General features: G+C 36.7%; 2 protein-coding genes across 11 annotated transcripts; one reads left to right on the top strand and one right to left on the bottom strand.

Annotated features, from left to right (window-relative positions):
- Positions 1 to 4,701: 4,701 nt before the first annotated feature.
- LOC110453747 lies at positions 4,702 to 58,241 on the bottom strand. Of its 7 annotated transcripts, none has more exons than XM_021502868.1 (11): positions 58,182 to 58,241; positions 54,203 to 54,274; positions 45,945 to 45,971; positions 19,026 to 19,121; positions 17,224 to 17,252; positions 16,661 to 16,907; positions 15,382 to 15,636; positions 10,014 to 10,034; positions 9,443 to 9,463; positions 7,883 to 8,107; positions 4,702 to 5,218 (listed from the first exon to the last, which is right to left on the bottom strand). In XM_021502868.1, exons 2-11 carry the CDS (start codon positions 54,225 to 54,227, stop codon positions 5,028 to 5,030), a joined length of 1,137 nt encoding a protein of 378 aa, XP_021358543.1. In that variant the 5' UTR covers positions 54,228 to 54,274; positions 58,182 to 58,241; the 3' UTR covers positions 4,702 to 5,027. The 7 variants fall into 7 exon arrangements, with proteins under 7 accessions (XP_021358543.1, XP_021358542.1, XP_021358544.1 ...); XM_021502867.1 differs by lacking the exon at positions 58,182 to 58,241 and adding an exon at positions 57,543 to 57,631; XM_021502869.1 differs by lacking the exon at positions 58,182 to 58,241 and adding an exon at positions 56,763 to 56,784.
- On the top strand, positions 55,811 to 103,042 carry LOC110453746 (contactin-2-like). 4 transcript variants are annotated; one of them, XM_021502865.1, is made up of 10 exons: positions 55,811 to 55,849; positions 70,071 to 70,125; positions 70,779 to 71,066; positions 91,809 to 92,096; positions 94,093 to 94,362; positions 95,056 to 95,117; positions 95,431 to 95,616; positions 97,210 to 97,341; positions 99,037 to 99,145; positions 99,939 to 103,042. In XM_021502865.1, exons 2-10 carry the CDS (start codon positions 70,119 to 70,121, stop codon positions 100,223 to 100,225), a joined length of 1,629 nt encoding a protein of 542 aa, XP_021358540.1. In that variant the 5' UTR covers positions 55,811 to 55,849; positions 70,071 to 70,118; the 3' UTR covers positions 100,226 to 103,042. The 4 variants fall into 4 exon arrangements, with proteins under 4 accessions (XP_021358540.1, XP_021358541.1, XP_021358538.1 ...); XM_021502866.1 differs by lacking the exon at positions 55,811 to 55,849 and adding an exon at positions 57,019 to 57,121; XM_021502863.1 differs by lacking the exon at positions 55,811 to 55,849 and adding an exon at positions 57,674 to 57,760.
- Positions 103,043 to 120,346: the final 17,304 nt, after the last annotated feature.

Genomic DNA, 120,346 nt, shown 5'->3' with positions numbered 1-120,346 from the left:
ATTGGTCAAATATTAAATGCAAATTGCCCAATTATGTAAGGGGAGTTTATAAAGATTATGTGAGGTTGCCATTTGATAATAGTGCATGACTTGTATAAATTTATTTCTTTGAGTTAAGAGGGTATTGAATCATTTTGTTTGATGTGTTCAGGTCGAATTTTTAGAGTTTAGACAGAGGAACAACATGACCAGGTGGTTATCAATTTCCGTCAGAAAAGATATCGGACTCATCACAGGGTAGGGGTTTTACCTAAATAGTAAATTATGTACTGTAGTGCAAATGAAGTTTTATAATTGAAGTTTCAACGAAATTTTCATTTATATATAATTTGCTTATCTTTGCCATTTCCAGACGGGTCAGGGTTAAGTAGGTCGGTATTGTAAGTTGAATTCTTTGATATCTGAGATTTCACTCATACATTTATAATAAGTTATAACTGTAAAATGAAACAATAGTTGAAACTTTTTGTGGGTTTTATGTTCACAAATTATCTAACTCGTACAAAGTTTCACAATCTATTTGACTATAATAAACTTAATTCTGTAAAATCATTCATATTTTGGATGTTTCTGTACCTATATATCTATATTAGTGGTTACACTACGACTACCAATACTGGGTAAGTTTCTTCTTATACAGTATGTACATTTTATGTTCATAAATTGCAAAGCTTTTTTTGTGTGCATGCTCAGGTAATACATGCAATGTCAGTGATATATATCTAAAAAAGTTTTAAGTGATTGATAAATAAAAATAATGGACACTTGCTTGATTAAACAAGATATTGACATAATTTGCCATGACTAACAAAAAAATAGAGATTTACCAATCTTTTTTGTTTTATCTGACATCTTTTAAGATATATGTAATTATATAATATGTATATGTATGTATAATATCATCTACAAATAGTGTTATAGATGGTTTGATACCAGAGCACAGTGTGATATAATGAGTTTTTATGTGAGTGAACATGTAATTATACAATAATGAACAAATTTTTTGACTTGTGGAATGAGCCATTTGATGTTACAGAAATGTGGGTTAATTGTGAATACACTTGATTTTGTTATTAAAGATGAAGGATGAATATTAGCTGGTGCCCTCCTGTTTTCTGTGGGTAATATTTGTTAACAGTCTTTCACATACACAATGTACGTAATGTTGTAAAATTTAACAAAAATCACTTGACAAGACAGAGACTTCTATATGATGAAGACTTGACAGCACCATAAAACGTGTTGTTTCTGTAGTTGAATTTTCACAAATACCTTGGATATTTGGTGTCGCCTGCATTGCGGAGGTGATAAGACATGTAGGGACCCCTGTGTTGGTGTCGTCTTTTTCTCAAATGTTTCTGTGCTACATTTCTTAAATGAACGCTTTGATGTTTAATAACCTTCCAACACATACTGTAGTATCAAGTCCCCGCTCAAGTTTCATTTTTACCTGAATCTAAGATTCAATATATTCACAAATGATCTTTTGAGTTTTTGTACCAAATGTTGCTTTGAAGCAGTAATTCTTGAGGTTTTTAAAATCATTTCATGAAACTTTGTACAAATATTTGTTTATACAAATAACACAAAGTCCAAGTAAGATCAAGATTGTATTGTTCGTTTCATTTGTTTCAACTACAAAAGCTACTATATATATATATATTTACTTAAACATTTATAATCTTTGGCAATCTTAGGGGCTACTCTACATGTTTGTTTCGATTCTAGAAAGACAGTTTCTAGATGAATGCAATTTTTATAGCAGACATGGACACTGGGGGAAGCCTAGTATGTCTATGGTTGTATGAAGTACCTGTGGACAGGTGAGCCTGCCAGGTATACATATATAGATTAATATTGGTTACTTAATACAACAAGTATAAATATGAAAAGTGTAACTGTAATCACTTTATCTGAATTGGGGTAAAAATTCAAAAATGTTGAATTTATAAGGCCATTGCATTTTAAGGTTTAGAAACAAACATACAGTATAGCCCAAACATTTGTAATGATATTGAAACATGTACAGTATCATGCCATCATCTATTTAGTATTCATATGTAGCCACATAAGTGTAAAGTACATTTCCTTGTGTAAAATATTGAGTGAAATCCTTCTGGGTTCCATTGTTAAACATGACATAAGAAAGCTTCAGAAAATTGAATAAAATATCAATGCAATAATACAAAGATCTTACTACATATGCATGTAATTATTCTAATCAATTTAACTCATTAACCAGAACAACTTGAATCGTAAGTTACTGTAAGTATAAATATACAAAGCTTTGTTGGGAAACTGTATATGCAATAAAACATTGCTGTAATATGCAAGCTTAAGATCAATCCCCTTCAGGAAAACTTAATTAATTGAAACTTGGATCTGATCTGGGATATGGATGTATAAATGTTATTTCTGGACCTGTTGGTTGAACAGCAGGTCAATCAGATGGAGTCTACTGAATAGGAATGTATAATAGATCCAAGTGATGCCACATCAGGTTCGACAAAATGAAATAATTGAACTGATGACACTGACACTGCACATAAAAACAGCAGGTAGAGCTAGAAGCTTTGAAACAATTTGGCACTGAACCTGTGATATACACAGGAAAGAAAGCCGGGCTAGCTACCAACCATATTAGCTCAATGAAATCTGTGGTGAAGACAGCAGGTAGATATGCTCTATAAGAAATGACCCGGTGAATACCGTGGATCTGAAGGGCAGAAAACGCCACTGAATCGTTGCTGTAAACAGCAGGCTAAACGGCTTATTAGATCTGCGAGTATATAATATTAAACGAACGTACAGTAAGAGGCACACTAAGTATTAAACTGGTAAACCATTAAGTTGACATTGAGGAACAGCATCTCAAAAGTCCTGATCATGATCATGAGTATAAACAAAATAAACAAGACTTAAGGCCTTTGACGGAAAGAGCTTTGCCACTGAACCTGTGAAGATAACAGCAGGTAAGACGGCATGAATGATCAAATTGGGAGTATACCACATTAAAACAATACTACTTAGGCAAACAATATTTTACTCTGGTATATGTATACTATTAACTTGACATTGAGGGACCTCATCCAAGATGTAATGGGTACCAAACATATTATACAAGAACGGTACAAAGGATAACATGTAGGATTATAAAACTTAAGTAAAAAATAATTGTCTTTGATTTCATGGATATACAAAAATTAATGACAATAGAGTATGATATTAGCTGACATATAATTACATAAACACATTGTCCTCTACATGGAGATGAAAGTGGCTGAAGGGAGGGTCGTCAAGATTGAGATGAAAACTACCGCCAGCCTCCACAATCTCTGTGTAAACTGATGCTTATAGCGTCGCCTGACTAACTGACCATTGGTCATTAATGGTCACGTGATATCTATAAATAATAAGTATGATGACCTCATCTCTAGGCTTATGCAACTAATCACGTGTTAATCAAGTAATGACATACTCTACTTAAAATTAAATTAATCTTATGATTTAAACACATGCCTTCCCATTATAAATTCACATCATCTAGTTCTACTACAATGTACTAGAATACATAAAAAAATAAAAAGTATATATGTAAACAACATCAACTCACAACATTTAATACATTTGTAATACAGTAATGAACTAACAATTTACAACAAATTATGCATCCTAACTCTGGAGGTCCAGGAGATAAAATACCTTAGATATGCATTTGTACAAACTTAAATCAAATAAATTCAAATTAGTTACATAAACCCGCTCAAGTTGAATTTTTAGTTCACCTGACCTATTGTGATCGTCTTTTGTCTGGCATTGACCATTGTCTGTCTCTAAACAATTCACAGTTTTGACCTTTTCTCCAAAGCTGTGGTCTTTGACTGTAAGACATAAATGCCCCCGCTGCCATGTGATATGTGTTTTAGTGTTCTATAAAAAGTTACAACCACTTTGATCTTGATACCCTGAAACATGCACACACACAACATACTACACTTAAAAGTTGATAGTTGATTTTAATATTCATGTTTTTTTCTGTATGTTATTACCATCCTGACACACAAGGATGTGAGAGGTATACCCATACTTGATCTTTATATAAAGTTTGACCAAATTCCGTGAAAGAATGAAGTTGCTAAGTGATCAGTTGATGATTTTCTATATCTAGCAACAGTGACCTTGGCCTTGACCTTGGAACCCTGAAACATAAGGATGTCAGAGGTATACCCACATTTGACCTTTGTATAAAGTTTGAGCAAATTCCGTGAAAGAATGAAGTTGCTAAGTGTTTAAATTGAATCAGTTGATGATTTTCTATATATAGCAACAGTGACCTTGGCCTTGACCTTGGAACCGTGAAACACAACAATGTTCGAAATATACTCAAAATTGACCTTTGATTAAAGTTAATCCAAAATCCATGAAAGAATGAAGTTATGTGTTTAAATTGAATTGGGACGGGAGGGGACGTACATGGGCAACACTATATGCCCCTCCATTTTATGGCGGGGGCATAAAAACGCAGTAATTTCAAATGAACCAAAAGTTAAGCTTGAAAGCTTGTTCATAAAATTCAATCATCAATCATCAATGCATGTTCCCTTGATTTCATCATCGTTAACTTATTAACACAATAAGCTATCAAAAATAAAAATAAAAATTATTCATACTAACATTAAGCAGGGAATTACCGAGTTTAAAATACATGTAACTTGTCACAATCATGCATAAAAATAATCAAGTTCTAAAGGGAAAATGTAGATCAAATACAGCATCTGCAACCTGCATTCAGAAGAGCAACCCCAAATACATTATTGATGCTAATACAATACATCTATCATCAATAGTTTCGGAGTTACTGACAACACAATTCTACCTAACCTGTAACTAATGGACGGATGGGGGCCGTCTCAAAATTCCTTGCTCAACGAAAATCCCCTGCCAACTTCGTCGAGCAGGATATAATTCTGCAGATTCGATTATTGTTGTCAAACTTCTGTTCCTTCTTCATTATAAGTAACTTCAGACTATTTTTTGATACCTGGGCATTCCCTTAACAAGTTGTCCCAAGCAACCTCCTGGTCACCATCATAGAAATCACATCTTACATTGTTAGCATATTCTTTAAATCTAATGGCGATGTGTTTACAATTGAAGGCTAGATCTGGTAAACGCCTGTCACAGGTGATAAATAGCAAGAAAACAGTTTCCGGGTCAGCTGAAATGAAAAGATATTTTGACTATTTTGAAGCAACTTTATGATAAAAACTGTTGTTTAAGCTACAAAATGCATTTAGCTGAGGTTGACGTTTGACATTTGGACTTAAAAAATAATCATAAGGAAGCAAAATATACATTTTACATGTACTATGGTGTTAGTCTCGTTTCCTTCCACCTCCATAATTTGTTTGCTGGGCTAACATGTAAATACCGGTGCAATACTCATTTGTTAGCATTGATTTGTTTTATTTCACCTTAAATACCTCCCCCATCAAGAGCTAGGGTCAAAGTCAGAGATCCACTTTGTCTTTGACCTTTGGACCCAAATGACCTTGACCTTTCACCCAGTGACCCTGCTCTTTGGTCAGTTGCGTATTCTTTAAAGTGTCTTAATATGTATTTCTTGCTCTTCACAAAAGGCCAAAATTTCACCTTTTTTACAATAGATTGAACACCTAAATTGTCATTGTGTCGCCATTTTTAATTGTAGCAGGTTCAATTTTGTTGTACAACTTTATAATGTTCAATATGATAAAAAGAATATGCAACTAAGTGGAAAATTATACATTATTGGTATATTTTCTTTTACATATTTAGTGTAACTTAAGCACTTTTGATTTTTACCCTGAAAATGGTGAAAAATAACACAAATAATAATTGGACAAAAAAAGAGCACGCGGACCACCCATTTTCGTGGCTGATTTAGAAAGACAAACACATTTTCTTTTGATTCTTTAAACATGTAAAAGAGTTTAATAACAGAACTTTTTATATCAAGCGTTTGATCTGCAAAAAATGGTGAAAAAAATTAGGGTTTTTTTCATTAAAAAAAGGGGATAGGGTTAACTTAATCGCCTTTTTGAGTTAAAAGAAAAAGATTTAGAAATTTTACATCCATGATTTAAAAGAAAATTATATTTTTATCAATTCAATAAACATTCATAAATATTTGATAACACACTTGAAAGAAATTGTATGAATTTGTTCTGTTGATGGTCAAAACCAAACAAATCACCTAAAATCACATATTGTGTTAAATTGGTATCTTTGACCAATCATAGCACAAAAATGAACACACGGACATATACTTTTTTGCATTTTCTACTATGCCATTAACTCCTTTTTCCAAACATCCACGTAAGAAAATGAGTTTAATACAGGATTTATTTTTCTTCTTAGAGTCGTACACCCTTAAGTCAGTTGACTTCTAGTTAAATTCAGACCAACTTTGCTTCATCATCTCATATCAAAATGTTCATCAGGGAAAGATACAAAATTTGACCTTTACCTTTAACCTAGTGACCTTGACCTTAAGTTAGTTGACTTTTTGTCAAATTCCGACCATCTTTGCTTCATAATGTCATAATAAAATGTTCATCAGGGAAAAGATACAAAATTTGACTTGACCTTTGACCCATTGACATTGACCTCTGATACGATTACCTTGACCTTTGGTCAGTCGACTCCTTGTTTAAATCGGATCAATTTGCTTTATCCTGTCATAACAAAATGTTCACAAGTGAAAGTATGCAAAAATTTGACCTTGACCTTTGAACCTAATTACCTTGACCTTTGACCTTGACCTTTTACCTCAGTTTGTTTCTTTGTTTAAATTTGACCTTGACCTTTGACTCAGTGACCTTGACCTTTGACTCAGTGACCTTGACCATTGGTCAGTTGACTTCTTGTTTAATTCTGATCAACTCGTCTTCATAATGTCATAACCAAATTGTTCATCAGTGAAAAGATGCAAAATTTGACCTTGACCTTTGAACCTAATTACCTTGACCTTTGACCTTGGCTTTTAACCTCGGTGTGCCTCTTTGTTTAATTCCGACCAACTTTGCTTCATAATGTCATAACATGCTTTTTGGTGAAAAGCTATAAATTTGACCTTGACCTTTGACCCAGTGACCTTGACCTCTGACCCGATGACCTTGACCATTGGTCAGTTGACTTTTTGATTAATTCTGATCAACTTTGCTTCATCATGTCATAATAAAATGTTCATCAGTGAAAAGATGTAAAATTTGACATTGACCTTTGACGTAATGACCTTGACCTTTGACTTTTACTTTTTACCTAAATGTGTATTTTTGTAAACTGAACATCTTGACCAAGTTTCATCTAAATTGGTCAATAAATACTAACAGCCAGGAGCAAAATTTGTGGACGAATGGACAGATAGACAGACAGAGTGATTACTAAAGGGCACCCGTATCTCCGATATGGGGCCCTAAGAATCGACAATGGTGTTCTAAGGAGCTAGACCGCGATTCCAAACCCAACTTTGTAAACTTTCCCTCTAACCGACTGAGCTACTTGATGAACATGGTCAACAGAAGTGTCCTGGCTCGTCTGTTCTACAATTATATATAAACGAAAATTAAGGGAAGGTTTACTGTATATAGGTAACAACCAAAGTGCTGTGGGACAGGGATCCTCAAATGTAAATGTTTCCTTGAGTAACGTATCGGTATTAAACAAGACTTCACTTAACTTTATTTGTTACTGTATAACATGTTGTATTGATGTATATTTACTTCATGAACAAATAGGAAATATCGTGTTGACCTTGCAAAAAAGTCATGCTTACTAATATCTGATATTCCAAATCATTTACTTCACAATATGTAATTCATTATTTGAATATTTTACTTACTGTAATAAATCCGTCTCATTTCTTCATATTCCCTTGAATTTCTCTCTTTGATGAAGTATGCAACACAATTCATATCAGGCGAAGGATGGGAGTCTTCTATATTCTTCTCGGGTGTTTTGATTGCCACTTCATAGGTAGACTTTCCTTGGAGTAATTGCTGTGTGCCAGAAATAAGATTTTTCCTGAACTCTTCATCTTCAGGTTTTGAGAAAAACCTAAAATCAACTAAAAAATGAAATAAAGACCTGAAACCTTTTACCAATCTGAAATGTTTTCTTAATATTTTTTTATGTATAAGCACCTTGTACATAAACACTGGAATATTATCAAACTGTATAATATATATGTTCGATATTTATAAATAAATTCAAAATTCGGGGAAAAACAATCACGGGATTCGTTGTAACATTTCATTTGGAAAACAAATAGATTTATTCAATTTAGAGAGATGGAATCCCTTAATTTAACATACACACAGTGACATTGCTACTTTAGTGGAATATATACATATATTTTGACAGCAACAACACTTTAAATGATGCATCTAAAAATAACTGTAATTTTATCTATTTGTATAAAATATGGAGAGAAACACAGCTGTTCTATTGAAATTAGTCCCAGCAATTTTTGGCACAGGATTTTATTTAAAAAGTAAACAAAAATATAAGTGATGTACGGTAATGTCTTTTCCAGATGTGACGATTGATTCGGTTCAATAAGTTCTCTTCAGAAAGCTCCATATGACGAGTAAGCTTAAAATATGGTTTCATAATCTACTCCATCGTAGCAATGTATATTGAAACAAAAGATCCTAGAAGGTTCGTAGTGCCCACCATCAAAGGCGATTGTCTGTCGTATTTGATGTTCAGTAAAACGGTGGATTTATTTCTAATAATGTCCATGTGTTGAAAACATGTAATTTGTCTTTAACATTTCGAAACCATTGATTCTTTGCGATTTCCTTAATGTAAATTATTTAAAATGTATTTTTGAGCAAATTGGCATTCTGTGGAACCACGCTGTCATTGCTAAAGTCTCTAACTCATCATGTCAATTTGACTCCTTTTGTTTTCAAAACACAACCTGATCACCCTGCCAGTAGTACTCAATGATTTCAATATGTGTTTTAAACAAACAGATCTGTTGTATGTTGTTGATCTTCCCCAAGGGGACATTTGTTGTTTAATTACTGATTCATTATGGTATCAATTCTAGTGTAGGTGATGGTGTTCTTTAATAAGGGCTACACAGATATATTGGACGTTTTGGCGGAGATTATATTTTATCTGATAAAGGGGTAGTTAATCTAAAATGCCATATTTACAAAAGTCATATATACTGCTCCATTCTCATATTCCACGAATTAGAGTTAAATTAAGTAGAACTGTTTCATATTTTGTGTTATGCTTTTGCTTTATGTTGTGTCCTGGGCTAATTGCCTTAAATTGTTGATCTAGTAATACACATCTAACAGACATCTGCTTGTTCCAGAGCCAAATTATTTGAAATCATAATATCCCTATTACTTGTTAAAAAAACAATATTAAAGCAATAGCTTACCTTTCACTTTGTACTTTGTTTCTGAAAACACATTTTGAAAGAAATGCTCTAGCTTTCAATTGTACATGTGTTTTAACCATAATCTCAAAGCGAACATTAACTTTTATCATACTAGTGTTACAATAAAGACAAAGTGTAAAAACAAGAAAAGCAAATTAACATATTATTAACAAAATACAACATAAAATAGTGGCCCAATAGCCTGAACTGCGAACCTTTAATTAATCTGGTTTTTGTAACCTTGAAAGTGGACAGATGTCAAAGACATTTAAATGGCTAGCTCAATATCATATACCTAGCGGTGCTGTAGCATGGTAGTGTAAAGCATGGTGAAATGAACCGCATATGAACCATGGTTCATTTCACCATTATGGTAATATGAACCGCACCATGGTGAAATGAAGGCTACCATCAATTTCTTTTCTGACAAACATTTTTCAATTCATTTTCTTTTAGTTTACTTTAATTTGATATATTCCATCTGAAAATCACAAAAGTTTAGTCTTGTGTAGAAATCATACTATCCTTATTACTTCATTGTTAAAAAAACAATATTAAAGCAATAGCTTACCTTTCACTTTGTACTTTGTTTCTGAAAACACATTTTAAAAGAAATGCTCTAGCTTTCAATTGTACATGTGTTTTAACCATAATCTCAAAGCGAACATTAACTCTTATCATACTAGTGTTACAATAAAGACAAAGTGTAAAAATAAGAAAAGCAAATTAACATATCATTAACAAAATACAACATAAAATAGTGGCCTAATAGCCTGAATTGCGAACCTTTTATTAATCTGGTTTTTGTAACCTTGAAAGTGGACAGACGTCAGACATTTAAATGGCTAGCTCAATATCATATACCTAGCGGTGCTGTAGCATGGTAGTGTAAAGCATGGTGAAATAAACTAGGGGAAAGGGAGGTAAAACCTTTAAAATCCTTCTTTTATCGTAGAGATTAAGGGATTTTATCCTAATTTAGTCTGGAGCATCCTTGGGCCAAGGGGACTCAATTTTGTATAAATGGTGGGTGTGGCCCTCCTTGGGGCAGAAAGGCAGGGCCCAATAGGGGAAATAGAGGTAAAACCTTTAAAATCCTTCTTCGATCGTAGAGATTAAATCATTTTATCCTTATGTTGTATTGAGCATCCTTGGGCCAAGGGGACTTAATTTTGTATAAACGGTGGATGTAGCCCCCCTGGGGACAGAGGGGTGGAGCGCAATAGAGGAAATAGAGGTAAAACCTTTAAAAACCTTCTCCTACGGTAAGAATTAAGGGATTTTATCCTAATTTAGTCTGAAGCATCCTTGGGCCAAGGGAGTCCATTTTGTATAAATGGTGGGTGTGGCCCTCCTCGGGGCAGAGAGGCGGGGCCCAATAGGGGAAATATAGGTGGAACCTTTAAAACCCTTCTTCGACCGTAGGGATTAAAGGATTTTATCCTAATGTAGTCTGGAGCATCCATGGGCCAAGGGGACTCATTTTTGTGTAAGCTGTGAGTGTGGCCCCCTGGGGCAGAGGGGTGGGGCCCAATAGAGGAAATAGAGGTAAAACCTTTAAAATCCTTTTTTTATTTAAGGGATTAAGGGATGTTATCCTTATTTACTCTTGAGAATCCTTGGGCCAAGGGGACTCAATTTTGTAAAAATGGTGGGTGTGACCCTCTTCGGGGCAAAAGGGGTGGGGCCCAATAGGGGAAATAGAGGTAAAACGTTTAAAATCCTTCTACGATCGTAGGGATTAAATCGTTTTATCCTAATTTAGTCTGGAGCATCCTTGGGCCAAGGGGACTTAATTTTGTATAAACGGTGGATGTGGCCCCCCCTGGGGGCAGAGGGGTGGAGCGCAATAGAGGAAATAGAGGTAAAACCTTTAAAAACCTTCTCCTACGGTAAAAATTAGGGATTTTATCCTAATTTAGTCTGGAGCATCCTTGGGCCAAAGGAGACAATTTTGTATAAATGGTGGGTGTGGCCCTTCTCGGGACAGAGAGGCGGGGCCCAATAGGGGAAATATAGGTGGAACCTTTAAAACCCTTCTTCGACCGTAGGGATTAAAGGATTTTATCCTAATGTAGTCTGGAGCATCCTTGGGTCAAGGGGACTCAATTTTGTGTAAACTGTGAGTGTGGCCCCCTGGGGCAGAGGGGTGGGGCCCAATAGAGGAAATAGAGGTAAAACCTTTAAAATCCTTCTTTTATTTAAGGGATTAAGGGATGTTATCCTTATTTAGTCTTGAGCATCCTTGGGCCAAGGGGACTCAATTTTGTATAAATGGTGGGTGTGACCCTCCTCGGGGCAAAAGGGGTGGGGCCCAATAGGGGAAATAGAGGTTAAACCTTTAAAATCCTTCTTCTACGATAGGGTCAAGAAATGTTATCCTCATTTGGTCTGGAGCATCCTTGGACCAAGACCACTCTATTTTGTATAAACAGTTCGTATGGCCCTCCTGGGGGCAGAGGAGTGGGGAAATAGAGGTAAAACCTTTGAAATCCTTTTACGATCGTAGGGATTAAATCATTTTATCCTAATTTAGTCTGGAGCATCCTTGGGCCAAGGGGACTCAATTTTGTATAAATGGTGGGTGTGGCCCTCCTTGGGGCAGAAAGGCAGGGCCCAATAGGGGAAATATAGGTGAAACCTTTAAACCCCTTCTTCGACCGTAGGGATTAAAGGATTTTATCCTTATGTAGTCTGGAGCATCCTTGGGCCCAGGGAGTCAATTTTGTATAAATGGTGGGTGTGGCCCTCCTCGGGGCAAAAGGAGTGGGGCCCAATAGGGGTGTGTATAAACGGTAGGTTTGGCCCCTTTTGACGCAGAGCGACAGAGCCCAAAAGGAGAATTTGGATCGTAGGGATTAAATCATTTTATCGTAATTTAGTCTGGAGCATCCTTGGGCCAAGGGGACTTCATTTTCTATAAACGGTGGATGTGGCCCCCCTGGGGGCAGATTGGTGGAGCGCAATAGAGGAAATAGAGGTAAACCCTTTAAAATCCTTCTTTTATTTAAGGGATTAAGGGAAGTTATCCTTATTTAGTCTCGAGCATCCTTGGGCCAAGGGGACTTCATTTTCTATAAACGGTGGATGTGGCCCCCCTGGGGGCAGATTGGTGGAGCGCGTTGAGGAAATAGAGGTAAAACCTTTAAAATCCTTCATCTACGGTAGGGTCAAGAGATGGTATCCTCATTTGGTCTGGAGCATCCTTGGGCCAAAGGAGAAAATTTCGTATAAATGGTGGGTGTGGCCCTTCTCGGGACAGAGCGGCGGGGCCCAATAGGGGAAATAGAGGTAAAACCTTTGAAATCCTTCTACGATCGTAGGGAATTGAGCATCCTTGGGCCAAGGGGACTTAATTTTGTATAAACGGTGGATGTTGCCCCCCCTGGGGGCAGAGGGGTGGAGTGCAATAGAGGAAATAGAGGTAAACCCTTTAAAATCCTTCTTTTATTTAAGGGATTAAGGGAAGTTATCCTTATTTAGTCTCGAGCATCCTTGGGCCAAGGGGACTCAATTTTGTGTAAACTGTGAGTGTGGCCCCCTGGGGCAGAGGGGTGGGGGCCAATAGAGGAAATAGAGGTAAAACCTTTAAAATCCTTCATCTACGGTAGGGTCAAGAGATGTTATCCTCATTTGGTCTGGAGCATCCTTGGGCCAAGACTACTCTATTTTGTATAAACAGATCGTATGGCCCTCCTGGGGCAGAGGAGTGGGGCCCAATAGGGGTGTGTATAAATGGTAGGTTTGGCCCCTTTTGACGCAGAGCGACAGGGCCCAAAAGGAGAATTTGCGGTTTAAATCTTTAAAATTCTTCTTCTTCTGTACTATTTGAGGCATTTTTTCCAAATTTGACCTGGAATATCCTTTGGCAAAGGAGATTAAAATTTTAAGGTTGGGTGTTGCCCCTCTGAGTTGGAATTTGAGGTGTTAGTCTTCAAAATCATTTTCTTCGGTACCATTTGTTGGATTTTATGTAATAAGTTTATTATAAACAGAAGGTGTGGCCCCTCTGGGTGCAAAGTTGCTGGGCGCAATAGGGGAATTTGAGGTTTAAATCTTTAAAATCCTTCTTCTTCAGTATCATTGGAGGGATTTGATGGAATAAGAATAATTTCCAATAGTAACTTTAATACCCTCGAAGGGCCAAGTGAGCTTATGCCATTGGGAGGCGTCAGTCGTCCGTCCCTCGTTCGGTGTCAAGATATAACTTAAAACAGCTTCTTAATAACCAAAAGGCCGAGGGTGATGCTGTTTGGCCAGAAGCAAACTTGGATGAAGGGCTACCAACTTCGTTCAAATAAATGACCTTCACCCATATTCAAGGTCACTGGGGTCAAATATGGTGAAATCTTTAAACAACTTCTTCTGAATACCAAAAATATCCAGGGTAATGATATTTGGCCAGTAGCATGCTGGCATGAAAGGCAACCAAGTTGAGTGACCTTTGACCATAGTCAAGGTCAGAAGTGTCAAATATATTTAAACAGCTTCTTCTGAATAACCAAAATGTCCAAGATGATTGCATTTGGTCAGAAGCATGCTGGGATGAAGGGCTTTAAAGTTTTTTGGAATGAATGACCTTCATCCAAATTCAAAGTCTGAGGGGTCAAACATATTGAAATCTTCAAACAACTTCCTATGAATAACCAAAGGTCAAGGGTGATGATTTTTGGCCAGAAACATGCTGGCATGAAGAGCTACCAAATTTTCTGAAATGAATAAATTTGCCCATATTAAAGGTCACAGGGGTCAATTGTCTTAAAACACTATTAAACAGCTTCTTCTGAATAACCAAATGTCCCGGGCGATGATATTTGGCCATTAAGATGCAAGCATCTTTTAACAATTCTTTTGATTGACTTTGAGTCAGAACACTGATATTTTGGCTGTAGCTTTATTATTTTCCACTTTTAAGGTTGGATCAATACCAGGTGAGCGATGCAGGCCTTTTGGGACTCTTGTTTAAAAGAAGTAATTAAGTCCCTGTGACTTTGAATACAGCTCAAGGGTATTTTATTTGCAAGCTTTGTTTGGCTTTATCTTTGAACGCTAACAACCTAACATCATGATTCTTGGTATTTCCATTCTTCACAAGAAGTTGTTTGAAATGATTGACATAGTCGATCACTGTGACTACAGGTCACTGTCATTTTAATTTGCAAGCGTTATTGAACACTATCCCAGGAAGCTACATGCCTAATATCATGGCTCTAGACATTCCATTCTTCTTCAGAAGTTGTTGTAAGTTTTTGACATATTTGACCCCTGTGATCTATATGTCGAGGTAATTATTATTTGCAAACTTTTTTGGGTCTTATTCCTGGAAGCTTCCAACCAAATACGACCTTAGGCCTTGTCGTTCTCTAGATGAAGTCATTTAAATGAAAAGTTGATGAACACGGACAGCAGACGGACACTTTGCCACAACATAAGCTCACTTGTCCTTTTGGTAGGTGAGCTAAAACCAGTTTTGTTAAGGATGAAAACTACCATATGGGGTCTAATGTACTGTTGGTTTATCTGTAGTCTAAGCATAGTGCAATACAAGTCCTAAGACAGTGGACTCCTTGTAAACTATGATTTAACCTCAAGTCGGCATTCAACTGTTGGATGAAATTACAACTACGTACAGTGTATTCTTTTTTCAAGAATGGAAATCATGCCTGTTTCTTAAAATATAAAGGAAAAAAGATGGATGAACTCAGGAGAATATGCATTGAGCCATCTTTTAGCTCAAAATGTACAAGATGATATTTTTCACAATGTCTTATATATCAATTTATAGTTACCTGTCATATTGTGATGAATATCAGTTTCATCAAGTTAATAGAAGCAGTAATGAATTAGTTAAAAACAAATAACAAATAATTGATGCATTTACCATTGGCTGTGATTCATTAAATGTAACGACCTACTCTTATTATTAGTTAAATACTTACTCAGATGGTACGCTGCAAGTTGTTCGTCCGTCTCCTTATCTTTGCATATGTACGTGCCTTCGACCTTCTTTCCACAATGTGTTATCGTGAGTTTACTGTTATCGATTTCGTCACTGATTTCGTTTGTGATGTCTACCTCTGGGGAAATCTCGCTTAGATATGTCCATTTATACTCTTTGCCTTGTGTTGGTGTTGGAAGCTCAAATTGTACAATATCGTTTTCAAAGGCTTGAATTTCTTCCGGCCTCAGAATACCTAAACCAAACAATACTAACGATAACTCCTCCCGCTGTGTTAAACGATGAAAATGGAAGAGACAGAAGAGTTCAGTAGAGTTCACAGTGCCAAGATACATACCGCCATACCAAAATTGATCGAATCGATCGAGGCCTAGACGAACATCTGTTAAGGAAACGTTATTGTGTAGTAATTGACGTATGCTTTGAAATGAAATTAAACACTACGTTATGACCAATCACATGCCCCAGCAGCCATTTCGGATAATGAATTAAAAAAGGCCTTTATTGCAGAGGCATATCTAAACGTTTATGCCTTGCCTATAGATTTGTGTTTCATTTGAAATACAAGAACAAACCAATTGGAGACCAGTCCACTTTTTCAGAAAAATGTCAATATATTATTTACTTAGATAATAATGGGAGCATCGTTTCACCAACTTTCAGTCGAAGAACAAAGGGTATAGCCGTTAATGTCTTTGTCAATAAAACTCTGCAGTGGTCATCTTGGATCTTGTGCTCACCAACATACATTTTAACTGAAATCCGACTAGTAGTTTCCGAGAAAGTCATCAAACAAAATAACAGCGGAATGTTGAATATTAATGATAAAAAGAAAGTGAAAACAAGAAGTACCAAAACTTTGTATGTGGGACTAAACAATTAAGAAACAGATCAATAACAAAGAATCAGTCAAAATAGATGATAGAAAAATATATGAATAAAAAAGTACAAATACCGGAACATAACATGGGGAATCATTTGTTAAAAAAAAATATGATTTTATGAAATTGAAACGATATGGTCTTTCCGAATGATTTTACAAAAGGAATAAAATGTACTTTTATTTCCATATTCATATTTATTTTTCTTATATTTTCGGAGTTGTTTCTTAAAAAAATGATAGTCCTTTTGTATATATTTTGACACACATAGTACAAAAATTAGATTTACATACTTGTTTTTTGCATGTAAAACGTTTAAATTGTTTTTAAAAATATTAAGAAGTCCCCAAATAGACTTAAATATATATTCATGCTTACGCAATGTTATTGTTTCACTGGTACACCATCCCACCTTGCAGATGTATTCCCCTTTTGATTCTTCATCCACACATTCAATCTTCAGGGAGCAGCGTTTACCTATGATAGTTCCTTTCACTTTGGATTTTGGACATTGCCACACTGCATTTTCTGCATATTCAACTTCACATCGCAACGTTACGGAAGATCCAATACTTGCAAAGCATTCAGTTTTTACAGCTTTACAAATTGGCCTTCTACAACACTTCTGATACGGCAAAGAAAATACATATCATTTACCTCAAATCAATGTATTCATGCAGAACATTCGTTTTGTCATAAATTTTACAATTATTATATGATGAATGAAATTTGCCATAAAAGTAAATAACTGCTTACATAGACAGATATGAATATAAAGTACAATCTTTATGTCTTTTGATGAAGGACTAAGAATTCATTGTAGTGTCCTGCCTAATTAAATTGGGGAGGTTTTTCAGTAAAAAAAAACTAGACATCACTGCAATTAAAAAAACGCATATACATATTATATAAGAAGATGTTATGCTTTAATCAAAACTTACCAACAAACTCTCTTTAAACCAACGACAGCCTGGAAAAAAAACAATTTTTAAGGATTCAATATTGCCGTGAATCGAGCAGACACCAACACAAATTGGAAATAGAACAACACACTTGACCACTGTGACCTTAAAAGATAGACATCTGATCAAACTTGTTATCCCTTCATCCCAGTATTCTACTTTGAAGACAGCATCACATCACCCTGGGCTTTCTCAATAATTGAGTTGAAGTTGTCTTGAAGTTTTTACACTTTCGACCCCTGTGACTTTGAATGTGACTCAAGGTCAATCATTTAAACAAAACCTGTAGCCTTCTATCCCAGCATGCTACTGACCTGATATCTTGACCTGGGGTCTTTTTTTTTAATATTGGGCATCAGTCGGTTCAGGTCATTTATTTCAACAATCTTTGTAGCCCTTCATCCATGTATTCTACTTGGCATATGTCAAACCCTGTGCCTTTTGATAATTGAGAAGAACTTGTTGAAGGAAATTTTAACATATATTACCCCTTGTGCAATTGAATGTGGAACTAGGTAATTCATTTAAAAAGCTGTTTAGCCCTTCATCCCAGCATGCTAGTAACAGAAAAAGTTATTTAAAGATGTTTTTCCTAACATTTTAACCCATGTGACCTTTAAAGAGAGCCAACGCAATAACATTAACAGATTCAGAAGAACTTGTTTAAAATTATATTTACATTTGATACAAGTGACCTCGAAAGTTGGTCGAGTTCAATCATTTGAACCAACTTTGGAGCCTTTCATCTCAGCATGCCACATGCCAGATATCAGCATACTGGACGTTTTGATTGTTTAATCATTTGACCCTATAGTGACATTGAAAGTGGATTAAGGTCAATAATTTGAAGAAAAAATGTTACCTTTCATCCAAGCATGCTTCTTGCCAAATATCACCCAGGGCTTTTTTCTTATTCAGAAGAATTCGATTAGATATAACCGTCACTCTAGGCCTATTTGTTATTTGGATGCAGTAATTTAAGGAAAAAGTTGACACCAGACGGATGGACAATGGACACTTCACCACGGCATAAGCTTACAAGGCCCATTGAGCAAGATGGCGTCGTACAGATAGACGAAGTACACCGTGCCACAGCATAAGCTCACTTGGCCCTTTGGGACAGGAGACCCACTTATTTTTAATAATAATAATATACAACATTTGATATAGCGCCCTATCTAGCTAGCATAAGCCACTCTAAAGCGCTTTACAGTATATAGATATACAATTAATACAATTAGGATGTACAATTTTTGAGGAATTCGCAGGAGTTGCCTTGTGAGACGCTAACTACTAGTCCTATGCCACCTGGCTAATATCTCCCTATGTGTGTATGCATGCGTGTGTGCTGGAGATGTATTGTGTTCTGTTTGTAGTGTGACCGTGCTTCCAACGGCAACTTTTATAGTGCCACCTCACTTGAATGCTACATCACAGATACCGCAACATCCATCCCAGACCAGTTTATACTCCACCTGTGTTGTTGGAGTTGTGTGGGCAGGAGAAAAACACTTTCTCTGATATTCCATGCGTGCGACGACTTCGAGGATCGAACCCCGGCCGCCTGCGTGGAAGGCCGGAGTGTTAACAACTCGACCAATCCACCACTTGTCTTCATTAGCCTTTTTATCAGCAAATAAAAGATGAAACCCACTGGGTATTTTATTGAATTGTAGGTTGAACTTTAGTTTTATTGGCCGGGTTTAATTCAGTTAACACATGTTCATGTAAGGTACTATAAATCTACTTTTAGAGGGATTTGTAAACCAGTATATACTTACAGGCATAGATACATATACATGCAATGAACTTCAGAACGTAGCCGGTGAACTTATATAGTCTTCCGGGTAGCTCCACAGCTTTTCCAAATTGGTGATCTACAAAGCAAAAAGTATTTGATCATGGTTGTCTAACTGGGCAATTTTGTTAACGGATTATGGGAATAAATTCGCGTAAATAAAATTCTTAACCCCAAAACAACACAATTTTGAATCTTAAGCATCTGCTTATGTTAAAAGTCAAAATGTTCTACCGCCTAACTTCTTTCAGTGGTATACATTATTTCAAAGAAGAGAATAAGAGAAAGTGAAAAATACAAAGGAAATGGTATGTCATGTTCTCATCTTTTTTTAGCTAAGGAGTAAGCCGCAAGCTATTAGTATTACTTTAGTTAATGAGCTCAGATATTAATAAACGTGATTTCGAGAGATACTCCCTCTGGTGTTAGAAATAGGTACGAAATTGAATCATTATACCGGACCTTCTGTCTTTATTACGTATTATTTTGGACTCAAATTCACTTCAATGGTTTGTAAATACAACACATTTCCTTGGTAGAACATATGATCTTATCACAACGTCGTATTTTTCTTGAAAATGCACACCGTTTTCATCAATCGGGAACTGCCACTTGAAAGTAGTTCATGCATGCTACAAGCAACTTCCGGAAAAAAATACTTCAGTTAATGAGCTCAGATATTCATAAACGAGATACGCCACCTACTGGTAACAATATTCACTTCTGGAACTGTCGCTTGGATAGCCTTTACGCCGAAAAACTGTCCGCTGATTGGTTGAAATTTTTGTCCCTGCCTACATTTATTTACTTACTAAAAAACTCTTTCGCAAATTCTGTCCTGGGGAAAAAGTAGAAACGACCGCCTGGTCAGATCACGCGTGATGTTTTCTAAGTATGACTACTCACGCTGCCATTTTTACTACAATTTCCATGTTTGGTCATGAGATCCATATTTAGACGTATATCGGAAGACGGACGAAATTTCAAATATTGTCAGATTTCGATTGCCCTTGCTACGTAAACTTGATGATTTAACGACTTTTTAGGCACAAAGTATAATTTCAAGTTATATATATAGGAGATCAACAGAAAAAGTTCATATTATAAACCTATTTATGGATGTGGATCCTGTTAATTAATTCTAAAACCGCCCCGTGTGATTCACACAGGGCTTGTTCCAAGGCATGGGATCGATTTTGATACCCGACCTGGGCAAGGTAGTGCCGCCTGACTTCCGCCCTGGCGAAACAACCGCGAGACAACCGCGTTGTGTCTATGTTTCATCCAGCACAGAGCTCATTCACTACACGTCAGTAGGCGGGACAAAATGGCGGCATAACAGGCGGAGTTTAGGAAGGAGTTAAGACTTATCATATATTCAAGAATCAGACCCGGAAGCACGTGTTACAGCGAATCAATGCTACTATGGAAACAGAATAAATGACTAGACACAACGGTTATTTCTTAGTCGGTTATTAAAATAACAATTAACTCGAGAACTGTACGTAAATTAGATAATATAGCCCTTTTCAAGTCCAGGGTGCTAGCGATCGGGAGATTTTTCATTTCTCTTACATGCAGGTCTACACAAACCAGAGACGTATATTACAGAGATCTCGCAGATCTCGCAAAAACACGCATGATTGTATTGTTCAGGCAGTGGAATTAGAAAACGCCGCGAGACTTGGGTTGCGGCTGCGCAATCACGAGGAGCCTGATCTATGAGTGTTTGTTTTGACAGCTTATCGATCCTGGTGACGATAGTCTGGTCAGTGAGTTACCTGAGAGAATTCGATCGTGTATTTGTTAGTTCGTGTCAACATGTCACATATCCTAGATATATGGCTCATATAAAGAAGCTGGTTAGAACTATAATGTAATATCTGAATACGTTTTTGAAATAAAATAATGAACGAGAAAGGAGTGCCGGTGTCATGAAAGGAATTAACCCTCGCACATCACAACCGCCATTTTAACTTGTATATTTTAAAGTGTTTTTTCAGAGCTCAATTATCAAACTTTGCAAGTATTATAAAAACCTTATTTGGCTAGCAAAATTATGTTTGAATAAATATCGGAAGATGTTTTTGAAATTAAATAATGAATTAGAAAGGAGTTCGTGTTCTAATGTGTCATGAAAAATAACCCTCGCACATCAAAGCCGCCATTTTACTTGTATATCCTTAAAAAAACTGTATTTTCAGAGCCAAATTATTGATCTTTGCAAGTATTGTAACAACCTCATTTTAAGAACCTGGTTAGAAATATTATCAAATAATTGATATCTAAGATATTTTAAAATTGAATAGTGAATTAAAAGGATTTTGTGTTCTAATGGGTCATGAAATATAACCCTCGCACATCAAAGTCGCCATTTTACTTGTTTATCCTTAAAAAAAACTGTATTTTCATAGCCAAATTATTGATCTTTGCAAGTATAGTAACAGCCTCTTTTTAAGAACCTGATTAGAAATGTTATCAAATAATTGATAACTGAAAATATTTTTGAAATTGAATGGTGAATTAAAAAGAAGTTCGTGTTCTAATGTGTCATGAAATATAACCCTCGCACATCAAAATCGCCATTTTACTTGTTTATCCTTAAAAAACCTGTATTTTCAGAGCCAAAATATTGATCTTTGCAAGTATTGTAACAACCTCATTTTAAGAACCTGATTGGAAATGTTATCAAATAATTGATAACTGAAGATATTTTTGAAATTGAATGGTGAATTAAAAAGAAGTTTGTGTTCTAATGTGTCATGAAATATAACCCTCGCACATCATAATCGCCATTTTACTTTTTACCCTTAAAAAAACTGTATTTTCAGAGCCAAATTATCGATCTTTGCAAGTATTGTAACAACCTCATTTTAAGAACCTTATTAGATACATTATCAAATACTTGATATCTGAAGATATTTTTGAAATTGAATAGTGAATTAAAAGAAGTTCGTGTTCTAATGTGTCATGAAATATAACCCTCGCACATCAAAATCGCCATTTTACTTGTTTATCCTTAAAAAACCTGTATTTTCAGAGCCAAAATATTGATCTTTGCAAGTATTGTAACAACCTCATTTTAAGAACCTGATTAGAAATATTATCAAATAATGAATTTCTGAAGACTTTTTTGAAATTGTCTGAAGAACAAAAACAGAGTTTGTGTTCTCCTGAAGCCAAAATCATTCCTGATATGTAAACACAGCCACGATGTGCAATCTTTCTATGTTTGGTGTTTTCTAAACTTAATCATTCAAGTTTACATTCAATGTAGCACTCCCAAACCGCATGGAAATCTCAGCTAGCTACGGGTTTAATATTACGTTGATTTTCGATGTTTTCTCATTATGTTTTGAACAGGACAGGATTATTGAATACAGCGATTGTTTTATATAACTGTTACAAAAAGTAAATTTTACGCAAATCATCCACTACAGGGCAGATTGGTATATATAAATGTTATTAAAAGTAGATTTTACAAATCACATCCACTACAGGGCAGATTTGTTATTATATAACTGTTACAGAAAACAGATTTGACGCACCTCATCCTCTACAGGGCAGATTGTTGGATATAACTGTTACAGAAAATAGACTTTACGCATCTCATCCTCTACAGGGCAGATTGTTAGATATAACTGTTACTGAAAGTATAGATATTACAAATCTTAGCCACTAGAGGGCAGATTGTTAGATATAACCGTTACTGAAAGTATAGATATTACAAATCTTAGCCACTAGAGGGCAGATTGTTAGATATAACTGTTACTGAAAGGATAGATATTACAAATCTTATCCACTAGAGGGCAGATTGTTAGATATAACTGTTACAGAAAATAGACTGTACGCATCTCATCCTCTACAGGGCAGATTGTTAGATATAACTGTTACTGAAAGTATAGATATTACAAATGTTATCCACTAGAGGGCAGATTGTTAGATATAACCGTTACTGAAAGTATAGATATTACAAATCTTATCCAATAGAGGGCAGATTGTTAGATATGGCTGTTACAGAAAATAGATTTTACGCATCTCATTCACTACAGGGCAGATTGGTTTATATAACTGCTACAGAAGATAGATTGTACACATCTCATCCACTACAGGGCAGATAGGTTTATATAACTGTTACAGAAAATAGATTTTACGCATCTCATCCACTACAGGGCAGATTGGTTTATATAACTGTTACAGAAAATATATTTTACGCATCTCATCCACTACAGGGCACATTGGTATATATAACTGTTACAGAAAATAGATTTTACACATCTGAATCACTACATGACAACATTTTAATATAACTGTTACAGAAATTAGATTTTACGCATCTCATCAACTACAAGACAGATTGTTATATATAACTGTTACAAAAAGTAAATTTTACGCATCTCATCCACTACAGGGCAGATTGGTATATACAACTGTTACTGAAAGTATAGATATTACAAATCTTATCCACTAGAGGGCAGATTGATAGATATAACTGTTACAGAAAATAGATTTTACGCAACTCGTCCACTACAGGACAGATTATTATATATAACTGCTACAGAAAATAGATTTTACAAATCTCATCCACTACAGGACAGATTGTTATATATAACTGCTACAGAAAATATATTTTATGCATCTCATCCACTAAAGGGCATATCAGTATACACCACTGTTGCAGAAAGCATATTTTACGCATCTCATCCACTACAGGGCACATCGGTATATAGAACTGTTACAGAAAGTATATTTTACACATCTCATCCACTACAGGGCAGCTTGGTATATATTACTGTTACTGAAAGTAGATATTTCAAATCTGATCCACTAGCGGGCAGATTGATCTATGTAACTGCTACATAAAATATATTTTACGCATCTCATCGACTACAGGGCACATCGGTATATATAACTGTTACAGAAAATATATTTTACGCGTCTCATCCACTACAGGACACATCGGCATATATAACTGTTACAGAGGATATATTTTACACATCTCATCCACTACAGGACACATCGGTATATATAACTGTTACAGAGGGTATATTTTACACATCTCATCCACTACAGGGCAGCTTGGTATATATTACTGTTACTGAAAGTAGATATTTCAAATCTGATCCACTAGCGGGCAGGTTGATCTATGTAACTGCTACATAAAATATATTTTATGCATCTCATCGACTACAGGGCACATCGGTATATATAACTGTTACAGAAAATATATTTTACGCGTCGCATCCACTACAGGACACATCGGTATATATAACTGTTACAGAGGGTATATTTTACACATCTCATCCACTACAGGGCAGCTTGGTATATATTACTGTTACTGAAAGTAGATATTTCAACCCCCATCCACTAGCGGGCAGATTGATCTATGTAACTGCTACATAAAATATATTTTATGCATCTCATCGACTACAGGGCACATCGGTATATATAACTGTTACAGAAAATATATTTTACGCGTCGCATCCACTACAGGACACATCGGTATATATAACTGTTACAGAGGGTATAGTTTACACATCTCATCCACTACAGGGCATCATGGTATATATAACTGTTACAGAAATTAGATTTTACACATCTCATTCATTACAGGCTACAGTGGTACTGAAAGCATATTTTACAAATTTTATCCTCTCTAGGGCAGCTTGGTATACATAAGTGTTACTGAAGGTAGATATTACAAATCTCATCAACTAGAGGGCAGATTGGTATATATAACTCTTACTGAAAGTAGATATTTCAAATCTCATTCACTACAGTGCAGATTGACCTATGTAACTGTTACAGAAATGAAATTTTACGCATCTCATCCACTACGAGCAGATTTGTTGATATCACTGTGAAAGAAAATAAATTTTACAAATCTCATCCACTACAGGGTAGATTGATTTATAAATCTGTTACAGAAAACAGATTTTATGCATCTCATCCACTACAGGGCAGCTTGGTATATATTATTGTTACTGAAAGTCGGTCTTACAAATTTCATCTATTAGAAGGCAGACTGGTATACATAACTGTTACAGAAAAGTAAATTTTACGCATCTCATCCACTACAGGGCCGATTCACCAGCGCTGACGGTCTGCGAGATCTTCAGACAGTTCTTCTGACTGTGACTGGACAATTTCAAGATGCCGACCAACTCAGGTTACAGTCTTGAGCATGTGAACCCACAACAACTGGTGTCAGAAGTGTTTCTTTCGCTGTGCTATGTCAATTTTCACAGCGGAGAGTTGTGTTCACGACGTCGGTGAGCGTCATATTTGAGTTAATGTTTTTGTTTTTTTGGTAGGGCTAGGTGAGGCACCCTCACCAACCGTTTTCTTAATTGAATACAATTATATTAATATTTGTCACTGTATTACTTGATGCAAACTGTACAGGAACGTCGAGAATATATACGGAGCAGACCGGCAAATAAGCCTGTCAGGAAACCGATTTTGGTTTCTGACATTAAGGGATTTACACTCAGAAATCAGTTCCCCGTTAAAAATGAGTGTTTTCCTTTGGAACTGAGGTGTATTGTAGGAGCTACGACACCGTCACTCGTCGATTTAGTTCAACATCGAATTCAAAAGGTTCTAAAAAGACATAAATTTATAGCATTATATTTTTGGACTGGAACTTGTGATATCACCGTGTAAACAGGAAAGCTTATTAGAATTAGGGACCCAAATGGAAACAACACTGTGGCAAGTATTTTGGCAGAATTTAGGAGGGTCATAGTAATTGTTAACCAGTATCCTGGAGCAGTGGAACTAAAATTTGTGGAAATTCCAACTATCTCATCGGCAGTATTGAATAGGACGAGGAATCATAGGAATCCAGACCTTTTATTGAGGAGGATAGGCTAAATTCTTCTCCGGTCGCAAACCTCAATAGCGAAATATTTACTTTGAATCTGAAGATTGGGCAAAACACCCTGAAATTTAGTCAGTTTCTGATCAGGAATCGGTAATCTAGGGGCAAGGCCAAATCAAGATATTCACTCAAAATATCCCTGGTGTCTGATGGCGTACACCCATGTACCTATTTGAGTGTGTGCTGGATCAAATACCTCATTGATGACATCGGTGAAAGTTGTGTAGATGAAAACAATAATGTTGTCAATGAACCTTCTGAGCACTCGTCCACAGATGATCTACAGATTACAGTAGACCAGGAGGAGCTGTTGGAGGTGCTGTAGGTAAGGTAACATTTTCAGACCCTGATATTGCACGTTTATCAGCCGAACTGTGTTAGTGTTATTTCTGTATGTCACTATTTTTTTTTATATCTGTTAGGTGAGGTAACCTCATCAACATTTTATTTAACAGATCTGAATCATACATTTTGTCACATTGATTATGGCTGCAATTAATATGAATACAGCCTCATTAGAGGAATTAAAAGCGATTCCAAAGATTCAAGATGTCAGGGCTGAGGCTGTCTTGAAGACAAGTAAGGAATGTGGAGAGATAAATCTGGAGGAGCTAAAGCAAATACCTAACATCCCCCGTAACATTTGGGACCCACTTCTCAATCAGGGTGTTATCACCTTTGAACCACTTGGGTCGGTCGCAGGGACTGAGGGCGTCGGACAAGCTGAGGCATCCCACCAAGATCGGGAAGCTGTAATTGTTAGGTATGAGGCATGTCTGGCTAGACTTGAGAGTGAAAGGAGAGAGAGGGAACACCAGCATCGATTACAGACAGACAAGTAACGGAAAGAGTTTGCCGACAAACTCAAGAAAAAACAAATAAGTCATCAAGGGGAGTTGGAATCTCTGTGGGCAAGAGGTAGGAAAGATGAAAAGGCTGAGGATAGGAACCCTCATCTGGCTTCTGAGGCCATCAACTTTGGGGAAGTTGTAGGGAGATTGGCCGCGGGTGGTTTGTATAAAAAGAAACCCTCAAAGGAAACATCAAATGATGACGTGCCCCGGGAAGGGCTAATAACAGGCTAAAAGGACCACCCCACCAAAGATGGCCCTGTATGATGGTAAAAGTTACCATATTTCATCCAGTTCTCCCATATCGCCAACCGCTACCATTGGTCCAATTCCCAGAAGCTGGATAAGCTCATAGAATGCCTCCGGGGCAGTGCCCTAAACTCTTTTTTTTACCACCAGACCACGGGCTGTACAGATGAATTTTCATGTTGTTTGCAAGAAAATGGAGGAGAGGTTTAGTACCAAGGACCTACCAAATCTTTTAAGAAGGCAGATACATAATACCAGGCAGGTAGCAGATGAAAACCTACAGGAGTTTGCTGAGCGGCTTCAGGAGCTGATCCTTGATGGTTAGCCAACCGCTCCGGAGGAATTCACCCAGCTAATTGGTGTAGATGCTTTCTTAAAAAGTTGCTTAGACAAAAAGGCCGACCTTACAGCTATGGATAAGGACCCTGAAACCCAAGCTGTGGGTATGGTTAAGCTGGCTACCACCAACCAGCGTCGTATACTTGGGAACATGACAGATGATCCCGGACTACAGGTCCGAGCCGTGATGAGGGCAGAGCCAACCCTCACCCAGTTGGAGCAGAGGCTAGGTAAAACAAAGAAGGATGTTGAGGACACCACATCTTCGGTGGAACAGATACTGCGTATCCTAAAAGAACAGAGGATAAGTCCACGGAGAAATAACTCCCCTCAAAGACCTTCTAGCCCAAATAGAACCAGCGAGCGAATGATTTAAGTGTGGCAGGGAGGAGCACTTTGCCAGGGACTGCACAGATAAATCACATTCTCCACAGAGGGACTGTTCTAGGTCACCCTCCCAAGGCAGAGAGTATCTTTAAACGCTTACCCCGGGATGGGGACACTGGCCAACCTCCTCCGGAGTTCAAACTTTCTGAAGTCATACTCCACAACAAAGCAGAGAAATCGGACCATCTAACTGCGTATGTACCTATAGTACTGGGATCCCCTTTAGGGATTGACTTAAGATCTGTTGTGGACAAAGCAGCTCAAGCGTCAGTGATTAGTTCAACCACTTTTCGGCAAGCTGGGTTTAAACAAGCCCTATCAGAGGAGGTAATCCTGCGTGGAATAGGTAGGGGCTCCAGATTGACAGCACATATGGTTCGACAGGTTCCTATAACGTTTGGGAGTTAGAATGCTGAGGGATTTTGTGGTAGCGGATATTAGTGACCACGTTCTGATTGGAATGAATCTTTTGAGGGATAGCAAGTATATTATCGATCTGTCTAGCATGACTGAAGCTGAATTCCCAGATGATACCCTAATACTATGGGGAGGGGAGGTCTTCTGTGCCACCTTGGCAGATACACAGAGTGACAGCCAAGAAAAGGAATGTTATCCCTCCTTATTCGACCAACTTCGTAGAGGTACAGACTGATGCCTCGGATAATGTTAATATTGTTTTCCAGCCGGAGCGGAACAGTACAACATTGATGTCCCCAAACCAGTTACTTAGTTCTGGTAGGTTCATGAAGTCCTTGGTCAGGAATCCAACACCGAGATTCGTAACCATTAAGAGGGGGTCGCTCTTAGGCAATGGTATTGATCTTGCAGATATTATTGAGAACTCTGATGAGGGAGCAGCCGTCCGTAGCTTGACGATTGAATCTCCCAAGAAACAAGGAGCCAGAACATCTCTAGCAGTTCCGCCAAACCAGAGGCTCTGTACGCACGTTCCATACAGGAACTATCCTCACAGGAAAGGGAACGGATTGCACAGTTATTTCATGAGTTCTTCGCAAGAGATGACATGGATTTAGGTAAGTTTAACGGATATATCAAGCACAGGATCAACACAGGGGGATGCAAAGCCCATACGGCAGCCATTACGGAGGACTCCCCTCGGTTTCGAGAATAATAAGAGATAATCATCTGAAACAGATGTTGGATAGGGATGTCATTCAACCTTCCTCCTCAGACTGGGCTTCCCCTCCAGTTTTGGTGGGAAAGAAGGATGGCGGACTCCGTTATTGCCTAGACTATCGGGCATTGAATGACGTCACCGTGAAGGATGCATTTCCACTTTCCAATATATCGGACTGCATCGACACCCTCAGGCACACAGTTAACATGAGCACATTGGACATGGCATCCGGCTATTGGCAAGTTGACGTCGAGGAGGAGGATCGACATACCGCAGCCTTTATTACCAAATATTGGTTGTTCGAGCACAAGAGGCTCCCATTCGGTCTGTGCAATAGTCCTGCCACCTTTAGTCGTGTGGTACTCATACTACCCGGGCTTTCTTGGAAGTAATGCTTATCCTACTTGGATGACATAATGGTGCTTGGAGCCAATTTCGAATACCACCTTACAAACTTAGTACAGATTTTTCAGAGATTTCGACAATACAATCTGAAAATAAAACCCTCAAAATGTCATCTGTTCCAACGCCAAGTCAAGTTCATTGGGAAAATTGTATCCGCAGAGGGAGTCTCCGTCAATCCAGAACTCGTTGAGTCTGTCAAGAACTGGCCAACTCTTAAGAATAAGAAGCAGCTGGAATCCTTCCAAGGTTTCGTAAACTACCACCGAAACCATCTGGAACACCTAGCAGATATGACAAGGCCCCTTCATCAACTGACGGGCAAGAAAAAGAAGTGGGCCTCGACTGATGTGTATCAACAGGTCTTTGAGGAAATCAAGGAGGCTCTGTGCAATGCAGTGACACTTGCTCTCCCGCATGAAGAGGGAGTTTTCATCCTGGATTTTGATGCTTCTGACAAGGCTCTGGGTGCTGAGATGAGCTAGGTGCAGGATGGGCAGGAGAAAGTAGTGAGTTATGCCAGTAAGGTCTTGACACCCCACAGAGGAAATACTGCACCACAAGGAAAGAACTGTTGGCGATCATAACTTTCACGAGGCAATTCCGCCATTATCTGCTTGGGCGACCTTTTATTGTTAGAACAGGTCATAACAGTTTAACCTGGCTGCTAAACTTAAAACACATAGAAAGCCAGCTCGCTCGGTGGTTTGAGGAGTTATCACAGTATAGCATGATAATCCAACATCGACCGGGAAAATGCCATGGGAATGCTGATGCATTGTCACGAATACCGGATGAGTTGTCTCCGTGTGAATGCTATTCCCAAGATGTACCTTTAAGTGCGCTGTCCTGTGGTGGTTGTCCATACTGCACTCGAGCCCGCAGCCAGTGGCAGGTTTTTGTGGATGATATTGATTATGTCGCCCCCCTTACCATCCGTCAAGATAGTTTGACTGACGATATACAGGTGCCCGAACGGAATTAAGTGGGTGCCCCTAATCGCGAAGATGCTAGCGGAGGAGTTTATCTTGCGGTTTGGTTGCCCATTACAACTTCTTACTGATCAGATTGCTAAACCTCGGACCACCCCTTCCCGGCCGTGTTCCAATGGGCAGGTGGAGAGATACAATAGGCTGATTCTGCAGATATTGAGGTGTTACATTGGGAACAAACAGAATACTTGGGACGAGCATCTGAGTCAGTGTTCTGCAGCCATTCGAGCAACTCGTCACAGACAAAACCGGATTCACTCAAAACCTTTCGATGCTGGGAAGGGAGGTTACCCAGCCTGTGGACTTAATGTTTGGGACAGTAGCTTCTAGGACCAAGGAGGACGAGACGGATTATGTGCAGGGATTCATGGGAAAAAATGACACAAGCTCTCCGTTTGGCCAGGTAGCTATCCGTGAGGCTCAGGTTAGACAAAAGAAAACCTATAATGTCAACCTCCACTCTTCCAAATATGGGCCAGGGGATGCTGTGCTCAAACTAGACACCCCCGGGAAAGTAGGTCAAAGCCCAAAGCTCAAGTCACCGTGGGTGGGCCCGTTTCTTGTCGTGGAGCGTCTGTCCCCGGCCCTCTACATGATATACACCAAGATCGGCTGGAGATCTGCCGTGACAGAGAGCTTTCCATCTGATTGCTGCGGATGAGAAGCAACAACGTCCTCTTATCAGAGCATCCGAACACAGTAGACGACGGTCAAAAAGAACAGGGAGAAGCAGATCGGGATTAGCCAAGTTTGGACCCTGACCCACCCGACGGATGGATGGGGTATCGTCCTATCCTTGATCTGACGGGGAATGAGGAGGATTCAGATGATGATCCTGGCTGTTTTCTGGAGGAGTCCGAGCAGGATCGGGGCCCTCCAGGGAGCACAAGAAGTCGGAGGCCACCAGCCTGGCTCTCCGACTATATCGTTAAATAGAATTGGTTACCCTGTGACAGTATATAGAATTGTAGATAATTTATTGAGTCATGTATATGTCAGTTTCATCAGCTGATTATTTCAAAAAAAATGTGAACTCTTTCTTGTAAAAGGGGAAGAGTGTTGGGGATTTATATTCGTTGAATCCGGAACTGATGGTCCGGCGTCCTGTTCCCCTGCAAGGTAGTGCCGCCTGACTTCCGTCCTGGCGAGACAACCGCAAGCCATCGGACTGCGAGGACATGTTCCCCAGCGCTGACGGTCTGGGAGATCTTCAGACAGTTTTTCTGACGGTGACCGGACAAGTTAAAAATACCGACCAACTCAGGTAACAATCTTGAACATGTGAACCCACAACAGTACTAGCCCCTTCACTATACCAGTTCCATATTAGCATTCTAACCTGTTTTATATGCATCATAAGATATAATATTGAATTTTGATACCACCTGCTCGCTAACAGCTCGGCCGATAGACCTTCATTTTGTATGTCTGTTGGTGTTATTTGTTTATATCATTTATTTCCTTCTTTTACAACAAAAGTGCTGTTTCAACTTTATCAGGCTTTTTAGTTTGAAGGGTAACATATAAAAAGGGAGATAATTTTGTTTTGTACAGGTATCTTTTTATGTACACATGTTTTACCATCTACGAAATTAGTTTGGATGTCTTCAGTCCCCATGAGATGTGCTGTTATAAGTTGACTTCTATGTACATTTTGTTTACATTTAGTTCTGCTACCAAAGAGATTAACCTATTGCAATGTTTGTGAACCATCAGTTTTAATGCCCCATTTCTCACTATACAGGCTCATATTGCTATGCCTCCTATTTTTTATTTTTTTTTTAATATTGTCTCTAAACATTAATGCTGGAGCAAACATTATATGGTGACTTAATTCTATTTTGGGAGATATTTGAACCTGAAAAGCAACAATATTACAACAGACAGGGATGGTTATTGATGGGAGGAACAAGGATGAGAAATAGGAACTGAACCCCCCTCTGTCATACCTTCGAGGACTTCATGAACTTTTTGAAAAGGCTGCAAGAACTGTTCCAACAGTGACATGACATTTTGAAGTCTGTCAGTTATTGTATAGAGGGGGAACCACTAACTTCACTTTCAAAGCTAAATCATTTTCTCTCAGACTCATGACAGACGAGTCCACAGACCCTTCCAACGTGGAATAGTTCAAATGAATTCCTTGCAACTGTTTACTTAATGGAGAAGTCAGTGAGCTTCACTTGGGACGGATTGAATCTGTGACTATTGATGCTGAAAACCTGATGAATGTGATTTAGTTTAATAATACATTTTTTGAACAAAAGATAGGGTGTAGAAGGAAAGGTGGGGTAGGGAGGGGTGGGGTGATGGAGGGGAGGGGTGTTTCCTAGAAAAGTATACGTGTAAACTGAGAAATTGATCCGCATTTGAATAAATTATAAATTATACAAATTTCATGACATGCATCCTGGTAGAGTAATTGCAAAATGAACAGAATCAATGTAACAATGAAATCAGGCCAAATAATGAAATACAATTTCATAAACACATATAACAACTTACACATAAATAAAAATAGAAAGTAATTATAACTATCAAAACCTATTGCTGGATTTGATGTAATGATGCATATGTCTTAAGATGTTGTTTTCTACCGAAAGTTGACTATTACCAAACAAACGTAGTTCAAAATTAAAATCAAGAAAAAAAAGCACTCTAATACAATATAAAACATTGTTGTACATACATACCCCCCACACACAAGATTAAGAGAGTTACACTATTTTCCCTCCATTTCCATTGCATAAATTCTTCACAAAAAGAAATGTATAGCATATGTTCAGCTTTATCGTTGTCGTCATAGGCTAGCATTTGAAATAAGATCCACATAGCAATTTCAAATGTATTTTAAAAGAGTACTGCAAATGTACCATCTAGGGCACATACTATGTTATTACAGTTGTCATTATTGTTGGTTTCGATACCATTGTGCAACAAATGTTATCAACAAGACTTATTGAAAGTTGAGGTTGCATGTGTATTTGTTTGTAGTGCATGATTTGATGTTCAGAATGATGGAGCAAGTTTTATAAAATTTTGTTTGAATACTTAGTTAGGAAAGCACTGACAATTACCCTGTCACATGTACAGGTGTGTAGCTGTAGCCTTCACTTTGAATGTATGAACTTGACCTTAAAACTGTCTTGAACAATTGATGAATGAAATTTAGAAATGAACTTTCAGGAAATATAGTTGAAAACTTAAGAAACAATTGCTTTCATTGACATAGCCAAGATACAATCTTGTGTGGGATTCCTCTCATATATAACACAAGATTTGATATCAAAAGTTGGACACAGTAAAATCGAGTGAAATTAACAAATATCAAGTTACACATTAGAACTTTATTTTATTTTATTGATATTGAGCATAAGCATTGATAAAAGAACAATGTGTACCAGGGATGTTACTGCTTAACATTTGCGTTGACTTTTAATTCACTGGACACAAACTTGTAGGAACCCATGACCAGTATTTCTATCTTTTAAAAAGAAATTTTTAATGTTTTTCAAATTTGCTCCCAGCACCCATAGTGTTATATATTGATCAAAATAAACGTAGATTCCAACATTAAATACCAATAGCTTGCGGCTAACGCCTTGGCTAAAAACAAGATTATAGAGAACTCAATATTTCAAAAGCATAAAAAGATTAAAAGGTTTAAATAATAAATAAACCACGATATATAATACCGACCACGGTCGAACACCCTTATAAATGAACCTAAACAAAAAGAGAACAACTTAAACGACTTTAGCATACATCTGCCGTATGCCCCAGAATAAAAGGTACCGATCGCTATTCTGTGACACATATACGAATTACCCATTGTCAAATTCGTAACAGATTTGACTGATAAAACAGCGAGTCGGTACCATCATTCTAGGAAAACGTACAATCCAGCAAAAGATCTAGACCAATAATATTTTATATGTGAATGAAATCATAATCATAGTCCAGGAGAATAAGACAAAGTAAATGAACGGAATCAGACGATGACTAGGCATTACAAGAGGGATTGGGTGGGGGGGAGGGGATATGTATGTGAAAACAGTGCAGAAAAGTAAGAGGTAAGGTCGAGTGATAGAGAGATAGGGTGATCATGATATGGGTAGAGAGTAAGGTCCAGTGACATTTCATTGGGTAAGTACAATAAACCAGCAACACAATGTTCAGTAATAACTGATAATTGAACACAAAAACACTATGTACATATAGACAGAAGCAAAACTCTATCAAGATGAAAGATGTTTGCTTCGGGTTCATATACATAATACTTATATCTGTACGTCGGGGAATTATGGATGTCTAATGACAATATGAATATATTTCATGTCGATGAATAAAATATCAAATTGATACAAAAAAATAAAAAAAAATAAGGATATTACAACAAACATGCTAGCGTACATGTATAAGGTATAATTTGTGAAAGAAAAACACAGTACTCCACTACAGTTGTACACACAAATTTATACCTAGGCACGTACATGCATTAAACTTGGCAGGCTCACACCCACACACCCACACCTACACACACATGTGGTATGCTCGCATGTGATAGTGAATACATGCATACAAGCGCGCACACTCTCTCTCACACACACACATACAGGCACTGAATGTGATTGAACAGCTCCTAGTGACTAAAAACACTAATGTCAGAAACTATGTTGGTTTTGATCAATATAACACTATAAGAGGAATCCCACACAAGTTTGTGTCTTGGCTATGCCAGTGAAAGCAATAATTATTTTTTCTTAAGTTTTTAACCATATTTCTTGAAATTCCATTTCAAAATTCCATACATCAATTGTTCAAGACAATTGTAAGGTCAAGTTCATCCATTCAAGGTTCAACATTCAGCTACACAACCTATAAATGTGATATAGAAATTGTTTTCCTAGCTAAGTATTAAAACAAACTTTCATAAAACTTGCTCGTACAATATGTCTCCCCTTCGAATGAAGGGAGACATATTGTATTAGTACTGTTTCTTCTTCTTCTGGTTCTCTCATCTCATCTCATTGTCCGTGCCAATTTTTTTTAGGTCACCCGAGACAAAGTCTCAAGTGACCTATTCTAATCGCCTTTTGTCCGTCGTCGTCCGTCGTGCGTCCGTAAACATTTTACTTTTTCGACTTCTTCTCAGAAACCACTGATCCGTTTTCAATAAAAATTTGCAGGAACCTTCCTTGGTCAGATATGCACCAAAATTATGAATTATATGGCTCCCACCCCAGGGGCTAAAGGTCAAATTGGCTTAGATTTCAAAAATCTTCTTCTCCAAACCCAAATATGCGGGAAACCAATTATCTTCATAGGTGGAAGGGTCTTGAGGTACTCGAGCTTCACGTTGGCCCCTGGAGAGGGGGTGAAATTTACTAAAGTTAATATAGGAAAATGCAACTTTTGGGTATATTTTGTTCATTTTCTACTGGAAATCATTCAAACTTAATATACATTATAACCATGAGATGACGGTTTGATACATTGACAATTTTAACCCTGTCTCATCACCCTGGGCTGAGGAGCAGGGCTAAAAGGGCTTAAATCGGCTTAGATTAAAAAATCTTATCCATTTTTTTTTTAATTATCCCCTGGGGATGGGGTAAAGTTTAATATAGTCATATAGAAAAATGATATTTTTGGGTATATTTGATTACTTTCCAATTGAAAATCATTGAAACAAAAATGAGACATTATAACTTCGAAATGACAGTTTGGGCTTTGGCCATCTTGAAATTCTTCTCCAGACTCAGATATGTTGGAAACAAATAATCTTCATAGATGGAGAGGTATTCAGGTGTTTTATCATTACCTCTAGGCTCCACTTTTGCCTCTTTGCAGAGGGTTCAGTTAACTCTTATGAGAAATTGATACTTTTGGGTATATTTTGTTAATTTTCAATTTGAAATATTATAAACTTGATTGAAATTATAACCATGAGATGACAGTTTGATACTTTGAAGATTTTGACCCTGGCCCACCCCCAGGGGTTGAGGGGCAGGGCCCAAAGAATCGAATTGGCTTAAATTTCAACAATCTGCTTTTCCAAACCCAGGTATAGAAATTGATCTGTACATCTTATTTCAAACGCTGGCCTTTACAGAGGATATAGCTTAGCATATGCTATGAATTTTTATTTTTGTGAAGAATTTATGCAATGGCAATAGAGAAAAAATAATATAACTCTCTTAATCTAGTGTGTGTGTGTATGTATGTATGTTTATATCTTGTTTATCTTATTCAATATTGAAACATACAACAATGTATCAGATTGTGAGGGTTTTTTTCATCTTACTTGTGCCTAGGAACATTGATGCAAAATAATTCCATTTGTCATAAGCAGAGAACTTTTCACTGCAGTGAATATGTGATACGCTGTATTTAAAAGATTTCAAAACTTTTGACAGACTTGTCAAGATATGGGTAGCAGTCATCCATTTGTTCGTCAGCAATTTGGTTTCAGCAAGTTAACATCCTTAAATATTGTTCAGTTTTAATAAAACTTGGGTTGTGTATAAACAATATACACAGATTGATAAAAACTGAATCTTGAACAAACTTCACACATATTAAAAAGCATGTATACCCTTGTCAATGTCCACACTTTACAAGATAACTTGCTTGAATATTCATTGATCAATATACAAACAAAGACCAAAAGTTTGAAGTTGAGCGAAATCCATACATAATTAATTAGCATACTGCGCTTTGGTTGATCATTGGTTTTTGCTCAGTAACTTTGTCAAGTTATAAAAAAAACTGCCATTGATTTATAAGCAATAAGGGAATATCTTTGGCTTTAATGGTTTAAAATAATCAGTTATTAGCAACAGGTGTAAATGTCAATTTCTATTTTTAATGTTTGAAATATGGACAAAGGGAAGCAATTCATATGCAAATCAACTATCTAAAGGTCTAAAATGATATAATCTAGAGAAAACTTGGTACCTCTCTTCTGACAAACCTATAAAGATATACTGTTCACACAAGAAGAATAACTTCACAATGGTACACTTTTACATAAAACTAGGATACTGTCAAGTGACGAATTAATTTTTGTTTGTTTTCGAGATCTTTTCTTTGGTAGCAGTGCTGTCGCTAAATTTGTGGAGAAATCACAGAGGCAATGTATACGTAAAACACATACAGTCAATAACGGGTATACGTATCACACATAACACACAGTTCCTTGGAAGTGTTCAACATAATGGCTATACTTAGCCCATTTCTGTCTTATGTTCCAGCATCCTTGGAAATCGAGAGTTCGCCATGTTCACCATCTTCTTCGCCGTCCTCCCGCTCTCTCCCCGACCGAAGCTGAATCCCTTTCCTATCTCCCACTGAATGTTCTGTAAAGGGAGGTAATACCTGCCCCCTTTTCCGAAGGTAGCACACCACTAATGCGGTACGGCCGCTACATATATCGTATATTACATACACATATAAAAGTTCTTTATGCGCACACACATATTTAATATAATGTTTTGAACTCGCATACACACCTTATTCATATTACCAATACGGACATGTTTATCTTGACAACCCCCCATTTTTAAGAAAATACACAGGTACATTTTCTGCTTAACACATGATAAATATGTAATATAATCTACACATGAAAGTCATATTCATCCTTAAAACTATCAAAATATATGCAAATTTCACATCTGTATATTGTCTATTGAGATAATCAGCACAAACATTAGTTGACCCTTTGATCGATTCGATCTTGAACTTTATTTTACAAAAATAGTGCCCATTTCATGATTCTGGAACTTTCTATCTTGCTCTTCTGTATGTACACAAGGGGCATATGATCAGAATGCAATGTAAATTCTCTCCCATAGAGATACATCTGAAATTTTCTTATTGCAAACAATATTGCTAGACATTCCTTCTCAATAACAAGGTAATTTCTTTCCCTATCAAGCAATTTCTTGCTGTCATAAGCAACCGGAAACAAACCATCACTATGTTATTGCATCAGAACACCCCCCAATCCAATATCAGAAGCATCTTACTGAACAATAAATGGTTTGGATAGATCGGGCAGTCGCAAAACTTGGGCCACGGTCAGCATATTTTTCAACCGTGTGAATGATGTCTCTTGAGATGGTCCCCAGTCGACCTTGTTTGGCCGACTCGCCTTCGTGAGGTCTGTCAACGGTGCAGCAACTTCTGCAAAGTTGGGTACAAATTTGCGGTAATACCCTGCTAAGCCCAAGAACGATCTGACCTGCTTCTTTGTTTTTGGTTGTTCCGCGTCCCTGATCTTCTCGAGTTTGTCTGTTTCCATAGCAACACTTCCTTTCCCAACGGTGTGTCCTACGAATCCTAGCGATTTAAATACTATCAAACATTTTGACGGACGAACAGTCAGCCCGGCTTCCCTTATCCTTGTAAGTAGATCTCTGAGAGTTTCCATGTGTGCTCTCCATGTCTGCGTATGTCCAAGTATGTCGTCAACATAGTGGTCAATGTCCTGGCTTCCTTCCCGTATTTTACGCATCATCCGGTTAAATGTCGCCCCAGAATTCACCAGTCCAAACGGTAGTTTGAGGAACTGGTAACACCCGCTGTTTATCGTAAATGCTGTAAATTGTCGTGATCCTTTCTCCACAGGAATTTGCCAGTATCCCTTACTTAGATCCAGTTTTGAAAAAACAGGTCTTTATCAAGCCGTGTCATGATATCCTCTATATCACCCATAGGTTCTGGGTCGAATTTGGTAACCGCATTCGAGCGTCGGAAATCAATACACAATCGGTTTGTGTTGTCTTTCTTCTTGACCATGACTATCGGTGCGCTGTAAGGTGAATTAGAAGGTTCCACAATCCCCAAGTCTATCATCTTCCTTACTTCCTCATGAACCTCCTTCCTCTTAGCGTAGGATATAGGTAAGGTTCCACAATCCCCTAGTCTATCATCTTCCTTACTTCCTCGTGAACCTCCTTCCTCTTAGAGTAGGGTAAGGTTTCACACGAATTGGAGTGTCCGTTGTAGTCTCTATACGATGCTCCAATAAATGAGTGGTTCCTGGTATATCTGTAAATATATCCTGGAATTCCTCCAGAAATTCTTTCACCTGAGTATGCTGATCTTCTGTCAGCTCCTCACTTATAATGACATTCTGGTATGTTTCAACTCCAGATACATTTCCCAGTTCAAGCAAATGTTCGTCGTCCACTGCTCCAACTTCTTCCTCGTCATCCGTTACAGTGACTGCTATCCCTGCAACCTTTTGTCTATTTTGACAGCCTTGTGATTCTTTCACTCCACTAACATCATCGTCTCGTTCGACATACCACTTTAACAGGTTGATGTGGTACACCTTGTCCTTTCCGTTCACATTTACTCTGTAGTCCATCTTGTTAATGACCTCCACTACATTATACGCTCCTTTCCATTGTAAAAACATTTTGTTGTGGTCCGTTGGTAGCAGAATTAGTACTTTCTGTCCCACATCCAACTCTCTGTTTTTCGCCTTTTTGTCGTAATGACGCTTGTACGTTCCTTGCGAGTCACGTAAACTCTCTTTTGCGATTTTACATGTCTCCTCCAGTTTGTTACGTAGGTCTAGTATGTACTGGTACGTAGTTTTGACCTCTGGTGTTTCATACATCTCCTTGGTCCAAATACCCTGTAATGCCTGCATAGGTCCTCTAATGGTCCTTCCATACAGGAGTTCGAATGGCGCGAATCCTGTACTGGCTTGTGGTACTTCCCTGAAGCAAAGAGTACAGCTGGAATATATCTATCCCAGTCCTTAGGTCTCTCCTGGCACATCTTTTTCAGCATGCTTTTAAGTACACCGTTCATTCGCTCACACCAACCATTGCACTTAGGATTATATGGTGTTGTGAACAGCTGTTTTACCGATACCAGTCTACATACTTCCGACATCAGTTCAGACGTAAATTACGTGCCCCTGTCACTCAAAATTTCCTTCGGAAAGCCGACTCTACAAAAGATTCAAAGCAAAGCTTCAGCTATCCGCTCTGTCTCTATCCTCGGTAGAGCCACTGCCTCAGGGTATCTTGTAGCGTAATCGACTACAGTCAGTATGTATTGATTCTTGTCCTCCGACACTGGGTATATGGGTCCAATAAGATCCAATGCTACTCTCTGAAATGGTTCCTCAATGAGAGACATCCCCCCTAGTGGTACCTTGGGTATCCGTCGCTTCGGTATAGTCTTTTAGCAGATATCACATGACTGACAATACCGCGAAAACATCGCCTGTAATGCCCGGCCAGTGAAAACTCGACGAAATCCAGTCTATGGTCTTCTGTACTCCAAGATGCCCTCCTACTATGGACTCATAAGCAAGAGCCATAACTTGCTTCCTGTACTGCTCCAGTACAGCTATCTGCCTCATCTCTTCCGACAAGTTACCTCTAGCTTGTGTATACACACGATATAGGATGTCTCCTCTTACCTCCATCATGAACTTCTTTGTTGACTGTTCCCCGCTTGAAACTTTCTTGTTCGCAAGTTTCCACCATTTGTCCAGTGAACTGTCATTCTTCTGAGCCTCTATTAGCCCGTCTAATCCAACCACATCCACTCTGTACACTTGTACCATTATTGGATTGATGGGCTGATTTGCCTTCTTAATCTGTGGTCTTGTCATCACAGCTGACACTTGTGTCCTGTTACACAGTGGTTTCCAATTTCCATCAACTGTCAAACTTACACCATCTATGTTTCCAAGCACAAGCTCATACATAGGATTTTTCAAATATATCGCCTCTACCTCTCCTGTGTAATATGGCGTATCCACTGTAACCTTAGCAATCTTGAACCTTCGCACCGTTCCGTCAATCAACACACATGGGAGTTCCTGGTTCCCTTGATATTGAGTTTTGTTATGGCTTGGTGTAGCCTTGCTGTTGTGCGAGACCTTAGTATGCTTCATGATACCTCCACCATTGGCCTCCATATACTGCTCTGCCCAGCGTGTCATTTCCTTCAGTCTTGGGTACTCTTTCTCTCAAAAATACTGCCATCTCTGCTGAACATGTCTGAATAAACTGTTCTCTGATGAGTAAATCCTGTAAAGCCTCATAACTGTGGTCAATCTCTGCCAACTCTGTCCATCTTCCTAAATATCTGGTTAGTCTGGCAATAAACTGAAAAACTGTCTCTCCTTTATCTGGTTTACCATCTCTGAATTTCAGTCTAAATCCTTCTTCTGTGAGTTCGTAGCGCCTGAGTAATGCTTTCTTCAATAGGGGTGGGTGGCATGCTCGTATAAACTTGTAATCATTTTCCCACGAGTAGGGGGCTGCGACTCACTGCCAAGTTGTCCTCTGGCCACCTCTGTGATGTTGCATATTTCTCAAATCTTTCCAGAAATGCATCAATATCATATTTCTGCTCATCAAACTTTGGTCGTTTTGTCCTCAGTGACCTAGATCTTGAGTCTTCAGTGTTTGTTCTGGCCAGCTCTAGCCGTTCTCCACATCTGCCTGTAGCTTTAACTTCTCCATCTCAAACTGACCTGTAATCTCTGCTTCTCTGCGTACAGTCTCATCCTTTGCCTCCGATCGATCTCGAGCCCTGTCTTCCCTTGCTAGGACTCTTGCTCCTTTGTCGCTACAAAGTTTAGTAACTGCTCGTCTTCTAGCCCCAATCTTTCTCCATAAGTTAACCATTTGTCATAATCCATGATTTTATTTCCAGTTGCTTATGCCGTATAAGAATGAACAATAAAATCTGGATAGCAACCCAATGACAATGTAACTCAAAATAGTTCAATCCTAAGCTATTTAGTAGTATCAGCTCTAATCTGTCTGAATACCACTATATGGGTGTGCCTGTGCACTAAGCACACTTCAATAGTAAAATTACTAGTAAACTACATACCGCCTATTCTCAATAATAGGTCAACAATAACTTTTGGTACAGTATTACAGGCTTAACACCAAAAATAGTATCTCACTATTCTGTATTTTAGCACAGTAACTCTATGCTATAACTGATCTATCCTAAATACTCAATTTTAGAAAACAGTTTCACAAAAATTCACAAATTTAGCTTGTGAGAATCTAAAATACCTATATATAGTGCCCGACCTATTCTGTAGTACAGAAAAACAGCCTATAAATAGTTTTTTTTCCAAAATGTATCCCGCAATACAGTATGAAGTTGAATGTAACAACCAAACGAACTTGTCGTACAGAATAACAGTCTATATTATAATATAGCACCCGACCTACTCCTTTATACACATATATGGAATAACAGTGACTATGAATAAAAGACCCGACCTCTTCTGATACACAATATGTAATGGTTGTACTCTACAACATTCCTACTACACTGCCTACATGATATGATGATTGTGATCCTACACTAGCACATCTACACAGCATATCAATTTCTGTTTGTAACAATTAACTCATTGTTTACATTTATCTAATGCACTGTTTCAACACACACTACTAACAACCAATGTAATCTCCACAAATTTAGAGTTTTACCCCCTGAAAATATGGTCTAAATATTTATAAACAACACATATATGAATCCCGGACGAGCCCCTAAATTGTCAAGTGACGAATTATTATTTATTTGTTTTCGGGATCTTTTCTTTGGTATCAGTGCTTTCGCTAAATTTGTGGAGAAATCACAGAGGCGCTCACGTTGATTAATAACAAGTTTATATAATCAACAACATAATAAGTACATCATAAACATAACAATACAGGACGTGTGTGTGTGGCGCAAATTACAACTTCGCCTACAAATGCCACAACGAGCCACGGGGGTCCAACGCGTCGCGTATTGTATACGTAAAACGCATACAGTCAATAACGGGTATACGTATCACACATAACACACAGTTCCTTGGAGTGTTCAACGTAATGGCTATACTTAGCCCACTTCTGTCTTATGTTCCAGCATCCTTGGAAATCGAGAGTTCGCCATGTTCACAGTCTTCTTCGCCATCTTCCCGCTCTGTCCCCGAGGGTCTCTCTAATTTGCGCCATAGGAGATTAAGCGCCATAGGTACGCCATAGGAGTTTTTGCACGCCATAGCAAAATGTAAGTGTTATATCCACGAAATATTTCGATTTTTCCATTGGTATACTCATTTAACATGTTTAGATAAAGTATCATTTAAAAAAATGTGTACTTTGTTAGAAAATCGATCTTGATTACGAAGCACTTTTACACTTTTTTGCGCCATACGTGTTTTTTCACGCCATAGCAAAATTTAAGATTTATTTTTAGCAAATAACTGTTTTTTTCCTTTGGTATATGTATTAAACAGGTTGTGGTAACGTTTCATTCTTAAAAAACATTTATTTTGTAAGAAAATCGACAAAATAATTCTTCGCGATTCAGAAGTCAATTTCAAGGGAAGTATCTCGTACATTTTCAAAATACGCCATAGCAATGAATAAGACATGACTAGTACTTGACTGGCAAAAAATGAATTTATTTAACATGTTTTGGTAAAGTATCATTTAAAAAAAATGTGTACTTTGTTAGAAATTCGATTTTGACTACGAAGCACTTTTACACTTATTTGCGCCATATGTGTTTTTTCACGCCATAGCATGTCTAGACAACCCTACGCGACAAAATATAGTCCTCTTTGCAAAACAAATTAATAAAGGGTAAAAACACATAAATTAAATTCTTTAAAATACTTAATTTTATAATGGAGGCACTTAGGTTCATATTTGTAATAAAGTAAACCAAATTACTATCACAGTTTAATTACTTACAAAAAGTCCCATCATATCGAACTACGCATTGAGGATAAGCGACAATGCAGAGTTGTTTTGTCACCACTTACCCTGATGATAAAATATCAACACCACCTATATAAGTTATACTTATCACTTTGGTTCACTTATATATACTTTCTGCCAATCGTTTAGCCTAACTTTGGACTTGGAGACGCTGACATTGTATTGCATTTAACATGAGTTTTCTCCGATCAAATACATCTAAGTTAGAATTGCTGACTTGCATAGTCTACTGGCTTTCATGAAAATGAAAGTTAAATGCGGAATTAAACGATGTGTTTCCCCCAGAGAATAATTTCCCCCACGATAGGTAGCAGATGATTATTCTGGGCAGAAAAAAGAGCTGACGTCTCAGACGGATTTTCTCGAGGCCTGCGTATCCTTAAGCTAACCAGGCTTTTATCAGATGGGCCGCTTGTAATGTTTCTCATGGTAGTTTGTAATCAGTGTTTTCATTGGTTAAATCAGCAAACGTGATATTTTTCACCCACTTTTATAAAAAGGAGTAATTGTTAATATTTCACTGGTAAAAATGAAATAAACAAAAGTCTTCCAAATAATCTAGATAGTCTTCAAAGATGGTCAGGGAAATGATTAATAATATCCCATCCGATGGTTTTTTTCTCTCTCAATTAAATCAGAAGATAAGAGGAAGTGTTATATGACTGGTGAGGAAAGGGTTACATCAACATTACAATTATCTATGGAAAATGATCTAAGGATCACAATAGATGGACATGTGAACTTTGGACTTGTATTCAACTTTGCGTAAACAAAGCAAACAATCAGGAGAACATTTATATTATCTAGATGAATCAATGTTTAAAATTATTTTCAAAAATCTTGAATCATTGAAGCACCGTAGAATGAGAGGAGATATGTTTAATGCATATACATTATAAACAAAAAAGACAAGAGGACACTTGCAGAATATCTTGAAGACGTAATCACCTGGACATCGGAAAACATTTTGCAACTGGCAGATGCATGGAACAATCTTCCACAACATGTATTCGATGCGCCCAAAGTTAGAATAAATTGAAATTCTTAGAAACGAACTCTTGAAAAAAGTCTGTAATTTTAAGTTTTACGACCTGAATTGTACATCGACATATAATGAACTTTGTATTACCTGAAGTAAGATATGTGGTTATAATTTAATCTTGCTTGTAACAAGCATTTTCATTGGCTTAAAAATTTATGTTATCAGTCCATAACATAAAAAATGACGTCGCCGTTTGTAACGTCGCTTTTGATTGGCTGATACAGCAGTGCAATACATTCTAAGAGAACAGAGTCCATCAATAAAAGTGGATTCCACAAGGATTGTGTAAAGTAGATAAAATTATAAGGATTAACTTAAATAATTTTTTTATGTTATGGAGCTATAACACAAAAAACCGGAGTGTACTCTCATCATAAACCGCTTCGCGGTTTATTTAGAGAACACTCCGTTTTTTTGTGTTTTATCTCCATAACATGAAAAATATATTCAAGTTAATCCTTAAATATTATGTAATTGTATCTATTGATATGGATACAGAGGCTCATATACAAAAACTGTTTTCATCACAATTCCGAATGAATCCTAATAACTGCATCTACTTTATTTTTGACACATTTTGAGATGCATGTTTGCCGTAATATGTTAAATCTAATTAAATCCTGTTTCTGTAGATCAAAATGAGATTTGAACATGATTTCAATCTCAGATCCTTGACGCAAACATTTTACAACAACGGTCCGGCAGAACGCATAACAAGTTACGGTTATTTGAAATTACATGCAGTAACAGTTTGGTTACGGACCTGTTATTATAAATTCAGCTTTAGTAGTTTCATAAGTTTCTGAATGCGTTATGGCATACAAACATGAAGGTTACTTACTTGGTCCGATTAACTGTTGCTGTTCACCTATGACCGAATGAAGAAAAATCGATGTCAAGTTATTATATGAATGTTTCAATAACTTGTAGTGAAAGCATTTGCTTATTGCGAGCATTTTGTTTTATTCTACGTATTAATTTGCAAACGAAAAAAACGCATGTTACTGTAAAGGTTAAAAAACATAGGGGAAATGGTCGGGGCTCCCACTGTCTCTGGTCGTAGTTATGTAAACAGATCTTTTCACTGAATTTATAACTGAATTAAAAGATATTTTGACTTAGTGCATTTGTTTGAAATAATCCACCTGAATATGTTTGAAAATAAAATTCCTGCTACTGTCTCTGGTATTTTGTAATCGTATCCACACTATGAAAAGTTTAAATATATAAAAATCTTTGTCCCAGGCTTTAGTGAAATTCCTGTTACTGACTCTTTTGGTTATTGTGGAATTGCTTTACCATCTGCTATTAGAAAGTCAAAAAAAATATTCAACAAGAGGTCCATTTGACCTGTATCTTCATCAGATGTACTTGCACCATAATTGAATGCACAAGGTTTGAGAAATACAAGAGGTCCATTGGACCTGTATCGCTCACATGGTTTTATATATAAATCATTACAACTGAATGCATTAGTACATCTTTATATGAAATATCCTCAAAACCAGACAAGATCTATGTTCTAACCCAACTGGGACCACACTATTTGACTTTCAACGAATCAGGCCTCTATTGAGTTGCCATGTTAACAGATTTTGAAATAAGTAATATGTCATATTACATGGTGTAATTAGACAATACTTTAATTTTCATTCAGCTATAAGCTTTTTTAAACCTAGAAACCAATTTTTTAACAATTTCTGAAAACTACACCAAAGAATATGATAATCTAGCTGTACCATTTCTTAGGACCGCAGGGGTCAAATCAAACTCATTCAATCAAGAAATGTTTGTTCTTCCTCAATAATGTTTTTGACCGAATTTTGTACAATCCACCCAGGCAATAAGGGGGTATTAGCGTCTTGTAGCAAAATATTAGATATTTTTCCTCTTTGGGGCCCAGCCTTCCTAGCCCCAGGGGTCGAACCAGCCTGCTTTATTTAGGAAAAGATTGCCCTCCCCCAATGAAGTTTCAGAGCAAATTTGGTTAAAATCGTCTCTGGTGTTTAGGAGGAGATGCGTTTTATAGCAAATTTAGCTAAGTTCCCCTTCAAGGCCCCGCCCCCTGGGCTCAGGGGTCGAACAAACCTCATGCATTAAAATGTTTGATTTCACTTAAGTGGAAAAAAAGTGTTTTGTACTTGTGTGCAAGATCAAATAGTAAAATACTAATAATAATAATATACAACATTTGATATAGCGCCCTATCTAGCTAACATAAGCCAATCTAAAGCGCTTTACAGTACGTAAGTTTGAAGGTAATCTGCTGAAAACTACTCTAGATAACGACCGGATACCGTTTTGGCGATTGAACTAAGGTACATATCTCCATAAATAACGGGTTGAAAAATGGTGGTTATCATATTCGTCCGAGCTTTCAAAGTAATAAACCTTCCTATGAAGTTTGATGTTATTCATTGCGAATACTAGAGATATCGAGTGAACACTGTCCACCTGCTCACATTATAACATAATACATCCTTTTTTTGACGGGCATATATGCACTTTTTCTCAATAACCAACATGTCAGAGTGATGATATTTTGCAAATAGCATCCTGGGGTAAATGGCTACAGTTTGTTTAAATGAATAATTTTATTGGCTTTCAAGGTCGAAGGGTTATAATGGATTAAAATCTTTAAAACATTCTTCTGAATAAGCCAAAAGTACCAGGTTGATGATTTTGGCCGGTAGCATGCTGGGATGAAGGGCTACCAAGTTTGTTCAAATGAATAACCTTCACGAACTTTCAAAGAAATATGGTTTAAATATTTAAAAAAGTATTCAAACAATTTCTTCGTCTGGGTTTTAATGTTTGGTCAGAAACATGTGTGAATGAAGGGCTACCAAGTTTGTTCAGGTGAATGTTCTTACCAACGTATTCTCAAGTTGACAAGGATCAAATATGTTAAAACATTCGAACAACTTATTCAAAATAATCAAAAGACCCAGGGGTTGAATTCTGCCTAATTAAATTTTCGAGTTTTTACCAATAAGATATATTACGATAAGACGAACAATCAAATATCAAAATACCAAAGAGTTGTACATTATACTAAAAAGGATGCACATTTAGTCTATCGAATTTTATGGGGGAAAAAATGCGATTTTGTAGTATGAACTTGGATGAACGGCTACCACATTTGTTCAAATGCATAGCCTTGACCCACTTTCAAGACCACAGGGGCCAAATGTGTAGCTTTCTTGATAATGTGCTACAAAAATTGTTCAAATCCACTTTCAACGTCACATGGGTCGAATGTTTAAAAAAATTATTGAAAAAAAATCTTCCTAATAATCAAAAGACGTAGAGTGGTGACAATTCGCATGTAGCTTCAGTTATGTTTTCGAACTTGGTCCACTTTTAAGGTTACTGGTGTGAGATTAATATAGTTGTGGAATGGCACAACGTTACTTGATGTGCGATGAAAAGCTATGGGATTATAGCGTGTGCACAACTGCAATAGCTATCGGACAGTTGTGTGGTAGGTATCATGGTTGGTATAATTTAAGGAATTGACTGTGAATAAATACGATTTCGTATTTGATAATATATCTCTCCCCATATAAGTATATTTCAGCCAGATTTACATGATTATCTACTTATCTAACAGTAATGGACACATCTCGTTCAAAAATTATTTTCAAACGATCTTAATCGCGTTTACTGTAGATAAATTGCCATATACAATGTACGCAGATGAAATGTAAACTACGCAGCTTCGTCTGTGATCGACTCCATTCCATTCATTAGGTGGATGCATATTTACTGTACCTGGCAGAACAACTCCCATTATTATTAGTTTTACAGTCATTTTAATACTATGTAACGGCATTGAAGACCCAGATGAAGTACAAAATATACTGAATGGATATAAACGTTATGTACCATATTTTACCCGAGCTTTCCGGATTTTTTTCATTCCTCAACATCGATCAACCGATCTTCTCATATCGCACATATGTGCGCGTTTTATTGCACTACGGGCGATGGTTCGCGATGGTTTGCGGACAGTGTGCACACGATGTATGAACGATGTGCGCACGGTGATTTTGGTGCGCTGTGCGATCTCACAACTGTATCATGTGATCGATACAGTCCATTTGGTCCTGTTGTTTGTTAATGTGTAAATTTTTCAAATAAATATCAATATTTTTAGATGAGAATTTGAAAAATGTACATTATTTTACAACGGGTGTAACGGAGATTTGCTGTCATATCGCCACCGTAATCAATATCACATCTTTACATAGACAAGTTGGGCTTTTCCATCAAAAACTGTCTGTACAATGGAAAATGAAAAAGTACCTCAGGAAAAGCTTGGGGTCTCATTATGCTTCTGCTGACGACAGTGGTGGAAGAGTTCAAGGCCAGAGAGGTATGCTTAATCTTTACTATGGTCAAGTTTTATTGTAACGATCATGATGTCATAAGGAATATTCTGTTTCCTTTGTGATATAAAAGCCGTAAAGATTTTTATATTTTGCTAATTATAATACATGTAACTACGCTGGTTCTTATTTTTGAGGACGTGACATTACTTTGATTGGACTACGATTGATATGGTGGGATTCTGTACAAGGGAAGATAAAACAACTGGAGGAAGGAACTAGGAATGTAAGGCAGTGGAGATGGAAAATCAATGGGCGTGGACTCGCCGTAAGATCTAAAGGCATAAACCTTGTTGCAGGTGCAATGTATACAGAGAGCTGAACACGAGGTATAACAAAAACTAAACAAATCTACACTCGTGATGATTTGTGGAGAATCTGAGATAGTCAGTGTGATCGACCGTATCCTGTCTTGATATGCTGGTCAATAAGTGCTGAAAGACGGACGATACAATTATATTGAGTCATGGCCTGGTGTTGCGCACATAGTTTGGAAAGTGAGTAAAAGTTACCAGAAGCACAGAAAATTATTTCATTCATTCCATTCCTAAAGGCATAAGAGACATCAACAGGAAGGTATTCCTAGAGTTACCAGTAAAATAAATAAGTTAGTGAATGTTAAGTGAAAGTTTGCAAATCCTGGTCACTCTTGATGACTCTGTGGTAAGAGTGTATATGATTCCTCAAAGATTGACCTTTAAGGATCATTGGTCAGACAAACAGGAACAAAACCAAATCATTTTTTACATTTTGCATATAAACAGACAGACAAAAATAAAATATTGAGTTTTGCATAATGCTTTTCAGTATTCAGGATATAGCTTGAAATCCCTCGACTTTATTTAAAATGTTTGACTATATGTTCAATTCATCCAAAAATGAAAGCATTTTAGCTTCTCCATCTGACAATAAAATTGCGTTAATATCATCCGTTCTTTATATTAACATTTCCGTATAATAAATCTTATCTTAATTTAATGATATTTCCCCGCCCCTCTGCTCCAAATGGGGTCACACCTTCTCTTTATATAATTATAAGTCCCTATGACCCAAGGATGCTATCGACCAATTGAAATATAAAAAAAAACTCCACAGAATTTATATCTCGCGTGCCTCTGTTTTGAGCCGATTAGTATTTTTCAAAATAATACAGAAATAGCATCAATGATGCGATATCATCACCCAGGGCATTTTGTTTATTCAGACTATTTTGAGCCTATTTGACCCCTGTGACGTTGAATATTGGTAAAGAACATTTAATTATTACAAACTTGGAAGCCCTGTGTCCCAGCATGTTATGACCACATATCATTATCCACAGCCTTTTAGTTATTCAGTTAAAATTGTTTAAAGGTTTCAAATATATTTGACCCTTGTGACCTTGAATATGGGTGAAGGTTATTTTTACTTTAACAAACTTGGTAGCCCTTCATCCCAGCATGCTACTGACCCAATATCAGCATCCTGCACGTTTTGGTTATTCAGAAAAAAATGTCTAAAGGTTTCAAACATATTTGACCCCTGTGACCTCGAATATGAGTGAAGGTTATTTATTTTTACAAACTTTTAAGCCTTATATCCCAGCATGCTGCTGACAAAATATTAACATCCACAGCATTTTGGATATTCAGTTGAAATGGTTAAAAGGTTTCAAATATATTTGAACCCTTAGACTGTAAATATGGGTAAAGGTCATATACTTTAACAAACTTGGTAGTCCTACATCCCAGCATGCTACTGACCCAATATCAGCATCCTGCACGTTTTGGTTATTCAGAAAAAAATGTTTTAAGGTTTCAAACGTATTTGACCCATGTGACCTCGATTATGAGTGAAGGTTATTTATTTTTACAAACTTTTAAACCCTTTATCCCAGCATGCTTCTGACCAAATATTAACATTCACATCATTTTGGATATTCAGTTGAAATGGTTAAAAGGTTTCAAATATATTTGACCCCTGTGACCGTGAATATGGGTGAAGGTGATATACTTTAACAAACTTGGTAGTCCTACATCTCGGCATGCTACTGGCCAAATATAATCACCCTAGGCCTCTTATTTATTCCGAAGAAGTTGTTTTAAAGGTTTTAAACATATTTGACCCCTGTGACCTTGAATGCAAGTCAAGGTCATTCATTTGAACAAACTTGGTAGCCCTTCATCCCAGCATGCTTCTGGCCAAATATCATCATCCTGCACCTTTTGGTTACTGAGAAGAAGTTGTTGAAAGTAAAAAGTTGACGCCGGACGGACGACGGACGGACTGCCGACAGACGGACGGCCGACGGACACTGCACCATGGCATAAGCTCACTTGCCCTTCGGGCAGGTGAGCTAAAAAGTGTTTGAACATTTCTAAACATATTCTATCTCTGTGACATTGAATACGGATACTGGTCGTTCATAAGAACAAAACGTGTTAGCCCTTCATTCATGGATGGTACTGGCCAAATCTCTCCCTTGGTCTTTTTGTTTTTCAAAAGAAGATGTCTAAAGTTTAATACACATTTGACCCCTGTGACTTGAAATATGGGAGAAGATCATTCATTTGAACAAACCTTGTAATCCTTCAACCAAGCACGTTACTGGTCAAATATTACTACTCTGTGCGTTTCGTTTATTCGTAATTCGTTGTTCATAGGTTTTTATAACTGACCCAGTGGCCTAGAATATAAATGAAGGTTATTCATTTGAACAAACCTTGTAAGCCTTCATCCCTTAACGGTACTGGCCAAATATCACAATTTTGTGCCTTTTGGTTATTCAAAAGAAGTTGTTTAAATATTCTTTTAGACAACATTGACCTCTTTAATCTTACATATATGAGGAGGTTATTCATTGTTTATACCTTAGACATTTGACACCTATGACCTTGAAATTGAGTCAAGGTCATTCATAAGAACAATCTTAGAAGCCCTTTATCGCTGCATGCTTCTAGCCAATTATCATCAGCCTGGACTTTTATTCAGAAGAATAAGTTTGAAGAATATTTAAACATTTGACCCCAGTGAAGATGGGCCAAGTTCATTAATTTAAATAACCTTGAAAGCCCTTTGTTCCAGCATGCTACTGGCCAAATATCATCACCCTTAGCATTTTGGTTTTTCAGTAGAAGTTGTTTAAATGTTCTTTAAGGCAATATCGGGCCAGATGAAAATTTTAATTTATGCTTAACAAATTATTATGATTAAATAAACAAAAGGCCCAATGGGCCTGAATCGCTCACCTGGTATTAATCTCAAAAGTGGACTAAAATACAGCGACAGGCAGAATATCAGTGTTTGATTCATAAGAACCAATTAAAAGATTTAAATATATAACACCTGTGACCAGGAATGTCGAACAAGGACATTAGGTTGAAAGTGGGTCAAGGTCATTCATTTGAAACCACTTGGTAGTCCTTCATCCAAGCATGCTACTGACCCAATTTCAGTACACTGGGCCTTTTGGTTATTGAGAAGTGGTTTGAAGATTTTATGACATTTGACCCCTGTGCCCTTGAAAGTAGGTCAAGGTCATTCATTTGAACACACTTGGTAACCCTTTATCCCAGAATGCTACAGGCCCAATATCAGTACCCTGGGCAATTTGGTTATTGAGAAAAAGTCGTTTGAAGATTTAAAGACATTTGACCCTTATGACCTTGAAAGTGGGCCAAGGTCATTTATTTGAACAAACTTGGTAGCCCTTTATCCCAGCATACTACAGGCCTTATATCAGTACCCTTGGCCTACTGGTTACAGAGCAGAAGTCGTTTGAAGATTTTAATACATTTGACCCCTGTCACCTTGAAAGTGGGTCAATGTCATTCACTTGAACAAACATCGTAGCCCTTCATCCTAGCATGCTACAGGCCCAATATCAGTAACCTGGGCCTTTTGGTTATTCAGGAGAAGTTGTTTGAAGATTTTACGACATTTGCCCCTGTAACCTTGAAAGTGGGTCAAGGTCATTCATTTGAACAAACTTGGTAACCCTTTATCCCAGCATGCTACTGGCCAAATATCATCAGCCTGGGCCTCTTGGTTATTCAGAAGAAGTTGTTTAAAGTAAAATATTCACGACGGACGACGGACGGACGACGAACGCTGCAACATGGCATAAGCTCACTTGACCCTTCGGGCCAGGTGAGCTTAAAACACAAATCAATTTCTGAAGAAAACCTGAACAAATTTGATGGTTATACTGCCTTTAGTTACTGAGAAACAGAGCTTATATCAAAAGACATATAGAATACAGTGCGATGCATGAAAATCTGTATCAGTTCTGAAGTCACTCTGACACTCGGAAAGGAAGTTTTCCTCTATTTCCCCTATTGGGCCCCGCCCTCTTACCCCATGGGGACCATACCCTTCTTTTATACAAAAAATAATCTCCTTTGGCCAAGGTACTTCTCCAGACTAGATCTGATCCGAATCCAATAAGCCTTTAATTAAAAGGACTACAGTATATATACAAATGTAGCATCATTTCAAAGGGGAAAGTTGATGGACAATGGACGGACAACGGATAATACACCATGGCATAAGCTCATTGGTCCTTCAGACAAGGTGAGCTAAAAGTGTTCATTAATACGTTTTAGTAGATGAAATCATTATATTGAACACTTATGTGCAGCAAAGGTGTAATATCATTGGGGTGAGGGTATTTATAGTATGGCAAGTTTTAGTATCTGGATAATCATCATATTGGGGATAATTATCTTACCTTGTCTGCTAAACCAATTACCCATATCTGGTCTTTTGTGTACTGCCTATGTGTTCCCAGGATGTAGATTTTCTGCAAATAGAAGTCTCATGTATGATTATAACTTTTCAAGATGATTAAATATCTTTCGATAAAGAATTGGAACAAGCACTAAACATATGCTTATACAAATTTTACTTTGTTGATGAAGCAAGCAAAACAAAGTAAATTTAACCATAACATATGGCTATTTTGTTTGAGGAGGACAAAAGAATGAAAAACAAATGCATGTCAAAAGTGTTCCACATCCCACGTAGAATACAGCGAAAAAGGATAGGTACAACCCATATCCGTTATAACTTAACAAGTCTATAATGTCTGGCTAATTGATTATGTGCAGATTTCTCCATTGCTGAAATGTATTTACCAAGTTCCAAAAGAATCCGGCCATATTTGCCCCATGAGGAAACTGTCGAGTAATCGGAACACAGTATGCTTATAAGTAAAGTGCAGATTACATCTGCAGTAACTTACGACTTGGTCTCAGTTTTGCATAATGTTCACGTTTACAAAGTCTCCTCAAAATCGAATGTTATTCAACTAAGTAATTCTGCGGAACCTAAAGTGTGGACAGACGGACATTCGCCATACCATATATATCGCATCAATTTTTTTATCAAGCTTATAATAAGATACAATATAATGTCATAATCAAACAAATGAGAAACCTAAGAGAGAAAAACTAAACAAAGAAAGGAAATATAAAATAAATTTGACCCCTCCTTCCACAAAATATGGATGTACCAACATTGTTTCATATACCATCATGTATTTTAATATATTTTAAATGTCTTTAAACAAAAAAGAATCTGAATTTTCCTTCTCTATTGATTTTTTTCAGTATAATTATTAGTTAGAATTGGTATCACTACAAACAGTAATGTAACATGACTATACATACTATCTACATTTTACAACAGGTCTACCATCTTACTAGAAGTGTTTGAAAGAAATCGCTCTAGTCCATATGCAAATCATAACGCAAGGTTTGCTAACAAAATACACTTCTAGCATTATGTCGTTAATTGTAACATGACACATACATCATATAGTAAAAAATAAGGCGATTTTAACATTATTGGACTGACTTTACAGTCAAATTTTCTTCATGGTATCACGAATGCATGCATTTCTTCAAATACCGATAATGTATATGTTGTTATGGAGTAGATATTTCAAAGTTTCCTACTCATGGAGGTGTTGGCAATATCCCTTCAGCCTTTCTAGTCAATAGTGTTTTAAATGACAAACAACAATACCGCAGTTTTTTAAACCAAATTTCGAACATAAAATTGATTACACCAGGACAATATAAGAACAAAGGTAAGATTTACATGTACTCCCTTATAAAAACTAGGCCAAATCAAAGAAATATCACATCCTCATACTGAGAATTTGGGGTTTTGTTTGTTTGGGTTTTGTGTGTGAGTGCTTTATGTCCTATTAGACCTTTCTCATTTTGGGGTAGACCTAGCACGGAGCGTGGAAACAGAGACCCAGACATGCAAATACAGGGGTCATTTCAAAAATATTATATATGGAACGTAGCGCATAGGGTATGTCACAGTGTGGATACGCACATGTAAGTGACTACAGGTAAGCGAACAGGTAAGAAATTATGTAACCGGTAACCACAGTCGTTATAGACTTTTTCGTTGCTCAATGCGACAGGTACAGTTGTATGTGACCGTGGCAATTGATATTTCAATATGTCCATTAAGGATCTCACACGGGACGTCTGTTGTATTTTCTGACGCCGATTGAATTAAAAGAAATTCCCCGAGCCAAAATAATCAGTTGGAAGAAGTTTGTTTTTTTACCAGAGAGACAGGGATCACATTTGCAGATTCAATTTACCATCCACAAACTTCTTAGGACACGATATTTCCATATAACGAAAGAAATGTTTAACGCTTACACGGTGTCTTTTTATATATAGCGTTAAGCTGAAGGTACTTTCGTCATTTCATTCCTTTGCATTTTTGTATTGAGGTGGTTGGAAAAAAGGACGTTTATTAGCACCCCTTCGTGACAAAGTAACGTTCATGAATGTTCCTTCGCAACAGTAACATGATGGCGTAAAAGGAGTGGTTTTCTGTATTGACATATGTTCTGGTTTATTCTCCTAAAAAATAACAACAGAGGAAAAGTAGAAATTTATTCAGTGTCCTGCTATTTTCTTAGTTGCTTAGTTTTAAATCGACAGCGTTCATGGAACTTTCACCATGCAACACAACCAAAAAATATTTAAATTTGGGTCGGGGGCATAATAATAATCTTTTGCTATTCTTAGAAGACGAATTTTCGAATTTCTATACTACTGCGATCAACTCTAGCATGCACCGAGTCTTTGTTTTCAGTATTAACCTTTTTTTTAAAGTGTTTTCTGGAGAGAAAAAAACAGTAATGGGTATGTTACTGCAGGTAAGGAGTACTAAAAGATGGTTCTTTAGTGTTTTGACGCAAGCAGCGGACAGGAATCCTAAATACAGATGAAATGAAAATAATTTTGAGATGTTCCCTGATTTTACTACTCTCAGTGTCCGTCTCTGGCTCCGTGGTAGGTCTGAGTCAAAATGAGAAATGTCTATTAACAGCTATGGTCATTTAAGGACGTGTGTTACGGCACGATTTCACACCCGGACACGATTTCTCACAAAGGTGAAAAATCGTTTTAAAATTGCCGAGTTCACATATATTTTAGCAGTTTTAGAAATCGTGTCCGGGTGAGAAATTGTGCCGTTCCACACGGGTTGTTTTGCCTATGGATAGAGAATTATACAGACTGTAGCAAACAGGTAGCTAAGCAAAGCAGAGCGCATACTACAGTTAGTGTCGACAAGTGTGCAGCTCTTTTCCTCGTCGCCATTATTTTCTCATGTAAGTATAATGGGTGTCGATCGTTTGAAAATAGTATACAATTGTTTAATGAGTTTTAACTTAATGACACTACATATTTAACTATATACACAAACATTGTACGTGTTAAACGTGTCACAACGATTCAAGACTGACTGGTGCCGTTGTCAAGCTATGACTTTGTGACTGAGTTGTGTTGTTCACCTGTGCAACGATGTTACGGCATTGTAAATGTCATATGTCGCTCGACACGGGTTGTTTTTCAATGGAAAGAAAACGTATACAGACTGTAGCTAACAGGTTATTATTTCTATATTTGTACTTTTACTATACACAACCATACTTTTTTAAATAATATAGTTATGAGTGAAGTTATGAAGAAATTTAAGACAAGATGAATTAGATGAAACACTATAGTTCTATACGGATCAAGCGTACTTACAAGTTGTGTCATTCACCGTCGATGTAGGATCCAAAAATGCATATGTTATGTAACTATGCTAGCCATCGTGCCTAACAACTAAATAACAAGAGAGTAGCATAGCCAATCGGCTGCCTCCTTTCAACAAATGACGTGTGTAGTTAAGCAAAGCAGAGCGCATACTACAGTTAGTGTCGACAAGTGTGCAGCTCTTTTCCTCGTCGCCATTATTTTCTCATGTAAGTATAATGGGAATCGATCGTTTGAAAATAGTATACAGTTGTTTAATGAGTTTTAACTTAATGACACTACATATTTAACTATATACACAAACATTGTACGTGTTAAACGTGTCGCAACGTTTCAAGACTGACTGGTGCCGTTGCCAAGCTATGACTTTGTGACTGAGTTGTGTTGTTCACCTGTGCAACGATGTTACGGCATTGTAAATGTCATATGTCGCTCGACACGGGTTGTTTTGCAATGGAAAGAAAATGTATACAGACTGAAGGAAACAGGTTACTATTTCTGTATTTGTACTTTTACTATACACAACCATACTTTTTTAAATAATATAGTTATGAATGAAGTTATGAAGAAATTTAAGACAAGATGAATTAGATGAAACACTATAGTTCTATACGGATCAAGCGTACTTACAAGTTGTGTCATTCACCGTCGGTGTAAGATCCAATAATGCATGTTATGTAACTATGCTAGCCATCGTGCATAACAACTAAATAACAAGAGAGTAGCATAGCCAATCGGCTACCTGCTTTAAACAAATGACGTGCGTATTTAAGCAAAGCAGAGCGCATACTACAGTTAGTGTCGACAAGTGTGCAGCTCTTTTCCTCGTCGCCATTATGTGCTCATGTAAGTATAATGAATGTTGATCGTTTGAAAATAGTATACAGTTGTTTAATGAGTTTAAATTAAATGACAGTTCATTTTTTAGCTAGAATGCATTCCAAGTATGAGCTGAATATCCGACATTTTTATGCTATCAAAACACCTTATCAGCAGCTGTTTTGTTACAATTTCCTAAAATTATTTGTTATTAAATAATCACTCTTACTTATACTATTTCAATTTCAATAATTTTTATTGTCAAAAGTCAAATACATTGGGCAGCAGGCATAGCCTATTTAAGCCTTTTCCAAACACAGTAACAAACAGTGGTACAAGTATAAATATAGAACTATAGACATTAGAACACATACAAACACATAAACAAGTCGATATTTTCAAATAAATAATCAAAGTAGGAGAAACAACTACTAAATTCTATTTTTATTATAATTTAATCTAATGGTTTGAATTCTAACAATTTATTTTGATACCGAAAAGATATTTAAAATATACATGTTATTTAGGAAAAGACAAGATTTGTTTATGAAGCTGCATTTAAAAACATTGGATGGGATCAAATTACCGCCTCCAACAGCTACATGCCAAAACGTTCATTGACGTATCACACAAGGCCATCCATTGATGAGGTTGGAATTTCAATCCCACAAAATAGTGTAATTTATACATATTCAACACAGGTTAGATATATAATAAACATGTTGTAGAGCTTTATATTCTTATCTATGTAGTTGTTTTCCAATATCTTTTAACAAAGTAGTATAAATGGTTCTCTGAACCCAAGCACCCCTCATCTCAATATGAAAAATAAACAAAGAAGAAAAATAGGAAATAACAATATTAATGTATAATTTTTGGAAACCAGGAGAATTACACTGAGCAAATGAATGAATGAATGAAAAAGAATTAATAAATGAATGATTAATTTCATTAAAAAAAATAGTTAAGCGTCCTGAATCTTCTAGAACTTGAAATGTAATTGGATACAGATAGGAGAATATGTTTGTTTTCATTTTCATCACATCTCTCACAACCATTTAGCATGACATCTAATGATAAATGGTTGTGTTTTATGGAATATATTCCGAAAAAGTATAGTACGATATTCAGTGGGTTTTTATACAATCAAGGAAGTAACTAGATGCTGTTTCAAATCTAGAACCACAAGAACACGCAGAGGTTTTTTTTCTGACGGTCATAATTTAAGTTACTGGCCTCATTTCTTAACTAACAGAAAAATAATATTAGTTTCCCGATTTCCTTAAAACTCAAAGAGATCAATTGTTCTTGTGTTTGAATTAAGAATTGGTGTTATTAACTTTTTTAAACTGATAGGCGGAACGAATATTTTGAAAAATCTGAAGTCATATTATTTATTTCATTTTACATAGATGGAAAAAAGCTATTAGAATAGTAAACAGTTCGACAAAGAGGAGGATCAAATTCTAATTGATGTAAGGGGATGCCTAGCTAGTGTGGGATCATGAAAATGTGACTCAGAGATTTATTTCACATAATCTTGTACAGCAGCATCACTTTATGTTGTTTTCTAATTATCTGTACAAGATATTGTGAAGGGGGGGGAGCTCTACGTAGTCATGTACTTTTTCTTTGGGCCTTATTCTTACATATACTATTATGTGATGCATGTGTTCAGGGCTCTACCGTTGGTGAAATTGTCACCGCTCCATGAAATATTGACTAATGATGACCAATAGTAACAAATGGCTATGAATAATAATAATAGACTTTATTTGAATTCGATAACACATTGAGTCAAGGACTCATCTCACATGTGGTCGACATAAAATATACAATATTTACAACATGAGTAAGAAAAAAAGATACATTGCATACATGCACACATAAAATACATTAGGTTAAGATAGTAGCATATCACAGGTAAGATTATAGTACCACAGGTTTCGAAAGATAAAACAAGTGAGTTGATTAAATATCATGCAAAGCATAAATTCTCATGATGAAATTTTAGAAATTAAGAGACACATATTGTGTCTAAAATATATATATACCAATATGGAAAATTGTAAAAATTGACCGAATAAATGCTAGTATAGCATGAGCTTAGACCAAAACAGATATTGCAGAACATAAAAATTATTATTAAAAAGTGTAATTAAACCTGAAATTATTACACATGTGACGAAGCGTAGGAGAACAGCATAAAAGTATCCAGGTATGTTGGTCCAGATATTGTCAATACAGCTGGAAGTAGTTCCGGTAGTTCTCGTAGGAACACTGACAATGTTATAAAGTCCACAGCTGTCCATGGCGGAGCAGAAATATTTATAATATTAAAGTTTCCCATTATCACAATGGTTACATTTTAGAAGAAATCTCATAAAGCATAACTCCCATCTTCTCAAACCAATCGCATTTAACACCCAGGGGTGTATAGAGGGAGCCGACCATAATTGGCTTGGTATTACTTTGACATATTTCAATCCAAATTAGTTCAAGGTTTTCGTTGTTGAGTGGGTGTCGTTCCTTGTATTTGATGCTCTGATTTATGTACAGAACAACACCACTTCCTTTTTTATGACATCTGTAATGTCTTATAAAGTCATATCCAGGAATTAAGAAAGTTTTACTTGTGTGGGTATCATTTTGCCATGTTTCACATAAACTGCACAAAGTATATAATTAAGAACTTGAAATTTGATTTCATAAAAGTGTTTGGGAAGACTCTTCACATTCCAGGAAACGAATGATATTCCCCTTTTTAATGACGTTTGGTAAGAGTGCTTCTGGGGAAAAAAATCTGTGTTTGTGTCTCGAATACACTGATCACATATCAGGTGAGTAAGTCATCAGGTTTCTCAGACAATAGGGTGTGTCCATTGGTTGTAATGCATTATTTGTGCCAAGACTGAAAAAACCCGGCACAGTATACCTCTATTCTGTCAAACTTTACAAGTAAGTCACAATAGGGACAGTCCATTTGTGTGGGGATGATCCCTTCACTAAAGGGGGATTAGTGTCTGTGGGTCCATGGTTGAGTTCAATATCGCTGGACAATAGCAGTAGTAGAAAAAGTACATATTGATTTGTTCTCACATTACTACTTGTTGATCTATTCTCTGGTCAATATGTAGTTATATGAAAGGAAGCATAACAGCGTGCGTTTTTTCAAATTTACGAGAGACATTTATAGAAACTATGACAAGGTAAATTAGCCTTTCAATGCAACTACTGAAAAGGGGTTTTCACGACTTGAGTAGGGAGGTCAACTAAAAAATTTTNCAAGGGAGGTAATCGACGATCAGCCAACTGTGTTGCCAATGTAAACTGAACAAAGGGAGAAAACTGTTACAGGCCAAATAAACTGAATTCAAGTATAGTCTGTATGTGATAAGTGAACATACACAAATTATTTTGTTCGACATAATTATGCAATTTGTTCTCTTTCTTTTTCTTCTGTTAATGATGGTGAAAGGATGCTTTAATCAACTTATCTTAAGATATGCATGAACAGGCTAAATAGGTTAACTTAATCAAATATTCAACTAAAAAAGTAGAAATTGGTTGTTGTTAATACTTTATAACAGCAAATTTTCTACTGTAAAATTTGAATTTAATTCAAGTAGGAGAGTGAATTTAACAAGACAATGAAAGTTTTTACTGATAAAGCCCTTCTATGGAATTCATAGAGAGTGCATTAGACATAGATAAAAACGTTTGGATTGCAATGGCAAGAATACAATAATGAAACCTGCAAAATTTTACTGCTATAGAGTACAACACTGGTTTAAAATTAAGGACAAAATTACTTACCACCTCACACACTGGTTACCGATACAAAGTGTTTGTAACTTTGGCGGCTGTATACGTCCTTATCATTTGTCTGGAAAGAAGTTACAATAATTTATTGTGGAATTGAAAATATTGCATTTGTTGTAAATCTATAAATTGAGCATATTCACTTTTTCTTGACATAACATAGAGGTGATATTTTCAGATTTTCAGTGTCAAAAATATCAGTTTTATTTAAGGCATTAATCTTTATATTTCACTGTTAAAAATGTAATGAAACATTAAACTGGAGTCTGAAATAATTCGTATTTTAATACTCACAACCCAAGACTTTGAAGATACTTACCAGTTACCACAATCAAAATCTGTCACGGGAATTAGTACGAGCAATCTGAATAAGGTCTGCCCTGTGGTCGTATGATTATCTGGTTTTGAATCTGTAACATACAATAATGCATCAACACAAATAATAACAACCTTAAAACAAGTAGCCGGTACACTAAACTAAACTCAAGTGTCCCGACCCGGAGTTAAACCTGTGACCCCCTGGTTCTTTAGTTGAGCGCTCTACCACAAGACTAAAACATCCAGACCAGTTAGTCTGGTCATTAATTCATCCTTTATTATTAAAAGATACAAATTAAAACACTGTAACTAGATCTACACTAATATTTTAATACAAAATATTTGAGTGGTGAAAGAAAATTCCAATATTCAGCTTCATACTGAATAAATTAATTTTATTCCATTCAGACTCAGAGAAATATGGAGCCAAATTTTTTTTTTTATTGTGGCAACAAAAAGTTATCAACTTTCCTGATACAGCCTATAGTAAAAGGGAGGTAACCAATGCACACACTTGTACATGTTATTGTTTTAAAATACTGTGCATCGTTGTGCATCGTTATTTCTAAAAACAAATTTGATGTAAAATGTCTTATTGGTCGTATCTATCATTATAAATATGCTAAGAAATGCTAACCTTTAAAATAAAACACTTATGGAAGATTTTGTTTAAAAATTGCCGAGGTGCTGCCGTCTGCTTCGAAACATGAAATTGACAAATTGCGTATAATTTTGTACATTGAAAGAGCTTTGACATTTCAAACACTTCTGCTGAATGAAGTCTGTATTCAAGTCTTTTAAAAATACATTCTCTTGTAACCTTACCATTTCATAAAATATTCAGTCGTGCTGTCAAAGATTCCGGCCAAAAAAGTGTCATGGCGATTTGTCACAGTTCCGGAAGTGTGAAAGTTATCTCCCTCGAAGCGACACCTGGCGATAACAGACGATGCTAACTTGAGTTTTGCAAATTACTTATGCTTCAAATGCACTTTTGAACACTCAAATGGCCTTTTGTGTAACACGAAAATCCCTCAAGTAATGATTAAATTATTAATGCACAATAGTTTGCTGGTATGGAATCCTACAATGTTTAGGAAATTATCGACCATGGCTTAAATTCGTGGTCAAGAGGTTTAATTTGTTAAACACAGAAACGATTTTTTTTCTGAAAGACTAGGAGGCCTACGGATTTAGATCATTCTGTCTCCACCTAGCATTAACTTTGTTCATTTCTAGTTTTGTTTAGAATGTAAATTGCTATATCTGTTCAAGCGTTAATAAACATATAGACAAACAGGAAAAGATTTAAATCTGCAATATAATTTAAGTCATGACAATTCAATGCGGCGAAACAAAATATTCTTTAAGTTCAAGATTTATTCATTCAATCCGACACACTAACGTGAAGAATAAGAATAACTAACAAGCAGTCACATACATATAGTAAATATGATACATGGCGTGTGATGATTAGTACAAAATTACAACATTTTCTGCAAATGATGATAATTGACTATAGCATAGTTACATACAGAAGGAGCACAACCTTGTACAGAAATTAAGTTAATATTTTTTCAAGCTTTTCTAGGAATCTACACACTTTTGTGTAAAGGTGGGGTCAACATTTGGCCCCCACTTCAATTTCTTTTATTTTTTTGTATTATGTAAATACATAAAAATGAATAATAACTGCATAAATGATTATTCATTATTATTACTGATAACCGTAGTGGACCTCCTTGTACAACACCAGGTTAAGTGACGGGGGTATCCTTACAAAATGACAGATAAATGCCACAGGCTTATGTAATTTTGGAAAGTGTACAGTGTATAAAATTACTGTTATTTTGATAATAAATATGTCTTATTGGAAAACAAGAAGAAAGCATAGTGATACTTTTAATCAGAAAAAACATGCAAAATTTTCACAAAATTTATAATGTAACCAACATTGTCAACTTGCCTATGTATAGTTACAACGGTAGTCTACATTTTAAACTTCTTTAAAATCTTTCCATATATATTCTGTCTACAGAATCATTTTATGTAATTTCAAGACCGGTAAAGTACTGTTTTAGCATGCCAAACATGATCAATGCCAAATTTCACAAAATCATGGAGATTTGATTATCAATGTTTATTATGGTAAATACTGATACATTTTCTGGGTTTTTTTATCATGCTAAAACACTTTATTATATTACACATGTTTTAAAGTTATGTGCATCAGTAATGAGACATAAATATGTATTCTGCCAAAGTAATCCCCTAGAGAACTACTTGAGGTTGAGATTGTGTTATAGACAAAGATATGCAATTACTGTATAGAAAAACAATAAAATAATCTTAATAGTAAATCTATTATACACTTTATTGTAGCCCCCGGAGTAATGGCCCTTTGTTGAAAAATATTTGTCCAGACAACTCCTCTAAAACTATGTGGCCAATTTCAACGGATATGGTAACTGCCCCCTGACATTGTGCATCCAAGTGGTTTGTTTTTATTCCGACCCTTAAGAAAGGAGTTATGGCCCTTTTTGGGGATTTTTTTTATCTGACTCCTAAACAAAGTGGCCGATTTCAATGAAAGCTTACAGATATGAAATTACCCCCTCCCCTGATGCACGACATCTGGGTAGTATTTTTTTCATTTCGACCCTTTTTAAGGATTTACGGCCCTTTATTAAAAATAATTGTCTCTTCCTTCACTACTAGGACGATTTCAGCAAAACTGGTTCACTTTGGCTGACAAGATTTGGTATACAAGTATGCTTTGGCATGGGGAAGTATGTCAGTGACCAAAATACTTAAAATCATTACTGGTGGGAGACTATGGACTTTGCAATGCTTAGCCTTAGTTAGCCTTTAGCTTACAGTTCTGGTTTATATAGGAGCGGGGGTATTAGTAAGCTTTTGGCTTACAGTGCTAGTTATTATTTCATTTTGCCTATTTGCCTATCATTAAACAAAATACGAAGGAATATTATTTTATATCGTTAACTCTAAACAAATAAAGCAAGGAAAGATATACTTGTCTGACTCCCCATACAAAAAAAAACCATATTTCAGCACATTTGATTTGTGTGACCTTGAATGAAGGTCAAGGTCATCAACGTTTACAAAATTAAATCCATTTACATGAACAACCTACTTGCCAAATATCAAGACCAAAGGACCTTTGGTCATGAAGAAATGCAAGTTAACGGAAATGTGGAAAGAAAGCTACGTTTTTCTTTTTTTTAATCAAAAGTGTTATGTGACAAATTTACCGGTTGTTATTTTTTTTTAAATTCTTGATCTTGAAAGATATTATTAGTAGCCAACTTTTAAGCAAGTTTTAGAACTATGTAAATTAACGTGTAAAAAATGGAAATTTTCTCAATAGTAATACAATTTCTTATATTTTTCTGCTTAAATCTTCAATAAAAAGATGTTTTTCTTGAAATAGTGTAATATTCAGTTGGAATATGTTGCCAACGATGATGATATAATTTTAAAGTAACTGTGTCATTTAAATGCTCTAGAAGGAATTGTATTATCGCACCTTTAACACCCACACAGGTGTAAGTCAATGAGGTCCCATTTATCATAAAATGAATTCTGAAACTAACTGTTCCTGATTTAAACTACCTATACCCATATCTTTTTGCATTTATCTTGTTTTGAAATTCCAAGCGGGGGCCGACGCTTATGTTAAATCTCCATCGGCATTGACCCTACCTTTTTACATTAAATATATTAAACAATCCTTGCATTTTTATTAGACTTGGATAAGTAAAATAATATTTTGGTATATATTTCTCTCTTAGACATTAAACTGAATCACTTTCACATTTAAATAAGTAATGAAATTCATCTCCAATGTCGGAATTACATAATGTACAGGTTCTTTCTTGACGAGGAATACCTAACCATCTTCTTTTTTCTACGAGTAAATGCATATTGCAAGAACGAAATTTACACATAATTTTTTATCATTTGTATTAAGCTTAATTCAATATTTTTCTTGTTCAAACTTTGTCTTAAATATTGAATATGTTTGCCCTCTAGAGGAGTTAAGAATATCATCAAACCATTTCTGCATAAATAGACCCTTTAGTCTACTTTTCACCAGCCTTTTAATTTCGTCTTCTAAAAAAGAACATGTAGATTGATAGTACCACACATAGTTAGGCCAGTTTGGGATAAAATATCTTTAACATATGCGAGGCATTTAAATGACACAGCTCCATTTTCTTGTAATGTATACACTAGCTTATAAATAGTACTTGATAACTTACTAGAGGTAATCAACTTATGCCAGAATTCTATTATTCTACATTTAATTTCGATGTCTAGTGCGTATCTTCCAAGCTCACCATAAACAATGAAATTGGGTGTACTTTTTCTTACATTTAGTATATATTTACAAAATTGAAGATGGATTTTTCTATAATATTTGGGTTTTCAAAACCCCATATTTCTGATGAATAAGGAAGAACTGGCATGATAAATGAATCAAATATCTTCAATTGTAGATCAACTGGTAATGATATGTTTCTCAATTTCTTATAAACAGCAAACACTGATTTCTGTGCTTGAAGAAGCTACAATTAAAATTAAATAATAATCCTAGATAAGTTTACCCTTCCAGTATTTCTAATTCTACGTTACATAATGTAAAATGGGGAGTTCTTGCACATTTTCTTTTTGAAAAGATGACAACTTTTTTTTCTTGAATTAATAGTTAACTTCAAAGTATTACAGTATTGTTCAAATTCATTTAAAGCTAATTGTAAACCATCTGGTGTTTCTGAAAACAGGACAGTATCATCGTCATATAAGATAATGAACTGTTTGAGATACACCCCAATGTTGTCAATACACAGTGTGTCTTTTGTTTGAAGACAATTTACGTTTTTCAAAAAGATAAGTTTCTAATTCATAAATAAATTGCAAACAAAAATGGCGATAAATGTTCGCCCTGTTTTAAACCGATCTCACAATTGAACAAATCCGACTGTTCACATCCATTTTTAACACATGATTTGGTTTTATCATATAACGTAAAAATAATATTGATTTTATTTCCAGTAATGTTGCTTTTTTGGAGCTTTTTCCACAGACCAACTCTCTATACAGAATCGAAAGCTTTCTAAAACGTACAATAAAGTATTTTTTCTAATGAAAAAAATATTGAGATTAAGGAATACAATACAAACATGTTATCGGTTGTAGAATGACCCTTTCTAAACCCAGCTTGTGCCCCATGCTTATAAGGTCAAATTCGTCAGAAAATGTATTTAAACGATTATTAATAACCGAGGTGAACACTTTGCCGAGACAAGAGACCAAAGTGATCGCTCTACAACTATTCGGATCTTTGGGATTGCCTTTGTTTGTATATACTGGTTATATAATACCAATCTTCCACGCATCTGGTATAGACGCAGTATTCAAAATAAGGTTAAATATTTTATTGATAAATAGGGAAAACTACATCCATTGTACTTTTCGATATTCATTTAAGAATTGATCTATACCAGAGACTTTACTATTTTTTAAATTGATTAAAGAAAATTTAATTTCATCAGCGGTAATTTCACCATTCACATAATCATCAAATATACTATTATCAGGATTTTCCAGCTCAAAATCGTCATCATCATGAACAGACTTGTTCAGATCTTTAAAGTATTCATATAAATCAGTAATACATATATCAGCATTACCTTTCGTTACAGATCCGTCACATTTATTCAAAATATTCCAGAATAAGACGTCAAGAAACCCGTTATCGAATTCAAAATATCTGCTGACATGATATTCTCATCAAATGAATTAGATGGTTGTGCACGCTTGTCCGTTTCAAAAGACGTTTACGAATATTTTGTTCGAGATTCTGTAACCATGTGTGAAGATGTTGTCGTCCTATTCCTACTAATAACTTATTATGTTGAAACCATATATCGGCTTAAATGTCCAGAAAATGTTAAGCTATGTCATATCGGGCCCAGCAACAATAACAAATGACATTTACAAAATGCCAAACACTAATTACTATTGCATCGTACAACTGTTACGTCCTTCTAGGACACATTGGTGATACCAGGGCGAAAAAGTTTGCAACCCATTTAGGTCTAAACTACTATTGAAACAGAGGGGATATGCATACAAACCCTTAATTCATTAATTTCAAAATAAATAGAGTGGTACTGATTAATTTCATTTAAATTATAAAAGTGTGTATTTAATGAGCCATGCTACTACTCAAAAGAGATTACTCGGCCATCAAGGTAACTACAAACCTAGCAAAATATTAACCACCAGCAAACAGAAGGGAAAACCAAATCGGTATATGAAATCCATAGTTATGATTGTCTCTGTCAATAAAAGCGGAAATAGGTGAGTATCCCATCCTGGACGACGAACGCTGCGCCACAGCATTAGCTGACTTGGCCCTTTTTGCCAGGCGAGCTAAAAGTATCACGGATTACACTGGTCTTTTTTTCTCCTCACTTCCACATTGAACATGACGTTAGGAAGTGTAAGGGACATGTGCTTTGACGCCAGTTTGTGCAGTGGCTTCTTGTGAAAGACTGTCTACCGGTATGTTTCTGTCGTAAGATTTGAGAAAATAGTTGGTAGTGACGGTTGGGGTTCACGTAAATAGCTAGTACTTAGATATGGTTAAGGTCCCGCACAAGTCAGTAGGGCGGGCAAGAAACAAAGTACGTGTTTCTTCATGCATTTTAGAGTAGACCCCAGAATCCATCGTTATAGCAAACATGTATCCATCTGTCAATGCTTAGCAGTTGTATTCATGGTTAAAGGGTTGGTATTTCAATTGTTTCCACGTACCAAGGATTACTTTACTAGTGGCAAGGCCATATCAAGTAATTTATCAAGAGTGCATTCATTTGTCCATGCCTAGTTTTGGTTATGGTTGGGGCTTTTTAACAAATTCCATGTTACCACCCAGAGGTTGGGCCTTACCTTTGAGCCAAACCTAGAAGGCCGAGTGCCTTGTCTCCTCGTGCCTGAATTGTATGATATATTGTTATACGGGGTGGGGGATGGGGTAGGATGTTACAACTGTTTCCATGTAAGTACCAAGGTGTGAGGTTAGATCCAAGAGTGAATCCTAATGGCATGGCTTTAAGGTACCACTCGGCTAGAATAATAAGACCAGAGAAAAAAATCTTCCTTTCCAGCTTTCACGATGAGGTCGACCAGCAATATCATGTCTACTCTTAGTTCCTTTACGACATCAACATTGAACATGTTTCCTCGGTATCAACAAATAACAGGACAGCGATATGCTTTCCACGACGACCGCATTACTTAATTTTCGACTTTAGTGGACATGCTTCCGCGGTGAGATGTCTTTAAAATAACGCCAGAAATCATAATAATAAATGATATTGTTATGTTTTAAATATTATTTATGAGAGTAACAATACAATATTCCTGTAATGCAGTGGGAAGTCATAATGCTTAAGTAGTCACGATCAGTCATCAACCATGTCGTGTATTTTCCATATATACATGTAACATATAAGTTGTTTTTCCTTACAGGATTAAAGCTTCTTCTGAAGACTTGGATACTTTAAACCATTGGATACAATGGCAGGTGAGATAAAAAAAAAATAAGATTTTAGCAAAACAATTATACAATTAAATTGTGTGTCTTAAGGTCATATGAGTGTATTGATAAACGGAAATAGGAAGTATATCACTAGTTGAAAATCCAATGTAGGGAGACAGTATCACAATTTCCGCATATTCTAATGTTTAATATTAAACTGAAGAATAGTGTATGCTTGTTATTGACAGAACAGTGAGTTCTCTCAATATTAAAGTATTTCAAAGCAATCTAGCCATTAATTCAGTTATATTTTATCAATGAGTCACATGTGTACATTTTTTCTGTACTTCAGGAAACCGACTACCTATTTCACTACTGTAAAGTTTTTCAAGAACGATAACTCTTACATGCAATAACTATGTGTATATGGTTTCATTTTTTTCCAAATTCACTCCTTTTTACATAAGTTTCCATTTAAAATCCTTAAAATTCGGACAACCTATATTTTTTGTTGTTGCAGAAAATGTTCTTTACTTCAAAGCAATATAACTACGAAATTTGAAAAAAATCTACTGAGAAATAGTGACACAAAACAAAAAGGCTTAGTTTAATATCGAGCAGACATTAACTTACAAAATAAGAGTAAACTCAATAAAGGTACGTGCATGAGTAATAACAAATTTTTTCCCCCATTACAGGATGGTTATGGAATGCAAGGTTGTGGAACGAGGAAACAACTTATGATGTAAATGAACGGATGTCTGTTACTTTGAAATGTAAATGTAATTCTATCACTGGAACTGTTAAATGGATTCATGGCAACCAGACATATTCCCAATGCAACAATGATTCCAACTACGAAGTTAAATGGATCAACAATGAACTTTCACTCAAAATAAAGTGTGTTGCCGAATCCGACGGAGGAGAGTATTTCTGTGAAGTACGTCCTAACGGACAATTCTTGAAGAGTCAAGCAATAACAGTCAGTAAGTTTTCAATTATTTCCATTAGTGATATGATATAAAATCAAAGTCCTAAAGAACCGAGAGACTACATGTACACTTGCATGCAATTAAATATCAGGTAACAATCAAATAATACCTAGTAGTAAAATCTGCTAGGCATGCTTTTCACAGTATTATGTAATGAATAAATCACACCAATTGGTATTTGATAAGCCAGTGAGGGGGCTTCTGTTGAGAGCCAAGCCAGAGTGCATATATTGGCTTATCCAACATTAAACGAGTGATAATACTCTTACATATATATATATATAGCCTTATACCATAGGTTGGTTATAAAGTGAAATAGAACAAGATCAACTCGTAAAATACATGCACTTGTCATAGTCTAATGATCACCCATGTCTTTGTATATCATTATTAGTATCAGAAGTTTAGAAAATAAATGCTTTTGTACGGTTATTGGGAGGGGATCTCAACTTTTATGCCCAGCATTTGTATTTGTAGTTTTGGGGTGGGGATCATAACCATTATGATCCAGGGGTTAAGTCTCCAAGGGTGGGTCAGACCCCAAAGCAATCATCGAAGGGTATGTGCATTCATTTCTTTATATTCAGCAATTGTATATATGGTTATGGGGTGGGGCTCTCAACTGTTTCAAAGATATAACCCAGAAACTAAGTCCCTATGGATGAGGAAAGACCCCAGGGTCTATTTTTATATCATGCTTGTGTTTATCTCTTGATGCCCAATAAAGCTTTATATAGTTATCCGGTGGGGATCTTAACTCTTGCAAAGATATAAACCAGAAACAAAGTCCCTAGGGGTGGAGAAAGACCCCATGGCCTATTTTTTACATCATGATTGGGTTTATCTCTTGATGCCCAGTGATGCTATATATGGTTAAGGGGGCGGGTTCTCAACTGTTTCAAAGATATATACCAGAAACTAAGTCCCTATAGATGGGGAAAGACCCCAGGGCCTATTTTTACATCATGCTTGTGTTTATCTCTTGATGACCAGCAATGCTATATATAGTTATCGGGTGGGGATCTCAACAGTTGCAAAGATATAAACCAGACACTAAGTCCCTAGGGTGGAGAAAGACCCCATGGCCTATTTTTACATCATGGTTGGGTTTAATTCTCTTGATGCCCAGTAATGCTATATATGGTTATAGGGTGGGTATCTCAACTGTTTCAAAGATACAACGATCCATAATATAAAATATTGACCACACCATACCACCCTGACCCCAGGGACATACATTTTATAAATTCAAAAGATTACTCTATACTACTTGTAGGAGTAGAGAAGAAGTTTTTTAAAGATGACTCCATTTTTTACCTATTTAGCCTCGCCCCTCAGGCCCCTGTGGGCGCAGCCCCATAAATTTCATAAATTGAGATTCCTATGTCTTAGTGATATTCCATGTCAAGTTTGGTCAAACTTGGCCCAGTAGTTTTGAAGAAGAAGATTAAAATGTAAAAGTTGACGGACGACAGACGACGGACGACGGACGCTGCGGTATGCCATAAGCTCACTTGGCCCTTCGGCCCAGGTGAGCTAAAAATGGGGCCCTTTTCTGAGTGTCTATTGCCACTCAGGCAATAAGCAGAAACAGGTAGGCCGGTGGCGGATTCCAGAAAGTTTTCATGTGGCGATAGTAATTGTGCGTAGACGGTTGTGCATATCCGAATAGGACTAAGAAAGATAAGTGTTAGCTATGGTCAACTACTAAACTAAATGAATGGATTATTGACTTAATCTAACAATGTGTATCAGTATATACACTAAAGAAAACGTGTTTAGTTACTTATTATTACAAATTATAATTCGTAATTGCTAGGTGTTCCATATGGCTGAGTAAGAGGATGCATGGTTGTTAGGATACCAGAATGTTTGAAAACGGCATTTCTATTGTATTGTCGGGTTGTCATTGTATCATTTAAATCTAAGTTGAAAAATCATTTGTAAAAGTGATATAGTTCAGTATTTGTTTTGAAATTTGCAGTATCGTAAAGTAAACATCACATGGAAAACTACGTTGACGTAACTTAATGTTGTTGTCATGTTCGAGTTTTCCCGAGATATCGTTGTGCATTTGTTTGCTTTTATAAGAAGCAATGTTACAGAAAAATATTGAAAGTTACAGCTTCATGCAGGTAAACGATGAGCATGTTTTTTTGTATCAGAACATTATAGCTGAACTTAGATCCGTGATAATATACTACAGTATATAAATATAAATCAAAATCAATTGTGTCTTTAAAAGTCCTTCCAATGATTTTGTAGCAGTATTGGACAGCGAATAATGTAAATTTTCAATGTTTTAGAGAAAGAAGAAGTATTCTGGAAAAATATTGATTTTCTTTAAAAAATTACACATTTTTCCCAATTTTCTAAGGTGAAAATTGTCAAATTTCTTCAGAAACAAATTATTTAAAGATTAACTGGAATATATTTTTCATGTTATGGAGCTATAACACAAAAAAACGGAGTGTACTCTAAATAAACTGCGAAGCGGTTTATGATGAGAGTACATTCCGCTTTTTTGTGTTATAGCTCCATAACATGAAAAATATATTCAAGTTAATCCTTATAATTTAATCTACTATACAGAATCCCTGTGGAAATCCACTTTTATTGATGGACTCTTTTCTCTCAGAAATTATTGCGCTGCTGTATCAACCAATCAAAAGCGACGTTACAAATGGCGACGTCATTTTTTTTCGTTATGGGCTGATAACATAATTTTTTAAGCCAATGGAAATGCTTGTTACAAGCAAGATTAAATTATTCAGATATATATCTTCAAATTTCAACTCACCTTACATAATGACCAAATATTTAGTCTGAAACTAATTGAAATGTAGTGATTTTATCAAGTATGGCAAGTGACAATATGCCAGCTAATACAAAGAGAAAACACACACACACACCAGTTTTACAAAAAAAAAAAACTTTTCCTAGAAAGTTAGTTTGGTTATCTTCTATGATTTTGAATGACAATAGAATTGAAAATCTTTTCGAAAAAAAATGATTTGTCTGAAATTCCATACATACTAAACACACTGAACAGATAAATATTCTGTCTGAAATCAGCTAAATTCTCAGGATTTCAAGTTATTTGCATCAGATGCAAAAAAAACTCAGACTTTTTAATAATTTAAATTTCCAAATACTCCTCAGAAAATTACTTTTGTAACTTTTGATGACTCATTATGTCCAATCATAAAACGATATGATAATTCTGCTCTCACATTTCAGCGTTTACCCCATTCCTAAGGTAGAAAAAGGCAATTACAAACAAGAAACAAGAAGTTATTCAGATATATCTTCAAATTTCAAAATAATCCTAATTAACAACCAAATATTAAGTCTGAGATGTCACAATTAAAAGTTTTATCAAGTAAAACAAACGGCAATATACCAGATAATATTAAAACAAAATCCTGTAACTTTACAAAAACTTCAAATTTCTTCTCAGGAAGGATTAAGTAATCTTCTATGACATTGAATGTCAATCAAGAGGTGCAATAGTGTTAATCTTCACTTTATTGGAGAGAAAAAAAAAGCGTATTTGGAAAAATATTGATTTTTCTGAATTTTCAGCATTTACTGTATTTTCTTGGATGGAAAATAGTCAAATTCCCACGGGAACAAAATATTCTGATGTATCTTCCATTTTAACACATACACTACTTTGCAGTCAAATATTTAGTCTGAAATCAGTTAAAATGTCAGGATTTCAAATTGTATCAAGAATGGCAGGTGGTTATATCATAATACCTCATAAAACCTGAAATTGTACAAAAAACTCAATTTTCAAATATCTCCCCAGCAACTTCTTTTTCAATCATCCTTATGACTTTCTATGACAATAAAGCAAAGGGATACTACAAACATGTCATTTTTGAGAAAACGTATATTTTGAAATATTGATTATCCTCAAATCAACATTTCAACCAATATTTCCAGGGTGGACAAATATTCAAATTCTCCCAGGAACGAAAGATTTAAAGGTATCTTCAAATTTAACACTTATTCTACATAAAAAAAGTTTGATATGTTGAAATGTCAGCATTTCAAGTTTTAACAAGTATGGCAAGTGGCAATATCAAAATCTAAACTGAAAAATAACAAGTATTATTTTATAAAACACTCATTTTTTTTTAAATTCCCCCCAAAATATTCCATTTTTATCATCTTTTATGACAAAAAACACAGTAATGGTATAAATCTGCTGTTGATGTTTCTCAAATTTCCACATTTTCTCTACAGGTGAAAAATAATCAAATTCCTCCAGGAACAAAACATTCTTAAATATTTTCAACTTCAGCACTAATTCCAGTAAACGGACAAACATTTAGTCTGAAACTAGTTGATATCACGAAATTTTCATTTTTATCAATTAATACAAGTCGCATTATACAGCCTAATACCTAAAAAAAATATTTTTTTACAATAACCACAATTTTTCATTTTTTTTCTCTGAAAGTTACATAGTTACCTTCTCTGACTTTGTATGACTTTAAAACAGTGCAATGCTGCAAATTTGCACTTAAAGAAAATAAGTGTATTTTGGTAAAATGTTTATTTTTCTCAAATTTCATCATTTTCCCCGTTCCTAAGGTGGAAAATAGTCAAATTTCCCTAGAAACAAAATATTCTGATATATCTTCAAACTTAACACTTATTTCACTTAAATACTGCATTTGCACTTAATGTTGATTTTTCTTAATTTTCTCAATTTCCCAATTATTAAGGTGGAAAATAGTCAATTTTCATCAGGATCAAAATAATCTGATACAGGATATCTTCAAACAAAATCTGCAAATTGTCAATTTTGTCCTTAGGAAGATACTTGTTTATCTTCTATGACAATATGACCTTAAAACAGTGCGCTGATTGAAAAATAAATTTTAATTGGATAAAAGTAGTTTTTTTATTAATTTTCAGCATATTCCAGATAACCGAAGGTAGAACATGAAACTAGTCGAGATTCCTACCCTATACCCATACATGCATAAGAGACAAATCAATCATTCTTTATATATTGGTCTAGGGTCTGGCTCTCTGAATCCCTCCGAAGGGATTCCTTCCCTTGATCATTACATGGAAAGAGTTAAGATGCGTACCTAATCACCATATATGCAATTGTATTGTATGAACAGATGAATACAGGTATACTTCTGTTCATGACTTAATCAAAGGTTCATAACATGCTGATGGAAATGGCTGAAATACCAATGGCAACTCTATAATCATAAACACTTACATATACTAATTACAACCAGATTTGCTTTGTAATATCCTTGATACCAGAAAGAATGAAAACAAATTAGGGATACATTAGCAATATTACTTTGAATGAGAAAATATTGCCTTAATTGTTGAAATATCAAGGTGAACAATACAAGACTCTTGTTTCTTTATGCTCCATGAAAACATATCGGGGAGTACATAGCTGCTATCCATCTGTTTGTCATTCCATCCTAGGTCAAGGTCACATTGAGGTCAAAGGTCAGATTTGTTGTCAGAGTCATACATTTTGACCATTGAAGATATCGTTATAAAATGTAAGGAACATATGTAGGATGGTAAAGCGGTGAATAGGGACTACTCTAGGGTCAATACAGTCAAGGTCATGGTCACATTTAGGTCATAGGTCAAATTAATAATCTGAGCCATAATGTTTGAACCTCTGAAGATATGTTGACAAAATTAAGGAAAACAAGTAGGATAATAAGGCGATGCGTTGCATACTACTCTAGGGTCAGTATATCCAATGTCATTGTCACAATGATTTCAAAGGTCAAATTCACTGTCTGGGCCAAAAGTTTTGACTAAAAGTAACTCATGAAAATAAAGGAATAAATGTAGGAAATACAGGCCATGTATGTAGAATGGCAAAACAGAGTACTACAAACACTTATTGGGTCCATATCCCCAAGGTCAAAGTTATATTCAAGTCCAAAGTTAAATTCGTTGTAGGGGGTAATAACTTTAGGGACTATGTAGGATGGCAAGGCAGAGTGTGGCAAACACAATTGGTTTATATGCCCAAGGTCAAAGTCCAGGTGAGGTCAACGATCAAATTCATTGGCTTGGCCGTCATTTCTGAATAACGGAAGATCACTATAATAAATGAAATTTTAGAATTAAATGTAGGATGGCAAGACAGTGTGTCACAAACCATAATTGGGCCTGTAGCCCAAGTTCAAATACATTGTCTGGGTCATAAAATTTCTGACTTACTGAAGATAACTTAAAGTTTAATTTTACCACTTTGAGTCTGTACACCCAAGGTCTAGATTACAGTGAGGTCCCACTTTATTTCAGTCTCAGTGACCTTTTCAAGGAGCATACTCCATCAAATTTACTGATTTTCCTGTTTCCACAAAAAAATAAAATGGGTCATAATATGTTTGTAGGTAATTCGTTGAAGTAATGTATCTCTTCCTTTTATTAGAATTTATTGTTAATAACGTTTGCTTCTAGGACTTAATCCTTAAGGATACAATTGCTCTGCTTAGCTGAATATTGCTGTCACATTTTGTGACTTCTACGGTTATTGATGTTCAAGGCTCAACGGATAAATTCTGGATTCTGACTGAAGAACCACGTGAGAGATACAGGCCTTCTGCACTTCATGTTAAAGATCTGGGATGAAGCATCAAGTTTTAGTTCTCCTTATAATTCTTATGGCTTTCTCATAGTGTTGAGTTATAATGATACAGGAATGATAAGTAGGAAGGCTCCACATTTTAGCAACATTCTATAAATACATAACTATTACAAGAGGCCAAGAGGGCATGTATCGCTCACCTGGAAATCTAAGCAATCATGGCAAAATATTCTCCAAATAAGATCCAAGGAAATGGGCCAGACCCTAAGACCAATCCTTGTAGCATATCATTTATGGTTATGAGGTGGGGATCTCAACGGTTTCCAGGTGTGACTCAGAAAAAAGGTCCCTAGGGTTGTGGCCAGACCCAAGGACCAGATGTCATCAAACTGGGCCTTTTGGTTATTCAGAAGAGGTCGTTTAATGATTTTAAACATATTTGATCCCTGTGACTTTTAATATAGGTCAAGGTAATTCTTTTTAACAAAGGATGTAGCCCTTTATCCTAGCATGCTTCCGGCCAAATATCATCACCATGGGCATTTGGTTATTCAGACGAAGTCATTTAAATTTTTTAAACATATTTGACCCTTGTGAACTTTAATTATATTCAAGGTCATTTATTTGAACAAAGTTGGTAGCGTTTCATCTTAGTATGCTACCGGCCAGAAATAATCCTGGAGCTAATGGTTATTCAGAAGAAGTCGCTTAAAGGTATTTTTTAGACAATTGACCACTGTGTCCTTGAATACAAGTGAAGGTCATTCATTTTAACAAACTTTGTAGCCCTTCTTCTCAGCATGCTACTGTCCAAATATCATCACCCAGGGAATTTTGGTTATTCAGAAGTCGTTGAACTATTTTAACATATTTTACCCCTGTGACCTTGGATATGGGTGAGGGTCATTTATTTGAACAAATTGGTAGCCCTTCGTCCCAGTTTACTTCTGGCCAAATATCATCACCCTAGGCCTTTTGGTTATTAAGAATATTAGGAAGAAGTTGTTTCAAGTATAATATTGACGCCGGATGACGGACGGACAATCACATTTTTGACCTTGACATTGGGTAAAGTCAAGTCATCAGGAGGGATGCCACTGTTGATGCTCCTGGTAATGGTGGAATATCTTATGGTGGGGTTATACTGTATCAATCCTGGTGATGACATCCTTCCTGATGGTGTTGTCCGTACTAGTGGTTTGTCATTTGAGGTGGTGGGGTCCCTTCTACTGCTATTTTCAGTCCTGTTGTGGGACCCCACCACCTCAAATGACACCTCAATAACAACTCTTCTGGCAAGGACACTATGCTAGGAGCGATGCATCAACAAGGAACAACACCACCACATGGAAGAACATTACAACAAGTACTGACAAAACCACAAAGAATGAAGACAACAGCAGGATGGACGACACCAACACCAAAACTAAGGGATTCCAATGCCAGGATTGACACAAACGCTAGGAAGGACAAAAACACCTGGAAGGATCTGACACCATTTCCAGAAGGGACACCACCACTGGTAGGAGCACACGAATGCTAGAAGAGATGCAACACCAGGAATCACACCACCACATGACGACAATAACACAAGCACTGCTGAAACCACAAGGAATGAGGACAATAGCAGGAAGCTTATGCATAGGGGCAAACAAAAAGGGGGGCAAACATTTAATTGGCATAGAGTAAGAGATAACAGGTATGGGAGAAGAAGCTCATTGCTGTGGGTGTTAAATCTTGCGGGGGGGGCAGGGTGAGAAAGAAAATGGGCAGGGGACTAAAACATAGAAGGGCCAAATTGGTCAAAGGGCTATTGCGGAGCTGTCAGAATAGGAATCTGGTTATTAGGTTAGGGGGCTAATAGTTACAGGGGTCGACAAATAAGGGGCTTACATGTAGAGGCTACAACTAAGAGGGGGATAACAAGAAGGAGGATGCAGCTAACGGTTAGGGGGCAACAATTAGGAGTTATCAGGAAGTGGGCTACTAGCTAGAGGGATAACGGGTAGGAAGCACCTCAATATGAGTGTTAATGTGAGGCAGTAATGGTTAGGGGTTTACAGGTAGGAGGCTACAAATAGGAGGCTACAAAGTAAGGGCTAACAGGTAAGAGGTAATGGAGAGGAGGCTCATTGCTGTGGGTGGTAAACCTTAGGGGGGTCAGCAGTGGTGAGAAACATTATGGACAGGGGTCTAAAACATAGGAGGGCCAATGGGTTCAGGGGCTATTGCGGAGCTGTCAGAATAGGATTGGGTTTTTTGGTTTAGGGGGCTAATAGTTACAGGGGTCAAAAAGTGCAGGGGCTTACAGGTAGGGGGCTACAACTAGGAGGGGGCATTAAGTATTGGGTAATAAGGTAGAGGGCTAATTGTTGGGGCAACAATGGCTAATAGCTAAGAACAACAACAACTAGGGAGTTAGAGGGCTCATTTGTATGAGCCAGGGTCAACATGTAGGGGGTAATTACTAAAAAGCATATTGTTAGGGGGCTAGAAGTAGCAGGGCCAATATTGAAGCGGTTTCAGGTAGGGGTTAAAATTAGGGGTAAACAGATAGATGCTAACAGGTACATTTGTAGGAAGCCCATCGTTATGGTCAAATGTTAAGGTTTATTGGATTAAAGGTTCAAAGGCCTATGTGTAGGTAGATAAGGAGTATATGTTTGTTTAGGGTTTAATGACCTTTCAACAGCCAGGGTCATAAGATGACAGGTGCCTAGGGAGACACCGCCACAAAGAGATAGTAGGGTGCAGGGTGCCCTACATAAGTCACCGTTTACGATACATCTGCAGTGGGATACTGCAGGTACACCTGTATAATTTAAAATATTCTTGGTTTCTTTAATTTACCGTAAACATGTACAGAGGACAAAAAAGAAACCATTCCAACTCTGCAGGATAGGGGCCAGGGTAGGGAGGGCACATACCTCGCCTCTTACGATCACGCAGTGGGATACAGCAGGCCTGTTCTTCCCCTGAACCTGTATGGGTTGGGTAAAAAACACATTTTAGGTGGCTAACAAATGGAGGGTGGGGGTGGAATGTAGGAGGCACATTGGTATAGGTTGTTAATGCTGGGGAAGGAGGGGTTAACAACTTATCAGTAAGAACATTAATGAGTAATAAAAGGGACTAAAAAGTAGGAGGATAATGGGTACAAGGGTTCATATATTAGGTGGTGGCTAATGGGAATGTGGCTATTAGGTAGAGGATTCATGTTTAGGAGGCAATATGATACAAATAAATGGATAGGGCCTACATTTAAAGGGCTAACAGGGTAGCTGATGGAAATTGGGCTAACTTGTAGGAGAAAAACTAAAATGGAAGGGCAAGGAGAGAGTGAATAGGTCTTAATGTCTGTTAACCTTCTGATGAACCTAAAACCCTTGATTTTGCCATGAAGAGAAGTCTGTTTCAATCTTCTCAGATGTCAGCTGATTGAGTGCACCCTCTTTTCTAGGGGAAATAGTCATTAATGTCATCATACTTAAGATTTTTAGCGGACTGGACTAGGTACATCAACAGCAACGAGGTAGCTCAATGTGTAGAGTGTCTGTCCAAAGGTCAGAGGGTCCTGGGTTCAAACCCTGGTCTGGCCGTGCATTTCTCTTCCTTCTTTTTTATTTTTTTTCCCACACTTGCTTCAAGCACTGGGTTAATGCTTGACAAAGAAATATCCTAATCTGGGTTGATGTGAAATAGTTGTCCTTGGAGATGAAGACTACCTGTCAGTGACCAGGTAGTTCAATTGCTAGAACTTCTGTCTCGAGTTCGGAGGGTCCCAGGTTCGAATTCGGTTAGACGTGCATTTGTCTTCTCCTATTACAGATCTGTCACCAGCATAGTTGCGTCAAATCACAAATACAAATTGTTGTATATACACATACTTGCCAACTTTTTGAAATTTCCAGGGAGGGGGGGGTCGAAATTGGGAGTCTCCCTCCAAAAAAGAGAAAGTTTGCACTGAATTATTTCAAAAGAAATGTCTCATTCCAGCAACGCGAAAGTAATGCGCTGCCATGTTGTATATTACTTGGCTTGCGATATGAACCGGTCACGTCATGCTCGGGGTATGATAAATAAATCCAACATAACAAGTACTTAGTGTAATGGGGGACCATTACAGAACTCCCCCAAACTGCCCCCAAAGTCGCAAAGATAAATCAGAAAAGGATCACAATGGGATAAAACACCTTCATACTAAAGAGCTATGCCGGGTTGCTCAAACCTGAGACCGCTAGTGCGCGCGTGCGAACGTGTTATGACGCGTCCTCAGGTATTTTTATACAGGTAGCTCTATCGGAATCCTGTGTCTAAGAATAGATTAATGTAAACAGCCTAATTCAAGGCCATGGCTATTGATACATGCGTTTCACGATAAAGACTCAACAAAATGCTTATTTCGTGATAGTTCTATGAATTTCTATGAGTTTTGAAAGGATTAAGTTTTCATTACTACTGCTTGTGTCATGCCGTTACATGTACCTGCTTTCTTACAAAACACACATCTTGATTTTGTTTTTCCTGCACCTATAAATTGCAAAGTGATAAATATAATTTTCGAATATCATGTCTTACACGTGTATTGCGATACTTACTTTGTGTTGCAGTCTTTAATTCCTGCATTTCAAACAAATGAGACTGTCCTCAACAATGAATTTTCCCGTATTTGTGGTAATATATTTGCGATGATAACACTTCATATTTTTTGCTTGGCCTTTTTCATTCTGACTGAACAATCCCACACTTTTTGTATTTTACCATCATTTGTTTGTGTTTGAATAATAGATAAAATTACAAGTGCCAATTGGAGGGTTAAACAATTCATAAATATCTTTTAAAATGACGTTTACAAAGTGTAGCTGTACTGTACACGTGTACAGTGATTTGTTGACATGATTCTAAAGAAGATAAATCAATAGGTTTGTTATTAAATCAAAAATAAAATGTACCATTGATTTAAAAAAATATTTTATGACTTTATTAAGGAAAAAGATCACAGTAAATTTAAAAAAAAAAAAAAAAAAAAGGAACCGGACCGTGGAATCGAATTTGCACCGTTTACTTCGTCTGGTCACACGCTAACTGCGTTACTCATTCGGCCACTTCGCTCACAGACGAAGAAGGGAATACGAATCTTTTAACCTAAGAAACACCTGTCGCATTTTGAGAAACTCTCTCAACCCTGTTTTTCATTATTTTGAGCACTTTCCCAAAGGAGGACCACTTTTCCGGAATACGATTTGTTTTTGCATATCACGGAATAAAAAAGCATATTCAAAAGTTGGTCCTCGGATGGGAAAGTGTTGAAAGTATTGTTTTATGTCTGGGAAACCCCATCACTTTCAGATATAGTGAATATGGCTATATTTGCAGTATCATATTAACAATACCTCATATCTAAGCAGTTCAAAAACTCATACTCAATTGGTTTTATATCCATTCTATGCATTTTCGCTGCAAGAAATTATTTAATCATTAACATTTTTTTCCGTTTTCATAAATGCCGACTTAGGGAAATATGGGCAGGTTTCCGCCATAGCTCTTTGAGTGAAATCGAACAATATCTGAATTTCGACCAATCTTAAGGCCCCATGTTGTTGGTGTGGCAACGAAACCTATGCAGTTGAATTTGCAGTCCCCTAATACCCCAATATACGAATTTTCATAAAAATCAAACAATTTGTAAATTTCGACCAATCCGAAGCTTCTGTATGGTTGCTATATAGTCACTATGGCAACGAAACCTATGCGGTTAATTTGCAGTCCCCTAATACCCATATATACCAATTTTTATAAAAATCAAACACTTTCTATATTTCGACCAATCAGAAGCCTCCGTGTGGTTGATATAAGGTTGCTATGACAACGAAACCTATGCGGTTGAATTCGCTGCCCCCGAATTCCCCTATATACCATTTTTAAATCAAAATTGAACAATATCTACCCTATAGTCGCAAAGATGCATCAGAAAATGATCGCAATGCCTTTATAAACCTACATACTAAAATTGAGTAAAATCGAACGATTTCTAAATTGCGACAAATTAGAAGCCTCCATATGGTTGCTATGGCAACGAAGGTTTGCGATTGAATTTGCAGTCCTTTAATACCCCTATATATCGATTGTCATCAAAACGGAACACTATCTAAATTTCGACCAACCAGAAGCCTCTGTGTGGTTGATATGGCAACATCACCTATGCGATTGAATTCACAGTCCCCTAATACCCTTGTAAACCAATTTTCACAAAAATCGAACAATTTCAAAATTTCGACCAATCAGAAGCCAGTATATGGTTGCCATTTTATCAAATTAGAAAACAAATGTCGCAGTTGAGTTTGCAGTGCCATATTACACAAACATACTAAATTTGAACGAAATCGAACAATAACGGAGTCTCGACCAATCAGTATTCAGTATATAGCAGCCATTTTGTTTAATTAGAAAACGGATGTCATGGTTGAGTTCGCGGTACCATCATACACCTTCATGCCAAATTAAGAATGCATTGAAAAATATCTATAAAACATGTGAAATAGGATAATGACATTGGCTATCTTTAGCAACACCTTTAGAAATTTTAAATTCCCAAAATTTTCAAAAGTTCATGGTGGCCATCTTGTTGACAATGTCAATTTTGTTTATTCGACTTTAGAGCGCGTCCTATACCGATACTTTCCTCAAACTTTTATTTTGATGCGCCAAATATAACAAAAGTTAAGGCTCAAAATGTTTAGCCAATCAGAGGCTGTGGCGGCCGTTCTGGATGGTAATCGGAAAAACAAAAAAATGTTTGCACATCTAGAGGCTATCAGTAATAATCCCTCAAAGTTTGGTGAAGATCCGACTGATAGTTTCTGAGAAAAGTGTCGGAAACCTTTACGGCGAAAAGCGGAAGAAGAAGAAAGAATAATAATAACAAGTACTAATTGTAATGGGGGACCATTACAGATGTCCCCCAAACTGCCCCCATAGTCGAAAAGCTGCATCAGAAAAGGACCGCATTGCCATAGTACACCTACAATGTACATACTAAATTTGAGTGAGATTGCGCAATTTCTAAATTGCAACCAAACATAATCCCCTGTGTGGTTGCTATGGCAACGAAACGTATGCGATTGAATTTGCAGTCCCCTAATACCCCTATATACAAATTTTCCCTACATACCAATTTTAATAAAAATCGAACAATATCTAATTTTCGACCAATCGGAAGCCTTCGTGTGGTTGGTATATGGTTGCAATGGCAACGAAACATATGCGGTTGAATGCACAGTTACCTAATATCACTATATACCAAATTTCATCAAAATCGAACAATATCTTAATTTCGACCAATCAGAGGCCGCCATCCGACTGACCAGTCGGTTGACCGATCGAAAAACAAAAATACTCTTGCGCACCGCCTGTCATACACGAACACTCATGTAAAGTTTCGTTGAATTCCGCCCTACGGTTTTCGAGTAAAATGTTGGAAACCTCGTCGGCGGAAGAAAGTGGAAGAAATAAGAATAATAATAAGAAGAAGAAACGGAGCAAAATCAACGGTTGAATCCACAAATTAATACAATAATGCATGTATTATTAAATTGTTATGTTTGTAATTATTTATTAATCATCTAATTACATTTTTAATATTTATAAGTCGTAATCCGGTAATTTAACTGCATTTAATCGACCCAAATGCGTCGATGAAATAAAGTTGAATGAAATAATTATAGTATTAAGCTGGAATTATTTTGTAATGTACAAGAAATTACAGAATAAAATGTATGTAAACTTCTTATTACAAAGGTACAAAGCAACGTATAAATTGATGTGTAAATCTGGAACCTTACACCCGGTAACCCCTTTCCTGATAAGATGCCCCGAGTGTCAATAGCCACGTAGTTTCGTTCAACCAGACGCTTGATCACTTGTAATTCAAGAGTCTGGTTAAACACAGTACTTTAAAATTACCATCACCAGAGAACAGTTTTTTAACTTTCGTTTCTGAACGTTATGTCAACAGCGTTAAAATATTTCAAAGAAAAATGAAATTAATGAAAAAACTTACCTGTACATGCATTCCTGAAGTATCCGTGTATTCACTATTATCGAGAAAAATGTGTACACACACACCGTACACACACACATGCTCACAAAGTATAGAGTACATGAAAAATGAAGAGTAGAAGCAGAGACGTATTATACGTCTCCGGTAAAAGTAGCTTATAATTGAATTTAAACAACCAGCTATATTTTATTTTAAACCTGAAATGACGGGAAGCTTAACAACAAATAGCTTGTCAGTGACGTTTATAAGATTGATAACTTACATGTCCCTGAAATTGTGTTCATTAGCGTACACATGTTATTACTACTGTCTAATGCCAACGTTCAATTGTATTAAAATTAACCTTAGAAACATAACTTGAACATTCATTAGGTCACGACAATTACGGGGATGTCAAATTTGATATTAAGTCACCAAACATAGTCCATAGGACGTTACATTACTTGGATTTGACCTAGGTTTACATGGCCGGTGTTGCCGATGAAGCAGAAGACGCTTACCTTTCCTGAACACCTGGTCTTATCCTTGTACTTTTTTAAGGGTCTCCATGAACATCTTTCCTTAGTTCATATTTTGCCCTAGTTGTATCGATTTTGAGTTCGGATTATGGTTTCGTTGACACTTCGGTATTGCATTGGGGGGGGGGGGGGGGGTCAGTCAAGTGACACACACATTAAAAGAATGTAACTGATTGGTTGAAATTATTTATTGAAGCTTTTGCTGTGAAATACGTTCCATTGGATTTTCACAGGATGTATTTCACTATAATCAGCTCGTAGAAAGGAAGAAAGGAATTATAATTATAATGGCATAATAAGGTATACTTAACAAGTGAGGGATGGCATACAGAGCTGAAATGAATGCCATTTGTTTCATTCTTGAAGTCTAAAATTCCGCCATCTTGGTGACTATACCTATTGTATCCATTGTGACGTCATTAACTTGATGACGTCACAAAAGGTAATATTTTAGTTTCTTGGTCTGACTTACAAAACTTTGCATTTACAAATGTTCCTTATCCTATCAACATCCTCTTCCTCACAACGGAAACCAATATTGCATCTTTGCTGAGGGCCAGCTCTCCTGTTAAGCTTATCGGGGCTAGCTTTCAGTTTTAAGTAAAAATGCCCGTGAATTACACTTTCCTTAAATAGCAAAAAAACGAAATTAGCATTCTCCCGTCGAAGATAAGCCCTCTGGAATCGCGTCCCCCTGCGTCTGTATACACAGCAACAGCATATCCATCTGTAGTACTATTAGTACTATTAGGCTCATGACTAATGAAGTAGGCTTCTCTGATCTTTAATTTCCTCCCCAATGGTGCATACCGACTACATATACACTTTCAATAATGATCTTCTTCATTTGGAATCTGAAATATTACAGATTAAATGGTTTATCCAAAATGTTCTATACGTATCATAAGTTCTTGGAATATTCATCCCAGTAATTATAACCAAAGGATATTTCAATAAATAAGTTAAATAAAATTGGGGTACGTTCCCTCAAATCATTTTCCTGTTTGGTTGAAACAGAAACTTTCACAATAGTTTTCCAGTTTCTCTTATCATGAAAATTACAATTATCTATAAATTCATGCACACGTTTTTACAGACTATACTATACTGAATTATTCTTAATAAATCTGGACAGAAACTCTGCTTTTAAATCAAAAAATTGTATCCATCAACAGAACTGCTGCAATCAATCGATTCAAAAAAATCTTAAATGATAATGTATTCCTTCCCGTTCTACATAGCCTTCCAAAAAATAGTAATTTCTTGACGTCAAGAAGACTTTCTATGAATGACCATCCTATTAGACCACGGCACATATCGGTACGAGTTCTTCTTTCAAATCATTGTATAGATTTGATTACAAAATTGTGAGCCCGCTCTAATATAAGAATTTCTGTTCGTGATAACTACCAAAGTTCGCAACAATACAGTGCCGAAGCATATACCGTATGTTTAATTAATTAACATGATGGGATTGGGTTTAAAGCCCTTGGATGTATACCGTTCCGTATGAATCTCATAGTACCAATTTTTATCTTACAGCATGCTCTAGAGGTGCGATTGAAATAATTTAATTTCGAATTTAATGCAACACCAACATGAGTAATATCATCAACGTATATTTTAATTCCTAGTTGGACTCAATGCAACTACCAAATATAACCCGTTTCATTTGCCCATGAGTTTGACCAGATTAACATTGCCTGTGCGTTTAATTTTGCGAAGGGAGATAACTTTTGAATGTTTAAACAAAGGTTTCACATTTTATTGAAGCAACACTAGAAATTTTTCAAACAGCCAAAAACGATAAATCAGCAAAATATTATCAGCTCACGATTGCTAGCGGTAGTGACAAGTCATAAACTGCCCTAGAAATCCTACCTGTAGGTACCCATTCTGCCTTGTGTAAGTAGATCCACAGGGGTTCGGTACAAATGTCTGAAATACACATATCATGCTATAACTTATATGGGTCACGGCACACATAAACAAACATATAAATGTATGTTTATATATGCTGTGACCCATATCAGTTATAGCATATGTGTATCCATGTGGTCCCGTCTTATATGAAATACAGTCGAACTGTCAAATGTCATATCACATGTTTCATCCGTTCAAGCCACGTCTGGTTTCCTGTCTAATTCGACATTCAATTACTGCAGCTTCACATTCCAGAAGATGTAGAATCTCGAAATTTAGCGGCTCTCCACTTCGAGCTAGTAAAAGGTTGGCTGCCGTAGACTCGCAGCTGAGCCTGTGCACCGCGTTTAGACATTATTCTTCCGCGATGACGCATCAGAAAATTTGATATCTTATGAATTCATCAATAAAATTTAAATATGACATTTAAAATATTGTTTTGTGTTTTGTTTCTACATAATTTGGCTTGATTGGATTATCAACGTACATCAGCATGTTACATGATGGTCTTTCAATGACGGACTATATTTTTTACATTACGTCTATACGTAGACTTGCACAAGCTCCAGAACATGGGACAAACGATCAGAATGGACTTCACAAGTTCAAATTATTGAAAAAACCACGATTGAAATATAAGGATTGATTCTTGCTGTGGTCGATTTCATGGGGTGATGAATTGAGTTGGTCTTGAAACAAATGCAACATGAACTGCTTTAAATTTGTTCCAAGACCAACTCGATTCATCACCCCATGAAATCGGCCAAAGCAAGATACAAAGTATTATTTACTAATGGTTTTCTTTTGGTATAATGAAATTTCATTATTTTTGCCTTATTCGAAGAAAATACAAATCTCCATTTCTTGCTATATTTTACGCATATATCTAGCGTACACCTAACATCGCTGACTCTATTAGCAATCAATGTGATATCGTCAGCTTGAGTAGGAACATTTACAGTTATTCCCAATTACAGTGCAACCTTTACCGCTCTTCTCTATTTGATTCAGTAGATCATTAATAAAAACTAAGTACATTTTCGCTGACAATGCACTTCCTTGTAAGATACCTCTTTGGACATTAACCAACCTCGATTTATGGTTATTAGCGATTATACAACTGTTCACAACAGTGTATATTCATTTTAAGGTTAACCATGTCTTTTATTTAAGTCATATTTCATGCAACTTGTACAACAATCCAGCATGCCAAACAGTATCAAAAGCCTTGTTACTGTCCAGAAATGCTACAGTGACATTTTCCTTATTTTCCAAATTATACTTAATGCACTCTTGTAAGGAAAATGCTGTGCATAAGCTACACAGTTTTTTTCTGGTATGCTGTTTGCTGTTTATTTGGAAAATTTTCCGAGCTCAAAACAGGACTGATTCTATCAGCAATTATCATTTCGAATACTTTCAAAATAACTGAAAGTAAAGCTACACCTCTGTAGCTATTCGGATCCTCTCTGGGTTTATTATTACCTTGATATAAGGTAATGATTTGCCCTCTTTTCCAGTCAGAGGGTTTAAACTCATGAGCAAAAATAAGATTTAACAATTTAGTAAGCACTTCATAGATGTTCATAAACAATAGTATCCCATCCTCCTGCTTTACCGGATTTAAGTTTGCAACAAATATTCCTCAATTATTCTTCAGTACAGACTTTCTCTAAAAATGCATCTTTCTCTCCGCCTACACCACTTTCAATCTCACCGATCTTTTTCAAAATGAAGTTTTTGAAATCGTCATCAAACATATCATCAGAAGATTCTTTTGAAGTATTTTCAAAATGCTCTGCCCATACTTCTATAATATCTTCAGGTTCTCTGAACGTTGAAACTTTGTATTTCAATTCTGATTGTCTGCTCCTTGATTTCATCTTTTTGTTATTAAAAAAATGCAACATCAATTTCTTATTTAGCTCACATGACTGGTCTATTTCTTCAAATTGTTCAGACATAAAGTGATTGAACGCTTGTCTTAAAGACTGTCTGAATTCGGCTTTTGACTTTTTATAGTCCTTATAACACCGATTTTCTCTATCCCTAGGGCTAGACTCATTTATCCATCTGTTTCGTTTTAGTCTCATTTCTCTATGAATTAATAACAAATTTTTGTTCCAATACTGTTTCAGATGCTTACGAAATTTCAGAACTCTTAATGATAAGTTTGATGACTTTATCATGCACAAAACAATGTCACGTTGAAACTTTTCAATAGTTTCATCAGTAATCTTTTTTCTGGTACCGTTATTTGTGCTAATTGGTCGTTCAGAATAAAAGAATATCAATTGATTTCTCTATTTCTGATAGCTTTTTTCCAAGTATACTTGACAAAGCCAATGCCTCTTTCTAACAATTCACGAGGCTTAATACATGAAATAGACAACCTGCAAATTACTGGATTATGATCAGATACATTAGATTCACAATAATTCAGAATATAACAGTTTCTCAGCAAATCTGACATACATGACTCAATAATAATGTGGTCAATCATGGAATCTCTAATTATATCATTATGTGATGTATACGTATAAAGAGGACCTTCACAGTTGATTTGTACGTTTACCGAAGAGAATATTACATCTGGTCAAATGTTTGGTCATCAGCAACAAAATTAAACCTAGGGCCAAGTACTTTAACATTCATATCACCAAGTAATATTACTTTCCCCTTTTCTGAATTAATGACGTACAGACAGTCCAAATAATCTCATTAAAGATTTCAAATGATCTGGACGACGCTGGCAAGTAAACAGAGAAACAGAAAAACGTAACATCATTGGAAAGAGTGATTTCCGTACCCACAATTCTTGGGTTATTTATATCTATTGCTTGAACCTTATGTAGATTATTTTTAAAAAGGAGCGCTACATCACATCTAATATTACATCTATATCTGAATGGATCAGCCTCAAAAACTGGCTTAGCTATAACACTAAAAATAACTGAAATATTGTGTTCTCTGAACCAGTGTTCCGATATTCCACACAAGTGGATATCATGCCTTTGTAGCCACTTGATTAGATACGGGGCACCAGACATGATACCTACCGCGTTCTAACACATTATATTAAAACTGTCCATGGCTACGTTGGTTTTCCATAAAGACATCCCGTGGCAACCACTCGCTCATCCATATGCTCCTTGGCCAAAAGTGGTCACCCTTAATGATGTGTTCGTCAGCATCAATGTTGAGCTGCGCGGATGCTGTACCCTTTCACCTTTCCTTGAAGTACCGAAGCTACGTAACACGAACACCAGACTGATGTAAGAACTCTCTCATAGCAGCTTCTGATGCCGTGATCAATCCCGTACACATAGAACCGACTTATTTTCCACTTCTGTTTTCTAAATCCTATGAAGTTTTTCGCCAGCTTAGGATCGGTTTTAAGGGTGTTATTTTACGAGAAAAAAACCACTTCATTTATGTTCGCAGGAACTTCTTCATACCACTGAAAATTATAAGTGACATAATAAAAATAAAAAGATAGCTACCAGCAGAGTTGACTACCTTGTACCGTACAATGAACTAAGGAAACATCCTTTTAATAAATCATATAAGTCAATATCTATACCTTCCAAATTGAAAAAAAATGGAAATTATTTTCTTTTGCTCTCTGATTTCAGATGTGTGGAATATTCTCCGATATCCTAAAACGATATACACGGTTCCGGTATGCAGGCCGATAAAACTGACATGTGTGGTTAAACACCCGAAATTGTCCACTGCCATTTATTGGATGCACAACGCTAAGCCTATAAACTTGGAAAGCGGACGGCACACAGTGATATCCGAGCCCTCCACGAGTCTGAAAATAGACAAGGTTTGCACTGAGGATGCCGGGACTTACGAATGCAGAGTATCAGGAATAAAGTACCCATCTCAACATCGGCCAAACAACTCAGTTCTTTTGGGTAAAACTATGATTCATAACCCTATATTTGTTTTTTTTTCTATATAAATACAAGGGCAATTATTCAATCACATCCCATCGATTATCAATAATCGACATATTTAGTAATACCCTGTAGCTTTAAGCTTATCTGGTTTGAAGGGCCGATGACCTTACATGTATTCCGCGGCGCGATGTCCATATTCCTTCCGTCGTCCGTCTGTCAACCTTTTTTTCAAATTCCCCGCACGACTGCATTTATTTTGACTTTATTTAGTCAAGAGCATTGTCGCGCAAAAGTACCCAGTATTGTATAAACGGAGGGTGTGACCACTCTAGGGACGGGTGATGGCCCAATATGTTAAATAGAGATAAACCTTAAAAAACACTCTCTTTTTTCCGTACAGATGGAGGGATTTTTAAACATATTTTGTAGAGAGCATCATTTGGCCAAAGGGACACAATATTGTATATATGGAATGTGTGTCCATCCTTTGGCACAGTGTTGGGGCCAAATATTTTTCCTTTCTGTTTTGAGAAAGCGATTTTGGCTAGATGTGGAAATAGTCGAAATCCCCTGCTTATATTATATACCTATACCCAACATCACTAGACTAGACTAGATGCTAGCAAAATTTCCGATATAGGTTCGATAGGTTTTGATGTACATCAAAGAATCAGACTCGTCTCCTTGTCTCATCCTTTGAACCTTAGATTTCCCATTGGTCAGTGCCTATTCAATGGGTACTTAGTTCCTTGGTCCGATGTGGGAACGAATTTGATCCCCAACTTTTAACCATATATGCAATTTTCTGACCTGAAGATAGACACGTATGTATCTAGGATTGTTGCTAAGATCCAGCCCCGCCCATGGAAGCTTAGTTCCGTGATCAAACATTTGAGGTCCCTATCATATAACCATGTATATAGTTTTTGGGCATGAAGAGTATGATGCGTTCATACCACCTTAATTGCCCAAAGGATTCTGTCAGTCCCTCTGGACAAAGTTCTGCGGTCTGAACTTGAATTAAATTGTGGTTTCCCTCCTTTATCTTTATATACATTTTATACCACCCGCAACGAAGTTAGGTGGAGTATGCTGGACGTCTATGTGTCCGTACGTCCGTCCGTCTGCTGACAAAATATTGTACCTCCTAAGTCTCCCAGGTTTATGCATGGGTTTTGATGAAACTGTGCACACATGTTATCCCTGAAATGAACTTGTGTCTTCCTGGACACCAGTATGTTCCTTTATTATTTACCAGAGTTATGGTCATTGACTTCTGTAAACGGTACATTACGTTACTGACATGGCTAATTTCCTCGGATATGGTAGGTATTTTGTATACACATATACATTAAATGTTGTAGACATTATGAAAGCTACTCTATTGACAAACTCCCAAGATCGTAGGGTCAAAGTTCAAAGATCACTCACGAATGAATTACGTTACAAGAATAGCTAATTATATCGGAAATGGCATACACAGATACATTAGAGTAGTATAGCCAATTATGCAGGCTACATTGTGACAAACTTATAAGGTCATGAGATCAAAGGTCATTATGCATTATGTTACTGAAATGGCTAATTATTGCATATTGTATACACATACCTTGAAGAATATGTAGCATTGATACAAGCTACATAGCGGTGTTTGTCTTTTCCATCGGTCTATTGGTACGCCATCTGAAAATAGACTTTTCCATGACCCTTGCTCTTTGTACATACTTTTTAACTTGTTTATTTTATCACCTACAGGCGCAATTAGCAGCCGGAATGCGGGGGTATTAGTTAGCCAATAGGCGACATTTCTAGTTTGGCTAGGAAGGGATTCCCAACCCAAACCACATATATACAATTTCTGGGCATAAAGAGCAAAATGTAATCAAGCTACTAAAAATAAGCCACGGGTCTAAACTGGGAAACAGTTTAGACCCGTGTCTGGTATCTGTGTATTGTGGCGTTGTTAACTTGATGGTAAATATATGTTATTAGAGTTTTTGTTGGGTTGTAGAGGTTTTACCTGAGGTAATCATCTTGAAAAACAAATATGTGGCTCAAATACACTCCAAAGTAACATTTGACTGCAAGATTTATGGAGCAGACGACTGCACGTGGAACCATAATGGCAAGTCGATATCTTCATGCAACAACCGATTTACAATCAATGAGGACATGTCACTCACAATATCACCAGTTCAGCAGTCTGATGCTGGACGATATGTGTGCGAGATAACAAACTTCCGGACGAATAAAAGTGCGACTAGTCAGGAAGTGGAACTGTGTAAGTTTTGAAATAACAATTAATCCGTCATTTCAAATGTAATGATGCCCGTACTAAAATCTATAACTATGCATTAGAAACGTTTTCGCTGCCATGACTACATCTTCAAAAACATTTTTGAAAAGAAACCCTTTTATGGCGGATCTTTTTATGAACATTTTCGCAGTTAAAGAAGAGTTTTCTTTTCAGTTTTCATTCCAGTTAAGAAAAATAACGGTGTTTTATATTTATTTTTTTTAAAGGCTATTCTCCACATTATTGCAAAAAAAAATAACGAAATGATCTTTTTTAAATGATAAAATATGTAATGGAATCTGCATTATTTCCATCAATACAATTTACAATTCCCAGTAGGACTGAAGAAGGCTGTTGGATAGCAGCCAAAAGTTATTCTTTTTGTATATAGATTACTTTCAATTTCAAGGTTAAAGGTATCTATTTTTAACCCACTGAACAGGGGTGTTTTTTCAATACAAAATAGATAATCAATCTGTTACCGACTGAACGACCTAGTCATACCCAAAACGAAAGTAAAGGGTATACCTTATGCAATTAAAAGTATAGTGAATGTCATTCTCTATTTTTTTGCCAACAGAAGAACAGGTATCATTGCATGTTAGTTTACAGTACCGGTAAACATGCTTACCTAAAAAAGACAAACATGTTTATTGGTGTTTGATTTCTCATTTGTAGGTACGACCAGTTCAGAGTTCTCAAAAGGCTATTCAGAATACTTTCAACCGTCGGAAAGTCAGGTAAGATTTACCAAATATATGATTTTTTTTCATGAATGACCTAAGACGTATGAAAAACATAACGGTGACGAATGTGGTGCAAAACTCGACGAACATCTGGGATTGTTTTTTACATCGGTGCCAATATAAGACCATGCTGTCGTTTGTGCTTGTGAGACATATGCAATTTCATAATTCAAACTTGAAAATTCAGATGAAAAGGCAGAATGCATAAATAGTAACAGATGTATAATCATCGAAACAAGATTTTTTTCACATGTACATGTATATATATTTTACTATAATTGAAAAAAATGTTTGTTTATATTATTAGGAAATGGAAGAGGATCTCATAAAAAGCTTGAGTGCAAAAATACCTGATAACAAGGCATGCTTTTGGTTCATTGGACAATATGGTGCCGGCAAGTCAAGTGCCATTAGCTCATTTCTAAGTTGGAGAGATAGCAGGATATCAACATTAGCTCTTCCTGGAAAATCACAAGGGTCATTCACGACTAAGGTACTGTTATTTAATATCGTTGAAAGATCCAAGATGTACTCCATTTAAAACAAGATAATACCGCAATGTCAACAACACCTAATTTGAACTCAGAATCGTTAAAATAGGGCCAAAAAAGGAATATAGAATTTTTTACATGGAGACACTTGAAAAAGTATATGTAGAATAATACTAAGTGTTCGAGAAGGGTAGCGTATTCTATTTCATTCGCGAGATACCTGTCAAATCAAGCTAATCTCATGACCTCGTAAAAAGAACTAGGGTAGTGATACATGTAACAAATCAACAAGCCAAATTTAATGGTTGGCTATTCAAATCGCCCGTTGTCCGTCATCCATCCGTCGTCCGTCCTTCAACAATTCTTGTTATCGCTATTACTGCTAGAAGTAGCCAATGCTTCTTTCTCAACACTTTATATGAAGGTTCCCCGTGGCCCTTACTTGTGCATGTGCTATTTTGGAACTGTTCTAGAAAGTGAAGTTGGCCGCTAGGATTTGGAAAATTTTGTTTTCGATTTTTCTTGACAGTTTCTTTCTCAAATTTCATAGAAAGGTTTTTCCTTGTTCATTTTTGTTCAAATTTCTCTTTGGGACTGATTGGGGAAACCAGATGGCCACCAGGCAGCAACCTTGGATTTTGACAGCTTAAGAAATACTTGAAAGAATGTTCTTAATTTTCATATGCAGGTTTTCCATAGTGCGTATATATAAATGTTTTATTTACAAACTGACTGGAACAAAACAAGTTGTATACTATTGGCAATCTGGATTTTGACAGATGATGTTTATTACCGCTATTTCTTAAGAAATAAATAATGAACTCACTTTGAAAGGACACACACAAACCAAACTCTATGAAATTTTAATCAAAAGCTACAACATGCATTCACTAATTAATATGTAACAACCGATGATTTTAGCCTTAAGGGGATTTCTGGTTGAGCGATCTAATAAAGCATCACATGTTACACACATCCTTATATAAATGTTAACACGGCCTGACAATGCATACATCCTTCGACTTAGGTGAGTATTATGTAATTACACTTTTCCTTATCAGAAATAGCATGGTTCAATATATTTGCAAGCATTGAGTGATAATTACAATACTCAATGCGTTGGCCATTTGGGCAAATCGATGCTTTCTTTATATATCTGGGACGAAGAATACTTGTTTTATCAGGAACTGCATACTACTGTCATTGTAATAATAATATGGGATATCCAAACATGTTTATTTTAAAATAACACCAGTTATATTTCAGTATGGAAGACGTCTTTATCATACGAAAGTATAGTTTGCAATGTTAACATTGTTTGCTAAGTCATATACACGAACCAGCTGTATTATATATATGATGAAAATATAACATAATAGAATGCTTCTACATTCAATAAGCGGCTTTTGAAGTTTATTATGCGAAGAAACCGAATTCATCAGCTTCATAGATATAGAATTATGCTTTGTCTTTTAATGCAAAATGCTATTTAAATCTGATTTACCAAAGATACATCAACTAACCATCAACATTACCTAAGAATCAATTTCTTGATTTTATATCCTTCAATAGTATCGTTTTCTTTTCTTTCCAAGGTATCTAGTGCTGAATTACTTGGAGGTAAGGTAACGCTGTATGACTTCCCTGGTCTGGAAGGCAACATAGCTGATAAGCCAGATCAGTTCAGTTATAAGCATTTTGATGACATAACAAAGTGCAACAAAGAGGTAATTAATTTCCTTCTGTGTAAATTTCATGTTCTACAAAAAGATTTATCTTGTCAATACTTATATATGGTTGCCATTAAAGTACCAGGAGTGTACAATTTTCTATTAAGAAAACTAACCTACAGACAGGCTTGAAATATTCTACTAGCCCACCTAAACGGTCATAGTAAATATTGGAAAGAGTCCATTGCGTCGGGCTATCGGGATCGTACACGCGTATACTTGCCTTGTAGTTGCTACTTGTTGAATGTACGTTTTCACGACCAACTTGTGCTGGACCTTTATATAAGGTCTTTAGATTATCACATATAAAGAAAAAAAACTTAATGAATTGTCGATTGCTGTCGTCACATTTATAATCATATGTGGGAATATAAAATACAAATTAGATACATTATAGTTAAAAAGATTATATCGGAAAGCTGATACATTAACTTGCCAAAAAGGTTTTACGGTCTTATAAGTGCGAGATAAGAAATACAACCAATACAGAAAAATATAAGCTTAAATGTAAGTAGTTTCGGTTTTTATTGGGGTTTCTTTTATTAATATTTGCTTACGATGTGTACACAGAAGATACTGTTTCAAAAATGATTTTTGTAATCTCAACTAGCTAAGGTACATATATGTAATGAATCGACAGTAACTTACAGGTGATCAGTTGATTGTTTTTGAGTTAACAATTTTCACTTCAATATTAATTGTTTTTTCTTATCAACTCCAGCAGCATTGGGAAAGGTTCCCATGGGGAATGTGGATACCCCAGGTGGTACATATGTCTGATACGCATGCGTTTACTCCTAATATGATTTTCCCCTGCAGCCCCAAGCCTTGAGGCCCACACAATAGATTCGTCTGCTGAATGACGTCATACCATTCAATCAATCAATCAATCGCCCACACTATCGGCCCAATCTACTCCACTGCACCATGCAACAATCCATACAAATCAGTTGCAAACGCTCAATGATTATATCACAAACAACTTGATACAGGAACTACATGTAAATACATATATATATATATCAAACATGGGTCTGTTGCATAGACAGGAATATATTTTCGTACGTAAGGATCATTTTTCTGTTATATATAAAACAAAACAAAAAGACTGGTATAATCGGCTAGCGCTTTCGCCCATCTTGGGGCTCTTCAGGTGCTAACCCCAAGATGGGCGAAAGCGCCAGCCGATTATACTTGTCTTCGTGTTTTGTTTTATTTATATTCTTACCGTCACATGGACATTTAAAACTATTTATCGCTATATATATACACACACAGCGACTTACACTTATGTTACACACGCTGTTAATTGACGTGTGTGCTATATTTAGCATGTTAAAGTTCACATTTTAGTTAATTACAGGATAACTAATTAAGTTTAGTATATTTTCAAGAAAACTGTATCAAACTTGCAATCAGGCATCACAATATTCTCCCACAAATGCAAAGTTATATCACTGATGCGATTACAAGCAAAACTCCGACAAAATTTTAGATCCATGGCTATATATATAGTCTCTGGGATATAAATAGCCCAGAGAACTAAAAAGTGAAACGCATCGATTATAGCCACCAGAAGGCCCGAATTGGCACCCATCCTTAGGTCACATCGTTTTGTTAAAGTAACTTAATCAGTATTTTAGCATTAGTCATATTCAGCTGTTAAGTTTAGTTTTTTTTCTTTTCCTTCAGGGCGACTCATTGAAGTGCTGTGTTGTTTATGTCCTTGACAGCTCAGACAAGATAACAGCCTGTGATATTACAAGAATGCAACATTTCAAAAAGTATACCAAAGATAGAGGTTTGTAATAATTTTCCATGCAAGATAATTAAGATATTCTCAATTTCAATATTCCTTCACAAAATTTGGCCAGTATCATGCTTGGAAGAAGGGCTACCAAGTTTCTTAAAATGAATTACCTTGACTTATATTCAAGGTCACAGGGGTCAAATATGTTAAAATCTTTAAACAACTTGTTCTGAATAACCAAAAGGCCCAGGATGATGAGATTTAGCCAGTAGCATGCTAGGATAAAGGGCTACCAAGTTTGTTTAAATGAATGTCTTTCACTCATATTCAAGGTCACAGAGGTCAAATATGTTTTAAACTTTAAACGACTTTTTCTGAATAACCATAAAGCCTTAAATGTTGATATTTAATAAGTAGCATGCTTGGATGAAGGGCTTTCAAGCTTTTTCATTTGAATTACCTTGACCCATTTGATTCAAAAAATGTATAAACATTTTAATAACCTAATCTCAAAACACGAAAGGTCTAGCGTAATGATATTTTGCAAACTGCATGCTTAGATGAAGGGCTATAGAGTTTGTTCAACGTAATGACCTTGTTAGACTTTCAGGGTCACAGGGGTCAAATGTTTTTAAATCTTCCAAAAGGTTCTTTTGAATGACTTGTAGTCTTAAATACTGATATTTTGCCTGTAGCTATATTTTAGATCACTTTTAAGGTAAGAAGTGTGGGATTAATACTTGATGAGCGATGCAGGCCCATCAAACCTTTTTTTGCGCTGTCCCTTTAGTTCCTTAAACAATGCTGACGAAAATGTAATTTCTTTTTGATGAACTTTTCCCAGAAAATCTTCAAATGGTGGTTTTGCTGACCAAGATAGATAAAGCAAGTCAAAGTGCGGCAACGGTACGAGAAATGTTGGAGAGCCAGGAAGTTTGCAAAGTAACACAACAGATCCATGACGCCGTTGGAGTTCCTTTGAACTGCATTTTTGCGATTTATAACTACCATAAACAAATGGAAAGGGATTCTGAAATGAACCTTCTCATTCTCCATACATTTCGCAGTCTCTTGGAAAGGTTGCTGGACATTTATGCACGCCTTGACAGTAAGAAAGTAGTTCCGACATAAACACCAAAATGAACAAACAAGTTACCTGGATATATTGACTTTCAACTCCAACAATACAATATCCTGACTGTTTAACAGTGTGCTAAAGACCAGTGGCAGGAAGTTAACTTTTTTCTTGATTGACTAAAGCTTTGACAAATTCAATTTTGAAAAAGATTAGGTTTCGAACCCTGGACCTCATATCATTATAATGTCACTCTTACCAACTAAACTAACTTATCAACTGTAGATTCCTGTCCCAATCAAATCACAATTAAAAAAACGAAAGAAAGGTACTATATAAACTTGTATGCGTGTAAGATGTCTTCGGTAGACGTTACCGTTGATGAAGATTAAAAAAATGCATCAGCATAGCCCAATCTGACAGAAGATTATGGATCTTTGAATGTTTTGCATTGACATTTTTGGTATTTGTTGACATCTTCTGTCATTTGTAGATATTGTTTGAATATACTTGTTACATTTACTTGTTTTGTTTTTGCCTCAGTGACATAAAAGTTTCTGTAAATTACAAAGCTTGTTAAAAGGTCATTTCCTTCATTATATTTCGAGTATTCTATCTTGTATCCAATTGCTTTTTTAGTTTTTTAGAGTCAACATATCTTTTTTATATCCTAGTTTTTCAAAAAATATATATATGATTGTCTTGTGAAAATTTTGTAAATATTTATATTTTATGAAAAATGTTCATAATCTTTTATAGTGTTGCAGACAGTTTGGTGTTTCACTTATTTTCCATTGCTGCAGAATTTGCTTTGATGTAAGGATTTTGTTTATTAGTTTCCATTTATATTCTTTCAGCTTGTTGTTTATTAAGTATTGAAAGACAAAATAATTTGTATATTTCAATTGGCTGTTTTATTGAACTTGTTCTCCCAGGATATTCTTGCGATTGGTTTTTCAGAACGCATTTTGACTTAGTGTTCGTAGATTGTTTAATTATTACAGTTTTTAATGGTTACTGTTCCTAGTTTTGGGATTTTGATGACCGGATTTTAACTTTAAAGTTATGCATGTTAACATTACTTTCTTTAATTTTGGTTTTTGATATTGCTTCTTTTTAATGTGGATAGTTCTGATAGCCAATTAGTTTCATTTGTTAATTTTCCATGCATTAACATTTATTTCTACATTGTGTTGTAATGAATCTTTGATAGTTACAATGTCTGATTCTATCCATTTTTTAAAACATATGGTTTTACCTTTCATCTGTATATGTCTTTTTCCCCCATATAATTTGAGCTAACATGGTGTTATAATGTTTTGGTTCTTTGTTTGGTTCTAGCAGTTTGATCCATGCTGCTATGATTTCATAATAGAAAGGGGATAGATTTTCACTTTTTGAGAGATTTTTTAAGTTGTCTAGATTCATTTTACATATAAGCATATTTTTGCCGAAAGTGTTTAGTTGTAGCATTGGGTTAATTTTCCATAATGCAGCTTCCTATATGATAACAGCTTTTTTTCAGCCAGCTTATTCTTAATGTATCAATATGTGATCTTATATCGATTGAGTTGAGCCCACCTTCAGTGTATGGTCTGATTATTATATTTCTTTTTACCTTTTTTCGCTTGTAATTATATATCAACTTTTCAAATTATTTTAATATGTTTTGAGGTACATATAATACAGATATTAGGTATGTTAATTGTGGTACTAGCAGTGATTTTACTATTTGTATTCTCCCTATTATAGTAAGTTTTCTGATTTTCCAATTGTTTATTAGTTTTTTAACTTTATCCAGTTTACTTTTCCAATTTAAGTGTAGTGTTTGTTGCTTATTTAGTCCAAAGTGAACTCCTAGTGCTTTGATTGTAATATCAGTCCATGCAATTCCTTCAAAATTGTCGTTGATCTGTGTCTGATTACCTGGTATGAGTTCTTTTGACTTCTCTCTATTCAATATTAGACCAGAGTAGGTTCCAAATGTTTCTATTATATTTAGTGATTTAGTAATATCATGTTTTGTCTTTAAGAACAGTGTTGTGTCGTCTGCTAGTTGTGATATTTTGTACGGTATGTTTTGCTGATTTTGTATTGCTATTCCTTGTATGTTTTGATTGCTTCTGATTCTTATAGCCATTACTTCTGCTGCCATAACGAACAATAATGTGGATGCAGGACAACCCTGTCTTTTACCACGTGATATTTTGATTGGATCTTAGATCCATCCATGATTGTTAATTACACAGATTATTCATTCAAAAATCATTATATAATGTTTTTATCCAATTTATAAATGAGTTATTGAAGCCAAATTTTGGCATTGTTTGATAAATAAATTCCCATTCCATGGTATCGAAAGTTTTAGCGAAGTCTAAAAATAATATTGTTCCATTCATTTTATTTTTTTCTGCATTATCAATTATGTCTTGAATTTGTCGGATGGTATAACCTATGTATCAAATTTAATGAAGCCGTTTTGGTCGGTGTTAAAAAAGTTTGGGAGTAGTGGTTTGATCCTTTCCGCATCGTGCTGGTATCTTGTAGTTTACGTTGAGTAATGTGATAGGACGCCAGTTTTTTTAAGTCAAGAGGGTCATCTTTCTTAAATATTAAGGAGAGTGCCATTTGTCTTTGTAATTTTGTTATTTTTCTTTTTTTTTTGTAACTTGTATTGTAGCAATTTAATAAAATGTGCGGTCTCCACCAACTCCAGCTGAAGAGCTAGAGTCAGGATCAAAGGCAAAAAAGAAACAAAGAGACAAGTCAGTATGATTTCAAAAAACAACTATATACTTGTGGATCATTATAGACAGTATGTTAAGTACTCACTATTGTTGATTTATATGTATACATATGTCTGTGGACTAATANTATCCCAAAATATTCCTACTAGTCAACCTTGCTATTATAAGTATGGCGAAAGAAAACTAAATATTATACATACCAGGTTAAGACATAAATGCAGTTCTCTTAAAGATGACCTATTCCTTGCAAACTTAGTTACTGACTCACACTGTCCAAATTGTTTACATCATTGTGAAAACGCATATCACTTCTTTTTTGAGTGCCAACGTTATGCAACTGTTCGTACTGACATGTTTCAAGTTTTAAGTAATTTAAATACACAAATAAGTTTAAAACTACTATTATTTGGAAATGAGTTGTTGGCTTTGGAGGAAAATTATTACTTATTTGATCATGTGCAAAAATTCATTAAATCCAGCGGAAGATTTTGAACTTTATGCTTATATATGTTTATTCCCGTGAAAAATTGACTTGTTTTAAAAATTGAATTTATAATTATTTGTGCCATCATTTGTCTGTAAATTTGTTATGTCAATAGGAGACGGCTTCATAAGTTGAAATAACTTGTGCCTGATCCTTTTGTGCCAATATTTGGACAATAAAATATGTTTAAAGTCAACGGTCACTTGAATAAATACAAGCCTGAACAATTTCAATAATACGCTCATTGTCAACATTTGATAAATCAACATTTCCAGACAATAGTAACTCTAGGTGCACAGGATGATATGGTATCAACTTATTTAACATTTCATGTCTAATGTTCCTGTACATTGGACATTGGAAAAATTAATGGTATGAGTGTTCACAGGGGTGGCCACAGACACAAAAAGGAGATTCTACCAGGTTCACACTTGGCACGTAGGTAAGCGGACGAATTGACAGGACCAGTGATTTCCGGAATTAAGATATAATACCGGTATGTATATTATATCACGCCTTGTAACCAAAATAAAAACAAAATGTCGTTAACTAAGTAGACGAAACGAAATTAGGTTTTAGATTAGGGTGTATCAGGTTTGCTGTTCATTACAAGAGCAATCTTCTCACAATAAAAATCGAAACATCGAGCCGACCTTCCAGACGATTCCCGGCCCGTTACCTCACGCTAGTATGGTAGGGCGCTGATATGTGGGAAGCTTTTTTGATGACACGCGAACCACTGCTCACTGGTACACATGCGGCATCGTCGTATGTTCCACTATTTTTGTCAACTGTTTTTGTTTTTATTTATCTTTTATTTATAGATGAACGTAACACACACATTGCACCTTTAAAACAACTAGGATGCCAATACAATTACACTACATCACACAGCTGTTTCGTCCTTCTAGGACTCACCGGTGATGCTAGCGGTCAAACAGTTGCAAATCCAATTTGGTCTAAACTACTGCTGAGACAGAAGGAGAGGTGCGTAGAAGCCATAAATTTATGAATTTTAAAAATAACGGGAGTACTGGTTTATTTTAAAATGAATACTGAGTAAATTGTGTATATCAATAGCCATGCCACTGTGGCTGAATAGGGATGACCGTGCACGTGGCTAACAAGGTGAAGGTCAACCACGGCCACTAATTAAGAAACCATGACGGGGTTTCGCCACGGGTTGGTACGTTCAGACTCCACACCAGTCATCAACATGTCACGGGTCTGCTGTTTATCTAAATGCTGAAAAGAAAACGAAACGCATTGACGTTAGTATTCACCTGAGCGTTGCCTTGAGCTTCAAAGATTTAATGTATGTATGCGATTCATTTCAGGTTTGCATACACCTTGCATAAATATTGATTCAATCTTTTGTGGAATATCCGCCAAATATTACATTTCTTTCATTTAACATTTCAGTCAATATATTGATTATCGATGCCATCTGTAGGCAGTTAAATACTTACATATACCGTTTTTTGAAAGACATCACATCTCATAGCTTATGTTAGCCACATTACATCTCCAGCACATACGCAGGCATACATACATAGGGAGATATAAGCCAGGTGGCATAGGACTAGTAGTTAGCGCCTGATAAGGCAGCTTCTGCGAATTCCTCAAAATTGTATTGATTAATGTATATGCTAATTTTATTAATTGTATATCTATGCACTGTAAAGCGCTTTAGAGTGGCTTATGTTAGCTAGATAGGGCGCTTCATCAAATGTTGTATATCATTATTCTAATCAGTTATGTATCGTGTATGCTTGCTTGTCTGATTAACAGAATAGTTATCTTTAACATACGATTGTACTCACTACTATAACATACCATAATGTATTGCTGTGTTAGGAAAACGATGTATAAATCGTAATTTACTTTAACCGATCAAGGTACTTGGCGCCTAGAGCCTATAGCATCATCATTGCAACTGTTTGTTCATTTATTGTTTTCTAATGTGTGTATAATTTGCTTTAGAAGATAAACAGTAATAAATTACTCACATAAAGCCTTTTCAATATCACTCTAGAATTGCCATTCCCATCCCTTTTTAAAGCAGCTTTTTCGTGAAGAATATAGTTAGAATTGACCAGTTTACACGCTTTCTATTGGGAATATGGTAATATTTGTACATATTGTAAAGCCAATCAATGACACGAGAATACTATAACCTTTCTATTGGGGATCATTGATCTTATATCCAATCACAGTAATGGAAGTTTAGCGTTCTTAAGTCGATTTTATGACTTGTACTGCTTAATAAGCTCCTATTTTTGGGTTAATCAAAGTAATGCATAAAATCATCTTTTTACATCACATATAAAACAAAGTTCATCCTTAACACTTTTCCACTCTAGTCGGTAAAATATTGTTAAAACGCTTCCATGTGAATATGTTAGATACATTCAAATAAGGCACAATATTTGTCTAACTCCGGAACGTTCTACTACCTATTTCTACATGACAAAGATTGTTGTCTTATAAATGCCAAATAAATGAAGATATTTACTTTATCAATTAAAAACATCCGCTCCGTTGTCGAACACTGTTAAAGAATTATTCATTTCAACATTATCTCAAGCATTGTGTTTAATTTATTCCTTTCATTCTTTAGGAATTGCAATGTTTTATTATCCCTACTTCGCTAATCCAGCTTCTTTTGGAGTTAACTTTCGATGAATATTATTTCATTAATAATTGCATTACTATCTATTATATCATTAAAAGTAAAAGTAGATTGGGATTTTATTCAGTTTCTGAGGATCGGAGAAACACCGTTTAATTCTAATAATTTTGCATATTACCCCAAATTTTCTTCATTTCGTATACCGGCATCCGTATAACTATAATCCTGAACCGATTTTCTTTCTCTTAATATACCCATACAACTCGTGTTTTTCCTGTTTGGGAGATTTTTATACAGCCCGGGGACATACGCAAAAGCAATTTTACTGACCCGCCGATTTGATTTCCTGTCGGCGTCTACGGAGGATAACAAACATTGAATCCATGATAGTTCATGTCTGGTCCATTATGCCATATAAAGCTGCCTACTTCCTCTACAGCTCTTTGTTCATTATTTATTTTTTGGACACCTGCTACGTATTGTTGGTACGTTACACTGTATCTTAGGTATTAACTTCATTGAAATAATGCCAGATTTACCAAAATGTCGATTTTCTCTTATTCCAGTTTTTAATTAGAATAATTAGTGCACCAGTATCTCTTATGCTATCCGCCCAATCAAGATTTGATATACCTTTGTCTTGTTTCCTAAGTAAATGCTCAGGGTTTTAGTTTGTGATACCCAAGCTATTCCCAGAAACGTCTTTTCTCTTTGTTTGTAGAACGCTAGTTCAAACCTGTTGTCTTTGATATATATAATTTTAGTCGAGAAACTTTCCAAATTGTTCAACAATGAATACAGGTCTTTTAGTGTCCATAAATTAAGAAAAACAGTGGTGACATTTGTCTATTGGAACCGTTTTGATATTCCTATTTCAAATTCTAACGAACCCTGTTACATTAGTGGGTGCAAACGCAACCACTATTGCACATCGGGTACATCGATTGGGGACAGGTATTGATTCGATACAGAAAGTTCGCCAACTTGTGTTACCCGGGTTGATTATTTCTGGCTGATTTTCTCCATAAGTAGGCGTTAGTCTAACTAATAGTCAACCAAGTCAGCAGAACACATAGCCATTAGTGGGATACCTCCAGGAACTTCTGCTTCTGCCAAGTAATGTCCACAATCATCACGTTGATTATAATGACATTTTTGTTTTTGGAGTGCGCATTGTTGAAAAAATTGGTTAAAAACAGGATAAAAAAGATGGAAATTAGTACAGCGGCACAGATAACCGAGATCTGAAGACCTCTAGGTCATCTGAGGTGACAGTGTCCGCTGGTAAGGAGTTCCATTCTCTGATGGTTCGTGGGAAGAACGAGAACTTCCTGTAGTCACTACCACATGATGGAATTTGATAGGAAAGGCTGTGTGAATTCCTCGACAGTCTGCTCGGTGGAATAAGCATGTCGGAGTTGGTATACACGAGGTTGTGGTGGATCTTGAACAGCATACGTAGTCTTGCTTGTTGTCTTCTGTCTTTCAACGACGCCCAACCGAGGTGCTCTAGTAAGCTGGTGACACTAGCTGTCCGTCTGTAAGTGTTGGTGGCATATCTAGCAGCCCGCCGTTGTACCATTTCTAACCTGTCAATGTCTTTCTGTTGGTAGAGGTCCCACACAGTGCTTGCATACTCCATAACCGGTCTAACTAGGGTGGTGTATGCCTTTGATTTGATGCTTTCGGAGTTGATGTTGACATTTCGTTTTAGGGATCCGATGGTACGATTCGCTTTGCCACAGTTGTTGCTGGCGTGTACGCCCCATTTGAGATCTTGCGTGATGGTACATCCAGGATATTTGGCTGATATCACTGCCTCTAAAACATGTCCATGAAGGGTGTATTTGTGGTTGATTTTGTTTCTGTTTCTGGTGATAGATAATACTTGGCACTTTCCCGGGTGAAATTCAATCTTCCATTGTTGTTCCCATACTGCTAATTTTTCGAGATCATGTTGCAAAATGTTTGCGTCAGTGTCCGATGTGATCGTAAGATAGATTATTGTGTTGTCGGCAAACAGGCGCACTTTAGATGTGATGTTGAGTGGCAAATCGTTGACATAGAGGAGGAACAGACTGGGTCCGATGACAGATCCCTGTGGCACTCTAGAGGCTACATCTACAGAGGCTGATATTAAATTTTTAAAGCCCGTTCTGCTTGATGTAAAGTAAAAAGATAGCATAATATTGTAGTTTCGTTTTGTGTTACTATTGTAAAGGATTTGCCTTCCGTTTCCGGTTAGATTATCGTTGCCGCTTCTCGAGGCGACTCCCTGCCAAGTTTGCGTAGTAGTGTCTTATTTAAAGAATTCACAAATACAATCATCTACATATAGAGGGTTTATTTACATTTAGGAGTCAGACACAATACAGAATATAGGCATAGAATACAAATCATAAGTACACTACATTCATGATGGGAGTACGGCTCTTGGGTATAGCTTTGGGGTAAAATGTGCCCGGCGCTAACTGGCGTATAGCTGGCGTTACGCCGGCGTTATGAACGATGCCAACTATCAATAACTATCAGTAACTCAGTGAGGAGGAACCCACATCGCCATCGTCGTCACCCTGTACTTGTCCGTCCCGTTGTTCCGTCCCCCGGCGCCCTGGCAACCTTCCGCCCAACTCCCGGCGTCTGCGTCACCCCTTACGCCTCAAACTCTCCGGCGTCCGCGCCAACCCCTACGGCAATCCCGGACATGGGCGTTTTCCCTCACTGAGTTACAATGTCTTTAATACATCATTGCTCACCATCGTCTGTCCACTCCGACTCCAGCGAAAGAGAGAAGGGCCGTTCCACTCAATGCCCCGACCTTATATACCCGTAATGTAACCTAACCAACCGTACTCCGGTATAACTCCATAGGTATGCCACACATGACTTCACTGCACGTGCTCGGTCACTGAGAGTGAAACTTATACACGGTGTACAAACAATACGACACGCACAAATGACTACAGGTAAGACTTATTTTATATTATATATTATTTATATTATGGACATATAACGGACATAAATACAAGTTAACACTAGACTAATTCGGAAAACACATTATATCACAAAACATTACATTACCCACGCCTCCGGGTTGGACGTCTCGGCCAACTCTACTTTTAGTATACACAAATGAAATTACCCCCAAAAGAAAAATAATAAACATCAGCATTCAACAAAATAAACAAATGTTTCAACAATTCTAATCATCACAAACCTATACATTTATACATTCCAAAATTCTATCACTCTTCCACACTGATCCAGCCGAATTCCTCGCACACGACCTTTTAAGCATTCACAAATTCTCTTATTCACAACAATAACTTCGCTGTTATATTCACGTAAATCACAGTTAATTTACACTTTTCTGATAAATCAATAAACTAGAAGAAAATTAAATGTCCATCATTCTGTGCGCGTCCCGCGTTAGATTGGGCAAACCTCCTCGTTCTCGTCCCAAATAACTACATGAACAATGGATCTTTATACAGTCTCTCCGTCGACAACGGTAGTCCTTACTGTGGACTCTTTACGCCTGTGATGTTTAATCCGAAGATTACACTGTACGCCAAAGCTTCGTTGCAGCGGCACCGGCATGGTGGAATTTCTGGCATCCTCCTCGTCCTTCTGCTCATCCGTAACCAGGGCCTTTGTCGGGGTGTTTGCAGTTGCAGTGTTCGCGGTGGTAGTCTTCTTCGGTGAGCTAGCAGAAATTGGCGACATAAGCGAATCTATCTGGTATTGGCGTGTTGCCATAGCCAGTGACACGTCTGGGTCTGGCCCCAATTCCGTCTCCGCACTAGTAACCTCGACCGTTGTTTCCTTAACACAACCCGATGAAGTCGCCTGCTCCTCTGTCCTGGCTGCCGCTGCTGCTGGCGCTCACCTTCTCCGTTTCGGTGACTCAGACGGTGACGCTTCCGTCTTCTTAGAAGTTGCCTGTGGTCGAGTCGGCTTCCGCTCTGTGGGGTCACTATGGAAACGCTTCCTGTGCCTCTCCATGTCGGCCTTGCGACCACAGGTTCTATCAAACTGGTCACATGGAAAACGTAGTGGCGATCTATTCCTACCCCTACTCCTATCCCTCGAGTCCCTCTGGTCCCTGGGTGTGTTTGTAAGCACCTCATCTCCCAGAAACTTCTTTTCCACGCGTAGCATTCCAGTCTCGCTGATCTGTTTCCTCCCATTCTCTGCAAACAACAAGCAGAACAAAATAATGTCCTTACTGTTTCTGCCGGACTTTTGTCGGGTTTAACAGTTGGAAAATAAACCCATACCTGGTCTTTCGGTTAAAGCTTTCTGCTCACTGACCTTCGATCGTAATACCGTTTCTGATGCAAAGTGGACGCTCGAGTAAACTCGCGGACGTAGGTATATGCCTGTTGCAGTGACTGCTGGATGAAAGTAACCCACTGTCTAATATCCGTACCGTTCTCGTCCGGTAGCCTTCCCATCATCACGTCCAGCGGCATAGCAATTTCCCGGCCCAACATGAGGTAACTTGGTGTGAAGTTTGTGGAATCATGTACCGACGACCTATATGCCATCATCAAATATGGCAGTTGTATATCCCAGTCGGTTTGGTTTTCATTCACAAACGACTTAAGCATTTCTTTTAGTGTCCTATTGAACCGTTCTACCATTCCGTCGCTCTGTGGGTGGTATGGTGTTGTCCGAGTTTTCTGGATGTTTAACAGCTCACACATCTGCTTAAATAAAACGCTTTCCAACTGGCGGCCCTGATCGGAATGTATGTACGTTGGTGATCCGAATCTGGTAATAACCTCCTCCACTAGTATGTTAGCCACGGTTATAGCCTCTTGATTTGGCATTGCAAAGGCTTCTGTCCACTTCGTAAAGTAATCGCTGATTACTAAAACGTACTGATTCCCGTCTTCCGTTCGTGGCAATGGCCCTGTGATGTCTATAGCGATACGTTCCATCGGCATGCCGCTTTGTGCCAGCTGCATCGGAGCCCTCCTCGTCTGATTAACATGCTTACCTCTTGCACACTTTTCGCAACTGATTATTCACTGCCGCACGTCCTTTTAGAAGCCCAGGCCAGTAGTATTTTTGTCGTACCCTCTTTAAGCTTCGGCGTATTCCCAAATGACCTCCGCTTCCATCGTCGTGTATTTGCTTTAAGACAGTAACTCTCAAACGCCGTGGCACTACAATCTGCCAAGACCATGTCTGCTTCCTGGTGTCATTCCACGACCGGTATACAACTCCATCCCTTATCCGGAACCTGTAAAACTGCGCCCAGTATGACTTCAATTCGTTGCCTTCCGCGCCCATTTCCTTCCAGTCCGGCCGTTTCTGGTTCTTTATCCAAGACTTGAGTGATGAAATTGCCTTGTCGCTCTCTTGGTCTTCCTTTATAGACATTTTCCCAACTTGTTTTTCTTGGTCATAAGTTGCAGCGCGTACATGCTTTGCATTTTCACCACCTTTTCCCGCTTTCTTGCCGCACTGAGGGCATGGGATTCGGCATTTCCGTGCTGTTTACCGGGTCTGTGCTGAATGTCGAATTCGAATGTTGACAACGTTTCGATCCACCTCGCCGTTTGTCCTTCTGGTTCTTTCTTTTTCATAAGCCAACGCAGCGCGCTGTGATCAGTTCTCACCAAAAACCGTTTTCCCGTCAAATAGTGTCGATAATATCGAATAAAGTGCACGACGGCGAGCAATTCTTTGCGGGTTACGCAGTAACGCTTCTCAATCTTGGATAACGTTCTACTTCCGTAACAGATCACACGTTCCTGATTGTTTTGTACCTGTGACAAAACTGCACCGATACTCGAATTACTGGCGTCCGTATCGAGAATGAACGGCAACTCGAAATCTGGATGCGCTAATATGGGTGTTGATGTAAGCTTTCTTTTTAGTACATCAAAAGCGTTTTGGTATTCGTTTGTACACACAAACTTTTCCGTTTTACCTGTTAGTTTGTGTAGTGGTGCTGTTATATGCGAGAAGCTCTCGGTGAATTTCCTGTAATAACCGCAAAGGCCAAGAAAACTGCGTACTTCAGCTGCATTTGTTGGTACTGGCCACCCGCTGACTTTAGTCGTCTTCTCTGGATCTGTCTCTATCCCGTTGCTTGATACAATGTGTCCCAGAAACGACACCTTTTGGGAAAAGAGAGTGCACTTTCGCGGTTTCAGCTTCAATCCAGCTTTGCCTAGGCGATCAAAAACCTTTCTCGTGTTATCCATACACTCTGTAAATGTCCTTCCGTGTACAATTATGTCGTCCAAGTAAATGAGACACACCTCCCATTGCAATCCGGCCATCACTACCTCCATGAGGCGCTCAAACGTTGCTGGAGCATTGCATAGACCGAATGGTAATACCGTGAATTGGAAAAGAATATCCGGGCAATAGATCCAGAGTGGAAAACCATCGTCAACCCTAGGCAACGGGTAAGCATCTTTAATTGTAATGTCGTTCAAAGCGCGATAGTCAACGCAAAAGCGCGTACTGCCGTCTTTCTTTTTAACCAGGACTATTCCTGAAGCCCACGGACCGCTTGCTTTTTCCACGATTCCCCTTTCCAGCATTTCATCAACCTGGCGATCCGCTTCTTTTTGAGAGTGAAACGGCAAACGTCGCGGCGGTTGTTTGATAGGTTTCCCTCTTCCTGTCTCAATTCTATGTTTTACAATATCGGTTTGGCCCAGATCCTGATCGTCCTTAGAAAACAATCCCGAATACTCGCAAACGAGCTCTTTAACGCCTTGGGCTTGTTCTGCATCCAGATTTTCAACAGTGCTTTGATATAGTTTCTGAAGATGTTCTGGAACCGTCTTTGTCAATCTACACGTTGTAACTTTTCGAATGACTTGTGTAATGGGCTCAAATTTTCCTACTGTTTACCCTTGTATAGCACTTGGATTTCGTCCGTTGGATTCAATAATCGAATAGGGATGGTCTTGGTACCTTTGATGAGTGTTCGCCCTAAAATTGCGTTGCCAGTCTTACTTTTGTGGTCTATAGGTTCTACTATTCCATACGTCTCATGAAGACCTTCACCGTTCATTTCGCCTTTCACGATTACTTCATGGCGTGGCGGTATACTCATGTTTTCCGCAAGGCTAACCCTGCTGCACCCAAACCTTCCAATTAGACGACATGGGATCACTTTTCCATCTGCGGTCATTGTGTTTTGCTTCAGATCCACGCGACAGTCGCTCTGTCGCAAGAAATCAAGGCCAAGGATACCATTCGCCGTAATATCTGCAACGGACGCTTCCAGATTTATGGCACGCTTGTCAATCGTAACCAGAAATTTTGCCGTCAAAATGTCTTGCTGAAACTCTTGTAACTCAGGTCTATCCTTTACTGGGATATTTTGATATACGTCATACGAAAGAAGTGTTAAAGTGGCACCTGTATCGACAAGAAGATCGGTCATCAATCCATTTACCTCCGCTGTGATATACATCCCTGATTCCATTTGATGATACCCCGCTCCCATGTTAGTTCTCCTGGCGTTATTTTCGGCGCTCGCATTTTGCCTCTTCGGGCAGTTACGTTTGTAATGTCCCGATTCGCCACAGAAATAACAGTTACCTCCCCCTTTGTTCCATGGCCGGGGTTTGTGTTCTTTAAGAGACTTGACTTCTTTCGCCAACTCCTCCACCATGTTTTGCAATGTTGTTAATGCATCAGGTTTAGTATCTTCTATGACAACATCACTCGACCCAGCCGCCCTGGCGTGCGGCTTATAATCCAAACGACATCTTTCGGCCCTCTCGAAAGCTTCTAACTCTACAGCCGACCGGACAGCGTCGTTTAAATCAGTCGGTCTACTCTGCTGGACCCGAATTCGTAACTCGGAACTCGGTAACGCGTCTATGAAAGAATCCTTCGCCAAGATTGGCCAAATTTCTGGCGTAGCGCCACGATACGCCAGCTGAGTGAGTCTCAAAATACCCTGTGCTAACTCTGGTAAACTTTCGCCGGGTTTTGCGCAACGACTCTTAAGTTGGGAACGGTATAATTTGGTTTGATTTACGGGAGAGAATCTTTGTTGTAACGCCGCGCATAACGAATTATAATCCGATCTTTAAAAAACATTGTTATGCGATCCTATTTACTAGAAGTAGGTTCTCCTTCCTCAGTTATTCATCATGGCCTGTCATTTTGACATTTTTAATCTAGCTGCGATAATGTAGCTTTCTGACGACGAGAGATGTTTTGTATATATTGCGTCGTCACGCCAGAGGAAGCTGGGTATTCATATTAGTACTAATTTAAATCTTGTATGTAAAAACAAACAAAAAATCGTTTAATTCAGCAATATAATCAAATCATACCATTTTACTGAACCCGGTAATATTATAAATTATGTAAATCTAAAAGCGCACGTATCTCATTTGACCCCGATCACGAGTACCGACAGAGACAGAATACGCCGTGGCTATCACAACAGTTAACCCTGTGAGGGCCTCATGACAAAATCAAACTAACCAGTCACTTATCCCTTCCTTTCGCATAAACCACTGTATAATTATAGAAACACAAAGTAAACTATCACCGATACATGCCCATTGACATATTAAACTAAGTTCATCTGTGTTCAAACTCAGACAAAGATACTAGCGAAGTTAATAGTTTTAGATATTTATTCCTAACATAAACAGCGCCAGCATTTCTGTCGATTCCATTTCAGCTTAACCGGCTATCCGGAAGAATACATGCACCGTACAAACTGCTAGGGCAGTTATTTTCTCCTTTGAATACTTCCCACCTGTAATAATGATTTCGTAACGTACTCCTTGCGCTATCTTTTGACCATTTGGCAACTTTTCGCTTCGTAGCTGACACGGTACAGCACTTTTCTTTGGCTTTCTTCACACGGCCAGTCATTTTGTTTACAAAGAAATGGTGTGCAATGCGCATGCGCTAGTAGAAGGAAATCCCTGAACAAAACGTTGGTCAGACAGTTAGAAATGCCGATGATTATCTTAGATTTAATTATTTTTATGAATCTATTTCATCCAAATCCGATCGTTATTTTCCATAAGGAGTCTCACTTATTTTTATGTAGTATTTGAAAAAAAAGACAAAAACAATAGTTACTTCAGCGTGATGCCCCTTTAATGCAGGCACGGTAGTCTAGGGTAGGGCGCCGGGCTCGTGACTGAAGGGTTGCGGGTTCAAGTCATGGCACGGCACTGTGTTGTATATTAGAGCAAGATACTTTACTCCACTTGTTCCAGTCTACTCAGTTGTAAATGAGTACGTGGTTGGGCAGTGCTATAATTGTTGAATGCTAGGTGTTAGCGCTGAAATGGCAGATCCGGCTGTATGGTCCCCCAGGGAATTGAGAAAGATACTGGCTGGTTGCAAAGGCCTATAACCACGGATAATAATTTGTGTACCGCTTTGAGAGGACCTACTAAGTAGGTTGTGATAAAGCGGTATATAAGAACCTCGAATTATTATTATTAGTGTTATTAATTGTTTAAGTATTTAAAAAAGAAGTAATCTCGTAAGTATTAAAGGGGGTCCTTTTCGATCCTATGTGATCAGGTTTTATTACGCAATGTTAGGTCAAATTCAAAAGAGATATAGGCCAAGGTCGAGGTTAAGATCGAGAAAAGCTAGACACGTTCAAATAAACAACAGAGGGGAAACAAACGCGGTAAATGAGTTTTAATTTTGCTATTGCCCCCGTCAACAGAACGGAAACAATCCACGATATTTAGTTTAGAATAGAAATGATTATATTCGTTGATGCATTAATAAAGACAGAACAACGGGTTTTAATCTGGATAGACAATTCAATACGACGAAACAAAATGTATTTAAATCGTTACGAAACCAACTCTCCAATATCAAAATATCTTCAGTCTTGAAATATCCATCAAACGGATTGTATGGTTTCATACTCATGCCCGTTTTATGGCACATTAACAAATTTGTTTGATCGAATTTTTGTAACCATTTTTGAATATGTCGTCGCCCACATCCAACTGAACAGTGTTATGAGCTGGAAATCTTATTTTATGGGGTGGAGATCTCACCAGTTTTAAATCGATGAACCAGGGACTAAATCCCTAGAGCATGATGATGATTATAAGATGGGGATCAGTTACGACCCGTGGAATAAGTCTCTAAGGGTTGGATCAGATCCATGGGCCATCCTGGTAGCATAGTATTAATCTCTCTATGATTAACAATTGTATATAAAAGTATTTGGTCGGGATCTCAATTGTTTAAAATATGTGATCCTGAAACTAAGTCCATTGGGGGTGTGGCTAGACTCCAGAAGTTAATTTTAATACCATAATTACTTTTGTTTCTTTATGCACAGCAATGGTACACATGTGTATGGTTATAGGGTGAGGATCCCAAGTATTTCCAAATTGTGACCAAAACCAAAATCCCTTTGGTGGTGGTCACTTCTGATAGGGTCAGCCATTCGACTGAAACACAACCTGAGAATCTCCAAATCAAATAAGACTGATACCTTTTTCAGAGTAGATGTCGTTTAAAGCAATATAACAAAATTACCCCCATTTGATCCCGCCCGTATCCCACTTCCTCCGGGTGGCCAGGCGCTCTAATTGTACAATTGTAAATCCTCACCACATGAGAATGGTTCCAACCAAATATGGATGATATACATATCTTAGTTCTAAAAAAGAGATCGCTTAAACTAAAATGGACGAAATACCCCTTCTTTACGTCAGTCCTCAGTTGTTTAAAAATTGTTGTTATTCAAAAGAAATTGTTAAAAGTTTTTAACATATTTGACCCCTATGACCTTGAATATGAGTGAAGGTTATTCATTTGAACAAACTTGGTAGCCCTTAACCCTAGCAAGCTTCTGGCCAAATATCATCACCCTAGACATTTGGGTTATTAAAAAGAAGTTATTTAAGGTTTTTAACATATTTGACCACTGTGAAATTGAATACGGGTGAAGGTCATTCATTAGACCACACTTGGTAGCCCTTCATCTCAAAATGCTACTAGCCAAATATCATCTCCCTGGGCATTTGGTTATTCAGTAGAAATTGTTAACATATTTGACCCCTATGACCTCATTTGAGCAAACTGTGTAGCCCTTTATCTAAGCATGCTACTGGCTAAATATCATCAACCTGGGGATTTTGGTTATTCTGAAAAAGACAATTGACCCCTGTGACCTTGAATATGAATATGGTTGAAGGTCATTTATTTGAATAAATTTGGTAGCCATTCACCCAAGCATGCTACTGGCCAAATATCATCTCCCTGGTCATTTTGGTTATTGAAAAGAGGTTGTTTAAAGTTTTTAACATATTTGACCCATGTGACCTTGAAAATGGGTGAAGGTCATTTATTTTAACAAACTTTGTAGCCCTTCATTCCAGTTTGCTTCTGGCCAAATATCATCCCCTAGGCCTTTTGTTATTGAGAAGAAGTTGTTTAAAGCTAAAAAAAATTGACGCCGGACGATGGACGATAGACGACGAACGGACCAGGTGAGTTAAAAATATATTTATCTTGACTGGAGTTGATCGCTGAGGAAGTGTTGCGTCAATAGTCTAATGTAGGCGTTTTTGACCAGGTATCTCAATGGTTTTAGTATGATATGTGTTTGTAAACAGGTATTTCAGTGGTCTGTAGGGAGAGTTTGTAATCAGGTATCTCAGTGGTCTATAGATGTTCAGATGTGAACACGCCAGATTTGTTTTCAGAAGCCGAAATCATTAATATAAATCTAAGTAATTTCATAACTGACACACCCTTAAAAGCTTTTAACTTTTTGATGTATTGGTTTTGTGCATCCAATTAAGTGTGTTATAGTCATATGAATAACATATCTTCTGATGTCGATTGCTTTTTAGATTAATTTTAGAGATATAGTTTGAAAACGCTTCACGATCTGTAGATTTCTTAACACATGAGTGCCACATCACCGGTCGTAAAAATTCAATTTATCATAACTCGGTCAATTTTTCAAATATCTAGCTGAGGTTTGGTACAAATAGGTGTATCATAGTCATATGAATAACACACAGGGGCTTGGTTTTGAGATACTTTCGGTTAGTAATAAACCTATACACACAAGTAAATAACAGCAACACTTTTTATCCGCTGTTAATACACATTCTAAATCCTTATAAAAAATGAGGGTACCGAGTTTTTTTTATACCCTCAATTTTTATCAAATGTTGTATGGCAGGTTTTGACCGTATTGTATGGGAGGTAATTTAAAACCTTGCAGTGTTCATGGGCTGGGCTTATACCTCGATTGAACCATGATGCCAACGTAGATTAGAACGTGGTCTGTATCCAGTCAAAACGTAAACCATGATGTAGATAACGTACTCTGACGTAAGTCGTTAGATTAAAACATGATTACTTAGCTGATTTGCTTAGAAGGTACGGTTGCATATTATAATTGGTCATAATTGTATTTGCTTGAGAAGGTACGAATGAACGAAATTTGATTGGCAAAGAATATAGGTCGAAAATTGTGGCTTACAAAATAAGTTGTGCGTTGTTATTATACTATAATTGAGCAGCAGTCCGGTTAATCTATTCATTGCTCGGGATTTGCTCACACCCTCATATATAGTCGGCTTGAGAACAGAACCGTTTGTCAGAAGAGGAACGCTTAACTCTTTTACGATATCTTAATTGTAAGTGAATTAACCGTCTATAACCTAATACTCAGAAGGACCGAGAGGAACTTATCACGTACTCTGGCGTCAGCCGTCCCTCAATCAACAATTTCTTCAAACAACAATTTTTAAACAACTGAGGACTGACGTAAAGAAGGGGTATTTCGTCCATTTTAGTTTAAGCGATCTCTTTTTTAGAACTAAGATATGTATATCATCCATATTTGGTTGGAACCATTCTCATGTGGTGAGGATTTACAATTGTACAATTAGAGCGCCTGGCCACCCGGAGGAAGTGGGATACGGGCGGGATCAAATGGGGGTAATTTTGTTATATTGCTTTAAACGACATCTACTCTGAAAAAGGTATCAGTCTTATTTGATTTGGAGATTCTCAGGTTGTGTTTCAGTCGAATGGCTGACCCTATCAGAAGTGACCACCACCAAAGGGATTTTGGTTTTGGTCACAATTTGGAAATACTTGGGATCCTCACCCTATAACCATACACATGTGTACCATTGCTGTGCATAAAGAAACAAAAGTAATTATGGTATTAAAATTAACTTCTGGAGTCTAGCCACACCCCCAATGGACTTAGTTTCAGGATCACATATTTTAAACAATTGAGATCCCGACCAAATACTTTTATATACAATTGTTAATCATAGAGAGATTAATACTATGCTACCAGGATGGCCCATGGATCTGATCCAACCCTTAGAGACTTATTCCACGGGTCGTAACTGATCCCCATCTTATAATCATCATCATGCTCTAGGGATTTAGTCCCTGGTTCATCGATTTAAAACTGGTGAGATCTCCACCCCATAAAATAAGATTTCCAGCTCATAACACTGTTCAGTTGGGTGTGGGCGACGACATATTCAAAAATGGTTACAAAAATTCGATCAAACAAATTTGTTAATGTGCCATAAAACGGGCATGAGTATGAAACCATACAATCCGTTTGATGGATATTTCAAGACTGAAGATATTTTGATATTGGAGAGTTGGATTCGTAACGATTTAAATACGTTTTGTTTCGTCGTATTGAATTGCCCTTCATGATTAAAACCCCTGTTGTTCTGTCTTTATTAATGCATCAACGAATATAATAATTTATCTTCGAAACTAAATATCGTGGATTGTTTCCGTTCTGTTGACAGAGGCAATAACAAAATTGAAACTCATTTACCGCGTTTGTTTACCCCTCTGTTGTTTGTTTGAACGTGTCTAGCTTTTCTCGATCCTGACCTCGACCTTGGCCTATATCTCTTTTGAATTTGACCTAACATTGCGTAATAAAACCTATTAACATAGGGTCGAAAAGGACCTCCTTTAGTACTTACGAGATTACTTCTGTTTTAAAAACTTAAACAATTAATTACAATAATAATAATAATAATTCTTTATTACAACCTACTTAGTAGGTCGTCTCGAAGCGGTTCACAAATTATTATCCGTGGTTATAGGCCTTTGCAACCAGCCAGTATCTTTCTCAATTCCCTGGGGGAGGCTACAGCTGGAGCTGCCATTTCAGCGCTAACACCTAGCATTCAACAATTATAGCACTGCCCAACCACGTACTCATTTACAACTGAGTAGACTGGAACAAGTGGAGTAAAATATCTTGCTCTAATATTCAACACAGTGCCGTGCCATGACTTGAACCCGCAATCCTTCA

This window comes from Mizuhopecten yessoensis, unplaced genomic scaffold, assembly GCF_002113885.1.
Source record: "Mizuhopecten yessoensis strain PY_sf001 unplaced genomic scaffold, ASM211388v2 scaffold7493, whole genome shotgun sequence".
NCBI lineage: Eukaryota > Metazoa > Mollusca > Bivalvia > Pectinida > Pectinidae > Mizuhopecten > Mizuhopecten yessoensis.
The sequence above is the reverse complement of the archived record's forward strand: the minus strand, read 5'-3'. Positions and strand labels throughout refer to the sequence as shown.

Excerpts from the sequence above, each read along its gene's own strand:
- LOC110453747 (XM_021502868.1), bottom strand. The coding sequence starts at position 54,227 with ATGGGTAATTGGTTTAGCAGACAAG. Across the intron at positions 17,253-19,025 it reads ATGTATATGTATCTATGCCT|GCTGTCGTTGGTTTAAAGAG; the intron begins GTAAGTATATAC and ends TTTTTTTTCCAG. Across the intron at positions 16,908-17,223 it reads GGTTTAAAGAGAGTTTGTTG|AAGTGTTGTAGAAGGCCAAT; the intron begins GTAAGTTTTGAT and ends TTGCCGTATCAG.
- LOC110453746 (XM_021502865.1), top strand. Across the intron at positions 71,067-91,808 it reads GAGTCAAGCAATAACAGTCA|ATGTGTGGAATATTCTCCGA; the intron begins GTAAGTTTTCAA and ends CTCTGATTTCAG. Across the intron at positions 92,097-94,092 it reads AAACAACTCAGTTCTTTTGG|AGGTTTTACCTGAGGTAATC; the intron begins GTAAAACTATGA and ends GTTGGGTTGTAG.